At 41.4% G+C, this 144,179-nt stretch overlaps 1 protein-coding gene across 7 annotated transcripts; it reads right to left on the minus strand.

Annotated features, from left to right (window-relative positions):
* Nucleotides 1-20,731: 20,731 nt before the first annotated feature.
* On the minus strand, nucleotides 20,732-108,387 carry ABLIM1 (actin binding LIM protein 1; the record flags this gene model as incomplete). Of its 7 annotated transcripts, XM_080347965.1 has the most annotated exons (22): nucleotides 20,732-20,845; nucleotides 22,089-22,169; nucleotides 25,044-25,118; nucleotides 27,330-27,413; nucleotides 27,719-27,780; nucleotides 28,348-28,453; nucleotides 28,574-28,665; nucleotides 30,664-30,810; nucleotides 33,131-33,178; nucleotides 35,662-35,766; nucleotides 45,279-45,408; nucleotides 46,657-46,692; nucleotides 51,381-51,536; nucleotides 54,253-54,330; nucleotides 58,532-58,579; nucleotides 60,925-60,987; nucleotides 63,403-63,461; nucleotides 67,929-68,016; nucleotides 90,303-90,396; nucleotides 91,557-91,683; nucleotides 105,856-105,965; nucleotides 108,266-108,387. In XM_080347965.1, the coding sequence occupies 22 exons, from the start codon at nucleotides 108,370-108,372 to the stop codon at nucleotides 20,732-20,734; spliced, it is 2,010 nt and encodes a 669-aa protein (XP_080204091.1). The 7 variants fall into 7 exon arrangements, with proteins under 7 accessions (XP_080204091.1, XP_080204092.1, XP_080204094.1 ...); XM_080347966.1 differs by lacking the exon at nucleotides 58,532-58,579; XM_080347968.1 differs by lacking the exons at nucleotides 58,532-58,579; nucleotides 60,925-60,987 and having other exon boundaries at nucleotides 30,664-30,804.
* Between the last annotated feature and the right edge of the window lie 35,792 nt (nucleotides 108,388-144,179).

The raw sequence follows: 144,179 nt of genomic DNA on the forward strand, positions 1-144,179 counted from the left end.
AAGTGCTAGATCTGCCTACTCCAGAGGGAACTTTTACATGCTAGCAGGAGCAGAAATCACAGAATATCCACACGTCTGAGTGTCCTATGCCAAGGCACCTCACCCTGTCTCCTCCCTCCTCAGCTGGCAAGGAGAACTGAAGTCTGAGAAGTTTCCAAGAGCTGCCCACAGCACTATGGCTCTGAGACGAGCCATTCTCAGTGATAATGACCAAATAGCATCACACAGGAAGCGCCAGAGCCATTGATTGCAGGGAAATAAATGGGCCGTGGGTGACCACCAGCCCGAGGAGATCTGCCAGAGAGAAAGCAAGGAGGCTGCTCACCTGCCCTCTCCCTAACCACCAAACCTATTTGCAGTTAGAAAACAGAACACTCAATGTCGTGTCTGCTAAGTCGGCAAGAGTGGGAAGTCCATGCAGATGGGCAATTTAGGAAAAAAGACAGAACAGGCAACATGAGCCAAATTCAGTGGCTACAGAAAACGAAACAAGAGGCTGCTTTTAGGTGGCAAAAAAAGACCCCGATCCGCAGATGGTATAATATAAAACGAGAGATCTCCCCGCTCCTCCCTCTCTTGTTACCCAGTGCCTGGGGCAGGTACAAGGGGACTTCGCATCCCCGACCGAGGCTGCTGTGCGGCAACCCGGCTGCGCTGCCCGCTCCTGCCCCGGCGCCGCCCGCCGGCAGCCGCGCTCCCGCCGCCCGGCCCCACTCGCGGGGACCGCGATCCCTGGCCCCACTGCCGGAGGTCGCCTCTCCCGGGAGCTGGATCCCGTCCCCACTTGCTGGTCTCCTCCTCTCCACAGCTGGACCCCGACCCTCGCGGCACAAACCCCCCCACCCCTCGGAACTGAGCTCGACCCCACTCGCGGGGACTCCCTTCTCCGGGAGCTGACCCTGGCCCCGGGAAACACCATCGCCTTTGGAGCTCGCCCCCAGCCCGCCGCCACCCCGCTTTCCCACGCGTGGGGACAGAAAGCCGCGGCGGCCCCGTGTCAGCGGATCTGTCACCCCCAAAGATCCTTCCCCACCAACACCACCCCGCAGGACCCGACGTTCCCCCGGCGGGCAGGGCAGCAGTCCCCGTGCGGGGCTGCCGCGGGGCACGGACACGTGTGGGGTCCTAACCCACCTTTGTATTTATCCATGGGGAGGTCCAGCGAGGGGCCGCAGCCCGCCAGCTCCCCAGGCGCTCCGGGACACAGCGCTGCCTCCGCTCCGCCACCGCTCTCCGATAGCCTCTTATTCCGGCGGCGCCGGATCCCCCGACCGGCCCGGGCCGCCCCGCCCCGCCCGCCCCGCCCCGGAGCCGCGGAGCTGGCCGGGATCGGGGCTCCAGGATGGGGAAGGGGGACCTGGCTCTAGGATGGGGATCTGGGGATCGGCCCCGCGCCTTGTCCCGCACGGCGCGGTCCCTCCCCATCGGTGTGGATCCCCTCGGGCTGCCGATCGCCTAGGAAAAGAGCAGGGTGGGGGTCGGTGACAGAAGGAGGGTGCCTGGGCTGCTGGGGCCCCTTGCTGCTCCCCGGCACTCTGCCCGGGGGGGGGGTGCCCTGGCTGCTCGCTGTGTTTAGGACGGTGTCTGCTCTGGCTGCAGTGGGGCTGCGGGCACATTCAGAGAAAAGCCTTGGCCATCCTGGGAGAGCTGCGTGTGTCCAGGGGGCTCCCAGGGCTATGACCCCAGGCAGGAGGCAGCCTGCAGCCCACCTCCTGTCCTGCTCTGGGCTGGTGGGCTGGAAAGACGGGTTCTCCGTCCACCTTCCCGCAGCAGCTGTTGTCTGTAACCTTGAGCCAGTGAGTTTGCACTCTCCAGTGGCTTCAGCAAGGCTTCCTGGTGGGAGCTGCCTCCTGGATAGAGCAGATATCACAGGAAGATGTCCCTGCCCTTGGGTTCCCATAATATTTTTCATGCCTGACTTCCAACACCACAGACAGAGCCACCATACCCAAAATGCACAAATAATAGCCAACAGAGAAGTGGACATCCAGTCTATTCTCAATATAAGACACAGATGACACCCTGTTCCCAAGGCCAATATTTTTGAGACACCACAGGAATTCAATGTGTCTATCAATACTGAGAACATCCAAAGTCACAATAGACAAGGTACACAGAGGAAGTTTTCTCTTGAGAATTGAAGTTAAGCCACCAGCGTGAGGACAATAAAGCCATACCTGCCTGTTACACAGCCTTCTGGCAAGAGGAGAGGCCAGCTGACCTGGATGGGCAGCTCTGCTGTTCCTGTGGAAAGAGATGAAACCATTAACTAGAAAATCAACTGTGACCTGAAAAATAAGAAACCAGAAATCAGCTCTGCATCCTATACCAGAGCCATATGGACTGGCTGGCTGTGTGCAGACCTAGTCTTCCTTCCACTGAAGGATGAGGGTCACACCAGGGGTACATTAAAGTCACATTTTTCTGAGATTAATCCTCGTCTCACTGCCTTGACCCTCACAGAACTCACAGGCTTTGGGGTCTGGGCAAAAGGGAGGTTGGGCCTAGTTTAAGTTTTGAAGTGTGGACAGGAAGACGGTGGTGTGGCCTGCAATGGAAGTGAACCTTTTCTTGCAGAGAGCTCTGGGAATGACAGGTGGATTCCCCAAACCACGCAACCCCTTGCACATTGACTCTGCTCTGCAAGCTGAGCTCTTGGCCACCAACCCACATTTAAAAAGCCTGGAGTAGTTAAAAACGGTGATTTCCACATGTCTGTCTGGTGGTAGGGAGAGCATTTTTGTTTCTGTGAGACAGCAGGGTCATGGTGTCAGCAAGGAGAGGGCAGTTGGACAAAGCCAACAAGAGGCTCACAGAATCCATACTTCCCAATTTTTGGACCTGTCAGCTCACAGACCATTGACATCTATGATCCAAGGGCAGCCTTGGGAAATGGTAGTGCTGTGCATGTAGAAAAACACTCCAAACCTCAATCATATGGCCCTCCCTACTTCTGAAAACAGCTGTAAGCAGGTTCTTTAGGCTCACAAGGGAAGTAAGCAGTCAGGCTGGAAGGGCACTGTCCTGCCACCTATCGGGTCCCTGCGTGTCCCTCCTGTCCCCCACCCTCCCAGGCTGTGCCTGACAGCGGTGACACCTCACAGAGGGTCTGTGTGTCTGGTGGAACTGGAAAGTGACTTCTGCCGCGTGGAAACTTTCCATATGAGAGCAAGTGTAGATAAAGGGCTACTGCCGCTCAAGGAAGCTGAAGCTGGAGCACTTCTTGTCTCTTGCCAGTACATAGCTACCTCACAAAAAGACAGCCAAGCCAAACGCCTGAACCATCAGATCCAGCAAGCAGATAGCAGTCTTTAATGACTAAAGAAAAAACAGTTTAGATAAATATATCTAGGAACGTCAGAATACTTTTCTTAGAGCTCTTTCCAGCTACTTCTTGGCTCTAGCTTTCAGAATCTAGCAGGCTAGGCCCCAATCTTGCAAACTTACTGAAGTGTGCCTGTATCTTGAAGCTGGTGGGTTGTCATTCTGAACTCAGAAAGACTAATTAAGGATAATACCAGTTAAACAAACTAATTAAAGATGATTTGAAAGATCAAGACATCTGATACCTGTGATTCCTGTCTTCAGGTCCCAGAGCCTTTACATGCCCCACTTGTCTCTTCTTTCCCCTCCCCTGCCATGATAAGGATGCTCTGGAATCCCAGGACTGCTGGTTAGGCCCGTGGCAATTGCTGGGCAGGTGACAATGGGATGAATACTAACACCAGAGGAATACAAGTTCTTCCTGTTTGTCCCCTTCCTCTTGCAGTAGGAAGTACCTAAAATACTTTGGGATATTCTTTTTCAAACAGGCTGTTGTGTTCTGGAGTTTGGGGAAATTATCCCTGAAATACTCAGAGGTTGCTTAGTGTAAGGAATTAATAACCCCACTGTTGGTGCTGGTCTAAATGTTTGCCACTATGCTCAACTAGAACAAATACTTCAGTACTGGTTTTTCTGGTGAAGCTTCTTGAAGCCAATAAAATAGCAGGCATCTACCTGTGTACCCATGTATTCCCTGCTTTTTTCCTGCATATTACTAGTGATGACTCAGGTGTGACAAGCCTCAAGGGCCAAGCTCATCCTGCTCAAGATATTTTTTATGTGACACCCTATCCTTCAGTGCAGAGTATCATACTATAGATTATGTGTTTTCATGTTGTTTTCCCTGCAAACTCGTGCTGTATTAACAGACAGTCAGACCGCTAGTGAGATTATCACCTTTGGCTTTCAACCGATGTAATTCTGCTTCTCTGGCCGTAATCCTGTCATTTTAGCTCTTTTGCTTCCTATGAAACAAAGAAGGAATCAAGTATAAATTTAGAAGCCTAAACAAACTCTATAAACAATTATAATGATTGGCTAAATACCTCGTGCAGAAGCATGGTCCTGATCCTTTTATCCACTGTTGACACTGAATTATTTTCTTTCTTTTTTTTTTTTTTCCCAAGTATTGACACTGAGCAGGTGTACATTGCTTCATTAATATTATTGCTGTTACACTTAACCTTTTGCATCAGCAAAGTCTTTAATGTTTTAATATTTGTTTAAAACTTTGCTATGACTTCTCTTCAGTTGCATTTGACTTGCTTTTTCATTGGTTTAAGCATGAGTCAAAATCTGTGAAAGTTGTTGACCAGACTAGTGCCTTGGTTCCAGGAAGGCACTGGGAGCCTCCCAGGGCTCAGTCAGTGAGGAAAGGACCAGAAGAAAGAGAGAGGCAGACGGGTCACTGTCTGCGATAGCATGGCTGTTGCAAGAAAGCTGCTTGGTGGAACAGGAGTGAGTACTCTGTTGGAGAACAGGACATCAATCTTTCACCTTACAAGATCTGCAAGTATCCTGACTATGGGTGACCCTTTAGAGGTCTTCTTGCTTCCCTGTAAAGTGCTTCATGATTCTGGCTGTAAAAGATACGATCAAATTCTCCTCCCAGCTTAAACTGGCCTTAGTTGCTCCACTGACTTCTGTCCAGCCATTTCTGACTTTCACCAATGAAAGGCAAGACAATCAGCCCTAACACAAACAAAACCAGAGCTGTTCAGCTGCTCAGCTATACAAAAGCTTCATCGCTGATACATTCCAGCAATGTTTTGGATTCTCTCAGACATTAACTGTTTTAAAAGAGCGTGGCTGGGAAGAGGGTGGCTGGAGGGAGGGGGGGATTTCCCATTGAGGACAGCAGGACCAGATGTCTTTTTGATGAGCTTCTCTTGGCTTCCCATTCTTTGACATTTCCTTTTCAGCTGTTGAGTCCAAACTGCTTCTAGACCAAATTACAGAGAGCTCTAATAGCTTGAATTGTTTTCTTTCCCCCGTAGATAGAGTACCTTCTGCTGGCCGAAGTATGAGACATGCTGACCAGACAGTGTGCTCAACAGCCAGGCCATTTGTTCCTCCTAGAACCATTTCTTCCTTCTACTTATTTTCCACTTCAGACCATCTCAGTGCTCCAGAGAAGCCCCTCAGTTTTCCTTCTACAGTGTTCAATACCAGTTAAAGAAGTAAGAAAGCATTCTTTCTTCCCCGCCCCTCTGAACTCCACATGGGGATGCTCAAAACCTCTGACCTCAGCAGGTATCAATATTTTAGCATGTAACACAGGTGCCACAGGACCTGGCTATCAGCTTCCTAAGAGTTCTGATACAGATTTCTGATACATAACTAACCACAGTCCAAGTTTTTGAGGAGACTGGATAGGAAATCATGGCTTTCAGCTAAACACATATTAGAAGCTTCATCCAAACTTACAGATTTTACCAGTAAACCAATATTGATCAAAATCTCTCCCAGGCTGGTACAAAAAACCCTGTGTGGACTATCAAGCTGTCACTAGAGGACTTGCCTTGACAGAGCTGAACTTTTGGCACCTTTCAGCACCACTAAAACTTATACAGGCGAGAAGAAAAACTAGTTTTATCAAAATATGGGAAAACATTAATTTTTATGTCTTGCTACATTTTCATTGGGATTTTTGTTAAGTCTCCCCCATCATCACTGCAAACTGTGGTCTGATGTCAACTGTGAGCTCACAGAAGGCTATTTATTCTGGCATTTTTCCAAAAAGGAGGTTTTTTCGGTCCACAGCTCTTTCATTAGGCCTAAACCACTTCTACTCAGCCAAAGTCAATAAGCAGAGCACACTTCTGTGGTCAGTGCTGCTGAAGTGGGAAAGGGAAAAGAATGAGAACCTGTGGTCCATATGTGAGAGCACCAAAAGCTGCAATTTGTTTCAGTGGAGGCTAAAACTACAGAGGAGTCCAAGTTTCCTCCTCAGTCCCTGTGTCTGCTATTAATATTAGACATGGGGGTATGTCAGACTACCTGCCAAAGTAGAAGTAACTACCAGGTAACAGATCTCACCCATGTCAGTCGAATCATCCATGTTTTTTCTTTTATTTTCTGTGAAAAGAGATTTAATTAAGAGTCAAGAAGTCTGCCTCAGTAAATACCAAAAAACCCTTTTCCCATGTAGACCAGTGGAGCTGAATTTCCCCTGCCTTCCAGACTATCATTAAGTATTCTGTTTAAATAGGCCAGCTTCATGCCATCTATAATGAAGTTATAGTGTATTGCTCTGTTATGAATGATGAAGCTGTTGTGTCCTACGGGGAGAAAAATCGCTGTAATCCAACTTTCCTTTTGAAAAGGCCTAATGTATCCACATGAGATCTTCTGGCAGAGACAACTGAGAGAATATAAATAGAAGCTTAAAAGAAGAAGGAGGGGAAGGGGAAAATAACTCCAACAGGGCTGAGTAGCTGAAATTCACAAGTTTAATAGGAAGATGGATGACTGAAGAGCCTGTTCTGTGACACAATCAGGACTTTATGTAGGCCTTTTTCAATTATCTGTAGCTGACAAAATATCACACAAAGGCTGTTTCACACTGCAGGCCAGGTGCCCAGAAATGGGTTTTTTGGAGCCGGGGAGCAACTGGGAGAGTCGCCCAGGGGCACAGGCCACTAGGGTCACCACCAGCTAAGATAGGCGACAATGTGCGTCACCTCACACACAAGTGGCAGGAGCAGAGAGTGTCCTGCAGTGCCTGAGGGCCCTGTACATCCAAGCCATCATCTGCCCATCCCCAGGGAGCCACAACAGACCATATGGGCTGGGAGGTGACTGCACAAGTGCATCTAGTCCACCTTGGACCACACTTTTCTGGACCTCTCCACAGACAGATACAGACACATGTGTTCCTGCTACAGGGGGAGGTTTTTGCTAATGGGCAGTTCTCAGTAGTGAAGTCATTTCAAGAGATCTTGTCCAGGAACCTGTTCAGTAGAAGTTCTGCTCACTCCCCAGCTCCTCATTGACCACCCACCAAATGCTACCGTTGTTGCGGCACTTCATTCTCAGCAGAAAGCTACCACAGTTCAACCACCAAGGAAAGTTGCTTAAAATCACCTGCCCATGGTCACACACAGCGATGACACCCTCAGGTGCTTCAGTGCTGCAGCTCATCATGGTGTCACACAGCAGAGGAGCGGTGGTGAGCTGGTGAGTGGCGGTGGCTTTAAGATCTCCCATGAGACCTGCAGAAGATCCTACCAAACCTCCCGAATTTAAGTGTCTTTAGTTCAAGTTTGCTCCATTCCACACAGTGAGCTAATCTGACTAAAGACATTTTAATTTAGGCTGAAAATGCCCAGAGGGGCATTGATTAGTAAATTTAGTTTAGTTAATTTTGGGTGAACTCACCTGTGCGTCCCCATGAGGAGAAGGCTAAGTTGAATGCTAGCAGCTGTAGAGGGGTTAATTCTGCTTTGACAGAACTGTGGTGGGGCATGGCCAAGCCTGTGGGAGCAGACACGGGCTGCGAGGAGCCTGCCAGGCAAAGATAAAGCAGAGCAATGGACGTGTTCATCCATGTGGAATAATCTGATTGAGGAAAGACCAGATAAGAGGAGCAGGGTTTGTGGAGAAAAGGGAGACACAGGAATGTCTCCCCTCAAGGGAGGTGATTCCATAGGCAAGAGCAGAATGAGGGCAGCAGCAACAGACAGGGATCCTTTGGGCAGCATGAGCCCTCACGAGGCCAAGGTAGTCTCTATGGAGATGTCTTCCTGAAGGACCATTCTTGACTCCGGTCTTCAAAGAGTGTTTTACAAGTTCCTTTGAAGACCCAGGTGGCTCAGTAGTGCTGTCACCATGGGAAAGGAGCATGGGCAGAGTCCCCCATGTGCCCCCAGCCATGGTGGCTCAGGGCGCCCTGCCATCATGGCCACCATGGTCCTTGGCGGGAAGGGACAGGGCTGCCCGGCAGGACGGCAGCAGCTATGACTTCAACTGACCTGTCTATGGACTCGCACTGCTAGAGGTGTTCTCAAATTATTTAAAAACATGCTGCCGCTGAATGGCAGTGACTTCCCTCACCCCTTCCCCTATGTCAGCACTAGCGACAGGCTGGCTGCACGTCCAGCCAGATGGGCTTGCTGATAGGACTAAAAGCTACTCATTTTTATCTCACAGGGCCAGTTTTTCAGCTAGCTTTTCCTCTGCTCAGATGGCTGATCTGTCTGATGGTAACTCCATCACGGCTTGAACTGGCAGAACACAGGAAAATTCTCTGGAGGGTCCTCTGCTGGGATTGCTCCCAAGGGACAAAGAGCACAAATGTGCTTTTCAGGAAACTGAACAATTAGTTGTGGAAAAAACAAACCTTGACTGCCAAGAGCTCAGAGCAACATCAGAGCACCCAAACGGTGTGCTTGGGGCTGCCTGAGCACCACGGCAGATCATTTAGATCAGGTCTGTCTAACTCATTTACACCGGGGGATGCATCCGCCTTGTTGTTGCCTTCAGAGGGCCGAATATAATTTTAGGACTGTATAAATGTAGGAGTAGCTATTTATTTATGAGTTTGACACCCCTGATGTAGATGTTTATTGGCCTCAGCAGAAGTTTGTCTTCAATTACCTACTATTGTTTCACAAACCTGGCCAGTAAGAGGACTAAACCTTTTTATTTTTCTGGAAAGGGGGCAGGTAGAGCGAAAAGCAAAAGCCAAAACATGCAAATAAAACACACTTTTAAATGATTCAAAATATCAATCACTGGCTTTTCTTCTCCCACAATATCTGTGCTTTTAAATGGACCATTTCAAGGGGAATTATTTATGTAGTCACATCAATAAATCTTACTTAAGTCCTTCATATCGCAGTCCTCATTCATTTAGCTGGGACTCCTCTGTAAATGATAATTAGGGTAAGAGCTAACTGAGATACCACAGAGTTTGCTCCTGGCAGTCATTTAACATCCAGCATGGTATCAAGGCTGTAAAGTATGCATTTCTCAGCAGCAGTTCATTCATTGTGAAACCTGTTCCGATTATTAGCTTGCCTTCTGTTTCACCACAAACACTTATTGTCACATAAAGACCTCAGATGATCTGTCGATGAATTCCTTGTGTGGGCTAAGCTGCGTTTGGTATTGTCTGCAGCACCTGACCCAAGTCCAGAAGAGTCAGCCAAGGGGGAGCACTGTTTCCCTCTGGCATAGTCCTGAAGAGAGGGTTGGTTCTACCATCAGCTCTCCAGTACCTGGTGCTGTGGGGGCTGGGATAGCCCAAATAGTGGGAAATAGATAATGGATTTACTCCCAAGAGCAGAGACCTCCAACAGCAAAGTCAGCCTCCAAGTCAGTCTGCTCCTTCCAAACCTGACTTGCCATTCAATGTTCCTTCCTTGGGCTGCCCAGGGAGACACAATTTATTTACACCCAGCCCCTTACTCTTGCCAGCTATGAAGACTGGGAATTTCACTAAGAAGGGCTCTACTCTGCAGAGACTTGTCTTCTCCAGACTTATGTCCAAAGAATATTCACAGTATCACAGTATGTTTGGGATTGGAAGGGACCTCAAAAGATCATCTAGTCCAATCCAGCAAAGACACCAAGGCACAGGTGTCTAGCAGAGGCTCTACCCTGTCTTTGGTTCTGGACACCAATCTAGTGCAGATTGTACAGGTCTTGGAGCTCAACCCTTTCTCCCTCCACCCCAACACCCATACAATCATACCCTTCTTAATTGACTACTTAGGTGTGATGGTACTGCTGGGCTTGAAGGAACTACAGGAAGGTCACCACCTACCCGCTCTGCCATGGACTCGAGACTGTGATTTCGATTTGCACACAGAAAGTGTGCAAAATCCCTAGCAGTTTAATCTGTTCGGCTCTAACTCTTTCTTCGGACTCCATCATCCACTCGTGCCCACTCCAGTTTTCATGCCAACACAACTGCTTTGTGAGGCCACTGCTTAAATCAAAGCAGGGAACTGACTCCATTTCAAAAGAAGATGACGGGGGAAAAAAAAAAAAAGAAAAAACAACAAAAAAACCCCCAACTCTATGGAACAAAATATAAAGTAAAAAATGTTTTCTTAGGCAGGATCAGTTCCCGAATGTCACTGTGAGCGACCCCACAAGCAGTCATGCTGACATATCTGATGGCAGGAAAAAGCTGTGGGGGCGTGGGAATACCTTAAGCTTGCTGAACAGCCGCCCAGTGCTTTGTCTTATGAAATCACAGCCTGAGGAGAGGCTGCGCTGTGTCGTTTTCCTGCTCCCCTTCTCTTCCTTTCCCCCCCAGAACCCTTGGGCCCCCACCACTACCAAGACTACATCCAGCCCGGGATGTACATTTTAATCTGCAGTGTGTATATAACAGAGAGCTGGAAGCAGTGGCTGTCTGAGACCCATCTGACCTTTGGACATACAGCAAACTTCCTGCTCCAGTGCTGCCGGCTCTTTAATCTCCCAGTCCTTAAAAAATAAAAGTGAGCCTATGTGAAAAAATGCTTTGTAATGGGAACTCCTGGAACAACTCTCCTCTCTCGCCCTCCGACTGAGCCATAGAAAACAGTAAATATCTCTCCCAAGGGTCCTTTTTTACAATAGAAAAATGGCAGGCAAAACTGAAGTTTCATTTCCCAGCCTCAGACTCAGCAGCAGACAGGCACAAAAGCTACAGAAAAATAAAAAGGGGGGGAAAAAAACCCCAACGCTCTTGTTCATTCAGAGTTTGGGGAGATTTTTGGTGAGGAACAAGCTGCTTCTGACAGTAGAGCAAGTCACACTTGGGAACTGAGTTTCTCTTTTTGCAGGAGGAAGTGGTCTTGGGCTATAAACTTGACAGCAAATTAGCATTGACATTTGACTTGTTTTGATCTGAGCTATTTACAGTGGTATTATCTGTGTATTTTTGACATACTGTGAAGATTCCCATTGCCAGATGCCTTGCTATGGCTGTAGGATGCAGTGCATTCCACAGTCATTACTCAGGGGTCATAAACCTCACATTATTTGTGAGGAGGAGGGGAGCAAAGTAAAATGGTCTGACAATTAAAAAATAAAAGAAACCCTGGACTTAGATTTCACTGGGCTTGCGTATTTAACTGTAGGGGAATTAAAAATGGGCTTAGGCTGGCTGGCACTGTCTCACTGCGTAGGGGAAGGTTCACAGCGATGATATTCCCCACTGCTCTGGGCTGGGGAAGGCTGTAATGGGGCAACTTCACCATGCGCAGACCTTCCTTAGTCCCTAACCCAGTGGAGATGCCCAGGGAGGCTACAGCAGAAGGATGCCCAGGGACCACCTTCCATGGAAGCACTTGGGGGCTGCATGCGGGGAGTGGGGTCCTGCCCTGCAGAGCAGTGAGGAAACATCATCCTGACCTCTGGTTGTCCAGTGGAAAGCAAAATGAGCAGCGCAAAACTGTTTTTGCACAAAAGTCTGTCTTAGAGTCTGTGTTTGCCTTTCAGGCAAAGAAGCAGATATTTAAAAATGTCCCTGTGTCTTCCTAACTCTTCTCTGGCTCAGGTTTGCCCCGCACTTCCCATCGGTGGCCTGCACAGTATCAGGTGTTGCCAGCTGAGTTTTGCTCACAAGAGGCTACAGTTTCCTAAAAAAAAGTGAGGTTTCTCAGTGCTGGTCCTAAAAAAACAATAACCAAAAAAAAAGAGAATAGAAAATGGGTTACTATGCCCTTGTTCATACCTGGTCTGACAGCTCTGAGGGCTGTGAAGTGGCCGGGTAGGAAATGTCTACAAACCTGGAGGAGACAGAAAAATGAGGGATACTGGAACACATGCGCCGATCTGCTGAAGTCCATGGGCCTACATTGCTGTGGAAAATTGCCCATTAAATGTTCAAAGCAAGGGTCATCTCTACCCCATACGTACAAATCGTTCAGTTCAGAATTAGAGCTATTCCAGTTAGGCATCGCAGCAATACAGACAACAAAACCCCCTACGTTTACACAGTTTTACTTTGCTGAAGCGGTGCTTCTGCCCTTCACTGAGTCAAACTTCCAGCACTTGTAATAAATGAATCTCATTTTCTGATTTTTTATTTGATTTTGCCCAACCTATAGTAAAAATGCAGTATCTGGAGTAAGCCATCCAAAGAAAAGAAGCATCTAACTGCCACCAGGTTGCTGTGATGGATTTGTCCAGAGAACAGTTTTTCTTGTAAGAGTTACAGCACAAATACAACACAACAAAAATCCAGGCATGGCCTTGGAAGTGAATGGGGCAGATATGAACTTTGCTAAAGGCTAACTTACTGGTGGTGTTAAATTCCCCACCTCTTGCTTTCCAAGCAGGAACCTGAGCTCCCACCTCATCTGAGACTCAGTCATTAACAATACCCAACAGAGTACATCGAAGTGAAACACTGGAGGAAACTTTACCTTCATTGTAAGAGAACCTGTGTAGAATATCAAGGCAGGGCAAGGGCAGGGATGAGTCTTAGAGGGCTGAGGAGTGGAAGAGAAGATATGGAACATGTTCTCTGCAGGGCACAGATCTGGGTGCTGCAGGAGCTTTCTGTAGGCTCAAGGATGCTGTATCGCTCCTGCCCCTGAACACAGGGCTGCAGCTCAGGTGATCAATGGCTGAAGGAGGATTCTTTCCCACCCCCTTTGAGATTTTTTTAGGATTGATCCCCCGTGCTATCACTTCAAATAGTAACATCACCATCCACCCCTCCCCTTTACCAAACAAGCCCAGAGGCCAATCCTAATGAGGCTCCAGCTCTGGTTGCTCCAGGTCCCATAACCGCAGGAAGTTCAAATGAACTCAGTGAAGATGTTTGGCAGGTCACCTAGAGAGCTGTGTGTGAGTAGCTTCTTTCCCAGTGGATATCTAGACACAATAACGAATGAAGTCACTTGACAACCTTTCATCTGAGGCAATGAGAGGAATTGCTACAGATTCCTCTGAGGTGCAGTTTGCTTAATTCTGCTACAGACCTGAGTGTTCTGCACATTCTGAGGTGTTTTATAGCCTTATTGCCTTGAATGGCATCGTCCCCTGTCTTCTACACCCAGACCAAGGCTGGGCAGCTGTAACTCCAGGTAATTAAGCACACACCTAACTTTAAATACAAAGACACATAAATATATTTTCAAGTCAGGGTCTAAAATTTTAGCTGAACTTGCAAGGATAAAGAAAGGAAACCATTCAGAATGTGAAGCTGTTGTAACAGCAAGACCTAGTTGACCTTGCTGATATCTCAGGTCCTTTTAAACCACAAACTGACCACGCAAAATTAACACTTCTGTGTGGTTACTGTGAATACCTGTTTCTAGTGACTTAGTTACAGGAAGGCTTGTGTCTATTTTCAGACCTTTTGCCATTATTTCACTGACGCTGTGCAACTGTTTCTCTGTCTTGCTCTGGTCATTCAAGCCTCACCTCTCCCTCTCATCTTGTTTTGTAAGAGCACTTTGATATAACTCTGCAAGATGGAAAAAAAAAAAGAAGAGACAACATTAATCCAGTGATTAAGAATAAAGCTCCAAACTTTATTCATCAACTTGAGTACAACAGTGATGCAGATTACAGTGGCACAGGAGTGCAATATGTGCTGTTTGCAGTATGACAGTGGAAAGACTAATTGTATAGAACAGCAACCCAGCTCAACTTTTCATTATGCATACAAGCAGACTTACTGTACAGACAAGACATTGATTCACTTTTACAGAGACTCAGAAAGAGAGCTGTCTCACAGATGAATGGAAAACACAGGGACACCTCCCTAAAACGCTGGTTTGAAACATGTGGAGGGAGGAGAAAAGAAAAATAAAATAATAAAAAATTCTATTGCCAAAATCTACTGATTTAAAGGAAAATATGCCTTTGAAAAATTAGTTTCAGTTTCCCAAGCTTTAAAAAAAACCAAGAAGCCCCCAACTGTAAGGTCCCCTCACGGGAAGAGTTGTCAGCAATGACCAAGCCACACTGCTAGGACAGGACTGATGCAGTAATGACACGCTGAGCTCGCTGCTGTGAGCGGACACGGCAGCAAAGGACTTTCCTGGTCTCACCAGTCGAGAAAGAGCCTGTTCCAGAGTGTGCAGATGTCAGCGAGAGGCTCCACTGACTTCAGCGGTTGTGCATCTGGGGGTGGGAAACGCTTTCTGAAAGGTGTTCAGTGACAAAAGCCCAGGCCAGTGTCCAGAGGGACCTGTCAAGGCGCCTGAGGGAGCTAGAGACTCAGCCTGGTAAGGCACTGCTGGGGTTCCCATAGCTGCTTCTGCTGCCTGAAATGCTTCACTGCCTAAAGCCTGGGAGAGAGGTCTTGCAGGCCTCAGCTTTGCAAGTCCTGGGAGCAACACTGGTATTAACTCTGGTGATCCTGTTTGCCTCCAGTCTTCTCTTTTTACCTCAAAAGAAAGACCACAATGCACATGGAAGTATTGCCTCTTCACACGGACAAGCATTTTTTAGCAAATCATTAACAGAAATCTATTTCCCTGTTAGAAGCCCTTTGGGCAACAAATAATTCATTTTGCATACAGGCAAACAACATTAATGGCCAATTACATTCCCACTTCCTGCACTGATGCTTACATTAAAATTAATAATATTCTCTCCCTGCCAAATGCGAGCAACGCATTGCTCCTGCCAGCAGAGCTGTCTGACTAAAAACTCTGTATCTTTGCATTGTGATAGATTTTCTTTGCTGTTTCTTACTTTCTTAAGCACAGAAAAGGTGTGTGGGAGGAATCACAAAGCAAAACTCACCAGCCAGAGCAGTCCTGCAACCCACAGCAATAAGGGTGTTTTCACATTGAAAGAGAAAAGGCGCATTGTACTACGATCACAGTGCTCAGTAGCTCTCTCTAGCTCCTCATTACACAGCAATGGGGTAAAAACATACCACATCTTGTCAAGACCAGCCCTTGCCTTGCATCTACCCTGAAGACTATGCTGGACTCCAGCAGGTGTGTTGACAGGGCCAAAAAGTTTGACAGGGCACAAGCTGAACCATGACCTGGGGCTAACCGAATAGGAAAGGGAGGTCTGGAGTCAAGCCCCAAGCATCTCTCTGACGGGGAAAGATGACTGGCATTTCAGGACAGATTAGTTGATTTTCTTATTGCATCATCATTAGCACTGACTGGTGTTTTTTACAGCCATAGGTAACTTAAAGGATGTGGACATCCACAAATACATCCCAAAGGCAAGCAGTGAATGAGTGGGAGAAAGGCTGGTTTCCATTTGGTCTACTCTAACCAGGATACTTCCCAAATATACCGAGATCTCCTCCTAAGACGACAGGAGGTACCAAGATAAGTGGTTCCATGCTGAATTTAAAGGATGTTCATAGTCTTACTGTTTCAAGGGTTAATTTTTCTGTCACTTGTAATATCTTCATAAAATTTATTTCAGCATAGATGCTCATAATCTGTATGGGCTCCAAACTTGGCTTCCCCACAGTCTGAAATAGGTACCACAGGCTCATACCTGTGTTTTCTTTTAAATCTGCTAAACACTACCCTGGCAAACCCTGGAGAAATCAAGCTTACACCAGCTCTCCTCCTTCCCAGAACCAAAGCCTTCTCCATCCATCAATATAACCTGACATGGCATAAATACACCAGGAAGATCATGGCTTGTAGGAAGGGTTTTCACTTAAAAATATGTCTCATTTCAGCATAACAAACTCTTACAAAAGAGGGTCCTAGTGATGTCCCCTGAACAGCAGGACATCTGAACTGCACGGCTGAGGAAGGATTGCCAAATTGCAATGGGGAAGGGGCAGCATCAGTGCGAGGCCCACAGGTGTAGGACTACAGGGCTTTGTGTGGAGAGATGACACCTGTCTTGACAGAAGTAAAACCACCACTGGAGCCACGGAACTACCTTGTCCCACATGCAGCCAGGAAGAAACTTATTGTTTTACTAGTCTAACCTTTCACGGCACACTGCAGCTATGTCCACAATGCATCACAAGCCATATTTAAGTGAAAGGCTACTAATGAAACTGAAAACAAGTGTGTTTCTGAGATGCCACTAAAACCTGTCTTAAATGACACCAGCATGAGATAATAACAAACAATTAAAGAGAAAAAAAAATAAGAAATTCTGTGAGCAAACTCCACAAGAACTTACTTTTCCAGTTGTACAGAAAGTTTAGCAGGTTTGGGACAGGACACTGGCAGTTGAGATGCTACATTCAGGTTCCTAAACCGAGGTGACAGTAGATCATATCGCTTCACTGAGAAATAGTGAACAGTTTAATGATTTCCAAATCTACTCTTCAGGTTGGCTTAATTCTACTATCTTCAGAGATGATGAACAGCACATTCAATTCAACATATTTATTTTAACTTCTGACTCACAGTAGGCTGGAGCTTACACTGAGTTAAGGCACCGGTATAGAGGGTATGGCCAGCTGTTCCCTCTGTAACACAGAACAGTTCTCTGCTTGCTCTCATGGAAATTACCAGATCAGTATCTGGAAGGGGCATAAAACCCACTAAGTCAGATCTCTGGATTCCCTGTTAATACAAAGACTACTGCACAGCATATCAATCGTCTGAGCACTGCTAGGGATGGGTGCTGCAAATGCTCATATATGCCTGAGGAGGCCTTTTAAATGATATTACCTGTGGCCAACCTGTCACTTCACATGGGAAACAGACCCTGCCTTTTGCACATTCGATTTATCACAGAACTGGTTATCCACAAGCCCCACAGACATGAGCACATTTGTGACAACCTTTGTAACTTGGTGACAACTGTCTATTCAACACTATGTGCTATTTGGAAATTCCAGGTTGACTACTCACTTTGTATCTCAACTCCAAACGGGGAGTGTGTGTGCTACACGTGCACCTGTGACTGAGAACCTGCATGTGCACATAATCCCATTTTGCACACCTGTGGTTATTTTGCAATGTCACCCCAAATGAATGGTTTGACAGGCCTTTGCTCTCGCATCACTCCTAAAGAAGAAAACAAGACAAAAGCAATCAGTTTTCAGTCCTCTTGGCAATGATGTTCTTTTGACAGCACTGAGTTCTGAGTTTGATGGGACTTTATCAAAAGCTCAAATGCTTGCAGGAGCTAGAAGAACATAAGTATCTATTATACTTAAGGCATATGCATAAAATCATAGAATGGTTTCAGTTGGAAGGGACCTTTAGAAATCATCTAGTCCAACCCATGACATATCTCAAGGGAATGTTGAAGAGGGGAATTGCAAAGAACTGCCCAAGAAAATCCTACTCGATTGATAAAAGGAAAAATGATTCATTGCTTACAAAGAAAATCTTCCCTGGGGCTACATTTCTGTTTTTATTAGGTGGGAAGACCAGATGAAAGAACAGAAAATGTTGCAGTGACAATCGCTAACAGGCCACTGCAGAAAACACACGCACATCCCACATCTGGCTGCAGCGCCGTTCTTATGGACACACCATCTCCTGGGGTGTGTCTACATGTAGGTGGTTGGGATATTTAAGAGGAATGAACTATAGGCATGAAATTAAAGTTCAGAAAACCCTTCAGGTTCTCAATCAGAAGTAAAGCAGTATTAAAAATAAAGCAGAGAGCTGTGAACTCACTGATTGTGCTCCACTCCAGCAAGATGTGAATCAGCCTTGGCTGAGAAATCCAGTTAGAAAGTAAGTATTTCTGCAGCATCTAAGCTGGGCTTCTCTTCACTCCTTCTCAAGCTGCAATTGCAGCTTTAAATTCTAAGTTGATGAGGCAGATACAAATTACCCCGTCACTCTTCACAGGCTAGGTGACAGGGTTGGGTTTTGGTTTTAGTTTTTGAGATGAGGGAAAAGAGAGAAAACAACCGTAGTCACTTTTTAATACACTGGGTAGCGTATTCATATATGCTGTGAGAAGTTCAATAGTAATCTAGAGATGGGGACAGAAAAATGCAGACTGGCAGCTCACATCCTTGAGAGAGCAAGTCATCAGGTCAAAAAGGTTTACTGGCAAGGTGACTTGGGCTAAAAGACCCATAATGCTCACTATGTTTGAGAGGCAGCAGCACAGTGTCATTTATAGGACGCAGGCTGGCAAAAGTTGGAGAATTTTAATACTTTAGATGCATAAAAACTCTAACATCCACCTCAAAGTTAAGCCACACCTTGCAAGTGACAAACCCTGAATTGCTGAGACTCCAGCATTCCCAAAGCCTGCGAGTGTGAAACATTGCTGTTCTTTCATCGTATGGATTTGGTTTCAGCAGTCACCCAAAAACGCATCTCAAACTGCCAGTGCCCCTAAAACTCCCATTTACTTCTCAGCATTTCTCTAGAATTCTTTCAGATGCTTGTTCTGAAAAATTAAGTAAAAGATGTTGAATTGCTCCTTGCTGCAATCTCAGTAAGTCCAGAGAGTTCACTCACAATTGTGTGTGTCACAGTGTCACCAAGGGCTTGTGTTCAGTGGGGACTGTGGTGCCAGATCTGCAGCACATTCTCCAGCTTGTCCCACCGACTCACCCTCCCCTTCGCTCTGGGGACGTGGAGCAGGTGCTGACCCCTTGTATCTGTCTCTCATACTGACTCATACATAGCATCTTCACCTCAGATTTTATCGAAGGAACCACAGCGACCTGTTAGAACAGGACTTTCTGAACCAGCAAAGAAGAGGCAGGATTTGGGCCATCCTGCCCATTTCATGGTGAAATGCTATTTGGTGATACAGAGAACTCAACACAGTGATACTGAATCTCACAACTACCCAGGACTGTTTCCCCTTCTCAACTTTCCCATTTTTACACCAATGTCTCATTTAACAGAAAATACAAAGGTTCTGATGTCTCCAGTGCCAAAAGTTTCTGCATTAAAAATGAAGCCTCGATATTCTTTGATAGACACAGAACCTAAATGCCCCTCTCCCGTATGAGGAGACAGGCTCATTAGTGCAGCACGCATTGGCAATTAAGCACCGAGAAGAGAAAAAGCTGACCTTGCAGCCACAATGCATTCATTCAGTGACTTTGGTGCTCGTGTCCTCCTCTGTATAGGACTTGCCCAGAAGCAGTTAAGGTATATACAGGCAGTTTTTTAAGCTGCAGCATATTGGAAGAAGACTGAAAGCAATAAGGAGTTCAATGCAGCTCAGAAACTGTCTTGCATGATTACTCTGTCTTCACAAACCAAATCAGGCACAAAGGGAAATAAAAATAACCAAGGCTGGAGCTTTGAAGCTTCAAGAGAGGGGAAAAAAAAAAGTCTGTGCCCTCTTTTCCAAGCACAAGTGAAAAACTACATTAACTAAAAAGAGTGCTTGGCCCCATGCACTGTGCCATATTGACAACAGCAACTGCAATTTAATCAAAAAGCCTCTATTGGCAGAGCATGGCACCTTGATGGTACCTTTTAATTCATAAACATTCCTCCCACAGAGGGATGAACTTGTGTGTTAGCTTGCAGAGAGCCATCCTCCCTGCTGATGTAGATCCTACAACCCCACTGCAGCCTGACGAGCTGTACTAGTCGTCGCCAGCAGGGAGGCTGCTCCGAAATCTCTGGGTGCGAACCAGGGCACACTTAAACAAAGCATTTTCTCACTCTGTCACTCCTACCCACTTGTCTCCTGGACTAAATTACAAGAAAACTGATTCTTCTCCATCATTCCCATTACTTAAGTGATATTAAATTATTCAAATGACTGGTTAAGCTCCAGCCTTATTAATTCAAGCAGAAAGCGTGGAAGGGGGAAGACTTGACAACAGACACAGCAATTCACTTCCTATATCCTAGCAAATATATACAAGTACAAGGAGTCCATTTTCCAGAAATTCAACTGGTGTGCACTGAAGGTGAGCAGGGTGCCCACGTCTGCAGATTGTGTCACATGAAGAAGATGCCATCTCAAAAGAGTGCCAATTAAGAAACTTGTGTGAAAGACTTAATGTGACCACGTGGATACATTACAAAGGGCTTCTCCTTTGCTACAGAGCATCTACCAATCCTCCTTCTCCATATATATATACACATACACACATAGAGAGATGAATAGATATAAATACATGTGCGCACACACATACATATATATATATTTATATATATATATATATATATATTCTTTTCCAGTTTTTGGAGTGGTTACAACTACTTTAGTCTAAAAGGCATCCTAAGGGCACTTCCTGGCTCTAGCAATAAAGTCCATCGTATTGTGGAGAGAAGTAAAGGGAATATCATTGAGGGAGAAGAATAGAACAGTTTCCTATCTTGTATAATATCATGTCACAGGCTGACACCTCTGAAAACTATCATTGTTGTTTCTGAGCCCAGATATTTTCTCCCTGTGTTCCAGGAGAGCACATGTTCATCTTGTTCAATTGCTGTGTACAGAGGTGCCACTATGCAATTTTTCCCTTTTTGGTGGATAAGTAGTTGCTTCCAAATAGTTTGGACTGTATGATACAATATCCTGTGCATCATTTTTTGTTGGTTTGTTTAAAGGGAGATTAAAAGAGTTTTGCTTTTTTCTTCATGTCGTTGCGTCTCCAGAGAGGTAACTTGTCAAACTCCTGTATCGTCATGCCAAAGATTTCTTGAAAAACTTCAGGTGCTAAGTGACGCTTTAAAAAAACAAAAAAAGGAGAAAAGGCAATGGTCAGTCAAAGCCAAAGAGACACAGGAGGAGACAGGAGTGCCTTAGGTATTTCATGTCACTGTATAAGAGCCATTGCAAGAAGTAAAAATGCTTTGGCCGTACACTGATTCGAGTCCTCATGAACTGGGGTGTTCAATGAATCAATATCATTTTGCAACTTAAGTCTGAGAAGTTTACAAAGGAAATCAGGAGAACTATTTCAGTTGCTGAATAAGCAAGAGACATAAGAATGATTTATCTGGAGTCACCCAACAAGCAGTGACAGACCAGGGAACCAAGCCAGCTCCTGCATGCCCTGCCCCAGGCTGTAGCTTGTCCCCTCACTCACATATGGGAGTTCAAACAGACTCTGAGTTGCAGGAGAGCTTTGCAGAAAGGCTTCAGGTTGACATGCTACATTTGAAGTTTTGAGATGATGCCTGGCCAGACTGACCATCCAGCACATTTCCCTACTGTCAGTAGGGAACATTTTCCTGGTGCTGTCCTGTGCACAGGTTACTTCTCGTTCAGCTGCTTTAGAGTGCACTGGATGGGGAAAGTGTCTACCTGTGGCACTAATGTAACACAACATTGAATTTCATTATCAATCACATATCTACTAGTCTAAAAATGTGCATTAATGGTTACTTAAATTTCTGAGGCCCTTTCCATCCAGAAAATGAACTAACTGCAAATGACTTAAATATTCCCAGCCTTCCACTGGGCTGCTGAAATCTTTCTAATCCACAAAGTTCTAAACAATTTTGATTTGTTGGCATAGATTTCAATCCTCCGCCAACTCACAGGACTCGTGGATGAGTTAAAGAAAGCTAGGCTTTGGATCCTCAAGGATGGCTGACAGTGACTCTTAGCTAAGAAGTGATCCAAGATCAAACAAAGTATTGATCTCCATTCCTTTATGGATCTTATGACTAGAAAACCACCGATTTGGGGGTTTTTACTGATTTACAAGTATACAATTAATTGCTTGAAAACATAGGGGGGTTGTGAGAGGCTCAGTCGAGGAGCAGAGAGACAGAGATGTGGGACTCCTGGCCCAGCACCCTTCATGGAGAAGCAGCTGCTTCCTCTGACTCCTCCTTCCCTGCTCCGTGCTGAATAATCTCGCCAGCCTAACAAGGACCCAGACTTCAGTGTTTTCAGCTTTCAAGTGTGCAACAACAAACAACTTCAGCAGGAAAGAGCATTTAGGAACTTGCTTCTCTTACCTCAAGCCTGGTTCTGTCTACATCTTTTAGTATTTTATTTCGCCCTCTGTTGGTCACCATGAGCATTTCATATGGAAAAATCTGTTAACAATGTATAAAAGGGGGAAAAAGACATTTATTTACATTCTAAGGCAAAAAGAACACAACGTGTCTCATTTTTATCACTACACAAACATTTGGTTTCTTTTTCAAAGGAAATCATAGCACTTTTTCCCCCCTAAAGTTGCATGAAAGGCAAGCCAGTCTGGACACAGCAAAACTTGGGTTAGTATCAAACTGACATTGTGTATCCGCCTGCCCCATGGATTTTAACGGTGCATATAATATAGCTGACTTTGGTCAGACAGTCCTCTCTAGTCAATATATCTTCTCATCCACTAATGTATAAACTTAAGAGTTTATTAAGGTAAATATATTTGGCATTCATTGGTCTAACTGATGGTTGCCAAAGTGTGGACAGCTCTAAAGAAACAGACACCTATTGGATTTTTAAAAAGGAACCACATGAAATTTCATCAGAAAAAGCAGCAAACTCTGAATATGCAAGACACTAATTAGTGGGGGCCACTACATTAATCAAAATGCATGACATGATTTTCCTTGCCTTTTTGGATAGTTAAAGAATTCAAACAACTGCCCACTGTGCTTACTGGCTGTGCAAAATTCACGCTTTTGTAGACATATTTGTCGTACACGCTTTCATCTAATTCAGAAGAGTATGTGTCCAGCACATCTCCCATTAATGTTCCCCTTGCTTTCCCTTTACATTGCAAACTTATACAAATCAGTTGTCGACCAATAATAAATTCCTGAATGCATAAATTATTTAGTAAAATGTTTACTGTTAATAGGTCTCAAACCAGTTTAGTCCAACAGAAACAATGCTGCTTAGAAAGGATTTCAGAAAACCATGGGCCTTAAAATCAGTTTCAGGAATCGTCTCTGGCAAATAAAACTCTGGTTTAGGATTTTTCCCTTGGGCAGGTACTTCCATAAATGCCTGGAATGACTGCGGAGAGCTCATGTTCCATCTGACAGAGCCTCTCTAGAGCCCTTCTCATTGCTTGTCTCTGCCGAGCAGGAAGGGAGCGCTCCAGGGAGGTTCTCATCCAGCTCCTACTGAAGCCAATGAAGTTTTTCTGCAGACTTCAGTGGCGATTGGCTCAGCCTTTTCTGTTACTTATGGATCTTGTTTTACTTGCCCACTGAGAACCACCAAAACTCTCCTGGAAAAACAGCTGAAGTATTATCAAATGCTATTAATCCAATTATTTTAAGAGCAGAAGAAAGTCAAGCTAATCAGTCTCCATGCAGAATCAGGCAATTAAGTTCATTCCATTGTCAACAATTATCTCAATGAACTTTTTAGAAATAAAATAAGATTCAGGCACCAGTGAACACACCACTGAGTTTATTGTAAGTGATAATAATCTAAATAATGTGTGCTTACATACCAATTGTAAGTTATGATTCTCAGGAGATTCTGACATTGTCACAATTGTACAATTAAGTCTATATTTGAATTACATCGTTTATGTTTGATACTGGCTACCATATACAGCATTGTAGGAAACTTAAATGTAACTTTTCATACTTAAACAGGCAGAATTGAAGTCAAGATCTACGGTCAGAAGTACATTTTACATTTAGGTATTCACAACAAGGCATGTCTCAATCTGGGGTGCCAGGATGCACAAATTCTGTCCTTTCTGAAGAACCATTCAGTAAGATTTTGTCATTCTTGTTAATTTTCAGTTTTCACGTGTTCCATGCCGACTTTGAGTTTGTTTCTTTTACTTTACCAAGTTTAAGTAGATGTCAGACCACTCATGTGAATAAAAATACTGCCAATTCACACAAGAGTCTTTATAAACATCAACAGAAAGTGACCTACTATCTCATGAAAATTCCCATAAATTTTATCACTAATAATCCCGACAGAATTTGTCACCCAAAATAACATTCCAAATCCCTGGGTGCATCAACAGCAGCGGTGGCTGTAACAATGTCTATTGCACTGAAAGAGAAATTATTTGGAATAAAAAGTAGTATCTCAGGATTTGGGGACGTCCCCAAGGTCTTATTTATATAATATATAAAAACACTTGTTAATATACATTGCACTGCGGTCTCAGCTTATAAAGCCAGGGTTATTGCCTTGTACAGTTTGTCTGGAGGTGACTCGGAAGCACAAGTATAATCTGGTTTGCAAAACGAGCTCCTCACTTAACTGCAGAAATACTGACCCTTGTAACTTTGGCAAAATCATGATTTCTTGGAAGGTTCACCAGCAACAGAGAAAGTTGCAAGATTTAAAACACAGCCCCGGTTGAATCCCCGTCTATATGTTATTTTCATTTTTGACTCAGGCAGCTCTAGTCCTAGCTGCGAAAGCATTATAATTTATATCTTATATTTAGCTGACATTCTATCTCTTTTCCCAATAAATCTCCCAAAGAATTTCTCATCTAGAGAACTCAACGCTATTGAAAGGTGTCAGACTAATAGCGCTGAGAGCTAAGGACAGATCCAGACAGATCTGTAAGTATCGAACTTCCAATTTGAAACAAAGATCCATGTATTTCATTGATTTTTAAATCAAGACAGCCTCAACGGTGTGTTGTGAGCCACAATAATCTGCATCACTTTTCCAACCTGACATATCTGAGGCTTCCCCATTGAGTTTGCCCTGCTGTTTTGGATAGTGGAAGCTTGACACAGAACTTGCTGTTGAGCATCTTCAGTATCTTTGTTTTGTCTCTGGAAAATTCTCAGCCTGCCTGAGCACTAACACCTGGGACGGGCAAAGTCCAGAACAAAGCGAGAGCTTTGGCACATAAGGAGCAGGGAAAGGTAAAGAGAAACAATAGAACTAAGACATTTCCCACATTTTATCTGCATTTCACAGTCAAATCTTCACTGTCTTGAAGGAAAGTGAATAACATCTGCACTTGCCTTTGGCTCCAACATGTTAGGCATAGATACTCCTCTGTCCATTCTCATTCCAGGGACATGACCATCCGGAAGGGACTGCATCGGATACAGGTATACATCAGACACAGAGGTTACACACACAGAGGGAAAAGGCACTCGAGCAGTGGTGACAACAAAGGTGAACTGGCCCTGAGACTTCCTTCAAGTCTTAATAGTTAATCTTATTCTATAGATCACAAGTTTACCGCTTCTCTGAGGCATGCAGAGGCATCCTTCCATCCTCACTGCCATCATGGCCTCTGTCACTGCTCAAGCTGGTGACAGCTCCCTGCCAAGGTGACCAACGTCACTCCCCAGGTGGCCATGGGGACCCCAAGAGAGTGGTGGGCCCTTTCCCACCCCAGGGGCTACACAGGGTTCTCCTCTGGACAAATACGCAGAAGCATTAATTCAGATCCCACCCAACAGCACAAAAAGCACTCCTCCACCTCTGGGCTTTCCTTCCTCTCACTTACTGTATCAGCTCAGGGATTGTTAGTTTTCTTTTTTTAACGGGAAATTCTTACTATGAACACAAACAGGGATAGGGTAAAAAGGTGCTGTTTTGACAGAGGTACTGTTCCTAATGAAGTCATGTTTTGAGTAAAATACATGGATAACTCCTCTTTCCTCCCATAATCTTATTCTCTTTCCAATCATCATGATTTTGATACAACAACAACAAAAGTATCCAAGTAATTAAACTCTGTTTTAGATTGCCATTTCATACTGTGATTGTGCTGAGGAGCCAAGCAGACTCAAACCATTCTAGAAAAAACCCTGCAGACAGGATTTGGAGTAACAGTGTTTACATTTGCAAGCACACCTCTTACAGGCTCATCTGCGATGGCAGCACTGTAGAAAACTACCGACCAGCCATCATGTCTGGAGAGCAAATGCCAGGGTAAAAATGACAAGTTCAAGGCTCCTGGTATGGGAGAAAATTGCCTCCAGAAGAGACTTTCTAAATGTCAGTGCTAGAGAGAGTGGAAATAAATCCACCCTCAGCTGTCCCAGGAGGACTATTATAGATAACTCATGTACAACAGCCAGTAGATTTTTCAAAGCAAATCACAGAGCTGGTGTGAGCTGTCTCACCCCAGCTCTGGGGAGGTAACAAGGAGGAATCTGAGGCTGTGCCTGGTTTTTGTTGATAAAAGTCTACATTGATGACTATGCTTAAACATGCAGGAAAATCAAAGCTATTGTCTTAAGAAACCCTTCCCTGTAGCAGGAATTCAAACTTCAACAAGGAAGTAGATGCTTTTAGTTCTGTTGTCAGTTGATTGATGAAAACCTGTACTCTACCTGGAAATCTGAAAAGAAAAAGAGAAATCTCATCAGCTTCAGAGTGTGGAAGAACAGCAATTACAATCTGTCAGATAACCCTTGTATCTTCTGGTCTGCCTGATCTTTTCAAAATCCCACCCCATTCTCTAAGGCCAGTAACCTTCCTACTTTTGGGCTTCATTTACAAAGTCAAACACTCCAAACATTGCAGTCCTTTTCATTTTGAGCAACATTCTCATTCAGGAAAATCATATTAAGAGACACAAAACCACAATCAAGTGAATAAATAGCCAACTAAAATTCAAATGTGTAGAGCAGGAATCCCTTCACCTAACTTCTGCCACCAGGTAGCCATCTAGATTACTCCAGAGTCTACAGAGGAGACACAAGCACCAACAGAAGATGTCCAGTTGTAGGGTATCTAAGATCATTAGGATCAATATCACTTTGGAGATAAATAGACTTTCAGCTCAAACCACTGCAAAACATTAAGTCTCAAAGTTTCATAAATATCATCAATATTTATTAGGCAATGACTGAAAACAGAGCTCAAAGGCATAAAGAAAATAAATGAGCAGCAACAGCTATTAGAAGATACCACCCTCCTTTCTTCACTGTGGCACATTCTTTCAGACTGTGCAACGTGATTTTCAGAGGAAGAAAACACCGAAACAGAACCAGTACATATTCCTGATAATATACACATAACCTGCCTTCCATTTGCACCAATTCTAAAGCAGTTCCTTAGTATAAACAAGGATCAACTCCACACAGCAAGATAAACCCAAACTGGGTTGGAAGAGTTTGAGTATTGGAAGTATTGGAAGGATTGAGTATTGAGTATTGGAAGAGTTTGAGTTAATTGTTGAGTTTCCCAGAGGAAGTTAAAATGTACCGAGCAAATACAAAGTAACCACATCCACAGCCTTAAAGTAAAACGGCAGAACCGATCAAACACGTTCACTACCGAAGTGGCACGTAAAAAGGCTCCTCGGCCTTACCTCTAACACCACCACTCACATCCCCATAGCTGTTGTACTGACCAAAATCTGTAGACACCGGCTGTAACAGGAAAAGAGGGACACACACATAAATTCAGTGTATGACTTCACAAGCAGGTTGGTATATGGGGAGTAATAACTTGCTTCAAGCCTTCCCCCCCCCCTCAATTTTCACAATGTTTCTTCCATTGCTTTCTTGACTCTTTAACAATGTAGTTTGTGGGAAGGGAAATTTGGTTTTGACTGACTTCAGATGGCCTTACAAGCAAATTTGATCAAACTGAAAGTCCAATACAGTTAATATGGAAATAAATACCATGGATAATTAAAGCCACCTTTTGCTCCTCAAAATCAGCATCTCCTTACCCTATGAAGTCCATTTTTTCCATAGCCAGGCAGAGAGGAGGTTTTGGAGGCTGAAGAATGTGCTGTTGAATGAGGAAGGGAAAAATCTTTTAATGGAAAAATCCCATGGAAACTCAAAAATGAGAACACTTGAGGAATCAACTAGCACAAAAAACCCAGTTAAAAGAATACACTCAATCAAAGTGTCAGCCGACTGGTTGCGTTTGGAATATGCAGCCCCTCTAGTAAACATTGCTGATTTCTGTCCCTGGAAGGAGAGACTAAACAGTGACAGGAACCATCAGTTTAAGCAAAATGTGTTATTGCAATTTCATAACCCAGCCTATTAGCATGTGTGTGATGTACCACCCACTGAATATTTTACCTCACTCCTTATCTCCATTAGAAAATCTCTCTCCTCAAAATTGCTTGAAAAATCATGAACCTTATATTTCTTCTAATTAAAAAAACAACCCCAACACTCCTCCCCTCACCAAAACCAGCTAATGAATTAGGCCACTCTTTGAGAGGAGAACACCACAATTCACTTATCAAGCTGTCTTCCCAGTGGCTTGTCTTCTGGGAGACTGCCTGATACGTGTATACGTGGTGCTCACTATACACTGTTCATTATTAGCTTTATTGCCTACATGAATTACCTGGAGAATCGTATCGACTGGCAGAAAGGGCTGACCTATCGCGACTCTCCTTTTCCATCTCTTCTTTGAGTATCAGTTGTCCCAGACCAGAGTTGAGCTATAAATGGCAATTAAAGAAAAAAATAAAGCCAAGGCATCAGTAGAAATTGCTTACAGAAAGCAAAGGGGCACTTTTTGGATGCTGTTCAGAACAGCATGAAGACAAGCTCATAACCACCTTCATGAGCTGCTCCTCCTGCAGCTGCCGGCGCCGCTGTAGCTCCTCATCATCTTCCTCCCTGCCGCTCGATCTGCGCCTCATGTCAGCTCCTGCTTCCAGAAAACCACAGCACAGACAGAACTTGGTGTATCAGCGCAACCGCAGCTTGAACGTTTCAATGCTACTTCAAAGTCCTGGTCAGTTTGATTTACTGAACAAACAAAGCGGTATTTTCTGGCGGATTCAAAAGACCTTTTCAAAACTCACTCTTAATGAAACTCTCTTGGATAGCCTGCCCTGTGGCTATCAGGCTCCTTATAGAATTAACAAGAAGTGCACATGAGTTCCAAACCAAGCAAGTCCTGGATACAGAAGCCATGAATCAATGTAACAGACAAAAAGGAGCTCAGATTGCTATTTCTGGAAACATGGGGTTTAACGGCACCACTAACTGTACCAGTGGCTCAAAACATAAAGTCTAATTTACATTTATACTTTTATCTAGACTCAGAAAAGCAAATTTGAATTAACATTTCAAATGGAAAATTAAATTACACTAATCTGCTAAATGGACACTCATATCTGGAATAAGGAAGGCATTATTTTTAGTCTAAAAGGAAGCAAACTGATTTGATCTATTGGGAAAAGCTGAAATTAACTAAGAGGTGTCCTACATTTTAGTTCTGTACTGGTTTTGAATAATCATTATTTTCTTGAATATCATTAAGAAATAGTCCAATTTGGACACCAGGACACTTGCATGAATACACAGAATATGACACTGCGGCAAGCTGTATTTTTTCCTGATATAGTTATTCACCAACCCTGTGCTAGAGAAACTCAATGTTTTATTTGAATGAAAACTAAATTTTGCAACTGTGTTTAAATTATTTATTCTTTTGTTTGGTGTCTCAGGCTTTTGCGAGACTTGTCACTGCAATACCAGTAATACTCCCTTTTTTGACAGTTGAGCTCATTCTAGCTCTGTAAGCAAAATATCACCCTCAGAAAGTCAGACAAGCAGCTGAAAAACCTGAGGCTTGTGGGTTTGCTTTTAGCAATTCATCTTGTATGATGCCTTTTTATTTCTCAATAAAATATGTCCACGAACACATTTTTATCTTTATAGTTTCCAACCAGTCCTGTTTAGTTTCTCAGGTATAACAAAACCACCTGATAGCAAATATACAAAGCAGTTTCACTAGAGATATTTAAAAGTTGTCATCCACTGCCTAGAGACTGAGTTGAGAGCCAAAATTCCACACAAAGGCTCCACCTCAGACATGGGCTATAATGATGCTGTAGTTATAACAAGCATTGTCTGGAGACTTTCAAGTATGTAGATGTTATCACTGTGACTTTAATGTTAGTCAGGTTGAAATTCTATATAAAAGACATGTTCAAAAAATTGCCACTGCATATGCAGCCCCTTTAGTTGGTCACTGAGCTCTCCCACTACTTCTGTGAAAACCCCATTGCGATGAAAACCATCCTCTCTCATCCACAGAAGCCCGGAACAGGTAACACCTCCAGTGTTTCAGACACGACTTCATAAATGAACCAGGCTAGATAGCTCATTTTATGCTATGAGGGTCAATAAAAATTAACAGAGGAAAAAGAAAAATGCAAAACAAAAATTAAAAATGATCATGGACATGATTTAAATAAAACATACCTGTAGTGCAACAACACAGAAGGAAACTACAAAGTCTGTAAAAAAAATAACTCTGAAAATCAAGAATTTTTTAGTCCGTTTACAGTTCCACATCAGTCATTGCTTCTCACCATGAAAACAGCCATGTGGTTGGAAGCAATCATATTTTCTGTGGAATATTTGCTATTAGATTAGGACTACAAGATTAAATAGACAATAACTGAAAGAAGTCAGGCTTGTGTGTCACACCACATTTTTTAAGCAAAACCTCTTCTTCTCAACTTGATTCAATAGTTTTAAACTCACAGACATGGAGGTCTCACCAGAGAACGGCACTTTGTGCAGACACCTGGAGTGGACACAATCACTCCCCATTTCTACAGCTCCAGTATTAATCTGCTTTGGTTACCAGTACCTTTTAAGCCGCATTGCTTGTATCATTTTTTTTGCATACCTACGGCCGCAAGGGAGGGAGGACCTGGCCAGTGGTCCGTCTCAATCTTTGGGATCTCGTTGGGTGCTGGTGCATGAGCTGCTGGGAACTTGGAGGACTTGATGATATCCTCGGAGGACTTGCTCTGTGCTGCCAAAGCAGCTGCATCTAGATGGCAATCAGGGAACTTAGCTATGTCATAACTTGCATCAGTATAAAGGTCTTCCTTATTTTGGCAAAATGTTATACTTTACAAGAAGTTATATTCAAAAGCAAACATGCTCATGTTTTGCTTTTCTAATTGCAATTTGAAGCAAAGTAATGTCTTTCTCTTGCCAAGAGATTGGAATCAAATCTTACTCTCCTCCCTCTTCCCCAACCCCAAAATAACCCCAAATCAGCTTTGGATTTTACTAGGATTGCACAGTGTTAGAATGATGAGGCAAGAGTGAGAAAATTCAATCTAACAGTATTTGCCAGCATCTCTTAAGGACAGCTGATTATCAGTGAAGATGAAGCCAGATTTATATGTACTGATCTGTCTTCCCTCTAGGGCAAGAAAACAAATAGTTCAGAGGAACAGCACTAATTTTAACTCTACTGATGCTAATTAGTTCCTGTGTTTCTGTGAAAAGCTGCAAAAAGAAATCTGAAACAAATACATTTATTTAGCAAGTGGATTTTTTTTCTGCTGCATGCCCTTGCTTATAAGCATGCAGTAGTAATACAAGCAGATGTGAGTTTATTAATAAATAGTAAACTCCATTCAGATCAGCTTGGCAGGGAAAGGCACTTGCAATGAAATGAACCTCATCAATAAAATATCTCAGTAGTGGGGCATCCACTTCAGATTTCAGTCTAAGCCAAAGTCTCTTAAAAGCATTGTGAGATGCGCATTATGGCTTTCACTTGCATTATGGCTTTCACTTCTTGATATTAAAATAATTCCAATAGGATGCAGTTTACTTTAAACTCAGTCTTAACTACATTTATCTGCAAACTATTAGCTCAAATCACCTTCTCTCTTATATGAAGCTATCATATGAGAAACAAAGATTCCAGAGGTTTTTGCCCCCTCTATAAATATACACGTATATATTTTTTGTTTCCTTTAAACAGAAAGACATCTGTTCATGAAGTGAAGCACTGTGTTGCTCATCCAACACGTTCTGGGTAGTTTAGGAACATCGGTATTGAATACCATTAGGAATTCTGGGCATTTTATGATTGGGAAGCCTTAGGCATAATTGCAGATATGGAGGAAGCTGGTCAGAGTTTACAAAAGCATGACTTCAAACAGTACTTACGTATTAGAATTGGTGATGTCAGTGGTTAAACATTCACATGTTAATGGGAGGTGAGGAGATACATTAAAACCATAAAAGCAAAACAAAAATAATGTTAAGACTTTTTCCAAAATGAGCATATGGTTTGAAACTTAAAAAAGAAAGAGGAAAAAAACCCTGATGTAAAACCACAGCAGTTCTATTTGCAATGCACACTCCTGACTACAGAATTGACTTCCCAGGCTTTGCTGATCATCTCAGCTCAATGGCTCTTGGCCAGCTGTTCACCTACACCCTGCAGTCCTGCGGATCTGCTGCTTAACCCCAAAGATATTTCTTTGGACAAGGGGTGTGCAAAGAGATGCAAACTCAAAGTCTTTAAAAAGTGGAGTCATCCGTCTTTCACCACGTTACACACAAACCATCTCCTACTCCAAGTTTTCTATTGACAGCAGAAGGGAGGAGTGAACACTCTCCATTCCAACTGGGACCGTGCTCAGCAGTGCTCAGGACTGGCGGGGCAGTGGGATCCTGCCGTCAGCATCAGTTCAGGGTCACTGTAACAACATCTACACCAAAAAAGATCAGAGCACTAGCACTGCTGTCCAACCCGGAATCCAAACACCTGAGGAAACGAGTAGAGCGCACTGAGCTGTACCACGGGGCTCGAGAGTCAAATCAGTCCTCTCAGTGACATGTCATCTGTATTATCATCAATAATTAAAGATTCTTAAAGCCACAGGTACATTTGGAATTTCAGTCTGATCATAACATCTCTACCTTCGCTGTTGAAATAATTGTTGTACTGTGTATAGAATAAGGATATCCCATGAAGCCCCTGTCAGAGAACAGTCTGGTGTTATTCCATTTTAACATGATCAGTACCTCAATTCTGAAAACATAAACTTAAAGAAGTGAAATAGAGGAAGGCATCATAACGCTAAAGAGACAGCAAAATTCCAGTTAATGGCAATTTTTGCCATTAATATCAACATAGCCAAGATGTAAACCATATGATTCAAATGAAACAACATGCTTTAAAACATAGTCACTCAGCAGGACATGCAAAACCAGCTGCTTCAAGCTTGGACTACTAATTCTTTATGCTTACAAAGTAAGAACTGAATGCTTTTCACTAGCCTGCATGCCTTTTAATTCAGTTGACACTCCACTTTTGATGTAAAAAGTGAAAGATCATTTACCATGTTGTTTGTAGATCGGTGGTTTTCTGTAAATGTTGACACCTTGATCTGTGAAATCAAGAAACAGAAACACGGGAATATGAAAACCACTTCAGTTGTAGATAAAGGTAATTCCAACACTAAAACAATAGACAGACCAAATCAAGGATGTAGCACAAGAAAAAGCCAGAAAGCTATTTCTAGCATTACACAAAATCAGATTATTTAAAGAAAAGAAAACACAAAAATAAGTGGAAGGTCAAAGACATGTGGCATGAAGTCCTTTGGAGCTGATTCTGTAACATGTGGATGCATCCAAGTTAGTTATGAACATCTTAAACATTCAGAAGATTGTCAGTGGGATAAAAGAAGAGGAGATGCAAACAGGCAACACATTTCAATGGTGAAGACACAAGCCATTTGGGGAAAACCACCCCAAATAACTTCTGCGGAAAATTGTGCTTCATTCACGTTGGCTCAATTTTCTTTCCAACTGACTGGCTGGATTGAGCAGAGGAGAATGCAGTGAGCTACCAGCACTTCAAAACCCAGAGGACAACATAGCTGCCTGACACAGTTTTAAACAGTCAACAATAGCTACACCTCCGTGAGTTAAAGGGATGCTTTATGCAGTATTAACTGATATATATACTGCTAATTCTCAAACCACAAGAATAGATTCTATTTATTTTTTTCTTTGTAATTTTTTAATGTAAGACCCACCACATTGCACATTATCAATGTAAATCTCAATAAAAACACCTCCTGGAACTCTAATGCAGTAAATCTACAGCATGTCCAAAAGATACTATATTTTTACAAGTAATTATCTAAGAGAGGAAACTAGTTCGGTCTAAACTACCTTCCCACTCAAACCAACACTTCATGTTTTGAGGACACCTACAAATACAAAAGCTAATCCAAAATTAGCACTACAGTGCAAAATCTGTCAAAATCTTTTTAGAAGACCAAAACGAGACACTGGGAACTGGAAAATTAACATCAGAAACCTACTCAGTTACTTGATACTGCCTGTAAAAAAAGTTTTCCGTTACATTAGAATGAAAGATGAAAAAGCATTGTAGAAATACATGCTGTGTATCGCAGATCCAATTAAAGCGCTACAGCACACAACTCAGCCTTTGGCATGACGGAAAGCTAACCCTAGAAATCTGCAGACCTCTCCATCCTTCACTCAACAGGCAAATTCATTGAGCACCATGACGCTGAGGTATTTGGTTCTTGTTAGTGATCTGGTACAGCTACTTGACCAGCAAGTAAGTACAAACACTTCAAAGGTAGTCATGCAGGACTTTTGCGCACATCTACCGCAGAGGGCTCTAAGGAGGACAGGAATGCAGGTTGTGGCTGCGCTGTGCCCGCTCAAGAGGACAACTGTGCCACCACGCTCCGCACTGGGACTCAGAGCTACTCATGCAAGTGTGCTACAGCTTACGCAAGTCACGGTGAGCCAGGTTAGCTTAAGCAGTTAAACCGGCATACCTGAGCCAGGCCCAGGTCACGCTGACTGAAAAATAAGTTCCCACAAACAGTTTATCTGCCAGATCTGAGGGAAGGAGGAAGGGCAGTGAGCTCTGGCAGTGCAAAGGGATACATGACTGAAGGGGACCTGAAGAATAACTGGACATAAGAAGGCTTTAGGTGGCACTGGTGCAGTCAGGAGATGCATGTCACCAATGCTAGGGACACACCAGTCTCATCTCGTCAAAATCCAAGACAGATGAGTTTCTCCAAGGCTGGAAGAACTGCACAGCTCGCTTCAAAACAGAGACTGTTGAGGCATACAAACCCCTGCGGATCTGCAAGTCTCTCTGAGGACACCAAGCCATTGCATAACACAAGTAAAATCATAGAATGTCCTGAGTTGGAAGGGACCCACAAGGGAAGAGTCCAACTCCTGTCCCTGCACATGACAGCTCCACAGTTCACACCATGTGTCTGAGGGTGTTTTCCAGTCTCTTCTTGAACACTGTCAGGTCTGGGGACGTGACACCTCCCTGGGGAGCCTGTTCCGGTGCTCCAGCACCCTCGGGTGAAGAACCTTTTCCTCATGCCCAACCTAAACCTCCCCAAGAAGAAACATCCTCACCTGCTTTGGAAAAAAAGGGAACGCTAAACTAGAACTACTTAGTTGAGGACTGAAACAAGTCACAACAACTGAGCGAAGAACATATGTAATGGCTCACTGATCAACTCTTTTCTGCGTGTCACTGTGAATCAAAACCCACTCCTCCAAAGTCAGCAGAGTTACGCCGGTGCTCAGCTGGTGCAACTACAAGAAATATCAAGCCCTACATAGCTCATAACCAGCTCATAGGCCATCAACAGACCCTGAAAACAAAAATCCCAATTAATCCCCTTCATTTCTTAACTCACTGCTCCTCTCAGCAAGCCCAGGAGCAGGCAGTTCCAAACCCTGCGGGTGCACCCCATGGTAAACAGCATGAAACGATGGAGACAAGACAGAAGTTACAAAGGCTACATTCTACACTGTGACAGGACACCGAGACACATACAGTGCCAGCTCCTACCTGGAACATGGAAATGTTTAGGGGCCTGAGCGTAAGTTGGAGTGAGAGGGCGGCTGTCGGGCCGATAGGGGACAGGGGAGTTCCGACCGCTGGACGGCTCATTGCCTCCAATGAAAGAATGGAGAAAACAAAATGAGAAGAGGGAGAGCAATTAAAAAAAAAAACAAAAGGCAAGCCCAATCAAACCCAAACAAAACAAAACAAATCGGTGGAATCAAAACCTCCAGGGAGAAAAGAAGTTGAACCAAAAATACAAACAATAACAAGAACTGGTAGCCCTGGTGACTTTTTTTTTTTCCTGATATTCCTGCAGAGACAAAAATTGATGTTCAGGCTGGAGTTGAGGTTTGAGCAGCTCAGACTCATTCTGGCGGCATGCAGGCAGGAGCTGTGCGCTCGCAGCTGTGAGTAGATGGGCAGCGTGGAAAAGAAGAATGGAAGGTTACTTGGCAATGATTTAGTACGGAGACTGCTATTTGGAGTTAAATTTGCAGGCACAGAGCATAGTAGTTGATATGCAAACCCAAAATGAAACCAACTCCCAAGCAGACAGAAGCAGATGCTGGCAGTTACTACAGTTCCCTAAACCAAAAGCATTCAGAAGCTAGAGATGGAAAATAGCTGTTAGGTCACTTGGGCCATATCAAAAGGCATAACTGTTCTATACACACTCTTTCACTGGTTTAGTTCTCTGGTAGGAAATTTTTGATATAGCAAAATAATTTGTAAAGCAATGCAGCCCACTTGGTGGATGCACCTGCATCATTGGTTGTACCTCAAATCTCTGTCAACGTCAACTCTGGCTCTGGTGACAATACTGCACTACTACTGATTCAGCAAATCTGAATCTAATGTCTAAAAACTTAAGTTTCATTTTGTGCATGCGGTTTGTTCCATTTGTAGGATTGCTTTTACCAGGACTATTTCTTTGCCTCCTAACAACTCACCGCAGGAGTCCAATGGCCATGAAAGTTCCCTGGTCCCTAAGCATCAAGACTTAGCCAGGTATCCAAACACATGACTGTGTGTGTACCATAAAATAATGTTGCTGCCTTCTACTTCGTGCCATTCTTCACACTAGTGCGAACTCGCCCAGACAAAACCCATCCATGTAAGCACTCATTTTACATGGGTGTGCTTGACCACAACAGTGAAAAGCTGGGGACCATCACCCCCCTTCCATCTTTCAGGTATGAAAAAGGGCTTAAAAAAAAAAAAATCTAGAAAAGCTGATTAACAAAGTGAGAATAAAAAAAAAAGAGAGGGGTTGAGAAATGGACAAAGAAGAAACTGCAGACCTCCTTTCAGCTGCAGGTTTCCTGTGTCCTGTTAGGGGACCCAAAATCTTGGACTCAGCACAGTTCTTATTTATATATTGGGTGGTGGCGGGTGGGTGGGAAAGGAAGTTTTCTTTACACAATGTTTCCCCTTTCACTTGAATGGCCACCTGCCAAACTAAAAGGCACCAGAAGGGAGGAAAAAAGTGCTCTTTACAAACCTCACTACGAGAGATGTGCCACAGAGGCCTCTACCAGTATACAAGTCAACCCCTCTGCACATACGTGGTTTAAAAATTATATGCACAGTTCAGGGAGCACGGCCGTACAAAATTTGCCCAGAAGAATGCATGTGCAAAATTCTATATTTACCACTTGGATATTTCAGCCCTGAATGACTTAATGTACATGATATCCCTCAAACATGATGTTCTTTCAACAATATGAGTTGTTGGTGGTTTTATGTTCTGGGCACAGCGATGCTCGGCTTCTGGTCAGGTAACTGTAAGTGCTAGGTTTACTAACTCTGAAAAGCAGTATGAACAATTATTTAAAATAACATTGTCATATCTCAATCTATGGTCCTTTACTTGGCAATTCCAATATTGTGTTCTACTTGTCCAGCCTTTGGAATACTATGATGTTGAAACACCTAACTTCGTTAAGCTGATTTTACTGATATCTTTTGTTTCTATCGAGAAATGTCGAGTCACTTTTCATCAAAATAATTGTTTTATAGGGGAAAAAAAAAATAAACCAGTATTGAGATGGCCTCAAGATATAATTAATTCTAACATCTGTAACCTTTAAAGAGACAAGTCATTCTGCCCTTCTGCTTCCATTGGCAATTAGTATATTCAATGAAAAAGAATCAGAAGGGATTTATTAACCTGTGGACTGTCTTAACAGAAGAGTCACAAGTACCTTTTACCTGTTGGGAACTGGTCATCAAAATGTGGACATGTTTAATTTGTAACGCCTCTGTCACCAACACTACAAATACAGGGAAGAAACCCTTCTTACGCCCTGCTCTTCATCTCAACTAGACACAACTAAGTATGCTCACATCCATAAATGTATGCTGGCTGATCCTGTACCTGGTACGCAGGTAATTTGTTTACGGAGATCTGGTAATGGTGTATAATGCGTAGGGTAAAAAGCAGACAGCGTGGTATCATCCGGCTTTACAGATGTCTCTGTTGGTTTGTATTTCCTGGGGTTCCTGTGCAGCCTCTCTCTTCCTAATGACTCCTACTAGTACTGACAAACCACTCTCCTTTACACTTCCGAGGACAGCAGCCTCATTACCTCCAGCCGCTGCAGGAGGGAACAGCACATCTACTTACACTCTCATTAGATCATCCCGGATGAGCCCACTCTAACAACAAGGCTTAAGTGCTTCAGATGCTGCTGTAAAGTAACCCACAATTTCTGAAAGCAATGCCAGCATCTGTGGGACGTGCATACGCACACGTGAAAGCAGAGCCGCCTGCCTGTCCCTGCCTCTCAGGGGCTGCTTGTGGCTTCGCATCAACGTAGGGGCTGTGCACGCTTTGAATTTGGGTTCCTTGCTGCGCCTGCACAGGAAAGTCTCTCATATTATCTCAGATATGCCGTAACTAGTGATAGCTCCACAAAGCAACAAGAGTACTCCAGGTCACCAACACTGTAGGAGAAACTAGCTCCCACATACCTGGCATGAAGTCAAACCTGCGTGTGTGTGTGTGTAGGCAAGTGGGGGATGTCAAGAGATAACAGAGTAAATTTAATATAAAAATCAATCACTGGAGCACAGCAGCCTCAGAAATGAAATTCAGAGGCCTTTTTTCTTTTGTTCTATGTGCTCCATCAGGCAGTTCCCATTTCCTACAGCTCCATTTGTTGAGCAGGTTCCCCTGGCAGTCAGGAATATAACTGCTTGCCTATACACAGCACAGGGTAATGCAGGTTCCTGCTGCCTTCTGATGTGTTCACCACTGGGCTCACTGTGGGATTCATAAGCTAAGTCTACAGAATCAGGCCAGAAAAACCCATATGCAACCAACACAGAGTCTTCTGTTAATTTGTCACTCTACTTCTGAACAGACATGGGGAAAAAAAGAGCTCAACAACACCTGATACCCTAAGTCCCACTCAGGTTTTGTCAAACTAGAATTCATCATCTTATCCAGACATGTAGCTCAAAACCGAAAGCCACGAAGCAGCCAAAGCATGGCTGTTTTCCAGCACACAGCTTCCAGCTGCATCCACAAAACCATGAAAGTTGTTATCACACAGAGAGCATTGGATTTCAGAGTCCTGCCTCAGGGAAGGAAAGCATGAACCTGTGAAAACCACAGCCAAAACTCACTCTGAAGGTGGGTAGATTCCTTACGGGAAGGGTCTGTGAGCAGAGGAATGCACATTACTTCTGAGCTTTTTTTTTTGTTACATGGAAATCTTATGGGGGCTTTGCAATACTCTTGAATGCCTCTGAAAAATTCTAGGCATGTGAAATGAAATCCTGGCTCTCAATGAGACTTTTGTCTCTGATTTCAGTAGGGTCAGGGTTTCTTTCATTCATAGACTTGTTTTGATTCTTTCATAGCAAATACAGTACTTTATTGAGACAAGACCAAATTCAATGAAGACTCCAAATGAGATCAAATTAAGCCCAAGCTGATGCATATTACACCCTCTTCCAGCTTGTTTAGAAGATGTGTGACATTAACAAACTCTAAGACTTTCTAAGGCATATTTAATCTCCTCACTCCTTAAAGCTCTTTTCATTCGGCCTTGTCCACAAGGCCTGAGCATTATGCTTGTTTAAACATGATGCTGTATGAAACCACACTGAAACTGGTCTAAATGTCTACTTTTCCAGCTTGAAATAACACAGACATAACGTCACATGCCACTTCCATTATCATAATGATATATGAAAATTATGCTCCTTTACCTAAAGAAACAAAAATATATCTTTATGAAATCCTTCTCACAAACTTATACCAATTTGGTCTTTCTGCTAAAAGTGTTTTTGAGAAAGGCTGACCAGGTACAACCGAGATCACGATGCCTCTTCTTTGAATCACTGCAAATTTATCTATCACATCCATTTAACTACCACAGTGCTACAATTCTCATTGCAGATATACTCACAAGGGTCTAATTCCCTGGTAAACATAAAAATGCCATTCTCAAGGGTAAAATAATGCAGTTCTTTAAACTTTGAAAGCAGACAGCTAGAATACCCAAGACAAATCCCTACGAGTAAGAATAATGGGAGTTGCATTAGGTGCAGGCAGTGCCAGACTAATCTCTCTTTTCTGCTGCACAGATGTAAAAAGTGGCTGCTTGGATACATGTGGTTTGTGAGGGCAAACGAAGAACCATGTGGGAAACCCAGATCAACCTCACCAGTTGATAACAAAACATCCATTTATGAACATGAACTAGTGAAGAGCACATACCACATAGTGCAACTGGACTTCACTTAACGCTACTTAAACGTTGAACGCCGCCCGCCCCAAACTAGGTACTGGGCAAGCTATATTATGTGTAAGTGTTCTCATAGGAAGAGATAAGCGTTGTAATAGTAGAGATGTTTATTTAATAAAAATATTACTAGTCCCTATCATCTTGTCTTTAAGTGCATGCCTACTATTAGTACATATATGTATATATACAGTATGTGTATTATCGGAGTATATCTGATTAGGAATTATCTTCCATCCTATTCCTTTTATAGGACAAGCCAGAGCTTGCTCTGACTTAGGGAACATTATGAACATTTGCTTGTCTTATGTTTTGTGAGCACTTGGCTGATCACGTAACACGCTTGAAAAATTACAAAGGTCTTCAGGCCTTTTGACTTTTTGTACCTTTCGATATTTTGTAGTAATAGGAAGACAAAACCTTTTCCTAAGCTGTTTCAATAGCTATTTATCTTCTTCTTAAACAAGTCAGGGAAATAACGATGATTTTTATCTCATTTAAGTGTAACACAGAAACTTATTGTATCTTTGCCTGCTATATGGGAAAACCTTCCGTCACCACACAGGTACCCAGACACTGAACAGATCCATTTAATAGTACTAATATATTAACAGCCATATTTTTTTTCACTATGAGATTTGGAATTATTTGATGGCCCTTCCCTGAAGCTTCTTCAGTGTTCCTCACGTCACCTTTCCTGCTGGGACTCTGGACTTATCAAAAAGAAACGAAAACTGTGGGGATATTCCCACCACATTAAGAGAGGTCACCTTAAGAAGGTGCTTCTTATTCTCAGCCAGCTATTAAAAGACTACTTGTTCAATTCAGCCATGTGGATTACAAGATGTGGGTACATGCTACTTGCCCCTTCTTAAATGTCCCGCATCCTCTGACGGTGGGCACTGCCACGGTGATATGAACCGGGGCTTTCAGGAGCTTTGTTGAGTTACATACAAGTTGTAGGCCTGTCCAGGCCTAAGACCTTAATATAAAATTTTCAAAAAATCATAGATTCTTACAATGTCCTGTGTGCCATCTCTGGTAAGAACCACAAACAACCCCCTGTCTACAGCGCTTGTTATCCCACTTGGCCTTTCGTAGCGATAACTGACATACGCACCTAATCTATAGGCCAGGTAATTCTTTGAAATCTGAAAACAACAGGCATGGATTTCCAATAGTTCTTCTGCTTTATCTGTTGAAGAAGTGATTTTCTCAACAGAAAAAGAATGAAAACGCCCCTTGAAAGAGTGTGAGCATTAATTTGGATTTACAGTAAAGAAATGTTGAAATTGCAAGGATTATGAATTAACTGCATGCTGAAATGAGCAGCGTATCTATTTTTAAGGGTCCCAATCTTTTAAGTTTGAAGTGAGATTTTTTTTTATAGTGACATGAGAATAAAGTTGAAAGTGCATATTAATAAAAATCATCTAAGAGTAAAATTAGTAATGGTGATCTGAATGCTAGAAGAGCTGTAACATTGCAATCTATTAGCATTTCTTGGAAGTTCATGGCAACAACTCCTTTGCAACTCTTTTTTATTATCTCCCATTTGTGCTTATCTACATTAATCAGTGGTTCCAGTATAGAATCTACGTTCAACTTAGTCAACCGCCTCTTTTTGAGCTCTTGTAGGTGATAAAAGCTGTGACCTTCTCCCCCAACAGAAGAGATGGCACAGCCAGAGTGCTCCAACAGAAATAAAAGTAAAACCACATTCCCAGAAAGTAGAAACAAAACTAAAAGCTTATTGAGCTGAATGAGCTGCTTGAAGGGACATAACATAAGAACAACCCTCCCGCCAAATCAAACCATGGAAAATAACAGATTGGAACAAAAGAGAGAGAAATGACCAGGTCCTCAGGTAGTGTAGATCTCTGCAGCTCTACCACCTTCAGCAGAGCCTGCCGATCCTCACTAGTTGAGGAGAGGCCCAGGGATTTTAATTTTACTTTGTTGGGCACTGATTATTGCCAGCGTGATTAATGATTATTAACTCCCTTGTTGCCACTGATCTTTATATAATCTTTTTTCCTTCCTTCTCCATATTTTTGATCACCTTGCTCTCATCCAGGTGATATTTGTAGTCAGTTTTTAAATGCATGTTTTAAGAACGTGGAAATAATAATTAAATTCAATATGCTAGCTGCTGTTGTGATTGTTATGTACTGCTTTAGAAAGAAGCTAAATTACACACATATAGGTTCTAAATAGTAGATGATAACGCTTCGCTGTATATTTCTGATAGGTAATTGCTTGATGACTCTCCAACTAGGGCCCTTAGAAATGACATATTTCCTCCGAAAAAAAGGACATTATGTCTATTCTAACATAATTTTAAGTGTAACGGCACATTTCGAGGCATGCTCAGCTACACAGCCAACGACCACCTCCCGGAGATACACCTTATTAGCTTTGATGGAACGCTAATAAATCTCCAGGCTGGGGTGTGCTCCCTGGGGAGACCTGGCTCCTTACCTTTGACATGGGGAATGAAGTGGTGTCGGAAGGGGGAGTTGGGGCGGGAGTCATGGTGGGCAGAGCTGGGACTGCTCGTGCGCAGGTGTGACAAGCGCTGCACAGCAGTCGGGAGCAGCTCTGCGGCAGCAGGGAGTCGGGGGGCAGGACAACATGAAAACAAAGAAAAACGATAAGAGAAAGGCAGGGAAGGAGGCCTCAAAGGAAGAAAATAAAAGGCATTGAACAATTAGGATTCTGGAAAGAAGGAAGGAGAAAAAAAAATAAAAGGTTAAAGATGTACCGGAGGGTTAATAAATGTTGGACAAAATTACAGGAAGTATTAGAAGAGAGGCTCAGATTTGAACTGCATCGCTGATTTAGCATAACATTTATTGGCTTAACGAGCTTCTGATCTATGCCTTTTTACCGAAAAATAGCCTGCTACCAGCATGCCAACATCACAAACACTAATGCTCTATTAGTTAAGAAAGCAGCTGTTTTGAAAAGTGCCTGACCAAAAAACGTCAGTCAAGAGGCATGCAAGCTGTTTGCTATTGTTTTAAGACATTCCAAAAATGCTGCCAACCTCGGCTCGGGCACCGCAGGAGGAAAAGGCTGCAAACTTTCTCAAAACTTGTAGCACTCCAATTTCTGAAGAACCTTATGCTGACAACATCAACACAGTGGTTCACTTCTCTCTCAAGGACTATCTGGGAGCTACAGAGAAGTTATCTGGGTCCACTGGGTTTATTCAGAGAAAAAATATTCTTGCAAATAACATGAGAAGTGCCATTAGGAGAAAAATGGTAAATACACACTTGCTATTATTCAACATGCATAACTACCGTAGGAAAATTATGAAGTAGCATTAACAACTACCCCAAAGCAGGGTAGTAAAGATCAAAATGATAAATTCTACAGCATTACTTCTGTGTCTGTCATATAAGAAACAGAAACAGGTAAGCCAAAGCTGAGATCATCGGAACAGAGATAAGTTTGAACAAGTATATTCTCAGGAAACCCCTCAGGCTGCAAAATTTGAAGATTTGACATTTGGATCCAAACTCTGTCTTGAGCCCATTCACCCATCACAGGAGTTACCCAAACAGAGACTGAGTCTGGGGAAGGTCCCTGACTGAACACAGCCAGTGAAACTCAATCACAGCCAAGTCTGGAACAGGGCCTGGATTTGTTCATATCCCTGATACAATTGATACAAACGGAAAAATCTCCCCAGAACTGCCAGAATCAAAAGACAGAAGTTTGCAGCTTTTTCACGCTTTTAGGTCTCTTTCAGTTTCAGCTCTAACATCATCTTAAAACAGAGTCACGCTGCCAACACGAAGTATCAGACACAATTTGCTTCTGTCCCACCTCCCTTGGGCCTTTTAAATAAGGCATTCACTGACAGACACAATTAGCTGCTTTCAGCCCATCATCACTAGGAAATGGCTACAGCATTCAAGTTCCACAGTGGTGGCTCTATTATAAATCTTTAATTTTAAAAGTGCAGCTCCCATTCTAGATGGGCTTTTGGCATCGCAACTGTTCAGCTGTAATCGCCAAGGAAGATGTAATTGCACGATTGTGTCACAATTTAAAAACAGATCACGAAGATTAATTCATTATCATAAACAATAAAATCAGTCTTAAAAAGTATTCAATGAATAGCATTTAGAGACATATTTTTTATGCCATTTGGGTGTGGATGAACTGATCATTTTCACATCTTGCTTTAATATAAACGACCAGTAACTCTGAATGCACTGGGAACCTGAATGACCTGTACATTTTCTATACATAGAACTTGTACAGCACTGCTGAACCAGTAAATGAAGTTCGTATTTTTCAAATGTTCCCAGGCAATTGTAATTAAGAAATCTACCTTATCAACCATGAGTTTACATTTTAAAAAATCACATGCAATTTGGAATATCTGAGGGTTTTGCTGCCGAATCTGAGACTCTATGGCTGCACCAAGCTTTAAATGAATTGGTTTTTCAGGAGGCAGGAATCCTATATTACTGACTTCTGTAATAGTGAAGCCGTAACTTCTGTTTCCAATGGGTGATACTTTTTCCAAACTCCAGAACGAAGTTTGTGATTCACTGTTGCAAATTTTTGTTCCCTTTCACAAACATACAAAGATTTTTAAAATAATTAATCAGAAACAAAACCACACGATCCATATTTATGATGTAAGAAACACGCATCAGCCTAGTGCTAAAAAACTGCATCGATCGAGAACAAAAAAAACAGGTAGAAAATGCGATCTTAAAATATGCAATAATTTTTCAATCCTAAATTTTCACTGCTAAGAGAAACAAGCGCTTTGCTGTGCTACTAAGTGATATAATAAAGAAATAATAGTTTTACATCTACTTGCAATGCAGTTGCCCTTACCAGGTCTGTGGAAATGCTGAGGGGAACGTGACATGGTGGGTGTGTAGCTATGACGACTGTACACTGGAGAATTAATGGAGCCCTGACTAGTCGACCTGTGAATCATACGATCCCGAACATCTTGATAACCCTGCAGAACAGAAGCATTCACTAATAAATGCAAATGCACATCACACGTTAGCAGCACGTTCATAGATCTGAAGACAGAAGCTACTGAAATGACAACTTTCCCTTAAGCTTCCAACTTGCTTCATTATTATTGTTCTCTAACGATCTGTTCCAAGACTCCCATCCATTTTAGTAGCCTGGGTCAGAGGTCAGTCTGAAAGGTTCCAGCTCCACCTGTAATTTCTGTTAAATTCCATGTAATCTTAGATTTGCCCACATTCCCGTGACTCCGTAAAGGAATCTGCAATTCAGAGCAGGTGTGTCCTGCACAAGATCCATGAGCCTTCAGCTGGCAAATGGGGAGACCAGCAAGGATTCAAAGGTGCAGCACAGAGCTCTCTGTGGCTCCATTTACCATGTCTCTTGACTAGATACATCAAAAGGTATTTAGTTTCCAAATTAGATTCCACTTGTATCTGAAAACATGACACCTCATTGTATGGCAAAATTCAATTTACTTGGTTTCCTAGGGAAAAAAAAGTCAATAAAAAAAACACACAAACCCCCCCAAAACCAAGCACTCCTAACACCACAAAGCACACCAATCCAGGGCAAAAGGGACAGGACTGATATTAATGCATGAAGATTTACAAGAAATTCTGTAGTCACTGCTTTTAGCACATAGCAATCACCACAGCTTTTTCATTGCAAATAAGCAACATTTCCCACCCCCGAAATGATAATATTTCTGCAATGGCATCTACTGTATCCTGACAAATTACTACCCAAATGCTTCACATTGCTGTGATGTCCAAATTAACTCCTTGGGAAAAGCAAAACGAAACCAAACCATAGTGACGCTTTTTTTCCAAGACAGAAGAGCAAATATTTTAGCGGCAAACACAGCTTATGTTCAGATGCTTAGAGCAGCATTTTAGCTCATGGAAATCATCCAGCTCCTGAGATGTGAGTTCACCTGTGCCACAAGAAGGACAAACGTACAAGAAGTGACGTCTGCTGGGCAAACAACTCTGCTTTATAGACAACAAATGGGAAGGAGCGGCAGCTTCACTTTTTGTACAACCTGTCAGTAAGAACTTCATGTTTTCTTTTCAGAGTTAATTTTTGTTAAGTTTCAATATTTAGAACACACGTCTATGTGGCAGACAGAGATGGATGAGACTGATCATAAAATCAACACCTGCATTTGCTGAAGCGAACAATTCTAATCACAGTAAGATACTGCCCCCAAAAGTGCCACCAAACTTACTTCTGCAGAAGGGGTAGGTGACAATGTCCTTGGAGACTGCAAAGACATAAAAATAAGGTTACCAAAACATCATTGCATATACTAACATCATTGCAAATACACGGAACAAGGCAATGTAAAATGGCAGAGCACAAATTACTGAGGCCATTGCAGCACTGGAACTTGCGTTTTCCACATTGCTCGGGAACTGGTCCATAAATTACTGAAGCAATTAAAGTTTCTGGGAGAATCTTTAGAAGTGTGATTAATTCAGTCAAATACCATGCAACATGATCTCTCAGCCATCTAATCATCGTGGTAATTAAAACATAGCTGTAAAGATCAAAATCAGAAAGGGTTATTAATTTAATAACCATGCCTATTATGAAGAAAACTTTAAAGTGGAAATCAAAAGTAAATAAACTTAACTCAGAGCTTTGTATGGCATCAGAAATACAGAATAACTTCCAGGAAGAAGCATGTCTTTCCTCCAACACACGTACTCTGGCAAAAATGTGCCTTCCCCCCAAGGCCTTACATTTCATACCCATGCAAAGGAGTATGGAGCTGTCATCAACGGCTCTTTGATACGATCTCCTTTAAGTCTCTGTGCTCTTCCACGGTTACGTAAGGAGGACAGACAGGAATTACAAGCGTGTAGATTGAAAGAACTGCACAAAGGCCAGTGGGCAGAAATATGCAGAATATTATGAAAAGTATTACAAGGATAGGGAAACTGAGGCAAGAAATACCTTTAGAAATGAAGCATAAGATCAGGCATACGCTGATGGATGGTACGAACAAGAATAAAGGCTATGTTTAATTACTAGCTACGTGGCCTTTAATCACAAGGCAATTTGAAGCTGGAAAATCAGGATTTAATTATTTTCTTCAGGCACTAAACTTCAATATTATTTAATTGCCATAATAAACTGGGCAAGAGATTATGCTTTTAAATAAGACCACAATTACTGCAGAATGATACAGCTATTAAGATAATGTCTCAGAAGCAAACCTGCTGATTCTGGTCTAACTGTGACAATAATGTACAACAGCAGCAGTGTAAAACACAGGCAGAATTTCTGGTCATAAACATCCAGTTATACATTCGGCACTGAGAGATCATTAACTCTCACGGAGCTGGTGACACTGCATATGAAAAGTGTCCAAACAAAGGAGTAACATTTTTTATTTGGGTACAGAACATCTCCTTTCCAGCAAGTTCCCATAAAGCTTTTTAAAATCTGCTTTCACTACTTTCCATCAAAGCCCTGAATGTTCTTTACATTCTTGTTTTCCTAATCCTTATAACTGCCAAGCTCTATACAGCAAAGCACCATTTCATTAGAGATCTAACAGCAGCAGTCATAAAAACTTTGCTCTACGTGAAACATACCACACACAGCACTTTGCAGCATCATTCTCCACAAAAACAACCAAGAGAGAATCTAAAACTTCCAATATGAATGAAAAAAAGCGCATGTTGTGATGCACATTCCCATGTTTTTCTATTAGTAATTTATGTATCACTGTAAATAAGCAAATTTCCATAATGTGCTGTGGTTATCTAGCTGCTCAGGGAATGACAGCTGTCAAAGGTTGTCAGAGGAATCTACGACTGGGAAGGCATCCCAAAAAGTAACACACTGAACCCACGACCAACCTGTTATGTACTTTTACTCCATCACTATCTGACATCGTCTTGTTACTTTTGGGAGGTGGAACCACACTCTGCAGCCAACTTGCTGTTCTACCATGCACAGGTGAACTGCCACAGCTCAGACTACGAGTCTGCCAAGGAATGCTTGGTTCCTTGGGGTTTATTGAGGTCTTTTAAATCTGGGCTATCACATAAGCCTATACTAATCAGTTTGAGATGCACTGCACAGCTGTCTGAAAAGAAACAGCTCAGTTCCAGAATAGTATGTCAGTAGAAATACAGAGTGATGACTTCAGAAGAAATACAGAGTCATGACTTCTACTCACTACAACAGGCTGAATGCTCTATCAGTTTGAGATCTACGAGGCTGCTTTAATACCTATAGTTGTACAGGTGATTTTGTGTTCTGGGAAATTTCTGCAAACTTTTACAGGTGTCATTTCACAACACAAGTTCCAGCATCTTGCACCGACCTCATTTTAACCATCTTTTTATTGAAGTAGCAGGTAGGGTGCCTGCTCCACTTTGAAGCACATCTATCACGTTAGAAAAACCACTTTTCTCATTTTAGGACAGCTTGTTTACTAAAAGCTGTTACAAACATTCAATTCTTTCAACAGACAGAATATAGAAACAAAGGACATGCAGGTAAAATGCTGCTTCTCTCAATATTTATGCAGCAAAAGGCAGAGCTGAGAAAAGACCATTTCAGTGTTAATAAGGTTGCTGCTGGCAGGGCCCAAGTTACAGGACACGAAGAACCTGATGGTTTATGGAAACGCTACAACTACGTTAAATGTCATTCTCAGTAGCAGAAAATTTATTTACAGATCTTATTTTGTATCTTTTCATCTCTTTTACATTAGAAACTAAACCATCCCTTCGTGAGATCCCTTTCTCCTCCCCACTAACTGCTGGCGGATCTGTAACTCAGATGCCTGGAGCCACTAGATGGTGCTCTGAGAAAACGTTTTTCCTCACAGACTTCCAGAAAAAAACACAAGAGATTATGAGCGAGAAACTTCTCAACGGATTTCCCTTCCACTGCAATAAAGAAGAAAGTCTCATCCTACGTTTTCTCACTTTCTATGACTAAAATACATCATTTTCTTGTAGCTCGCTCCCTGTAATTAAGGTTTGTCTCCACTACTAGGTTAACTTTGGTGGCTCTTGCAAATCTCCCTTGTACACCCAGAAATCTTTCTTAGCTGAGTTTGGCCTTTTTTTCTGTTTTAAATCATGGTGAAGGGCATTTCTAGCGTACAAACTCCACATCCCCATTTATTTAACACCACCACATACACACACTTTGCAAAGGGAATGCAGGTTAAATCATGCAAACCCCTGCCATGACTTAACGTCACCTTTGCTTTTTAAATATGACAGTGACGGATGCATGATGTACCAATATTGAGGTGTCACTCGATTTCCACAACACAGAGATCACCCTGATAGTCTTGTGTTCTCATTAAGGCAAGGGAAGGGAAACAGGTACAAAGAGGTGAGGTAACTTGCCCAAGGTGACAGAAATCAGCAGTAGCATTGGGTGGAAACCTCAGATCCTCTGAAAAGAAGATGGGAGCGCTTCTGTTTCCAGAACAAATTTCTGTAGTCACCAGAAATTAAGTGGATTTAATTCTGGTGAACTTATGGGGTAAGAAAACCCCCAAAGGCTTCTGCTTATCCCCAGAACAAGCATTGATGGCGGACAGCTTCCACCCTTCCGCTTTGTCAGCGAGAAGCTTCCCCTTAAGGATTAACAAATAGTTCACCTTCTCTGAGATAAGTTCCTCCTCTGTTAATAACAAGAGACTTGTGTTTTAGAGAGTTTCGTGGAATGGGTCAGGCCTGGTGGAGCTGGTCAGAGGTCACCAACACATCTCACAGTGGTTTTGAACCAGACGTCAGCTAGATTCACCAGCAACAAAAATTTGGATTTACTACCTACATAAATTTGAAGGGGGAAATTCTGTAATATTTTGAAGTGTTAATCTCTTATCTTACTCCTGAGCTGAACAGTCTCCTGAATTCTGACTCATTACAATTTAAAATACCAACCCTATAAAACATTAAAGAACAAAGTAGAAAAACTGAGGCAGGTCTGATCTGTTGCTAAGAGAGCAGATCATTAGTCACTGATCTGGGCATCTTCAGAGCACTGGTGCCTGAATGACTTACTGTCCTTCCTTCTTCCTCAGTTCATCTTCACACTCAATTCAGTTACAACCAGTAAAGTCACTGAGATTGCAAGGAAGCAAATTCGTTTCCATGTCCATCTGAATTTGCATTCTGCAAGTCTGATTCACAATCAGATGGCATTACATGACAAAATCTGCTTCACGATCTGCACTGGAACCATGTAAATAGTAATTGCAGCTATGGAAGTTCACTTGATGAACTGGGGGACCCTACAACCTGAAAGATATATTTAAATACAAATTTAAGAGAATGCATTAGATATTTTTTTTCCTGTCGTTGCAGGATACAAGAACCCTTACTAAATGTCAGCAGCTTAAAATGTGAGGCAGCTATTTCTATAACACAACCTGATTTCCCAGGTGGCAGAGCACTTCATCCTGACCCAGTTCAGATTTTATCCAGGATGTCTAGCAAAGTGCTCCAGAAATGTATTTCCCCTCAATATATGTGAAGAAAAGCATTTCGTTGCTCTTAACCCTTTCAGTGCTGTAGAACATCATGGTATTCCCCATATTCTGTTGTGAATAGGGTTGCTGTACAGCATGCCAGGTCGGCTTTTGCCTCACATTCTGGGCTTTGCTGTACCCAAAGCCCAGGATATCATGAGTTATGAGGATGCACACACAGCCAGCCTGCAAGCCTCCCCCGCCACTCCTCTGCCGGCGTTAATGTCGGTGTTTAACAGCGTGTTTAATTGTGCAGTTTCGCACACGAGGCATCGTCGTGATTGTTCCCATTAAACCCAGATCAAACAGACAAAAAGCACTTTGAACAGCAGCAGCAACAATAGCAAGGAGTGTCAATTAGAAACTTTCAAAAGAGGACAGAAGCGAAGCAGGCTCTGAATAAAGCACACAGCAGCATGAGTTGCTCGTGGGTTCATTACCTCTCCAAGACTCTGTCTCTCCTGTCTGTCCTCGTAGGCGGAAGTGTAGAATGGCTCATAAGTAATTAGGTCTGGACGTTCAATGTCATAAATGGCCTTGACTTTGGGAATGGCTGCTAAATCCTTGTAATCAAGGATTTCATTGTCTACTTTTGCCTGAAGGTCAAAGACAGAAGATAAATTAACTTACACAAATGCACTGGTAATTTCTGTTTTACACAATTCATGATTTTTTGTGTATTTGTTGTCACACTGTTGCTACAGAGAACTCTTTTTTGCACTCTACATGTGAAGAGATTGCTTCTTGTTCTTCTCCAGTTGGCCTCCTAAAAAAGCACACAGTGTTTTCTCAGTTTAGGAAAGAAAGAATGTGGCATATATAGATCTAATACAAAAGTTTCTCAGCCCCAGTAGTGAGCTGGAAACTTCAGCTCTGCAAAGGACTTGTGGCCTCAGGCAAGTATTTTCACCTTTCTGCTCCTGTTTTCCCATATGTAAAATGTACAATAACATCGATTCAGTTTGCAGATTACAGAGGTTGAGAGGATTCCATGCAGAAGAGCACAGACAGAAAGGCAACTTAAAACTGTGGACACAAGAGGAAATACAACTTATTACAAGGAAATAAAAGGCAAGCAGGACCGTTTGTCAGGACTGGGTATCAAAGCTCCCAACTGAAATTATTACATTGCACTCAAGCTACACCCAAGCTTTTGACTAAGGCACATGTTGCTTACTAACTGCATGCTACATAGTACTAACGTTGACTAGTTTTCCACCAAAACTGCAAGGAACTCTTAACTAGTTGAAAAATGGAAGTAGGAAATCCATTCCAGAGGCAGCTGAACCCATCAGAAGGAGCCAGAAAGGGGCCTTACATATAGTTTAGATAGGCAATAGATTTTGTTACTTAGAAGATGACTTATTTTAAAAAAACCAGTACTTTTGTACAAAAATACACTTGATGATGAAAACTAAAGGGCATTTTCAAACTGGTTTTCAAATCTTCCACAAGACATTTTATTTATTCATAGTAGGCCGCACAAGGAAATGAGGCTCATCTGTTTCTACTACATTTAGTTCCATTATTCCTGAGTACTAGCACGCCGTATTTTCAGATTTAAGTGCATTTGCTTTCACAAGCTCTCCTAACTACCTCTGGTCTTGGTGGTTCTTAAGCAATACCAAAAATTAGAAACAATACAAAAGAGTTTTTGATAGAGAAGAAAGGTTTGAAATAGTTCACTTTCTAAAAATAGCCTCAAATCTGTTTATAGTTTTGACTTACCACACATAACAAAATACCTTAAGCCAATTGAACCCTTAAAATATGTAGATACATTAATGTATGTTACTTCTGTAATATTTTTACCACAGTCTGTTAATGAGCTGTGAATATGCTTGGATATTCTTAATCCCATATAAATTACCATAGGTATTTTTGTAGACCTCCAGTCTAGGCCATCACATTGCTCTACAGACTGTGCTATTAGGCAGCAGTTAAGTTTTATAAGCTACAGTTCACAAAGTCCATATTACCAGTAGAATGGCAATTCTGCAGGACACACTCTGTGTTTTGCTACCTGTGGTGTGAACACTTAATACATCAGCTAATTTTCCTTGTTGTTGTTGAAATGTTGAAGAACTAGTATTAAACTCAGCAGATAAAATTGGTAATTTGGGTAATTTTTCTGCGTTATTATACATGTACCTGATAAATTTCTGTGGATTACCCTGCACTTATAATTTCAAGGTTATCAGTAAAATCATAATGAACTTCCTCTCACTATCTTGTCTTCCTGGGATTTTCTTTCTTAGCTAGTACCTTCCAATTCTGCCCTTGATTTTGTGCAGGTCATCCAAGAGCACGTCTCATATGATGGCAAATGTTATATGGTCTTTCAAGGAACAGGACTTTTGAATGGAAAGGAGTTTTTGGAGGTATAAGTTATACGTATGTAAAGACAGCAACTTTGTGAAGGCTGAGCTGTTCTGTTATTCATCCAAGTACATTTGAGTTAATATTCTTGCTCCTTAGAATCAGATTGGGAAGCCACAAAAGATGACTTTTCTCACTCTATGGACTTCTCTGCCTAGAAAAAAAAGGTACTGACATTTCCAACATCGAAATGCCTGGATAAATGGAATAAAAGAGGAGAAAAACGTTATTCTTTTGAAAAATTTGGGCTGATCTTCTGCTGATGTATTTCCACTTTTAATTTCTAAGATCTTATGAGCTCAAAAGGCATCAATAATGAGGCCAGGAGGTGAAAAGAGATCCTCTAAAATAATGAAAGAGGAGGCTCAATTACTGAAGGAATCATACTAAACTCTACATCTCAGGTAGTCACAAAGAAAATAGTCTGTCAATAACTTTGCATTTTCGGCACTGTTAGTTTAGTAATAGAAGGATGCTTAATATTGGTTTTGTTCTCAAATAAAAACCACCTTTCCGCCTACAACCAAAACATCTGACTTCTGAAATGGAAGGTGTTGAATCACCCAGGCTGACCATCCTCCCCATGTCCTCCAAGTGCAGACAGCAAATCTCTCCAGAACTGCACATCAAGGGGCACAGACCTCCCCACATAACCCCTATGGCAAATGGCCTCTCTGCCTTCTGTATCTCTTCACATCACCAAGTGACTTCAAGAGATTTACTGTTACCTTTCTAAGGGAAATGTGACCTAGAAAAGGCCTATCCTGTTCTTGAAATTCTGTAATTATAAAAACTACACCTGTCATGGTGAGAATTTTAACAATTTAACCACTAGAATGAAGGCATTAGCACCAGTATAAAGGTGATTTATTTCAGTATGGAGTACATCATGTGCAAGGCATCAGCAGTTTATTTGCCAGAAGGAATACTTACATAGATAGTGTGGCCTGGAGAGCCTGGTATACTGGAACCTGGTCTGGAATAGATGCTTTCTGATGATGTTCTTGTAGGCTGAAAAACAAAAAGTAACTTTTCAGAGCAACCTGAAGCCATTAACATCAGTAATTTTGGTTTTAAGTGAAGAAATCTGCATACATCTTGAAATTAACTGAATTCAGGAAAAAAACTTCAACACAAATGCAAGCATTCTGGCAAATTTCACAAACTTGTGAGGCAGGTGGGCTTTTTTTTTAATTTTTATTTTGTTTTGGTAGGGGAAGGAGTGCTGTGAGAGTGCAAGGAGGTTTGCTAAACCACACAGTGTAAAAGACTGACAACAAGAATGAACAAAACCAAACAACACCTGCCAGAGACACTGCAAGGAGCCATACAAAGTACAATCCAGGATAGTCCTGCTGGTCATTCTATCAAAATGTTAGTTCACAAACAGCTAGAGGTATCAGCAGTTCAGCAGACAAACTGTTGAGAGGCGCAGAGCACACACGTTATCACTTTCCAGATGTTCAACCACTGGATTTCCATTATGAATACAGAACTGAATTCAGCCCCTCTACATAGACATAGAAGGACCAGAATTACTCGGCTTGGGGCTGTTCCTACATCTGCAGCACAATCTAGATTCGACATGAACGCCAAACTGAAATGTCATGATTCCCCATACTGCAAAAGTCCTGAAGTTTAAGGACAACGCTCTGCAAACTGAAATCTATTAAACAGTCACAGCCCTACAGAGCGAGTGCTGTTCAACATTTAGCTGATTTTCCAGCATTTCATCAGGACCAAACAGAGACTGATACCCTGAGGGAGGTTTTGTGAGAGCAGACATAATGACTTATCACTGAGATGTGGGGATCCAGAAAACCTGATGCATTTGAAAAAATATCTATTTGATCAAAAGTCACCCAGGCTACTGTGGCAATTACCCCTAAGCTTGGCACACAGCAGACACACAAAGGTAGTCAACGATACCCACTGGCAACTGAGAAACTATGAACAATTTTTGTTCCCTAATTGACTCCAGCAAACAAAATCCCATCACAAAGCGATGGATCAGCAGTTGACTCCGATGACACTAGTGGGACAGCTCAAAGTCACTGAAAATTAAATCTTGGTAAATAGTCCTTACCTCATCAGCTTCTGACATTGAACTAAGGGACTTCCAGGCACTCACTGAAGAGAAACAAGGCTTGACAGCCTGGCTTGCTGATTTTTCTTAGGAAATATCTGGAGTGAACACAAGAAGGCTACTGGACCTTTCTTATCTCTCAGCACACATTTCCCAAAAGGATCCTTCAACCAACTTCAGAGTCTTTCTACCTTTTATTTCATAGCCAGGAAAGCTATTGGAACCATCCGTACAAAAAATGCTGAAGACTAGTTGTGGATCATACAAGCAGGCTTCCTCTGACTTCATCTGTACAGATGAGATCACCACATTCAGGGAAGGCCAGAGGAACAAAAGACTTTGAACATGTTCCACCAAAAAACGTGAAGATTCAGATCAAACAGAGAGCAGATGTGGCCGTGGACTGACAGAGTCACAGATCCTCCACAGAGCACGTCTGAGAACACTTTCTCAGCTGGACCTTCATGTGCTTCTTTCCTTTTCTCTCTGTAGCTGCAAATTCCTACATTCCAAAAGGGAACAGAAATTTCTCAGCTGCCCTTAACCTCCTCCCATGACACAATCAAAGCAAAAAAACCCAACAACAATCCCTTGTTTCATGGAAATGTTACAAGAATTAAGCTGGAAAAATCTGGCTGTTGTTGAGAAACACTTTATTGCCCCTTCCACTCTGCCATTTTATACCACTGTCTGTTTGAGTGGAGACACATGTAATATGTTGCTGCAGTTGCTATGGAAAACAATTGTTTTCATTACAACATAGGGAACAGTATCAAGCATTTGAGGTACTGTTAGGGGTGTCTCTGTTACCTCTGGCTTTTGGCAGACAATACTTAAAGAGTTTTGTCTGCTCAATTCTCCCTGCTGTAGGAAAACAAGTGTTAGAGGCCGTTACGGCTTCTTCCCACCTGGCAGGCCCCCTCGGCTGCTCTTCACTCTGGATTTTCTATAAACACTGCAGAAAACAAGAAATTCTCAGCCCACAATCCATCTCCTCAGTCTCATCTCTTAGTGTCGCTGCTAAAAACCTTTTCAGCAAAGGAAAGTTTACTAGTATTTATCAATTCAGTGTATTTATTTAATAGACACCTTGAGAAGATACAGTTTTAGCCACATGCTGCTAACAACTTTCTTAGGTGCTCTTAACCCTGAAGCACAGGAGCTGTTGGACTGACAAGTTGTAGCACCTGTTCATAATTTCCTCACTGAGTTTTTGCTCCATTTTCCTCGTTACCATCCCATTAACACAGCCATGAGCCAGATCCAACACCCTTTAAAACCAGTTTTCTATTTTCGGTAATTCTTCTTGCATACATCAGTTTGACCTCCCACCTATCGTCTGGCTCCACATTCCCTGGGCAGGACCCCATCCCGCCAGCCCTGCCTGAGCACACAGCGCTCCACTCCTCCTGAGCTCCATCCAAGCAGGCCTGCAACTCTGTGGCTCCTCTTTTCGCTCCCAGTCCTGTATCTTGTTTAAGTTGATAACATACCCCTGAAGTCAGTGCATGAAAAAGAGGATTTGTACATCTGCTCTCACCCTTCCTGCCTCACTTTGCCCTGTTTCTTGTTTTGAATTACACAGGCTGTTCCCATGGCAGATGGCTATTTCCTACTCTGCTGCTCCCATATGGTCTGGAATCGGTCACAGCTTTGCACCTTCCCCTAAAAACAATTGCATTGCACTTAACATTTGTGCTGCTTGCGCCTTAACAAATCTATGCTAAAGATTCCCTGATATAAGCTGTTCCTCCGGCATCCTTTTAGTTGCTATGGTTGGCTCCTCTCCTAACAGATCAATAATAAATAGCTCCTGACTGAAAATCTGTGATGGGGCACAGCTTTTATTAGATTGCACATTACACCTTGATTAGCATCCCTGATGCTGTTGTGATTTCATATCTCAAACAGGAGGCAAAAAACACACTGCAGTTACATCACTAGAGAACTTGACCTCCAATGGAGTGTAAATTCACTCTAGAGGAGAGCTGATCAGAGCACAGGTGAAACAGGAATAGCAGCTCTCTCTGACTTAACCTTTAACCTTCAGTGGAGATTTCATGTAGGCATTTCTTGCACACTTTATTGGAAGAGATGGGTAAAGAAACTAGAGGAAACACCCTTTAATATGAATGCGTTAATTTAGAGGTATTTCTTTCCATCACGATAGTCCCATCATACTTCTTCTACACTTCCACTGACAAAACAAGTAAAGCTACTTTGCTGCTTCTACAAACAGATTGGGAATACTCTTTAAATGGTTGTTCTTGAAGAATTCAAATGGAGCTTTTCACAAAGCCACTTTTGTGCAGAGAAACTTAAAGCAAATTTCTGTGAAGAACTACAACTAATCTTTTCTTGTGCTGCATGGCCTTTCTCCACATTTTCTGACAGTAGAAGAGTCTTTTATTTTGTTTGTTTCCTCTTCCACCCAGATGGATGTAACAGTGGTAAATATATCAATATGGGATGTCTGTACCAGATACAGGAAGTCTATGAAGCATATGAAAAAAAAGAAATCAATAGAAATTCAGTCACTAGAAAATCATGCATGTCATTAAAGGAGCCAAAGGAAAGAATCAGATCACAAAGCATCTAAAGTATAACCTGCAAGACTTCTCAGTATTTCCCACTTTATCACAGACTTCGTATTTTCATGGTTTTGTTCTTCATTCCATGCATTTGTCTTCAATACAAAAGTTCTTTACCAACTCCATTTGCAGACTGGCAGAGATAACGCTGTCATGCTCATCCTGTCAGGTTCACTGCGAATTTCAGTGCTCAGTTATCATATCACCCATGCATATGCCCCACATTGATTCACTTGTTATTTTAATATTGATTGCAAAGCTTACAATGTTCATCTGCATTTACCTCAGTTTGTCATGTCATCATGCATGGCACATCATCTAAATAAACAACTTCTAAAAAACAAAACAAAACAAAACTGCACTGGAGCCATTCACATCATTCCGATGCTGCTACAATGTGGTGGCTCCAGCTTTCTCAAGTACAGATGTTCAGAATCATGCTCTATGTAAACTTACAAGTGCAGGCACCAAGAACATCTGGCGAAATGGATGCACTGTTGTTTAACAAAGGCATCGTCAGCATTGTTTACAGTACCTGCCTTAGTTTTTTGATAGAGTTCATTATGCAAGGCGGTGATAGTAGCTGCAGAAGAATGAATATGTTTTCACTTAATAACATTTGACATTATAGCTTAAGCAAATTCTCCAAACCTCAGAAGCTATTTTAAGTGAAATATGTTTATAAGTAAACTAATAGACAATTAGTATGCAATTTATTCTACTAGGCAGACACAATTTTGCAATAGCAAAGGATTTGGCTTTCTCAGCCCAACACTTGCTACTCCGAGTGCCTGCTTCATCAGCAACAAGGTTTTACAGATATTCATGACTTGGAAGCAGGGTTGATTAAACACTGGCTTCCTATGGATTTCAGTAATTCACAATGGCCGTGTACTAGACCAACAAAGCACCTCAGTGTTAAACTGTACCCTCTCCTTACTGGAGTGTTTCCTTCAAATGCATGCACTTATTTCAGTCTAAGAAAATCTATGTTATGTATGCATCAAGGCAAAACTAGTGAACAGGTTTAGTTCAAACTCACACAGACACATATTAATAGGTTACAACTAATTTTTCTTTCTAGATACAAAGGTCAGAGAAAAGAATTAATTTCCAGCACATAATAATCGAAGGCACGTTGCTACCAAGCTTTGACAATATTAATCATGTGAACATATCCTTCGCCAAGAGTCAGTGAAAGGCAGAAGAAAATAAAGTGGAAAGTCTAGAACATACTGAATTCAACACCAAACTTCTCAGAGAATTCACAGGATTTCACCCTACAATTTCCAACGTATAAGTTTAATTGAGATTCAAGCCTTTGGCCTGTATTTGTAGCAAGAGCAATGCCAGTATCTTTGTGTCTACTCTGAAGAACACCTGAAGCCAAAATCTGCCTTGAAATACACTTCGTATAATAAGCATATAAATCTAAAGAGAATTTAATACTGACCAAATTTACACAAGAGGAATATTCATCTGACCCTAAGCTTATTTGTATCCTACACAGTCTACAACACAAGAAAAAGAACATACCTCTGTTTTGACGGGGCTGCTCCTAATTGGCCTTGCATATTTTTCTAATACATTGGACAGGATTTGTTTTTTTAATCCGAAAGCTCCTGGATTTCAGCACTGTAAACTCAGACCAGCACATGCTAAGCTGAATGAAAAAAACCCCACTACACTGGCCTAAAAGATGGGTGAAACAGTCTCACAGTTTGCTGTTCTCAGACTCCAACGTTCGATTCCATAAAGCCTAGGGCTGCAGACACATTGCCCTCCTCAGGAGCACTGATAACACAACTTTATAGCTGTGTTTTCTTGATATGTATTTCTGTAGCTAACAAAGAGAGTGGTTAATGAGTTGCAACACCCTGCATTAACTGCTGACAATCCTGTGCTGGAAAACAGGCAAGGGGCTTGCATTTACCCCACCGGATCACAGCAATGGATTCAATCACGGAACACCACCCTGCAGACCGCATCCAACACCAATACCCTGCCCTGGCTCACAATATGACGTCTACTTTGCAATTAGAGATGTGAAGGCAGCACGAGCAGACACAATGGAAATCCAGTGGCACAGACTTGACCAGCCCATCTGCCAAGCACCAGTCTGTACCAGGTGGGTCCCGGTACATCCTTGGCTCTCAGGTGAAGGCTCCCTGTATATGGCATGCGGTGCAGCCACACGGCTCCCCCAGCAAACACAACTAATACATTAGCTCTGCCCTGAAGGAGGAGAAGTGGAGGTGGGTGGTGTTTGCAGATGCAAAGCAAGCTCAAGGAAGTCTGAAAGGAGAAAGTTGGCCCAGAGTCAAGAGGACAGGGAGGACCTCCCAACTCCAGCATGGATGTGCCCCAGATTAGAGTGAGGCAAATACTCCTGGGCATGGAACATGTTCAAACCCAGAACTCTGTACGTATTTTCTCAACTAAAGTATTCATATGTAGCTGGTCAATACATGTAAAGAACCACCTGATTTAACTGATAACATTTTTTTTCTAAAAAGCATGAGCCATTTTTCACGAAAAGCTATTTCTTTTCAACCGTCATTTTAAAGTCAGATGTTTTTCACCATTTTCATTTGCTTTGTATTTGCAGTCTGTTTTTTTTAGAAGAAAACTTTCTGTAATACTGGAAGAACAATACTACAGCCCCATAAAACTCACCTGATTCTAAAGAATAACAATAATAATAATCATCATCATCATCATTTCGTTAAACAAAATAAAAAGAAATGTGAGCATTAACAAGCAACACTGCACCACATGATGCAAAATACAGCGTCAGTGCCCAGGGTGGTAAGTGATAACAGGAAAGCTGTGTGGCAGTAGTAGTAGCAAGCGCAGCAAATGACAAGAATGAAGAATCTTCTCAGTAAAGAAGACCATTATCAACACTATGAAAACACAACAGCAAACCTCTGCAGAGCGTGGCCTGCGCAGAACCAGACTCTTTGGATAAAAGAATTCAGATGAGGAATGCTGTCATGAAACACAAAAGGGAAAAAAAAGAGTGAAAACTAAAGCAGTTTCTCCAGCCCAGTGGTTAAGCTTTTTTTAAATCAAGTTACTAATACCTTCTTGCTAGATAATAATCTCTGCATTATAATATCTATGCTACTTATTAATCCCTGTAGAATGATGAACCACCAGCCAGTTGTAAAAAGTCCTAAGCAATGTATATTTTTTAACATACATATGGTTGCTTTATTTTCTGCTTGTTTTGGCTTTGTAATCCTCCACAAATATCCAGTGGGAGGAAGATCTAAAGCAACCGGTGTTTTTATGAACTCCCTTCTCAGATCCTGACCAGCTAGACTGCTGATTAGTTTATTCCACAATTCAGTTACTGAAGGAAAACAGAACTTGCTGAAAACTTCTAAAGTGACTTCAATGATAAAAGTGCTTTTTGTTTTGTTTTGCTCTATAGGGAAAGAAAACCCAGCAGAGCAGAGGACATCTCACTGGCTTTTTGCAGAACCATGAGAAAATCCAGGCCTGTCCCTGCAAGGGGCTCTATTTGTCAACTCACAAACCAGATTCTGATTCTTACATCAGGTCTAAATGTATGCCATAAAAAAGAAATGGAAGTCAAAATACAGTTTGTAATTTACTGATGACATATTCAAATAGTACATAGTTTCTAGTTTCTTGGGTTTGGTACCTACCTGTTCGCTGCTGCCTTCATTTGATTCAGAAGAAGGAAACATGTCAAAGCCATCGAAGTGAACTCAAACTGATTTTAAAATGTATCTGACTTTACAATGGAGTGTATAGAGACTACCTGTGTCGTACAGTTGAAGTTCAAAATGCTCCATCTCTCCAGCTAGTTTTAGTACAGCACATTTGTCAATGCCTTTTAAAGACATACTAAACCTCTGCATAGAGGCTCTCATTCAGGAACAGGGCGACCTTGGATAGCTGTGCCATAGCATTTCTCAGATGTTCCATTGACATGCATTCATTAGTTTCACTTCATTTTCCTGCAAGAACTCACTGAGGCAAAGCCTTGCAAGTGGATGAATTAATTTACTTTACTCAGTTTAATTAAAATTAGGTGAGGGGGAAGAAGACTGACATGCTTGATTGTGTGATGGAAGAAAAGGAAAATGTTGGAAGATGACTTTGGCCATTTCCACAGGGAATTGCTTTGATAAGACTCCTGGTTCCAAGTGAAAGGGAGGTATTTGTACCCCAACCATCCACTACAAAGCACAAGCATTCTGACACTTAGGCAGGGCCAAAACACTGTCCTACATTTAAATTGTTAAATGAGGAAGAAAATCCAGTCCAGCACAGTTTTGCATTTTCTTATGGAAAGTCAGGATAGAACAATGTGGCAAATGCTGGATGGTACCTACAGTGGTGTTTGGCCATGCTAGATCCCATCCCCATCTAGGGCCAATTATACTTCTGTATTATCAGCACAGCCCACACTAACATGAACTATGCTCAAAAAGAATTTATCTGGACACCACCTATGATTGTAGTAAATTCTCTGCTGAGGATGCTTTACAGACCACTGCACCTGCACAAATTCTAGAGGACGTGGCTTCCTGTACAATGAGCCACACAGAGAACACAACCCACATGATATGCCATGTATCTCCATGCCAGTACCTCTTAGTTTCCTTGTCTGAAAGACATTTTATTCATATACAGTCTCTAATATTCATATCAAGAAAAAATATCAAAGTTCAAAGACCAGCTGAGACATCAAAAAGAGTAAATTGTCCAGAAGATGAATGGGTGAATATGGGCTTAAAATTGCCTGGTGCATGCAAAAAGGCAGGCTCCAGCATCTAGCAGTGCAGCATTATTGCCATCAAGGACCTGACCCAGAAAATTTGTCTGGATATGCTGAAGTGACTCCAAGGGTAAGTACAGCTCTTCTTGGCATTCAAAATAGGATCACTTAAGCTGGGGTTTATTTGGATGGCAAAGGATGAAGCTTCCCTATTGTCTAGCTGTTGTAAATAACCATGCACAACAGGGGATAACCATAGAGCAATCATACAGATGTGCAAAAATACTAAAATATACTGTAGCATTTGCCCTGTTCAAATTTTCTCCTTAGAAGTCTCGCAGTAATTGAGATATGAAATGAAGTGAGTCTCTCTCTCAATAACTGAGATACGAAATGAAGTGTTTTAGTGGCTTCGCCATGTCTGTGTGTCAGTAAGTAATACTATCTTTAAGGCACTGCACGGAGACAGGTACGTGAAGGTGGTTAAGCCTAAAAACCAGAGCAATACCTCTGAAGTGCCTCCACTGTTTATTCTGCCAGAGTGGTGACAGCTAGGCAGAAAAAACATGGGAAAGGTCACTCTTTTAAATACAACATTCAGTTACTCTGGGGGCAAAATATTTCGTGTGTCTGACACGAATTCAGCTTACCCGTAGCTTCTCTTCAGTCTTAGTGGATTGCTTACAGTCGGGATGCCAAACAGTGGAACCTGAGGGAGGTAAAAAAACATCTTTATTCAGAGTAAAGCAGATAACTTCCAGTCATGACAGGTCAGTTATTAAAGAGAATCCCTTCATTGCATCAGATGGTGAATCTGTATGACCTATGCAAGTAATTCACATTCAATTCTAGCTCATGGGAAATACAAGTGAAACAAAAAAATATTCAAATCCTTGGCCTATCTACAGCAGTCTCTTGCTGAGGCTGTCAAATCACTTTGCACACATTCTTAATTAAAACTCAAATAATCTCAAGCAGCACGTCAGCAAGCACCAGCTGGAGGAATTGAAAGACAGAGGGTTTCTCTGAGCAGGGCAAAGGGCAAGAGAAAAATAACTGGGCCATAGTTACCTGATCCGTTCTGCCCTTACACCCTACACATAAAAAGGAAGTTCTGATTATAAATGCATTAATACTTGGAAAGTCTTCTGACTTCCTTGAGCAATACGTGTCATGTTCGGTTACTGTAAACTACTATTTTGATCACCTCTCCCTGCAATTCTGCAAAATGGAACAGGAAAAGCAAAACCAGAAAACTCATGGTGCAGCAAAGCCAGGGCTGTGTCTCACCCACTGCACTAAGCTAGAGAGGCCGGTATGATGCCGGTGCTACAAAGCAGCACATAAAAGAGCCTCTCTGTAGACCATGGTGTTCCATACTTGCCATTGGCACACATGTCATTTCTACCCCTTGCTCTGCAAGGTCGGGGGCATGTCCTGCACCGGCATTTCTATGTGGCGTATTCCAGCTACATATCTTGCTAAGGCGGCAAGGTCTTTGCTGTTTGTGTCTCTAAACATGGGCTTCTTTCTTATGTGGTAAAAAAAGGAAATATCCAGTTGTCCCCAAGGGTTGAGCGGTGTCAGGGTCAATGAGCACTTCCACCCCATTTCAGCTCTCCCCCGGAGCAGAGTGTCAACTGTGGTCACTGCTGGGAAGCTGCCGGCAGGTATCAGCCAGCGGGAAACTGAGCAGAAGCTAATGCCGATTTTTAACACTGACTGCAGCTGCGGTCAAATTCAGACTTCATTCCAGTCACCACACAGCTCTGTCTGTCTGCAGGGGGGAACGTCACCTCTTCACTTTGTCCACAAAGAAACCAAACAGAGCAAAGCCCAGGTCTCCTGCTGGTGACTGTTAGCTCAAGTACAGTCAGAGGAAACCGCACCCTCAGAGCCCAGGAGAGGTACAGGCCAGCCCCTCCCCGAAATTTTGTTCTAACGAGCCCTTACATGGCTCGGTACAGAAGTACAGACCAGCAGGAATGGTTTCACTTCCCAGTAGCACACCGTATAATCATCATCAGGAGACTGGAGAGAACGCTGTGACTTTGGGTCACGGGTCCCTGACATTTGGCTTTGAGTCTAAGCCGAGGAAGAAGAAACTGTGCGTTTGGCAGGGAGAGACGATCAGACACCAGGGAGAAACGTACCACCAGCCTTCTCCATCAACAAACAGCACCCTCAGAGCCAGGACCCCGCAGGGCCCATGATATCAGGAGAGAAGGACGCCCCATGCATTGGCTTAGGAGGGCAGACAGATCCAGGTACTCAGGAGGAAGGGAGCTCATGTTTATTATAAAGCTGATAGAAGGTTTAGGTTCAGTTCTCCAATTCAGCTGTGAGCTTCCTGTGTGACCCCGAGAAAAGTGATCCCTGTTCCTCTGGACCTCAATTTATTTTCTATTAAACCATTGCCACGAAAGAAAAAGTTTTCAGGCAGTATTTGGTACAAACTGGCACAACCTTAAAGACACCCCAGAAGAATGCTGGAACTGTTGAAAGTGAAAAAGAAACATAAGGGAGTTTGGATGTCGTTTTCATGGTGAAACTGAGCTAAGGATTCTGAGTTTTTTGTTTGTTTGGTTGGTTTTTTTTTCACAAAATAAGAGGTTTGAAGTACATGAAATTAAAAAACCCAAATCACATAGAGCAGGTTGAAGAAGTTAAATGCACATTTTCTTCACTATCTTGAACTCTGAGACACCTACAACGTGTCGGTTTTATTCATCCAAACATGTCAATGTGTTTTGAAATGTTTAGAACAGTGTAAATTCTCAAGCTGCATCGCCGCTCTTTTTCCCACCGGAAACGGTTCAGCAAATTGTGGTTATTCCCATTCTTAACATATGTTTGTTTGCTCACTTGGCAGACACCAAGCAACATGTTCATTGATTCAGCTTTTTACTTTGCATGTACCATTGTTTCAACATACAGCTCTCTGAAAACCAGTAACTCGGGCTATCATCTACACATTGAATAAGGATAAAAGACTGTGAGAATCACATAAAGCATCCTTCTAAATGCTAATCAACAGCCTAGCTCAGCCAGAGTCTGCTGAGGCGGTCCATACAGTAATATACTACTAGAAAGTCAATGGGAAAAGAGAAAGTTTCTGATGCTGCTTCCTTTTCATTTTGCTGTGTTGGAGCAGGGTAAAGCCAGAGGGCTTCTGCTAGCATTATTCAAACCATCCTTAACATAGAAAGCCCCAAAATTGACAGCTTGTTTTTCCATGTTCTCCTTTTGCAGGTTTCCCATACCAGTAGCTACCATAAACCTGTCGGGCTCCTCTATTATACAAAGCAGTCCCAACACAGTGCTTTCATGTCCTGTGGAGAGGACAATTAGAAGTGAGAAGGAAGCTGCCTATTTTCATATCTTTTATCAATAATGTGATTTTGATTCTAGCTTCGGTGCTGTAGTGTTGTATTTTTATTTCTGCACCCTAGAGTAAACCCATTTGGATGGAGTGAGGATATACACTTCAGCTGAGAGCTTTGCACAGGAAGGGCTTTTAGGTCCCTTACACTTACAGTATGCTGAATTCAGCAGGGAAAGCTTTGGCAGGACAGTCTGGAGCACACTCAGCAATAATATTATTTAGTCAGAAAACAGCTTGTGGACAATAAAGCAATGCAACTTGGGCTGCTCCTTCTCTGAGCCAGGGTGAGCATGAAGAACACTAGTTCAGAAGGGGAAATACAGCCAAGAAGAGAATGATGGCAGATCAAGGAGCCAGGTTCCTCTCCGCTCTTACCTGAACTTGGCCAGGACAAAATCTAGCTTTGTTTAAGTAGAAGCAATGGTTTCTGTCTTATTTGGATCTGCAGAAGTCTCCACCACAGCCTGCCCCATCGACATGAACTCCAGCTCTCTGCCAGACTGGTGCAAACAGCATCAGTTGCAAGCAGCTGTTATTAATAACAGCAAAGGATGAACTGATGTTCACCTTGAACTCTGCCTGTACTTTATCACACTACAATGTGAGGAAAATAAAGATTACCAGTTGTCAGATGCTGTAACTGCTGCTTTCAAATTAGTCTTTCCAGTTTGCCATCCCAAAGCAGCACTCCCTGCCCAGCCCTCCCTCAGCCTCTCTTGCTCTCGCACTGCAGAGTTCTGTGCAGAGCTGAAATAAGACAACTCAGGTATAAGGTCAGTGAGATATGAGAGAGACTGACTAGTAGGGAGGTCAAACTACAAAATAACACAGGTCTGCTTCAAAGGAATTCCTTAAGGATAGCATCTTATTTTGGAATTTCTCCAGAAGGAATCTCTCCTCAGGATTTCAAGAGATGGCTGCAACCACACTCTCATAATTTTTTCTTATTCTTTTACAGTCATTTCAGGTATAGTAAGCAAGTTTTCTAACATAAGGATAATATACAAAATCCCAATAATATATCTGCCTTTTTCACTTTGATTTCCAGCTTGCAGAAATGTGTATTATACATCTTTCTACTAACATTAATTAATACTACAGCAAGTAATAAAAATAACTGTAGCTTAATAGTTAATGTGCTACCTTCTGGGAGAGTAGGTGGAATTCAGATCAAGGATCTTTTTCAGTCAAAGGGCATGTTCTTTTTTTATATGGAAAGATCACGAATAAAACATGTTTGGCAATACCTTGGAGTGTGAGACTGTTAATAAGAAAGAGGAGATAAGCAAGGGAGGAAAAAGAGAGATGTAACCAGATAAAAGGGAAGCGGGCAAGGCAAGCAAATATGATTACGAACGGGAGGAGACTATCTGCCAGTGCACATGAGGAATGAGATCTGCATGACTCAAAACAAGCTCGCTGCAGTCTTTGGAAGTTTTTCTATTGCCTTTTACAGTTTGGAGTGTGGTCCAGAAGAGCAGAGAAATTGATCAGTAGAATTCAGTCTGGTATCCCATATATCAATCTGTGGGCTACGCTATCTGTGAGATACCAAACTCAGAGGCAGCCCAATCAATTTCATTTTTGCTACACAGCGTTTGAGAACACAGTCAGCCTCAGCAAAGCCTCCATTAGGAGCACACATGAGGGTAAAAGCTGAGAACACTGTAATGAAGACAGGATGGCTATGAAGTCCTCCTTGCCTATGTTTACAGTTTGTAAAGTCCTGAGGTCCGTGACAGAAAAATGACCCAGTCTGATCGCCTTGTTTTGGAATGGAATCATCCTTACCTTGCAGATACATTTCTTCTCCTTCTGTGAACATTTGGTTGCACCTGCTGCATCGTGCACAGCTCGGATGATAATGCTTGTCACCTGCCTGAACAAAAATAAAAAAGGAAAACGAAGGATCAATGCATTGCATCGCTTTTTGAGCACTCACTAGTTGCTGACAGACCACTGCCGTTTTTCTTAGTCCAGTCTACCTAGCCCAGTCTTGTCTTCAACAGGGACCCAGCAGTGATTACTTGGGGTAGAAGGCTGTAAGAAACAAGACAACACAGAACAGCCTTTCCTCTTCACACCTCCCCATTCAGGTGATCAGTGCTTTAAAGATTTCCTGGCTAGAGGCTGTATCACTATCTATTCTCCATGATTTACCCAACACCTTTTTAAATCTCCATCTAACAGTCCAAGGTGGTGGATGTCACACTGCAGTTAGATATTTCTGTAAACCTGCTGCCTTCTCATTTTGTCAAACAACATGTATTTACTCTATTGCCCCATTGTTACAGATGAATTTAGACAATGAACAACAGTTTTCATCCTGCCATTCCGTTCCTTGGCCTTCTTCCCAATGCTGCTGATATGGGCATTAAGAGTCTAAAGACACTTCTGGGACCACCAACTCAATTCAGAAGATACACTAGCACAGACAGCATGAGTTGAATTCAAACTACTGATGTAAAGATGCTAAATACTCTAGATGCTGTTACCCAAATCCACTGAGCCATTCATCTCTTAAATACATTGATACTCATAATAAACAGATCTGATCAGATTTCAGACCTGTCAAGACAGGAAAAAAATCAAGGCACAGATATTAATATGATTTCTTCTCCTTAGGAGACCAAAATGACCATTGTATTCACTTCCTTGTATCAGATATGAAGCATGCAATGTCCATATCAGGCTTTTTCAACAACAAAAAAATAACTGTTCCTAGAAAATGACCCTTAATAATGGCAAGTAATGAATTCTAAAAAGTCTTTAAAATTTTACGTGTCTTTTCAGACAAGTGAACCTCAAATCCTTTTTCACAAAATATTCCCATCCACTGAGATGTTGTATGCAAACATCTGTTTACTCTGTAGCTGACTTGAAAAATGTCATAAAATCCTACTTCATTGTACTCAAGATTGTACAATTACTGAATTCAACCTTTCCTTATGTCTATTGCGACTGAAACCAACATATTTTTGGTTCACATTTGACATTGGTTATACAGGTTTAATAATTTAAAGTATTTATATGAGATGATAAAGTATATGGATTGAAGTACCTAACAAATACCAGACAACCAGATCGACCACCCGGTCCTTCTACAGGGAACGTTGCACCATTTAATTTCCATGTTCTCATTTGTTCCTGCCTTAGCAGCGTAGCACCCAGGTTAGATTTTAGGGATGGTTGGGAAAGGCGGCTGTTCATAGAGACAGTGGCATTTGTGGATATAAACATTTATCTTTCATTACCACAAAGAACAGTTCCCACCCGGAACTTTCAGCAACACAAGGCCAGAGAAGAGATGCAGTGTGCTGCTAATTTATTGATACGTTCACTCTGCACTCCTCTTACTAAGATCCTGCCTTTGCTGTTGATTCTTGCTTCTTAGAGGGCACCAAACAGGGAGACTAATGCGATTTAGTATTTTTTGCACAGCAGATTTAGACCTGTCAGGCAAAAAAAGGGACTACAGTAAAAGGGAGAATAAAAGGCCACTATAAGATATGTCTATTTGAGGAAGAAAAGCTAATGAGGGAGGAAACACACAACTGATGCTTGACTTGCAGCAACAAAACCAATATTGAACTGAAAAGGAAAAACACAGTTAATGGTCTTTGTATCATTTTCATTACTGGTTGTCCTCTAACTCTCACAATTATTTAACCTCTGAGGTATCCCATCAGTTCCATTCAAGACTGGAATTTAAGAAAATGAAGAAACTGTGAATGTAGCTGAAACATAATGCCAGCGCCAAAGCACAGGTACTCTGACCTTGAGTGCAGACATACAAAGAGCAGCTACTTGTAGATATATGCGGCTTAGGACTGTCAACTGACCAGGGTTCAAAGTTAGATCTCAGACAGCTCAGGACCCAGCAGAAGCCAACATCCTTTTCTGCACTTTCTGCCTGACACAAACACTACATACAGAGAAACAGCAATTTTATCTGTATTCAACAACAACAACAGAAATCCCAGCTTTTGAGCACTCTTGAAGTTCTTCAGCAGAGTGGGGCCCATGGAGCTGCTTGTCACAAGTGATTTCAGATGTACTTGATTCAAACATGATGGCAAATCTGATGTCCTGGGAACCACTCCCAGGTAATGAGATATAAAAAATTCCTAAGAAGGATGAATCACTGCCAGAAACGATCTTCTCCAAACAGGAAGACAGTAATTGAAAAATAGATTTGAAGTATTAAAACAGGAATCTTTTCTGGGCTGAGCCTGTCTCATCCAGCTAAAGAATATCTCTGCGGCATAACGATGCTGCTGCTTCACAGAGCTCAGATTTTCAGTAGGCATGTGGATTTTTCCAAAATAGAATTCATAGCTCCTCAAAAGGTATTCATTAGGGTAGCTAAGTAGCTACATAATCTGAACTGGAAAGAGTACAGAGCCTGTGATTATTATTTAACCTCTGAGATATCCCACCTGAGGTGGGATTGTGTCCTGTGAGATGCTTTACTAAATTCCCAGACATGAAGGATGGAAACCTTTGTGCATAAGTATTATCAGACAAGACAGGTTTTATAAAGAAATCATTCCTTACCAAGCACTTCAACACTCAGCTAAGGCAAAGTGGTTTTAAGAAGGGTACTTAGGATCCAGCAGAGATATCTACATTGTGAGAGGACCACGGCATGTGGACAAAGCAAATCACAGATTCACACCTGTACAGTTCCAGCTTCTGTTCTTCAAGTCTGGCCTTTCAAGTGGTTTTGGTTTGGATTTTTTTTTGAGGTTTCTGTTTGGTTTTGTTTGTTGGATTGGTTCTGTTTGTTTGTTTTGTTTAGGAACAAGAAAGCCACATTTAATCAAATGCTGCACTTCATCGTCATAAGCAAAAGCTGCCGATCCTCTGGGTTTTGTGTAACTACCCTGGCGGTCCTTCCCCAGGCTTCTGAGTGTCCTGTTCCTTGTTTTGCCATTAATTCACAATAACTTTGGTCGGTTGCTTCTACTAGCTTGGTCCTAAAGGGGTCTGTATCTGGTCCATCTAATGCTAATATTAATAAGTCTTCCACTTGCCCTGATCATCCAATAAACATTCCACTTTTTTTTCTCCTCATCACAAAGTTTTTCTTAAGGTTCCTTTAGAAAAGGGCACCTGGATTCAAGCACTTGTCTGTTAATTGCTGTAAGCAGTTTACATGTTTTTAAAAGCCAGGCTATTTATAGGGGAAACAAATCCAGAATTCATCATAATATTATGTGTAGGCCTGTGGCATCTCTGAAGACTTTATTCCTGGAAAAACTTCTGACATGCTACTGTCAAGAGAATACAGTTTAAATGATGTACACATGTTTCCTCAAAACAGCCAAAGAGACCAATTTCAAGTTGATCAGATCTTTCTCCAGGGCTGAAACAACTGGCCACATTTCAGCCTAGTGTGTGCGATGATGAATCAACACCACACCCCAGATAACACACGTTTTCTAAGTGGATGCGTGGACACATTGCACACTGGAGAGGTTTTGGGGGACAGTTACACACCACAGCAGCTGCAGTGGTTGTTGAACACTTCCCAACAACCTTCATGTGCTTTCCGCCTCAGTAATGTTTCTACGACTTGGAAATGGAAACCTTTCTTCAGTGGGTAGTCACTGGAAAACAATCTGCATCTCAACAAGACTAACCTTGCTGTAACCATCTGCGAAAACTTGTTGCTAAAAATTTGCGAAGTCACAGGAAAACCTTTTGGATCTAGAAGGGGATGAAATATTCACACTTTCCAAATATCGGGTCTTGCTCAGTTCTTAGGCCACTAAACCATCATTCAGTATGGCCAACGTGCAGCTTCTTGTAACCTTATGCTGGGGACTGTAGGGCTTGTATCTCAGTCCTGCTGGGTGTAATACATAGCATTAAATCAGTGCACATTTGCCACGATCGTTCTTCAGCCGAGGTGCAAGATAGTTTAAGTCACTTCCCACCATGCCTGGCTCTTCTTACCCCTTCACCTCATATCCAGCAATCCCTTACAGTTACCTTTGCTACACAAGGACTTCTCAAGCAGCGCCCTGCACCCTGCCAGCAGCAACAAACCTCTTCCTTGTTCAAAAAACAGCTATGTGGCCACTAGGTTTTGATCCATCATATTGCTTCTGATCCCTTCTGAATCATTGCTGCTTCAGTTGAGGTCTTCAGGATGATACAAACCACCAGCACAAACTATGACACATACCTTAAAGAACTGTCACTAAACTAAGTTTAGTTACTAAACTAAGCTGAATTCATTGCTGAAAATACCTTAGTTTTGCTCAGCTAGAAGTGCTAAAACCAACCAAAACAATATTGAACATCATTACTATCACTTTGCATACAAACTCTTGAATGGAATTGAATGAATTGGCAGCAAAGTTTCTTGTCAAATGAAATACTAAACCTACGCGTTACTGTCACTGCTTATAAACTCTTTGTTAAATCAACTGGCACTTGCATTTGCACTAGAAGCAAAGAACATCAGTTATCCATTTATAACAATATACAATCTCTTCTGACTTTCCTATTTGTCTTCTACCCACACTGACAAATCTGAAAGAGTTCTCAGATTAAATCCCATTTGAACACAGTAGACAGAAAAATTTAGGTTAAAAAAAAGCAGTAGTATATACTCATTTAGCATACTCCAGAGCCTTAGAATTGCAGAATGAAGAAACATAGCCAAAGGTATAAGTATCATTATAAATGCAAATATATGTATGTTAATTTTGAACAGTTTTCCATGGTTCTGTAAGTCTCACTGATTCATGATTGACCAGCGATATATGCATTCTATTTATTTTCTAGATATTATTAAATATATCTACTACACACAATATGTACATTATATGCATATTCATGTATAGAAAACAAGGTTTAACATGCACAGTACTACGGTTTTCTTTATTCTGCTAATTTAAGGACTTACACAGGAACCAAGTTTTTAGGAACACTACACTTCAGTTTCATGATCTAAAAAGAAGGTTAAATAAAATTCAATGTCCTTCATAAAATACCTTAGAGAAACACTACCAAGGAAAACCATTACAGAAACACATCCCTCATGACCAGTCCCGAGACTAAAACCAAGTAATCACCGCTCCTCTAAGGCCTAGGAATGATGGTTGGAGGCTCAGTTGTCAGGATCCACAGATGATGGGCTTCACTGGGGACCTTGGTGTGTGTATGGTGCAAACAACATGTCCCTAGTAACACTAGCAGAAGTACAAGCTCTATTATGTATTAGAACAATACCGTGACCTACAATAATAGTTAATAATGACAGACCAAATATTTCATAGATCACCAGCTATCAATTTTCAGCCTTCTTCCAGCACACTGTTCTCTTCAATAACTTCAGCTGGAAAATACAAACCCTCCTTAGCTGATGTCAGTGGGTACTGCAGGAACGATTCCAACCCGGCAGTTACTAATGAGAAGTACCTGCACTGAGCACACACGGCTTTAACCCCACAGTAAAAGCTGTTCACAAGCCCAGAACTGCATTTTCCAAATCCATCCCTTCTGTCCCCACTTCTCACACGACTTTTATTCTCTGAGTGCTTGTAGAGCTCTAGTCTGATTAAATAAATGTTTTCCTCTTTGGGGAATGTGAGAGCTTAAGATTTCCTATTACTCATGCCTTCGGTTGTGTCCTTCCTTCCAGAACAACAGTGAACAAGAGCCAGAGAGAACAACAACAAGAATCCCGCCAGGAGAGCTCCCATGCCAGTGGGTCTGCTGGAGAACAACTGATTACCAGCAGACATCTTCTGCCGGCCAAAGGACACAATTAAGTGCATATTTGTTGTGTTACATTTGCACAGCTGCACTCACTCCCTCTCCATTCAAACATATCTTAGCAGCCACCTGACAAACAGCTATTAAACATATACAAAGCTTTATTTTTCTAACATTATTTAAATACCAGAAAAAAATGCTGCGGTGTAGCAAAGTACATTTAAGAGTAAATGCTCCCTCCTTTTTATTTTTTTTAATTTTTTATGAACAGGTATAATGGGCCCATTTGATGGATAAGCCTAATGAAATATTCAGTTTGAGTAATAACTCTGAGGAGAATGACCTGATTTCTTAACTCTCTTAAGGAGGCCTGAGAAGCAGCACAAAAAATAACTTGGACTCATTTCTTAAAACCCCTTAAGGAATGCTGTGAATTGTAAAACAGGAACTGTGGCAGCAGCCTACCATTTTCCAGTCAAGCTTTATTTTAATTACTTGCAGAGGTCACAGAACCTTCAACCCTGTTTGATGTTTGGTATAACATCAAATTCCATTGTTCCTTCTCTGCAGGCTTCACAAGCGGCTGGAACAGCATAAACGCTACAAAGACCAAAATTTGCCTCTAATAACATCCTGACCCAAACTGTCCACCCATTTTTCCCAGGCTCTTATCTGTTCAGCAAGCCACTACAAATATCTGTGCTCATATACAAAAATAAAAGCACAGCTCCTCTGCTTGCAAACAACTTCAGAATCTACCATAATTTTCTGTTAGTACCAAAGGAAGGAAAGCATAATACAATTTAAATGCTGAAAAAATTCTAGCTGGACTAGTCCTAGTTTGATATGTATCTTTAAAACCAGGCCTTTCTAAAGCTGTTTTTAACACGACTGTCACAGCACCTCAATAGCAGCAGCCGGAGCAGCGGGCGGCTGAGCTCGCCGGCAGCTCCCAGGACACCAGAGACCCCATGGGGGGACAGCGGGAAATGGAGCGTGAGGCCGAGACTGTAAATCTGGACGACAACACGTATGCAAGAGCCATGGAAGACCCTCAGACACCTCCAGCGCTTGCTGGGCTGCCTTGGGTAAGCCCAAACTGCAGCTGTCCTGCTGCTGCGAACACTTGAGCTGTTAAATCACACTTAGTTTCTGATTTTTAGGCAGAAATACTTACCAGCATCCCAGCAGTGACTACCAATGTCATGCAAGTATATTCCTTAGCAGACGAACTATAATAAACTGTGTAACTTATCAGTGTTAATTCTGTAGGCATATAATACTCCTATACTCATTAGTTGCTGCTAACAGCAATGCAATTATCAGCTTCTTGGAATATAATTTTTCGTTATAGCAAACATGTGAGTAACGATTGAGGCTGGATCCCCAGCTGTGCAACTGCTCTGCTGGCATGAAGTAACAGCTGAATATCAATGGGACCTGACTTCAGTAACATCTCTGTGGTCACTTGTTTCTGCCTGGAGTTCTCGCTTCGCTGCAATCCCAGTGTTGAGCGAGCTGCACACACAGATGAAATGCTGAACTACTGACTATAGGCCTTGTGGGAGCTACTCATTCTGTCTTCATGGGGCAAATCCACCTATTGCTACCCGCAGGACCAAAGCTATGAACTTCTATTATCTAAATGTTGAACATCAAGAAGATGGTACCATAAAGAAGGTAATTCCACTCAACTAAGAAATGTAGCCACAGTAGCCCAAAGTGGCTGGCTAGAATACTTTGGGTGGTACAAAGGAGTAAAGCTTTATTGCCTATGGCCAGGTTTTCTACAGCATCTCTGTTCAGATCCCGGGTTATATTTATGCACAGAGAAACCTAATCCCAGTGAGTGAACATATAGCTAATCAGAAATAATCCAGAGGAAATATATATACTAAATTTTATTAAGATAATGTGTATATTCTGAAGAAAAAAAAAAAGGTAACTATTGGATGCATGCAGTGTTTTCTTTAGGTGCATGTTCTGTTTTATAGTGAAGAGCTAAGTGAATTCAAAGGATTTTCTACATACTTTCATTCTAATCTAATTACAATACAAATCTGTGGATTCACTGGCTTCATTTCCCTTATATTAGGTGCCATTCAATTTTCTTTTAAACCAGACTGTTTTTAATTTTGAACTTAATAGCAAGTATTCGGCAAGGCCTGATGCAAAACCCTCCTCTTGTCTTAACACAATGCTGGAAAAGGTCCAGTTCATAAGTACAGGTGTGGACTTTCTATAATACATTGTCTGTAATCTTAGGGTTTTATCTTGTATGCACTTTGTCCGGCATAAGTTTTTGACATGAAAAGATACTTCACCTAAAAGCCTTGATTATACCCACATTCATACTGCTGAATTAGTTTGGAATCAGAATCAACCAGCAAAGCTACTTTACAGTAATTTCACCAAAGTGCCAAGGGCCATTTCAAACAGCCTGGTAATACTGGCATGACTATAACTTTGTCTTAACCAGCCAGTAAAACACCTCTACTGACCACCAAGACAGCAGCACAGCTCTGCTGAGCCGAGCGATCAGTCTCTGCAGCAAGAGGACAAATCCATCCTAGGCACAGCTCCCAGCCTGCTGAGAGCAAAGCAAAGCCAAGCCCTGAGCCTGGCTTGAGCGCTGGTTACACGGCACAAGGCGAGGGGCGGCACGGAGCCCTGTGAGTGCATTGTGTACCGGACACGCACCGCATGCAATCTTCCGTAACACCAGGAAAGTCCCACTGTCCAAGTGATCTCCATGTTTCCCTTCGATAGGTGATAACAGGACAGCCGAGCTGTCAGGAATACGTGAGCACAAGAGTGAAACAAAACCACATTTCTCCGTTTAACTCTCTGCATGAAGTGACTGTTGCTCCCTTGACCCGTCCCCCAGCTGAACTTCTAATAACAGAGTTTGCTGTACAGGCATCAGCAGATCATGGTAAATGAAGTTGTATTTGCAAGTGCTGCAACAGTATCGCCAAAGCAATGGGATGTACCTTGGAAGACGGAGATATTACTAGTTTCTCTACTTAGAAATAACTTTCTCAGTCAGTAGAACTATAGCTGACTTCAACCTGCTTAAGTTCAACTAGAAAAGTCAGTAACAAACCTCCTTTGTATCTCAAAAAAACAACATTATTTCATAAATCAGAACGCCTTGCATGTGACAGCAGGCAATAAATACAGACCTCATCCTCATATTAAAAAGTTATTTCCAGTTCCAAAAGTTAGCAATTGTTTCCATTCTGATCATGATTTGATTGCATTTATAGACAGAAATAAAGAGCAGTGTTATATGTTCACACATATATATGTGCATGTGCAGTTTTAAAGGAACATGTTCCTAGATCTTAAAATAACCATAAAAGGATAAACCCAGGAATTTTTAAGACATCCTACTGAACGTCCCAAATTCTGTATTCTAAAATACAAACAAAAGAAGTGATCATGGTCCATATGCCCGAGGCACAGAAAATCAACTGAACTGAAAAGAACTAAGATACTATTAACCAAAAAAAACCCCAAGGCAATGATTAAGTCATTAAGAAAGATAAAGTGACTAAAGAATATGTCTAAAGACAATAAGAGCCTTCATTAAAGCTTGACAACAAAAAATACATTTTTTAAAAAAAATATTAAAGTGACATATCAAGCAAAAGTCCCTTGTGAGCTGTAAATGAAAAATAATGAAAGATGACACAGAAAAGGCAGGAATATTCAGAAGGTATATCTTTCAGGTCTGTATTTGACAACAATGAAAGATACACTTTTGCTGTTTGATACTGTTTATGGAGCAGGACTTTTTTGAATAGTGTTTGCCATGAGTCAACGTTTACAAATTCGGAGAGTTGAATAATTTGTGTTCAAGAGTGTTAAGAAAGCCAGGGCCAGGCAGCTCTGACAGATGGGTGTGTTAGCAGGGGAGGCTCTGCTGAGCCAGACCCCAGCCAGTACTTCCTCCTGCCCACTGCATGGGCCAAGATAAGAATATAAAACTAGAATATAAAACCCTTCCTGGTAAATCTGCAGATGACTCAAAGACAAGGCTTGTTTAAAGCTAGCTAAACACAACAAGTACATTTTAATAGTCAAGAATAACTTGGCTGCAAATGAAGAAAGCAGAGCCCTGTGAGATCGAGGGTCACGTTGTGGACAACAGCAACTGAGAGAGGTGGTTTGACAACATCACTACTAATTTCCCAGAATGCTTTTCAATCCCATTGAAAAAAACTATGATAACATCCAAAAGCTAAAGTTCGACATATTCAACCCCAAAATGAGGTAAAGCTTCTAAAAAGTAAAGGTAATTTAAGCAGCAAGAGGGAAAATTTGTGGCCTTACAATCACTCTGCAGTCCTCATGACAAGGCTGCGTAAGCTCTCATTTGGTTTCCAGGGAAAAGCTCTATGATTTTGAAAAGAGAAGGTCACGCGAGATTATTTTAACAGTACCTTTGACCTTAAGATCCACTTCAATGGGCTTTACATAGAGAGAAGCTTTTACATATGCAGCAAGATGCTCCTAGGGAACCCAGTTTTGGACCATTCAGTAGAACTATTAGAGTCTAAGGTTACACGGGGAAAATCTCATCTTAGTTAAATGAGTTCACGGAGAGCTGTCTTAGCCCCTGGTAGAGCAGGGGCTTTGCTGCTGGAAGGGAAATATTGTTGATGTGGCTTGTAGTTTGGAGAGACACTTCAAGTGCAACACCAGGAGAAGTTCTGGGGCTGGGTGTGCTGCATCAGCACGGGAATTGTCACTGACCTGGAGGGTCCAGCACCAAAATGGGGTCTGCACTATGGGGAAGGTTGAGAAAACAGGTCAGTGTGGCATCAGGCACAACTGACATTAACCTATTCAATGAGCAAGTGCAAACCACTATGTAACTGATGAAGCAAGCTAGAGCTTGGGAGACAAAGCAACTCACCTTGGATCCAAACAAATGCTTGTAGCAGAGCCAAGCACAGAACTCAAATTCTCAGAGTCCCAGCCCTGCTGCACCTCCCCATAACAAACCACTAGATCCAAATAACTGTAGCTGATTTTCTTGTTCGCCCAACACAAAACTGTCTTCCCAGTTCTGTCAAAAGGCTGTTTCAGGCAAGCTTTGGCGTGTGGTTTAGCAAAGCCCGGTCTCCATTCTGATGCCTGCATTCAGTTCAGAGGGAGTGTCCCAAGAACAGAGAAATAGAAGTTGCGAAGGCCAAAGGAGGGGGAAAGAAACTAAGCATGAGATCACACAGTACATCTGTAGAAAATAACCAGAGAATCTAAAATAAAAGTAGCCTGCAAGAAACAAAGCAGACACAAAGCACTCAATATGTACTAATTTGTACCTGGCAGACTCATAGATTGTTCTAATAGGAAAACATGTTAGGAGTGAATTGAGCAGGGAATATTCTTCTTTTAGTGAGTAGAGCCTGCTCTTGTAGCAAACTGATCCTAAAACTGTCATTCCAACTATTCTCATATGATAATGCTTTAAAAAGTCTACAGAATAGTTTTTATCCTTGATTAACTAACTGCAAAGCTACCTGCTGCCTTCGGAAATCTCTTCCAGCTAGGGGTCACAATACACAACAGATGACAATTTAGAGAAGGGACAGATTTTCTTCGCCTATTTTTCTTCTCAGCCACATTGTTCTTATCTCCAGAGTCACCAATACATAACTACGAGCCTGGATTTTCCTACATCCAGGCATTTCTCAGGAATCCCTGTTTTGTATTTCTCACTAAAGTGTTCGTTACACTAAATTTAAAATTGACGTATCAATGGACATGGAGGTAACCAGCAGATAGTTAATGCAGAGAAATAGTTGTCTCTTTTTCAAATAGAATAACCTTGAACACATGTCAGATTACCAACCTGCACTCTGCGCAAAGCAAAGCTTTTTATGTTTGGCAAAGTCAATTTTTTCTGTTCTGCTTTTCAGTATTCTCACTGCCGATACCTGTGATTTCCAATTACAGGTGCAAAACTATGCGAGTGTACTTTTGAATCCTGGCTGGCACGAACATGGCATCAGGCTGTATTTGTCAGAGTCAAGACACGGGGATTTTACTCCCTACCTTGTTTTCTTCAGCTCCGCATAAACTCAAGATTTCTAGTTACCACAGGAAGATGGTTCCAACTAAATGACCATAATACAACATATTACTACAGTAGTGAAGAGGAAGGAGGTGATGGACATGAAGCAGGAGGGGATACCTAACATCATTCGCTGCCACTCAGTTTTCAACTGAGTACAGGGGGTCCCTGATTGCTGCCTCAACAGCAGCTCAGCAGCCCCGAGAACTGCTAAGTCTGCCTAAAGTCTTTTTCTGTCTCAGTTCTTCCTCTCCTTATTATTAGGAAAAATCATTTGCCAGCCAAGATGCAAGCACTTTACACAATTCAAAGCAACAGAAGATCCATCTGTATGCATTAAAAAAATATCCATCTCTGAACCCTATATGTAAAAGTCAATTTCTTAACATTTTGACTCATACTGAAATGATTTGCGATGCTCATTTCAGAAATCTTTGCAAACCACAAACCATCCCAAGATAGTTTGCACAGACAGTTTAAATGCCAGAGCATCTGTGTTGTTGGTGATGAAAAGGTGCATTTCTTGCTTTGTGCTATTTTTCCATCTTAGAAAGAAAAAGGCTTGTAATAAATGTCATATTTCCCAGGTATCTATCCAAAGAACTATCAGACCTCTATGATCTCCTAACGTAGCATGACCATGTGATTAAAATCTACCCATTTTGTGCTCCAGGTGGTCATTTCAAACACTTAACCACCCACAAAATACCCAGATGTATCATATTTCTTCACCTGTAAAGCACCTGCTCAGTAAAGACAGGTGTTAATTCTGTGGGTTTCAAAGTCCCTAGAGATTTTAGACATATCTTTCAGTCTTGGGTTTGTTTTTCTTTCATTTTGTGCTCTCCCAGCCCCCAGGAAAGCAGCCAAATGAGGGAGAGGACGGAGCCCTCATAGAGCGAACACAAAGCACACCACCCAGGTTACAAACAGGTGACAGCTACAGACTTGCCCCAACAGGCTCTTCCCCGCTTCTCAAGTTCCAAACCTGTTATTGCTACATTCTTCCCAACAATGACTTTTTACAGGGGACAGGTTTAAATCCTATCCTGCTCTTCTAGAAGTCAGCAGCAAAATCCCCACTGATAGGAGGACTTAAAAATGAAATATCACAATCCTGAAAAAGAAAATAAAAGAATCACCACTTAATCCATTTTCTCCTTGTGATCTTAGTCCAGTAGTAACAAAAAGTAACCGACTGAAATAACTTGGTATTGCCACAGAGAGCCTCATATTGCCCTGTCACTACACCCCACTGACAGTCAGATAGTGACACTGGAGGTAGTTTTGTTTTCAGTGGAAGTACTTTGGTGCAGGGATCATGATGAATTTTGTATCTCTGTTGTGGGCACTAACACACTGCAAGGGTTTAAAAGACGAACAGAAGCAGCAATGGGAGCTCCAAAATAAAAAGAGAGACTTGTTTTCCCTAAAGCAGAGTGTCCCAAAAGGAGAACAAGACGTGTCCTGCAGTGACAACCATGCAACTGAATTCTTAGTACAGCTACATAACAAGAAAAATAAAGTCATCCAGATAAGTTACGCTCATACTAAAAACTGGTTTGTGTTATGTGCACCCTGAGATATGAAAAAGCTACTTGTTTTACGTACCTGTTGTGTGCTACTGGAATATATGCAATGGCTAGATATCACAAAGGCTGCTGTTGCTGGCAAGAAACTTTATACTAATATAAATTCCTCTACTGAAATATAATTTTGAAGTACTTTGTTCAGCCCACTAAAGTCTTTCAGTAATATTTAGTGCAATAAATACACTGGAGAATATTTAACCAAATCAAAAAGGTAAAAAGTTAAGATGCTGTGCTAGGAAATATAGATCCAAATCAGCAATACTGTACTCAAGAAAGCAATTTAGACAAATAAGTTATATTTTTATAAGCACCTGCAAGATTTCACAAATCCCTTTGTAGCAATAAGGAAGCTTTAATTGGTATTTTTTCAAATTACTTGCTACAACTTGCTTTTCTTATTCACCATCCCTACACCCTCTTAACATTCTTCCCCTTCCTATTGATGTTCAAATTGACTGAAGGATGGTTTCCAAACCACTGCTGAGAAGTTAATGCCTTGTGATTATGCTCCCATAGCAACCAAACTCCTGTTGGGGCTCTGTCAACTTCAGATACCCTTTGTCATCTTTATATATCAAGTCTTTCTCAACTACAGATACACATTTCTCTTGCCAAATTAATTCTTTTGAGATGCGTGGGGGGAAGAAATCACCTAAATCCTGTTAGAAAGATTTCTACATGAAGCAATTTAAGTTAGTTTTCTGGAAGTATATTTATTCCAGTGTTTTGCCGCTGTGCATGGTGTGGTGTTCTAGGCAATTACACTAGTATATATTTCATCAGAGAAGGACGGTCTAAATTAAATTGAATTTCTGCTCCTACTCAGCTACACGACCTGCCTGAACCATTTACCCATATCCTGAGTTATTATTAAACTTCTCATTTCCCCATTTTTACACAAACAAACCCTATATTACAAGGAAAAAAAAAAAGGCATTCTAGGTTACTGATAAAACATGTTTCTCAGGAAAAAGTCTGGGAAATTGGAAACAACCTCTGACTTTATGCAACAAATCTCCAGAAGTGATCAAAAGAGCCAACAAGCTATATTAAGAATTATTCAAGGTAAAGAATCATATTGTTCCTCGATACATCAGCAATCAGCTGCAATCAGAAGCAGCCCAAGCTCTGTGCCATTCTCCTCTCTTTGCGGCAGCTTAAAAACACGTGAGCTGCACTCTCTTCTGCTGAAACACAGAATTACACGCAGCCTTCCAAAAATCTTTTTGGTGCACAGGAAGAGAAGCACCAGCGCCCTGTTCTGGGACCACTGGCAAGCTATTCAGTCACAAAGCTGCACCTCTTCTCCCCGCCAAAGCAAAGCCAGGACCCCGTCCAGTTGAGATCTAGTCTCATAGGAAGGGCTTTACCTTCTGACGATAGTTCTTAGTGTGAGTCCATCCCGTCGTCAGCCCGACTGGCCGGCTCCTGTCTGGAGCAGGACCTGGAGCGATGGGGGACGGTTTCTGTGCCTCCCGTTCCCGCACGCACCCTCCAAAAGCAGCAAAATCCTCCTTCCCTGCACATTAAACTCACTCGGCAGCAGCTCGGCCAACCCATTCTGAAAAAGGAAAAGGGGGAAGAACACCGGCCCAGGCAGGGCAGGACCATTTCTCATCACTTGACGTTGATATAACTCGGAGCATTTTGCCCTTGGGGAGAGGCGTCTGCCGATTGTGAAATTAGTGCTCTCTTTCTTTGGATGTTATTAAATATTACTTGCAGAGCTCCTGAAGAATTTATACAGCCTCCTGGGTGTCAGTCTAGTTTTGTCAGACACACTTAGTTACACTGAGGTTATATTCTAGTCCAATGCAGATAAATGCAGGCAGAGTGCTGGGGTCGCTTGCCACACCAGTGCATGTATCCCTTGATCCTATTTGCACATTTTGGGTGGGATAATGCTTCAGACATACTCTGAGAAAATCTGATTAATTTACAGTAGGTCCTGTGCACTGACCCTATCTGATCTCTATCTGACCCTATCTGATCTCTCAACTGGTATTTTCCACAATCAAAAACGTCCTGTGGTCTGCAGGATATACCTGTCGGACAAACAATCACAGCATGCGCTTCTGCTTTTCCTTACAATTTACCTGGGACATTCAGGCAACATGTTCATGTTTCCTCACTTACTGTAACAGCAGTAAAATGAAACATAAAGCAAATCACAGAGCTAACAAAGCATGCACTGAACTCCACCGCTGCTTCTCATTTGCCTTTTCCCCACGCATTTTTATAGTGTCTGAAGATGACAGTGGCGACTGGGACATACTGGCTGAGAATAAAGTCTCTCCCAAGCCTGTAAGCCATCCAAACCAGCCTAGTGCTATGAAAAAAGAATGGTAATACATTCTTCAGGGATATTATTTTACTACAACTTCAACATACCACCAAAACCCAAACCCGTTTGGATCCATCATATCATCAGTCTTTGTTCAGTCCATCAATTGCTTCATTTACAGAAGTGTTTAAAATTTTACTTTGTTCCAACCCGTATTACCAGTATAGGTTGCATCATTAAAATCCAGTAAATGACACATTTTGTGATACTTTCTGCATAACTACTATGAAAACAGCCTTGCTAAATATATCGTTCATCAGAAGATGGTATGTTAGCCTTTCATTTAAAGTTTCTGAATGGAATTGAATTAAATCTCTGTTTTAAGAGATTCTTTACATGGTTCCTCAATCTATAAAGCATACTGCTATAAGAACATAGGACCAGGCGCATGAATGTACCGAAGCACCAAACTGAACTCTGTGCTAGATGGATCTTTGCAGAGAAGGGTGATGTTTTCACATGAGCTGTCAGCCTAAATCTTCTTAAAATAAATTACTTCAAAACATGTAGGTTACCAAGTTTCCCTGAAAGTCAATCAGCTGAAGCACCTGAACACTGATAGCCACATGAGCAAAGTTGCTTGCATGGGTAAGCGTTGGCTGAAGGCACATCCTTGAACAATATAAACACCTATTGTTCGGATAAATAATTTACAGTTCATATGGGAAACAGCGACGTTGTTCTGTCATTTATGTATTATTTATTTATTTAGAACAGACTCATTCACATGTAAAGAATCGGCAGAAACTTCCCTGAACCCCTCAGAGCACAGATTTCTAAATCTAGCTCTGAAAACAATACTTGAAGAAACTTGCAGGTTCCTCTGGCTCCCATTCTTTGCCTCTTAAAATATGGACACAGTTTCCTTACACAACCACAGTGGCTTTTGCTGTTTGTTTGTGGTTTTTTTCCTCCCAATAATTATTTATGTCTAACTTCAGAAGTCAAGGTGCCTCAGAACTGAAATCTTTCAGAGTTAGCTGCAGCACCAATAAGACACCTTAAAATTCTGACGCATTGAAGTATCTACGAGAACTAAACCTCCTTCACACTAAACACCACATCTTAAACTACTACTCCTCTTTAAAACCGGGGGAAGCTCAGCATAAATAACAAAATCAGAAGCACATTTAGAAGTTGACCTTGCAGGCTGAAGCCAAGGGAGCCTTCTGGTGCCCTGGCATTTCTCTTTCCAGCTCCATCTGTTCGAGTGGCGAATCGTCACTGCTCCCAAGGTGGGTACAAGTGTCAGCAGAGCATGGAAACACACACAGGGCAGGCAGGACAACAGGAATTCGAGCTACACACAGCCAGGGGAAATCACACAGTGACTTCTTATTTGCAAATGAATAGTAAGCAAACGATATTGGAAAAATAATGGGTAGAATAGCAAGATGGTTGAGGGATTTGATAGCAGATGCATACATTTCTATCTCTAGATCATGAGATCAGATCCTGTTCATATCAGTACAAGTTAAAATTCTAAGACCTGAATCTTATTCTCAAACTTTCAGTATGATTTCATGCAAAATATCCACCTTTTTCTGCCCTGCTGTCTTCTTTCTGCAGAAGCAAAAGAATACTACTTAAAATTTTTGTAAAACCCTTCAGATAAGCAAAGATGAAATACATGGATGTAGGCATGATCCACCATTCTCTGAAGTCAACAGAAAGCTTCTCATTCATATAACATAGTTTGAATTAAGCCCTGGAGGAATAGTTATATTGTGTATAATAAACACACCAAAAATTATTTAGGCCAGTATCTTTCAAATACCTAAATATGTGCTAAAGTTTAAATAAATTTGTGGACTTACACATGTCTACACAGAAATCTGCAGGATTAGGATCAGATGGGCATCTTTCAATAGGCAAGCCTTGAGCTATAAAAGATAGCTGAGTACAAAGTCTATGTGAAAGTCCTTGCTCTCTCTGCACTGTTATTGCCTGATAAAAACATTTTGAAACAGAATTAATGGGAAATTAGTAATTTTTCACAAATAAAGATTCTGTTTGAGAAACCAAAAGTAAGAATACGGATCGGTGTTGCCTTGACAACATTCCCCGAAATACTCAAGTATTAAAGGATCCAAATATGCTCAAGAAAGTTGCAATATCTATTTCATATTGGATACTTATCACATTTTTGTATTGGCATGCACTCATCTATCATCTGTGATTATTTGTCACAGAAAGTTATATGCCAAATAACACATGAGAAATTATCTGAGATGCCTTAAATGCACATGGTATTTTTCTTGCATGTTTTCATGGCTACTGAAAGGTGTTAAATCTATGATCCATGATATGTGGATATTAGCAAAATAAGTACTGTTCTTCTCATAATGCATTTCTGAACTGAGCAGAGCCACACTGAGGAACAAACATGAGCAGAATCGGTAAGCTGGCAACATTGCAAGGAATCTAATTTTCTCTTTAAATTTAAAAAAATATATATATTTTACTGGAAAAATAGATGTCACCATCCTCTGTGAACCAAAAGCAGGGATGTAATAAGAACAAGCAGAAAATAAAGCAGAACTACAGTGGCATGCTGCTAATCACTTCTGACCCATTAGAGGGAAGGCTTTGTAGACAATGTACTACATACCTCCCTCCAGTCTCTTCTAACAATTTCTTTAGCTAGAGATGATGAAACAGTGTCCTCTGCTCCTGACATAACAAATTATTTTATTGACAAATTAAAAGGAAGATAGTGATCAGTGATATTTTATTTCCTACCAGATGTTAGTAGGTATAACTTGGGCTGGTCAGTGATGCCATAACCTCTACCTACTCAGTTCCTGTAATTGTGCTACTTTACACCAAAAATGTGGTTTCCTTCCCAAGAGAGGGAGCAGGACAAGAGACAACTTGCATGATACAAATCATCAAAAAACACCCACATTTGCCAAAGAAACGTTGCCAAAGAAAACAGAATACAGTAATCCTCCGGTGAGAATCTTGAGCTTTATTTAAGTTAAAACTTCAGGTGTACTGAGAGGTTGTGGGTGATTTCCTGTACAAGATAAGCAAACAGTTAATTTTCCTACCTCAGACAGGTCTGCAGCCCTCCCTGACCTGTGCCATCTTGTGCTGGGAATCACCTCCGATGGCTCTGTGGCTGCTTCTAATCTCTCATCTCTGTTACTACCAGTGGATTTCTGTCACGCTCTGACCCCATCCTTCAGACTACCTTTCCTGCCCAAAGGGGACACACGTACTGACACATGATTTTCTCCTCTTAGGTTTTGACTTATTCATTCCTTTACTCTAATTTAGGGGGATTAAATACTGTACCTTTGGAACTGTTCATCTCTGACAGTGTAACAGGTTCAAGGATGTGCCAAGAAACTAACCCACGGTTCTGATAAATTGCTCTGATTATTGAATGTTTGCTGCTCACCTGTACCTTCTGCTCTTCTCAAGCACCACCTAATGACAGAAGGTGCTGCAATGTCTCTCTGCATCTGCAGATGATACCTGGAGAACGCTAAAACATGGACTATCTGGACTGCTAATATATACCGAAATGCAGTTCAGCCAATGTCTGAACAGCCTCCCTGACTACACAGTATTAATACTAATTTTTTGGTGAACGTTTCTAAGGACTTGTCCAGTCTGTACCTTTCAGATAGCACTCAGCCTTTAAATGGCATTTAAACAGATCAGGACAGAGTTGCACCATATGAGTAACTCAACTACAGGCTTTACAAGAAGTTGGTCTTAGTTACGTATTTAGAACTAGTGCTGCCATCTACTGTATTATTATGGGTTGTGCCTCTGATAATGAACGAGAACCGCAAATATTCAAGCAAAACTTCTAGTCTTACCCAGAACTTAGCATGCTTAATATTTCCTTGTATTGACAAAACCATCCAAAGGGTCTGTTTCTAATTCATCAGCCCATTCTGATTCTGCAGGGGCAGAAAAATCTCTCTCTTTTTTATCTGATTTTGATTCTTAGAACAGGTAGATCCTTGCAAGAGGCTGGGCATGTTTCATAGCTTCAGCAAAATGTTGTCTCTTCCTCTAATTATAAACAGTCATCCGAAGAGTAAGAATTATGGAGTGAGAAACCAGACTTAGGGCCAAAACAACTGCATCAAGTTTCTGCCCAGGACACAACGTCTTCGATAACCTGAATTTCAGGCTAGATAGTGATGGACAGCTAAATTCTAGTTCAATTAAACTAATCTGTGCTTAGTGCCAATAAATTTGGGTTACACAGATGATGAGGGACCTAGAGCACCTTTCACATGAAGAAAGACAGAGAGAGCTGGGTCTGTTCAGCCTGGAGAAGCTGAGAGGGGACCTCATCAATTATTATAAATATCTCCAGGGTGGGTGTCAAGAGGATGGACCAGACTCCTTTCAGTGGTGCCCAGTGACAGGATGAGGGGCAGCAGGCACAGACTGAAGCACAGGAGGTTCCATCTGAATATGAGGAGAAACTTCTTCCTGTGAGGTGCCAGAGCCTGGCCCAGGCTGCCCAGAGAGGCTGTGGAGTCTCCTTCTCTGGAGACATTCAAACCCGCCTGGACACGACCCTGTGTGATCTGCTCTGGTGACCCTACTTTAGCACGTGGGTTGGACTGGGTGATCAACAGAGATCCCTTCAACCTCAACTATTCTGTGATTCAGTTCTGAAAAGATAAAGTTCACGATCCTTTCAAAAAGCCAGGTTTCTTTCTCAATGGTGCTAGGACAAGTGACCCGAGTGCAACCTTGCTATATTCACATCCACTACACAACAGTCTCCACATAGGAACAGTTCATTTATTCCCAGCTCTCACAGACTCCAATAACCTCCTGGTTTATAATTTTCTTCTCCATGCCGCTGAATAGGTTACATTATTTGCAGGTTAGAGCACTTATCACATGCATCTAAAATATTTTTAGAATTACTTTATGCTTCCCAGTCTCACAAATCCAATTCCTTCTCTCCTGCAGTGCTTCCTGCACTGGAATGCAACTCTGGTATCGCCAATACACAGTACTAAACTGGAAAACTCATCACTTAGACAGGAATTGATAAGCAGGTGGTAGCAGACCACTAGATTAAAGTGAGAGACAGAGCATTTCTACTCAAGTGAAAACTCAGACTGTTCTCACTAATTATCTATGTGGGTCTCCGAAGGAATTAGATACACATTGCAAAGGAGGCAGACTAAGAGCGTGGCTCATTAAAAACTGCACTCCCAGTAGATGCAGTGACAAATGCACCAGGTGTCCACACACGTTCCGAGTCCCTCAACTGGTGGTGACCATCTGGTTAATATTCTGAACACTCAACCAGAGAAACCTCCAGAACTAAAACCACAAGTTGTTACCACTTTACATCAAACCTAAAACTTCTCATATGAGGGCTGACACAGTCTTATCTGTAGAAGACATGACACTAAAAACAGAACCAGTAATACACATTTACTAGCAAATTCCAGCTGATTTTTATAACACTTTCACATTTATTTTCTGTTATTAACTGCAAAACATAGAGTACCTGCAGTTTCTTCTTCACAAAATGCACCTGTACCTGAATTTCTTCGTGATGCTCCATTTCTTCCACAAACTTTATTATGGTTTATTTATATTTATTTATTTATTACAAGGATAGTGGGCTATTAAAAAAACCCACTAAATCCAGAGTCAAGCCATACAGCCCAGCTCCAGACCTGAGCTCAAAGCTTAGGTTCTTTCTATTAAACAGAGTTTCCTACAGGGAAAGGAGATAACAGTTTTGCTTCTCATTATCTCCGTGATAGTGTGACAAGGAAGGTCCTCTGCATTTTTTGCCCCCTAAACATTTCAGTGATGGCACAGAGTAATCCATGCAGAGTTCAAGGATTCCAGCTCAAAGAGGACACATCAGAGCCATGGGAGATGGAGATCAGTAGTGACAAAAGATACATCTATAAAGTTTTGGCCGATTTCAATGGTAATGCTGAGGACTCCAACTAAGAGCCAACAAAAGAGATGCTTCAGATTTTTCTGCCTTCTTGTTTCTGATCACACAATTTACCTCTCCAGCATATTTCTCTCTCTCACCTTCTCAGCATCATTCAGATCATCTGGCCTCATTTGAGAAGAGAAATCTCATGTCCTAAGTTTTGGCCAACTTACAGTTGCCAAAGGTGATTCTAATACATAAATTACCTCTGCAAATATGTCAGATCTGGCGCAGAACAAGCAGTGCAGTAGACTTAGCAGATCACCATTAAAAGAGAAACATAGAAACCACAGATCTATAGAAAGCAGTGCAATTAATTCCCTATAATATACTTTTCCTGATGACTGCAAAGCTAAAACACTGAAAATATTTCTGAAAATTAGAACCTTTGCTCTAAAAATCAGCAGAACTTTCACATGAGAATTTTCTATTCTCTGCAGTTGCATGAGGGTATAACACCTACCTCTAGGACTTTCCCAGTAATGAACTGGTGACATGCTTCGCATTTGACTCCAAAAAGAACTTGATAGTCCTTTTCACAATAAGGAATACCATCTCTGAAAACAAAAATCCACAAATTACAAATCACGTTTTAATAAACGGGTTACAGCATAACTTATACTCTTCACTTGTCTTCAGTCTGGAACTCTTACACACAGCAATAGGCAAACGGGAGAGAATTAAAGGGGAATATTTTGTAGTAGAAGGAAAAAAACCCATCATATTCCCATTAGTGCCTCTTAGGATTATTCTTTAAATTCCCATCAAGAAAAAGCATCCAGTAGAAACCACTGAAGTAAATCTCATTCTTTAGAACAGACTCTGTTCACCTACAGGTGGTGCAATGCTAGGGAATCAGTGGAATGAGAGTGGGATGAGAGGAGATCACATCTTTACCATAGGCAGGTAGTTCTTGTTTAGTTCAGCAAAAAAGTCTTTGGTAGTCTGCAAGGGTATAATCAGTTACTTTTAAGTATAAGGTTACTTAGTCTTTTAGTATGAAAAGGAACATATATATATAGTAAAAGTGGAAACACTAGTCAGCTTAGGAGTATTTCTCAGGCACTAAACTTCTGAGAAATTACAGATGCTACTTTTTATTAAATATTATACACCCATTAATGACATGTTTGTAAAACATACATTGTTTTTCTAGTTTTTCTCTTTGTTATATGCTTAAAGGGGGAACAGAAGCTGCATCTTCATTCCCTCTATTTCATCGTTACACCATTTGTCCCCATTCACTTCCTCTATAGTTCCTTCCACTCAAAAACCTCTTCATTAGTTTCTTACATGGAAATGTGAAACACAGCATCAGATCAATCACATCATCGCGTTTACTCTATTCTCTAGCAAAGGCAAGCAATGGATAGCTTTCTACTTTTTAGCCTCAAAATTACATGTTGGAGAACAAAATGTCACAAAGCTTTATGTGGCTAATACAGAAAACATGCAGCAATTCACCTGATCCTTTGTGGAAACATACACCCCCATCTATTATATATTGGTCTTAAATATAGACTGATATCATTAAAACACACCTTTCAGTTACACATTTCAGTTCAGTTTCCTTTCCCAACTCAGCTTTCACTGAGAACAAAGATTTTGTCGTATATGGAAAGGTGGTCAAAACTGGATTTTGAAAGGTGTACTTTGCTGCAAACTCTTCTCCATTGACTCATGCCAAGAGTGCAGAAGAGACACAGAGGTTACTTACTTGCTGATGTATTCCCCGGTTAGGACCTTCCCACAGGCCTTGCACTTAAAGCACCCGAGGTGCCACTGCTTATCCAGAGCTAGCAATGCTTGGCCATTTTTTATGTCTCTTCCACAACCAGCACAATCTGCAAATAAACAAACAAATGCATTTGTTGTCAGTTACTTGGTTCATTAACTCTCATTAACCAGCCACCCATTGCAACCCTTGATGACCATAGGGGAGAATTATACAGTAGTGCAGATTTGTCTTTCTTCCTGAAACAATTCTCAGATTCAATCTTTGTCACTATAGATATATTCAGTAGCAGAGGGAGAAGACCTCCTTTGTTTTTTATACTGTTTATGACTCAAAGACCACCAGACAAGCTCCATACAAACTTCGCATTTTGTTACACACAAGCTACAAAAATCATCACTGCAAGAAGTTTCCATCTTCTAAAGCAATCGCTGTTATTTCTCATTTTGCTTTTATCGAGAACTTGACTGCTGAGACGAAGCTGAACACGGAGACCCCAGCGAGCACCATCTGCATGTCCCCGTCGGGTGGCAGCAAAGCCCAGCGTGTCCACCCAGCACAGGGCGGTGACACAGCCCAGCCGGGACCAGGGGGACAGACCTTGTTTCAGGGGGGGCCCAAGGCAAGGGTGACAGCAGGGTGACAGCAGCCAAGCCTGCATGGCAGGGCAGATTGTCTTCCACCTGCAGCTGTGGGAAACTGTAGTTTTCATGGTCTCTAACAGGCACAAGGACTCTCGCTCAGCGATTTTGGTACTATCTTAGCAGCTGACACTCACTTTTCACTGCGATTCTGAAAGGCTCTTTGATGGCAGAATGTAAACCTGAAGCCAGGAGCACTGAACGCCCTCTGTCCCAGAGGATGCCACAATGTCTCATGTCACATCACAAATCTTTGGCTCAGCTCCAAGCTCCCATTCCTCCCCATTCAAACCTAAAATACTCAGGAGAAATTTCCTGGTAAGAGGCAATTCAGCACATGGTAAGATCTGAAGAGACTGATGTGGCAGAGAGCACTGAACTGCCAGGGTTGTGCTACAGTTCTGTGCCCAGCCCGAGGGGACAGAGGGACAGAGGGGAGGGAAGGCCTGGAAGAGCAGCGAAGCAGAAAGGGAATGCCCATCAGCTGAGGCACACACACAAGCCACAGAGGAGACAGCCTGGAACAAAGCATTTTCCATATTTTATTATCCCCAAACTCGGTGTTTCTTTGGCGAATGTAACATCCCCTCCACGTGACTGAAACATCAACAAAAAGCAACAGAGACCAAGAGGAACAGAGAGATCTTGGCACTTAGAGCTCAGCTCATCCTGGGGAAAAGCTTGTCCTGGCTGCACTGCTCAAGCTGAGAGAACAGATACAGCCTGAAAAGCTTCATCTCCTCATGGCTTTGCAGCCCAGGCTACCCCACGCTTTGCAAAAGGGCAAGTCCAAGTTTATTATCACAACTGATAATGAGAGTCACTCCTTTTGACACTAGAAAGCCTGACTTTTGTTTGCTGGATAATGGGCCAAGAGAGCCCCAAATATTATAAATTCTGTGTATTCCTGCTATCCATGTCACCATTTGCAGCATGTCCCTCCTTCTGTCAGCATTACTCTTCTCAAACCCCTTGGAAAAAAAAGGAAGGGGAGACTAAGCCCCATGGTACCTTGTGATAAAATGCAAGTCACAAGCTGTTGACACGACTTGGACTTGAAAAACAACCCTGACATGACCTAATACCAGGACTTTACCCTAGAGGACAAATGCTGCAAATTGAAATGATAAAATGACAAGGACTGACACCATGTAATGGATCCCTCTGCTCTTCAGTGCCAGCTCAAGGCTCCATGCCACTCTGTAACGACAGCAAAGGCTGGACAAGGTCACCAAGGAGGCTCTGGAATTCCAAGCATGAGGCTGAGGAGGGGAGAAGCAACGATCTGCCAGGGTGGCTTTGGTACCCTGATCTTGCCTTCTGTTTTGGGAGGATACTACATCATCTCTTGAGGTCGCTTCCAGCCTATTTTTCTTATGCTAAATACGAAACCCTGCGATTTGCCTCCCAAGTGTGGGAACAAATGGGATCTTTCCTCCAGTCTCAGTGGGTGCTGAACTGCAGTTCTAAACAGCACCCATTCCTCAGGTTCCCAGCACTGCTGCCTTCCCTGGTGTGCCAGCTTCCACATTCCTGACCTGGTGTCCTGCCAAACCGGGACACATTCCCTGTTACATTAATCCCTCAAAAAAATCTGCTTCTGTGAAGCTGAAATTTCTCAGATAGGCTTCTAACTTCTATGCTTTGCAGATATTTTGTTTCTAATTGAATTCCTGAAGCAGTCAGAATAGAAAAATCACTTTACACAAAAGGTCTACCTAGTCCAGTATCTTTATTGGTGCCAAAACCACCTCTTTGGAGGAAGCAGGGATCCATGAAGTATCCCTACCTATTTAGTTGCTTCTTCGTAAGCCAAAGGTCGTGTTGCTGTGCTTATTCTTGTGCTCATGTGTGATACAAGGGGTTGATAACATGCTTTTCCTATTCTATAGCAACAATGACATTTACTTACTCTTTCTAGACTCCTTGAAGTGTTTTGCAAGAGTAAATTAACATCATTATTTCCATTCTGCTAATATCACAGATATGTTTTATGTCTGGAATCAAAGTAAGCGAATAGCCCAGTACTGTCATCTTAGGCTGAGATGGCTTTTAACTAAACCTGATTTTAACTCTGGCAAAATGGTTGGGTATATACATGAAAAGCAAGCAATTATCATTATCTCTTAAAATAGAAAGCAAATAAGGCTGGCCTGAGCTAAAAAAAGACTATTTGTTCAGCCAAATTCTACAAATAAAAGCCATTTATGATCTCAGGCCTGCATGAGAGACATTAAAGCCTCTGGCTGAATGTCAGCAGCACACAGCATATGCAGGCAGGATCTCAGTACCACACTAAGCACAATCTGCATGGGCCTCACCTCTAACCAGCACACACTGCGAATAAAAGGGCCGTGGGGTATGACAGAGTGGTCCACAACCACAGTCCAGAGCTGAATTGTACTAAAAAAATCTGACAACGCTTCTTGAAACTTTGTGCAATGGTTCCCACCACATTTCTCTCCAGCTTCATACCTGGGTCTGACAGACTGGAACCCCTGACCTTGAGTTTTTTTTGTGTCTTATAACCCAGATTCCTCCCTACTCCCATTCCTTGCACATCCACACGTTCAGCTGTGCCAGGATAACGAACAGGAGGAAAGTGCAGTGTACTGGTTAAAGTGCAGAGTGAGCAGTGCCATTCCTATATGCACTTACAATCTAAAGAAAAGCATACCACAAAAAACACTATTAGGTGCAATTAGGTTTGAGCTAAAGGATGACAGCACTGATTCTCAGAAGAAATAGGAAGTAACACTGTTCATATGTTTTGTGTCCACGACCAGAATCTTCAGCTGTATGACAGCCATCTCGTAATCAAAACACTGCAGTACGACCTCAATAAGGACCCAACCAGAATAAGGTTATCCGGGAATGTCAGTAAGATAATGTATTCCCCCAAATCCATCCTAAGCAGGGGAAAAGGATTGTATCTGAGAGCACTGGACATGTAGTTACGCAGATCACGGTGGAGCCTCCCTGGGCTGCTTGTGACACCAACAGCTGCAGCTTCTACAGGCAACATCCACTTGCTCAGAAATTGTATAGAATTGAATTCGCTCTCATAACAGCATTAGCTGACAGGACCATTTTTTAGCCAAGCAAAAGCTTCTTACATGATTCCCTGTCAGAGATGCTTAAACATACCTGTTGTGTCTTTCACATACTCTGGCTAGGCCTGCTCAGTCTGAAGATATATCCTAACGTATTTAAGCTACAGCTCTGGAAGAAAATAGTCCAGAAGGGTGTCATATTTGATGTGTCCAGATACAAAAGCGAATACCAATGCCTGATCAAAAGGGCTGTGATGTGGAGTCAGCCAGCCCAAAAGCAGGGAAAAGTGGGGGGGCAGGACAAGGGAAAATAGCACAGCATGATAATATTACGGATGATTAACACCTCCACCCCTCAAGCACTTTAAGTAGCCTCACAAATAGATGTAGCCCAGGGTGAGCTGCCACCCATGACACCTTGCCTGTAAAGATATGAGGAGAAAATGTGTTTCCCTTTTTAGCGTCTGCATCACCCCAGACACCCAGGAGTGACACATCCTGCACAGCAACCCATTCGTCACTGCCTAAATTAAGTGGTGGATTTTCTTCCTTTGCCTCCCTCCCCTGCGCTCAGCCAATAGCAGGAGCCCCCATCCCTGCACAGGCGATACAGCTGGATTAACCCTGAGCACACTGCGTACGGCATCACCCGCTCCCGTTTCCATCGCTTTGAAAATTCACCAGCAAATAGACATTTACCTCACATTCTCTGCTCAACCCATATAACTGAATAAAGGGAAATCACCCCTCTCCCTGCTTTAGTCCTAATGAACATGCTTATGCAAAGTCACGTGCAGGGACAGTTTTACACGAGCATGTTAACTCTGCTCAGTGAGCAGAGTTAATTGCAGTCTGACTTAATGATCCATAATTAAGTCACCAAAAAGTTCCTTTCAATCCTGATGGCCATTAGTAGCACATGTCCAGATAAAGTCTGAAGCTGTCACAACCCCTGTGAGTCACATTTTATACTCCTTTTGTTACTGTTCCCCTTGCTATAAAACACAGATAAAGTAGATTTATAAAGACAGCACCAGCAGGCTTCTGCCCTGAAACAGGTAAAGCAGGGCAGAATGAGGGGCATTATTATTATCACCATCAACAAACAGGTTTTCATTGGACTTACACAGAAATACATTGTCAAACACAGCTGGACCTAAAGAGCAATCTATGAGGAACAGTGATTTGGAAGTGAAGGAAAAGCAAATATCACTGGAGTCAAGGCCAAGAAATCTCTAATTGTAAATAACTCTCAGCAACCCTGAAAAACAACCTGCATCCCAGTAATTCTCCTGTGGCAATTTGAAGGCTGCACAGTTTTAAGTTCGCATAGAGTTATGAAGATCAGAGTTTTTCCTCAGTCACCCTTTAAGCACAGATCAGCTAAAGCCTTTCAAAGCTCTATTTTAAAGTTAAATGTTTTGATGATATCACACAGGCTTTTCCAGATCATCAGGATATTTCTGTCAAAGCTAAAAATACAACCTCACTCTGTCTATTTACAATACAATAAACACTTCCAAAGATTAAAGCACAACCATTTGATCATCAGGGCAGCGATGAGATCTGCAAGTCAGAGAAGGACATGCAGCATTGGGAATTTTACATCCAGGATTCAGGTCTGAGTGTGTAACTCAATTTTGCAAAGAAATCCGCTGCCAGACCCTTCCTCTTTGCCAGTTCAAGGATGGGAAATGTTTGTCTGAACAAAATGGACTATTGCCCTTTTGCTAAAGGCAAAACAAACCCATGCGGGCAGCCTTGTACTCCTGAAATCTAACAATAAGAGGCTGGGTACATACAATGGAGGGAAATCAGTTCCCCATGGGAAGGGGAGTATAGCTGCCACAGTTTATTATAAATGGCAAGTTGGGCAAAACCGACATTTTCAAAATAAATACTTAGGGAAATAAAACTATTTTAGTTGATTAAATATGTAAAGAAATCACACTGGCATGAACTGGCATTATTTGCTTACAACACAGGTCCCTGTTAACCACCTACAAGTGCCTAACGTTGACCCGCCTTTTTAAGAAACTGCTTAACATACATCTTAGATATATTGTTACTGTAAATAGCTCTTGCATCATCTAATGTAATTTAAATTGATTTGTAAAGATGAATGCTCTTCTCCAAATCTAGTTTGTTAATATGACATTATTTTATCAAAGGAGTTTTTATTTTTCCCCTCTGATTTGAGGTAAGTATTTGTGTTGATGTTCTACACAGGAAAAGGAAACAGTATTTCCCTTCTTCCCACATCTTTCTACACCTCTTTCCCAAAGGAAGCCCAAGCAATCGATCTTTTAACCTGTTACTCCTGCAAACTGTCCTTGCAAGCAACATACCACCAATGAAGCCTTTTTCCATAAGATCAGCCTCAGTGTCGTCTTCAAGCCCATCTTCACACAGGTGCCTGAACTCAAAACCAAAGGGTGAATGAAATAGGAAGAGGAAGAAACAGCAGACACGCTACACACTATTTAAGAGAAGAGTTTGAATTGTCCCATAAATGAAAGATAAAGGCTGGGTTGTTTGGTTGGTTTTGTCTTCTAGCTTAGCACCCCTAGCTGTAGAACTACTCTGATGGATAAACCACAGCCAGGTATATCTAAGCTGAGACTCGTCTTTACCCTGTTACTTCTTTTACCACACTTCAGTTCTGAGTTCCAATCAAGTTCAAATTCACCATTCCATCTCGCAGTACCACTACTGAATTGCTCGGTTCACAAACGAGCTTCAGTGTTTAATACCCAGCTCATGGAAAGCACATTGTGTCTCTTCATCTGCAGACTATTTTGGGTGATTTTCAACTGTTACTCTTGGAAAGCAAGCCATTCCAACAGGGTACAACCTCTGACAATAGGAATGAAAGATACGGCAACTTTTAGGAAGGTTTTTATGCCATGACAAGCCACAGCAATTAAAGATCTAGCTAAAAACTAATTAATTTTTCATATTCCTTTAAAGTGACCTCAGAGTCCTGATGTACTACCTGGCAGGTTTACTGAACGTGACAATTCCTCTTATCTCTGGGGATCTCCTTCGGTTGTGTTTTCCTGAGCAATTCCTTGCACTTCCCCCAGAATGTTCTTTGGAATTATCTTTTGATGAGTAGCTCTCTGGAAAAAGCTAAGGACATGGACCTATTTTGATTCCAAGTTCAAGACGGGGTTACGCTTAGAGAAGTAAAAACCAATACACTCCTATAGTCTATTCCCAGTTGGTTTTGCCTAATTTACATGTAACACAAAAGAATGGAAAATAAAAACAAAAGGGTAAACTGGACTGAAAATACCTTCCTGAAAAACAGTCATTTTTGTGAAGGAATATGTTTCAATAGAAAATTCGTAATTCAGAAACTTCCTGCCCTGGAACAACTGTATTCTCTATACAGCTCCTGCCCTGTCTCTATGACCCCAAAGTCAGTCAATAACAACACTTCATATTCCTCCTGAGGATCAGCCAAGGCAACTTACTATAAAAAAAGCAATGAAAATACCCATTTGAGTAAAGGAAGGCTACTCAAGTAATTTAGCCACTGTTAAGAAACAGAAGTGAGGACTATAATGAATCCAAGAAAACAATTCAAATTACGAAAACACCTCAAAAATTGCAAAATTCTTCAAAAGAGTAAATCTCCTTTAAGTAATCACAAAAGCGGGTCAGTATCATGGGAAGGATGTATCAAGGTGTAATCTAATGGGTTTTGCCAGAAAGGAACTGTGCTTGGGTTTGCACCATTTCATGCATGTTGATTTGCTTATTTTATTCTTAAAAGTAGGGGCAGGGTAAAACACTAGAACCACTGTATGCTCAATATATTAAGCCATAAATATAGTTGCCCTAGATTAAAGGGGAATTAAATACCGATATATGTACATATCAGTATTTACATATATATATATATATGTGTGTGTATATATATATACACACACACACATATATATATATATATATATATATGTATGTATGTATATAACAAAAGGATTTCACTTAAAACCAGCATTTTAAATTTAAGATATTCAGATGAGGTCTGAAAACACAGAGAATAAACTTGCTCTCCTTTTCCCACCTTTGAATAAATTCACATACTGTAAGTTCTGCCGCTTTTAAAATCCTTAAGGACATTATGATTATGATCCAAAGTAAACGGTTTTATAAGCTACATATCCTTGACAAATCAGTTGTTCCAGAATTAAAATAAATTGTAATGAATTTACTTTCTTGATCTGTTTAACACATTTCAGGTAGTTTTCTAAAATTAAAAAAACCCCACAATGCTATTTTATACATTCTAATTGCATTTCAATTTCCATTCAAATAGAGCTTGACATAAATGATGAGCAAAAACAGTCGTTAGTGAACAAAATATAGATGTTAAAGAATATGATTAATTTATGCAGAGCTATATCAGTTTAATTAAATGTGTATAAATATGGAGTATCCTCACGCTCATCAATTAGCCTTTCCTAATTAAAAATCTAAATGTAAAACAAGGTTATGATACATTATTCTAATCAAGGTTTCCAAGGTTCTCACGTAAACCATGATTAAAATCAGTGATTTAAATCAGTGTTTGAAATCAATCCATAATGATGTCTGTGGTATGTCCTGATTCTATGGCAAACCAAAAAAGGACATAGGGGACTAAATGAGCCCCTTAAGTCCCCAAAATCCTCAACTGAATCTCCAGTACCTAAACATAGGTGTGCGAGCTTGAATGCCACAGAAATGAGTGTTTCTGTATTCTTAGCACATAAACCAGGAACCATGAAACCAGAAAAATTTGTGTGTTTTGGCACAAAATAATATTAAACCTTTAAGGTTCAAAATTATACACAGAATTTTTTAAACTTTATTTTTCAAATGCATGTTCAAAACCAAAATTGTTGAGCCTAAGTTCCCCAGGGCATTCACTGTTTATGGATATTGTGTGTATCCCATAGGCAAAACTGGGCTCAGTGTCTTGCTCTAAAGCCTATCTGCATTTGTACAATACCTATATTTACTATGTAGCTTTGACATACTGCGTGAAATTGTAGGATATTCCCCAAGAATGAGCTCAAAATCATGTGTGGCATGTTGCCTAATACCTTTTTAAAGCCAAAAAACCACTGCAGATAGCTTGCTCACAAATAGCCAGCCAACTATTGCCCTTTGCTTTTGAAATCTTCCCTATGGACTTGAAGGAGTTTTCAAACAGCTCAGGAAAAAGGGCTAAAGACCAAAATAATGAAAATTGAGTCAAATGGGGCTAAGTATTTACAAGTCCTAACTGCAGACTATTCACAAAAACTATGATTAAAGGGAATTTTGCATCCATTTCATCCACTCAGCTAAATTCTAACGCAGAAGTATGTGATGCCTAAGCTTCAGCTCAGAACACTGGCAACAATCAGCTGTATCTTGATCTAATGAAAGGACAGTTACGTCCCAAATATAAAACTGCATTAAGAATTAGATAGTCTTTAAAGGATGACTACAAAGCAGATTTGCTTCTCCATTCGGATGCTTCACCATTTTCCCCCACTTTCTGGGCAGTGAGGCAAATGTTGATCCCCATTTTTTCCTGCCTGCTGTAAGGTATGTTGGCTCCGCTCCACTTCAGCATTACCAGAAACCTCGTTGGAAGTTTCAGATATTTGCTGGGAGCTTTGCTGCATCTTATTGGAAGAGATAAGGCTATTGAATAATTAACAAAGATATCTTTCTCCCATAAGTTCATTAAGCATTAAGCTTATTATTTATATCACAATAGAGCTAAGATCCCCATTTGTGTGGCAGGATCCGATTGATAGGCATGAAAGCATTTGTCCCAGAGAACTTACATTCCCTGAATCAGAACACAATGTGCAAACCAGACAAGGACAAACATACAAAACAGTATTGTGAAACCTCCTCGTGGACGCCGGCTGGTCGGGGAACAGCTGCCCCAAAGATTATTTATGCACATATAACGCTGGCCGATCTGAAAACCCTGCTCCACATCCTAGCTGTGCGGGGATGCCCTTAAATCACAAGGAGAGACCTTACAAAGAAAAGGGAACTGACTTAACTTCTTCATCCTTCATTCCAAATCGCATCATCACTGGGTATCTCCGCATATATAGAACAAGAATATATTTCACTGAAAAAAAGGAAACTTAAAATCTCCACCATCATTTTAAAAGATCAATTTTTCAAATGAAGGTTCTTGCTAGGTGATTGTAATGCTTCCGTTTCCTTTGGATAAGGAGCTTTTTCCTAACCATGTAGAAAGCCCACTTTTCACTTGAAATGCAATTTCTTAATTAGTTCATGCACATCCCTCAAATAATCCAACCTTTCAGCAAAAAGGTAATCAGAAATAACTAAAACTTCCTAACCAGCACCCAGCCAAGGAACTAACAGACAAAGGGCTCAGTCTCAGGTAGAGAAATAACATTCTGATTATTGAAATGCTTTACCATGGAAATAGTGAAGTGGAATGCCTAAGGGAATAATCTATGTTTAAGAAAGAGGGAAATGTATTAAACTGTGTTCAAAGACACACAGTCTCCGCAGAATTTCAAACACGTATTATAAAGCTCACGCTACTCTTTCAAAGGTATCTAACCCCAATGTGGATGAAGAACAAAGCTTTAGGCAGACTTTAGGTTCTTTATTTCTCCTTACACAAGTTAAAACCACACACATTTTCTAATTTTTATCCCTTTAGCATCAATAGGTAGGACTCAGGCAGTAGCACAGTACTCAGTACTGCATCATCTAAGCACCACATCATCTTTAATTCAAGTATAACCACAACATATTAGTAAGCTAGGGCAGTGCTATTTCTTCATTTTGCTGGTAGAGAACCAACCCTTCAAATTTACCCTGATACATAAAACATGTGTAAAAAGACCAGAAAGCTACACTCAGAATTCCCAGGTCCAAGGGAATTAACCACTAGATAATCCCTCCTATGACAACATGGAAACAATAAACCACGAATCCACAAACTACAAAATAACAACAACGACAATGATGACAAAAGTTTAACTTGGCTTTAACTCTTTTTTTACCCAAAATTACAGTAAGAAATTAGGGGTAAAAAAACCAAACCAAACCAAAAACAACACAAAAAACAAAACCAAAACCCATATAACATGAAGATTTTTCAAGGTGGCCTTCAGAAGCAGCCCACTGAATATGCGATACAAAATGCTGAGGGCTGGTGAAATGAGGCTGTCATCTATGCAACAGAGATACAATAGGGGAGATCTTAATTAGAAGAATGTAAAATGGGGGGAGGGAGGGTAAGCACGGTACCCATCACCAAACAGCCAAGTTGCAGTTTTGTGTATAGTTTAGAAATAACAGATTCCTGCACAAATGCTTCTCTGGAGAGACAATATGGACCATAACAATGTGTGTTAGCATGGAGCTAGAACACAATAGAACACAACAGAAAATAGAAAGAGCTGAAGATAGGTAACAATGATGTTGTATACAAAGGACACTGCTTAAAACAGAAATAGTAGTTACCAGGATACCTGACTTAGAACTATTGATACTTCTTTATTGGGAGCAAAAGAAAATAACTTCCTGCCTTTGGCAGAACCTTGAAAACCATGAACAGCGATCAACATCACACCCTTAGACGGTGCTGTCCAGTTGTCCCCTGCTGCCGTGCTGCTCCACATCCGTCCCAGTCACTTTGCTTTACAGATCACATCTCATTTATCAACCTGTCACACCAAATAAAACAATAACAAAAAAGAACACCACCCCTTTACTTTCCTGCAAAGCTGTCTGCAGGTATTTGGTGTTAAATTTCCTGTCGAATAAAATGAATGAATGAAAGTCCCAAAGCTACTGGCATTGTATGCATCTAGCAGTGTCTAATAAATAGGGTGGACTATATTATGAATTATCATTACTCTGTAGAACCTGTATAATGAAAAAGATTGTCTTAGAAAATTAGAATTCGAAAGTAGTCACTGAAATGATTCTTCAAGAAAATAGCTATAATTATTCCAGGTAGTATATGTGCAGTAAAATAAATATATTATTAATATAAATAAGGTTAATAAGTACTGTGGACCCAAATAACATTAAACAAAAAAAAGGAAAATTAATTATCCAGTCCTTTTCCTTCTGATTTTCATTGGTGTGCACCACAAGAGCATAACCACGTTCAGGTTCATGTTATTCAAGATGTTAACTCCTGTATGTAGAGACATTTGATTTTCCTTGAAATCACCCGACGAAAGCTGTCAATAAGCCTTTCTTTTATGTGAAGTAACAGACATCAGAAAACTGCATGTCAGCATTAATGCAGACATTCTAGTGGCCAGAAGGCTTCCTTTTACATTACATAAGCCAAACAAACCTGATATACTTGCAGTCTATTGCATTTCCTCACTTTCAACTTCCCTTATTTTAAGGAAAGCCTCCCCTAGTAATCTACTTGGAAGTAATCAGAGGAAACTGGAAACAATGCAGGATATAAAATAGATGCATAGTAGGAATAAGATTCTCTTCTAAAAGAACTTGCATTAAAAAATAATCCTTTCAGAAAAGGGCAAAGCATTCAAAAAAATTGATGTATCTGATTCAGCCAGCAGGAGGACAAGGAAGCAATCTGGAACAGCTTACACTAATTAAAATTTACTCTCCAGTGCCAGCAAGAAAGACTTCTCTGTATCCAAGTCAACTCTTGGACAAAGCCAAAGCAGCAGCTGGCATATCTCTGAAGACAGAGGATGCTTCATTAGTACTCTTCTAATTTAGTTTTTCTGAACTTATAAACACATGCTGGTCTCACTTTTATTTGTCTTGGTTTGGCAAGTTTCGCTCTAAAATGACGAGAAACTCTATACTATATCTTCCTACAGGTCTTTCTTCCTAAAGGAACAAGATGCACAGTGGCAGGTACTTGCAGATTTCGAAGCAGCGCATTCTAAACTGTTAAGAGCTGGAGATCTCTTGCTGTGTGTATTGGTGAGGCAGTTTGCCTAGCAGGACATAATAATAATAATAATAATAATAATAATAATAATAATATCATCACAAGTAGCAAGGAAGATTGTTTTCTATTCCTTGCTCCCAGTGGCTGCAGCGTAGAGCCCAAGAAGCAATTCAAGCAGAGCCTCCAGCTGTCAGAAAATGACTCTCCAGCTCTTTTGCTTGCTCACCATCAGATGCCTCAACTCCATCATTTGCAACGGGCAATTTTGGCACCTGAAGTCACAGAACCGGGAAGCGGCCACACTGCTGGACAAGTGTGCCACGTTTTGAGAACCAGATGTATTGTGATCCAGATAGTTGTACATTGAACACCAGTTGTTTGGGAACCAGTGATTGTGACAGGCCTAGAAAAAGAACATCACTCCTGCCCAAGGGCCCCTTGCAGTTCCTTGCCAATCATACCTCCCTAATATCAGTAATTCACATACAATTTCCACATCATTCTTTTGTCTCAAAAGGATCCTCTGGGTGCCTGAAGTACCTTATACATTTCTATTTTGGTTTGTAAGTCCTGTAAGGCTTTTTTCAGGTTCCTAAATTCTTCCTTAACTGATTAGACCTGTGCATTTTCAGCTCCAAATCTACAGTTACAGTGGAAACCTATCACTTAACAGACAGAAAAGCATCATAGCAAAAAAAAGTCTCTCATTTTCTCTTTTGTAAGTGTCTGATTACACGTTCTCAGGCAAATCAGATAACCTGAGATTCACTCGACCCATCCACTGGGCACAAACGTTATCCAACTTTGCCTTCACGTTGTACTTCAGAATCCCGGGATCTCAAGGCAAAGTCCCAGTACAAAATACACAGTGTCTCCCTGAAGGAAACCAACGTTGGTGGAAAACTACCCAGTGTCACAAGGAAAACTGCAGCTATTTTGAATTATAGAACTATACTCGGTAAATCGTTACAGATTAGAATGCTGAATACAATCCAGTAGTCAGAGAAAGAAACAGAAATCTCCAAAAATTTAAAAAGTTAACTACTAGAGACAGATTAATATTGGTAATTTACAAATTATCTTCTAAAAACATTAAAACCCAACAGCAAATTAATTTCCGTCCCAAACCTTTCTTCGTTCTCTTTCCCTTTAACTTGCTTTCTCCCTTTTTTATAATTGTTTCCTGAAGTTCTGATCACAGTATCACTGTATCAGTCCACTGGAGGCATAATACTAGCAACATTCCTTTAAGGGATAATTTAATTAAACTGCTAAATAATAGAAGAAAATTAATTTCCTCTTTCTCCGCTTTTGAGTACTTAAACCTGTGCAATTATACATGGAAAAAAGAAATGAACTTATCAACTCTGAAACCCCAAATTCCATCAAGTACCTTTCCAGTACCTAAAAAAATCATCCTTTTTAAAATCCAGTCATTAGGGAAAAGTTGTGTGTTCATACTGAAATGTGTGTCACTTCTCATGAAGACAAAAAAATAAAGAAAAAAAAATATTATGATTCCCAGAGAGAACCCACATTTCTAAAGGTGAAGAAAAGCGAAAAAAGCCAATATATCGCGTTAAATTACTTTGAACCCAATGTTGATCAGCCTGGGAAAGTGAGAGACTTCAGAAGGCAGATTTCATACTTACTGCTGGAGGAAGACAGTTCTTTTGGACTGGAGCACATGGGCTGAGCGCACATCTGACACAGACAGTCCCTTCCATTAAAGGTAACTCGATCGCCTGGTGGAAACGGACGCCTGGAGAGTTAAAGAGAAAAATGTATTTTAGCAAAGGTTATGCCAGAAATTTTCCTCTGTTCCCTATGCCTTGATTTTGCTGCCTGCCCGCAGTGCAATCAATATTTTACACAAACTCAGGCCAAATAGTTTCTGCAATGTGGCCTTGGCAAAGCCAGACACTGGAAGCAACGCAATCCATGGATGCAAGCAGAGCAGAGGTTACGCTTGCCTTGTATTTTGGTTTAAAAAAGTTATCAGACATACTTTATCTAAAGAGTAGGGACAGTGAAATCCTTTTAAGACACAACAGCTACATTTATGATGGTCTCAGCGTGATGCTGTGAGTAGCAAATGGTACAGAAAAGAACTCAAAGGAAGAATCAGAACTGGTCTTGATGCCAGTGAAGGAATGTGGAACTAGTCACTCATAAATACACTCATCTGTACTCAGCAAGGAAATAGATTACATTGCTGTTAACTCTTACTTGGTGTGTAAAACAGAGGATGAACAACATTTTGTATGAGCATTTCACTAAAATGAGAAGGTTCAGTAACTCCAAATCTTTAGTAAGACCCTCCTACACCACACCTCGCTCCAAATCTGTGCTTGACAAATGAACATCTGCTTGTTTCCACAAAATAAAATGTTTAAGGCATTGTTCTAGTTTCCTTTCCACTGCCATTCCTAAGTGGGCCATAAATAAACCAGCAGCAATACTGCATTTCATGAATCTATTACAATGACTCATCTTCTGTTCATTCAACATAAAAAGATTGATGGAAGTCAATGTACAGAAAATTAATGTCATGTTTCATACTGTGTCACCTACTTTCACACTGTTCTTGGGAAATAAAACTGGAACATACAAATCATATGATTACCGACATGCAGGATATTCACACACTGTTTAAAACCAAATTGAAAAATGATCAAAATACTTTCAATACCAAAGATCTTGAAAAACGTACCAGGCTATAGAAAAAAGTTCTTAAACTACTCGTCAGAGAGAACTGTGAAAGATCAGGGTAGCACCCAGCAAGTCTGCCACACTAACAACCAGACACATCATATGACGGGATCTCCAACAAGGTACTATCCCAGAATGGAGATTCTTGCCTTTCTTGTTCATGTCGTCCTCCTGCATTAAGTTTCAGATGAAGGAACAGGCTCTGTCTTTTTTGCTCCTCCCTCTCGTTTAATTCTACCTACATTGCTATCAGATGCTCCTTACGTGCCCCTTGGGCATTACGCTGAAACTTATTGAAAAAAAGTTCTGTTTTACCCGTAGGGCTCAGAACTGCAGAAATTAACCACTGGATTATCATCTTCATTCCAGCTTAGTAAGTACACACATAACACAGGTGGCTTTCTGTAGAACCACCATGGCACCATAATATCACTTTACTTTCCTATTATGTCTACAAGATTGTTTTTACTACTATAAAAATGTGCCATTATTATAAAAACCCACAGCAGGTTTATTTCCCCTAGTGTATCCAAAATATTTTACCGATCACCATAGCAATAAGGTACATGCTAAGACAGCCTAAATTCTAGCATGGTCCCAGTGCCTAGAGCCAGCTATCCATGGAGACTTTGGGCTGAGTTTAGGCTGCAAAGCTCAGCTGAGATTTTCAAGTATAGAACTGCTCAAATGAGCAGGTTATGAGAGAAAATGGAAGATTTACTCAGTAACTTCCTAAATTCTATATGAACATCTTAATGAGAGTTTAAACAAAAGTACAAGTTAAAAATGCCACCTTCTGTCCCATCCACACAGTCTTAGCCAACTAACTTTTTATTCCCTGTAGAACTGAAGACTGGTCTCTTACTGGGGACAAGAAATAGCATTTGGGAAGAGGAGGATCACAGTTGTCCCAAAGCCATATGTTCTTACGTGATACAAAAATGAAGCTCCAGTACATTTTCAATTGTTTAACAGTTCTTATAGCCCAAATTACTTGTCTGTTGTAGCATCCAGAACTTTGTTTTGCCTCGTTTCTCCCATCAAGCTGGGCTGATCGCCTGAATCAACCCACGTCCGTTATCTCAACCTGTAAGCCTAATATTTAATTATTTCATATGTGAGGGTAACTTTCTAAGAACAGGGAACTATATGTAACAGAGAAGCTGTGTTGCCCAAATAAGCGAGTGGTATTTTGAAGACCCTCAAAGTCAGACTTGCAGCAGGTTTTCTTTACAGCCAAGTGCTTCCCCAATAGAAATATGTCTTGAGACATGTGTCTCATGGTGACGCCTTTCTCCCTGTTTTCCTCGTGCTGGGGTCATGCCACGTTAGTTCAAAGAGATGACTTACTTGCAAACAGTACAGGCAAAGCAGCTTGGATGGTAAGTCTTTCCCAGAGCTGTCACTACTTCGCCTTCCACGAAGTCCCCACAACCGTTGCAGCGGGTCCCATACATGCGCTGGTAATCCAAGGTGCAGAGATATTCCCCATTCTTAATGAAAAAGCCTCCTTGTGCCAAGTCACAGCCACACACTGGAAGAGAAAAAACCCCCCCACAGATAGATTAAATACACCTAACTAAGGATGTCAGCAACAGCCTGCTGCCAACAGATGAGATGACCTTGGTGGTCTTACTCACTTCTACCACATTTTTGCTTTCTCCTCCTGTCACTACATGCTTTGGCATCCCAGGAGAGGGCTGGTATTCTCTGGCTACAAGAGAGCCTGTAATAAAGACTTTCTTGGAGGAATATACATAATAACAACTTTCAGGTGCTTGGTCCTCACCAAGACCTCAGTTACCTCCAGTCATCCATTTAATCATGTTACCAGTTATTTGTACCAATACAATCTTGCTTTCACTTCTGGACCTGGAGGTGAGCCGAAAAGATCTGATTCCATAAATAGGTCAGATTTTACTATATTGTACACCAGCATACATTTTTTCCTGCAAGCATGTGCTTTATTTTAAGAAACTTACAAGATGTTGCATCTTTTTGAAACAATGAATATTTTAGAAATGTTGTATGGTTCAGAGTAACTCCTCCAGTCCCCAGATAAGACTGAGCTGCTCCACTGTTGCTGCATTAATACTTTCCATTTTGCTGTAAAAGGTATGATCTTTGAAATGTTCAGGTTGCTTTTACAGTTATAATTTAGACATAAATACTGTGAGAAAGCTGCAGGGAAGAGACGATCAAGCATTAAAAAAATCAAGCCACATCTCCACTATATACACTTCATGATATATGAAGCCAAACTATGTAATAGTATATAAGATACTGAATAAAGCAACTAGGAATAAAGAGTTTTCCCCATCTGTTTTCTGAACAAATTCATGTTCCAAGAGCTACTATTACCTTTGAGTGCCTCATCTGCACTGGTCTTGTGTCTTCTATATACTAAATTCCCTGTATTTCATGGCCTACAGAAACAACTCTAATATCTGGATATAGACTTGATTGGCAGTTTTTCACTGTTAGATGCTTATTCGCCCAAACCAAAACACATCACAATCAGGTGCCTGTTTTGCTTTAAGGGAACATTCACAGTGCTACATGGGCATTTCTGCTTGGGTTGGACAAAGGACTTGAACCTACCGCTGTCCCACAGTAGCACCAAAACCATTACTTGTTTCATGCGAGCTTTTAAAACTCCTCTTTATTCACCTCCGTGGAAAGGCATAAACAGGAGCTGCTAGGTGAATTCTTAAACAAATAGATATAGGACCCTCCCAGGCCACTCCTACTGCTCCTCTGTATATTGCTGTGTCTGTGTAATTCAGTAAGAGAAACTACTGTTCACAGTGGTCTAGGATGCTAGGTTAACTCTGCAAGCAATTCCATCTCATCCCTCTTCATACCATACAAGTACATTCAGATCAAATATCAAAATATCAAATGTGAGAAATTCTGATTATTAAGGGAAAATGAATAATCAGCATTCTAGGTCCCTGCAGCTACAGAGTCCTTGAAAAATTAAAATATGAAATATAGAAAAGATTATCAGGGAAACTGGGATCAAGTAATCTCTCCACCACAAACTCCAAGCAAGATGTTGTGCATGACATTAATTCTCTCCTCTTAGCTACCTGCCTTGAAAATCAAAATCACAAGGTGTTTGGGGCAGGGATTGCAAATCCTCCATGTGTGCCTGTTGCCAAGGCTCAGAGGTCTAAGGAGTGTTACTGTAACAATAATTAATAGAATAACAATAAACAGAAAGCACTAAAATGCAGCTTAGAAATGAAGCAGTTTCAGTGCTGGCATTCTTTCGGTTTCACATTTCTGCATAGAACACTGTGAATATCTCATGTACAAACAAATTACATTTCACAGTGGCATTAAATCCACAAGCAGTCAAAACTGAATAATGAGTAACTTTGGAGAATTACAGAGAACTATTGTTAAGGCTCTAGTACAATGCTGCAAAATGCATTAAGCTGGTTTTCAGGTACACCTCCTTCCACTTTTTCCTTTTGATTTCCACTTTGTTTAAAATATTATTTTCAAACTAATGGTGCAATATCACACAACTATTATGCAGAAAATACTGTGACCTCTGGACCACATCACATTAGACTCTTCCTGGGCTGGGGACCATCTGGGCGTTTTCTACTGCAGGCCCAGAGGTGAAACCCAAGCATACCCTGTTTCCCCGAAAATAAGATCCACCCCACAAATAAGCCACAGCTTGATTTTTCAATATTTTTGAGGATGCTCAAAATATAAGCACTACTCCAAAAAAAAAAAAGTTCTAGCTACAGTTCATAAAAAAAGACAATTTAAATAGTGTCCATGCAGCTACACATGTAAAAAAGGCATCTTCTAGAGTGAAAATTAATATAAGACCCTGTCTTATTTTTGGGGAAATAGGGAACTTACAATAGGTTTGCTTTTCTAAGTTACCTTTGGTGGATCCTTACGATTAAATCATGGAGTAACTGAGAATCCTATTTTAATGCTTAAAAGTTGTTAGGGATTATTTCAGTATTCAGACTGTTAGATCCTGGGTTTATGGTGTATAAACTGGAGTATTGTCATGGAGTGGTCAATAGCAGATACTTCAGAAGCTGTTACATTTCATAAAGAGCTCTGGAGTACTCACATGTCTATGTGAAAGTTTCCTCCTAACCTCCTTTAGTCTGTAATTTAACTTGAAGCTTTAATGTTCAAATCAATATATAGAAATCATAGAACCATTTTGGTTGGAAAGGACCCTCAAGATGATTAATTCCAACCATAACCTAACTCTAGCACTAGACTATGTCCATAAGAGCCTCATCTACACATCTTTAAAACCCCTCCAGGGATGGTGACTCCACCACTGCCCTGGGCAGCCTGTTCCAGTGCTTCACAACCCTTTCCTTTTCCTAATATCCGATCTGAACATTCTCTGGCATAACTTGAGGCCATATATTTCAGCTTCAAGCTGAAGGCACTGAGCATGCTGCTGGATCTACCTCCGAAGCTGCATATGTGAACTCTCTGGTTCTGTACTATGGCCCCCAGGTCTACCAATGAGTCACTGTTTGAAAAATTCAGTCACGATGGCTCTCCTGACCTGCCCAAGCAATGAGTCTAATAAAGTAGGATGATCAAAAGTAATTTTCAATGCAAACTCAGTTCTAGTTTCTTCTGAAAATCCAGCTTCAACATATCATACAGAGGTCTTTGGTAGATCATTGCTTGCAAAAAAACCACTGCAAACTCCATGCAAACCCTAAAGGGCTCATGCACTCACAGTTATTAAGATCTAGCCCTTTTCCATGGCCACAGAGATTCAAGCCCAGTGACAAAAATGGGAAATAAAATTATTTGGCAAGTCTTGTAAATACAGTAATTACTATTATTTAAAAGAAGCTTCCTGTATTGTATTGCCCTTTTCTTTATGAAGTCTCCTGTCCACCCAGTCTCTCTTTGTCAATAACTCAGAATGAGTTAATTCTCTGATACAGGCAAGTCATGAATTCAGGCACAGCCAGAATTGCTTAAACCACCAGCAGCTCCATCATTTTTGGCCTTCTCACAGCAGGAAGCACACACCAATCTGCAAGAATTTAAGACAAGTCCTGGCAACCCCACGCCACAACGGATTTTTGTGGACAATTGTGTTCCCATCACTAATCCCAGCTTTAAGCTCCACAGGCAGGCCGTTAACATCCGTGGTCGGAAAAACACTGTTCCAGCTGCTCTCGCTGGGAGTCAGAGATCCAATCGGAAGGAATGAACATGACTGGATCCACACTTGGTGTGCAGTGTGCTGTTCAAACAAGGAATGGATTTAAACAGCTCTTTTGTTTTTCTGTTTTCTTTTTATGACTGTGCAGAAGTTATGGTTCTGACAACAAATCCCCTCAAGCTTAAACACACTGCCTCGGCACACATGTTTATGACCACTGTAGAAATGCCGCAGAAAAGATGGACCAGTTGTGATTGTTTTTATTAAAAAGAAAGACCATCTGCCCAGCATCGTTCAATGTGCACAAACAGCAGAAGCAATGAAGAAAAACCAGCTGTGATACAAATATCAAGTCATCAAATAAAAATGAACACCAAAATGATGACAGTTAATAGGAAGAACTGAATGTTCTTTTGGGGTTTTTTTCCTATGCTGATGGAAAAAAAAACCACCCCACACACTTCAAAATTATTAATTAGTGGAGCCAATAGTGATGTACAAATCATGCTTGAGAAAGCAAGAAGTGAGAGGTATTCCCTAAACATTCATCACATGGAAGCAGTTCTACAGGAGAATAACATTTCCCCAAGACCTTTCCTGCTGGATACGGTGGAAGAAATTAAGTTTTACAGGACCAGAACCTCCCTTCTGAAACAGGAGACACTGGGAACCATTTCTATCCCCTGAGGTACCAGAAGCATTGCAGGGGGGAGGAAATCAGCATTTTTATTTAAGTAAAAAAGAACCATTATATTCGACAATGTAATCTTTTCTGTGTAACCTCTTCTGGGTGTTCCTGTTCCATCAGGGGGATTGGACTGGATGAGCTTTTGAGGTCCCTTCAATCCCTAACATTCTGTGATTCTATTTCCAAGGGACTGGGATCATTCTTAAGTTGAGTCACTTCCAAGCTTTAACAGCTATGATGAAAATGAAGAGATATGATTTTTTCTAAGTGAACGGAAGTAGATTTGATCCTATTGAGCATTATGTAGGGTTTCCATAAGGGTATTGTCAGTGAGAGCTGAAAAAACAGGCCCTCAGTAAAATAACTCCATGTTGATGTTAAGGAAAAATTGTTTCAACACTGAAGAAACAAACCCACACAAGGAGACTCTATGAGCATGGGCTCTCAGTTTGCAGAAGTGAATGGTATTCATTAGGAACACTCTAATGATCTGCTTTGTCACTGTGCATTAAATAAGGTGCAAATTCAATTTCCTGTTGGGGTTTTATTTCTTCCTTGTATTTCTAAGCTTCATAGAATAATGGTGCTGTTCTCAAGTGGGAAATATTCATACAACATTTACCTCTTAGGACATAATGGATTTCTTGTTGGAAGGTAGAAAGGAATTTGGCAATGTTTCCATTTATCATCTACATCTAAACAAATACACAGGAAAAAGTCCCCTTTTCTTTTTTTTCTCTGCCTGAGAGTTTAACAAATCCAGTATTGATGAAAGCAAGCCTCATGTTCTTATTAAAGTTTAAAGTTTCCACATTTCAAATGAACTAAGTCTCTCTCTGCCTTCCTTTTCCTCTTATCAGCACTCCTCTTGATGGCATAACCTCCGGTGGTTCCTTAAGTCATTTAAAGAATGAATGTTCAAAGTATCATCAGAAGACCACATGAGAATGGTAAATCTCAGAAGCTGCGCTGCAGCACTGCAGGAAGATTAAAAGGCACCATTAAGGAACTGCATAAAGTTTTTTGCAAAAGCTGCAACAGGGATCCTGATAACTGTTTGTCACACTCCTGTCACAGCAGGTTGGGGTTTTTTTGCCACACGCTGATGAGAGATGCATTTCGATTTAAGCTGTTTGGAACGGTGCGCAGCACTCTCAGTGGTTCTGGAATCTCTTCTCATTTCAACAGATTGACTTTATAAACAACGCTGGGAAGACAAAAAAGCTTTATATACATGGAACAAATACAGGTGATGTTAAAATCTGCTTCATTATCTAGTCACCAGCTGGTAGAAGGGTTTAGCAACTAAAATATCTCCTGTGCAAAACGTGAGACTCCATTTCTCCTCTTCTCCGTTAAACTGGCCTGAGATGTCCAGCAGAAGCGTGTTTTCACCTCCAGCTAGGACCTTCTCATCTTCCCTTGAAAAACCTTCACCCTCCATTTCAAATATCCCGCCTGCACGACTCCTGAGTGCCACCGGCATTGTCACACAAGGAATTCCCAGTGGGGAACCTGAGTGAATCCTCTATGCTCAGAGTTTTAACTTAACTTCCCAATCAACGCCATGACGCTGCCTTTAGTCCTACAAGGTCATTTTTCTTTGGTTTTCTCTTTAAACATCTGAGATACAAACAATACTGCACGGTGAAAACTTTCCTGTCTGCATCTGATATGCATATATTTCAGCCTTTCTAGCAACTTAACAGACAGTAGCTAGTACCTGAGCTCAAGAGCAAATAAACAACAGCCATATAGAATGCAGCAATGTGACAGCTTCCCAAACAGAATATCCATGTTTTGTGCACCAGGATGGAAACAAGGGCAGGAATCACTCAACCATTTAAAACACCTTTCACATTAAACTAAGAACTAGGTGGAGATCAAAGTCATTTATGGGTCTGTGGGAAATGAACCTTGAAGAAAATGCAATCAGTGGAAAAATGTCAAAGTTTAGCCTGGTATAGCTTGGCTGTAACTATCTAGATGAGAGATCTCTCCAAAAAATATTATAAATAAGCAAACCAAGGATTAAGAATAGAAAAAAACAAATCTGCCTCATCCAGACTTATGGAACAAGCCAGGCAAATAAAGGACACATGACAACAAACCCAAGTGTCTTTCCATATTCTTATAATGATGCTCTGCCGCACTCATCAAGCACCTGTAAAGCATCCTGCTGGCCCTCTACTTTCAAAGAGATCCAGTAGCTTATTAAAATCTGACATGACATCTGTCAGCATTCATCAATAACAGCCAAGTAGTGCAATAAATTTCATTTCCTGTCAAATGTTTGGTCACTGAAAGAGACTTCAATTCCAACTACACTAAGATCAGTGTCAACTGATTGCTATTCATGGCATTAAAACCCCACGAGCAAAACAAGGATCCACTTTAGAATGGGATGAAACTGCTTGGGATTTTTTTTTTTCCTGTCAACATCTAAAGCAAAATTAACAATTCAGTGTTTTATGTGAAAATAGAAAAAATAACTTGGAAAAGAAGACCTAAATAAAAGAGGACATTGCTATTGAAAACAAGCACAAGGGCAGGAAAGGGTCCAATGACAGAGCAGTGTGACACAGACCTATGGGTCCAGTTTGCACCCTACTGCCAGTGCCCATAGTCACCTCAGCCACGGTGCCTCAGCAAGGGCTCCTTGGGAATTCTTATAGAGACTCTTTCCCACAAGTGTTGAGGGTGAGCAATGGCTTTCACTGCCAAGGGGTTGGATATAGTTTATTACCTGCTGCACACCCAAAACAGCCTATTGCCATCCCTAAGGCTGCTGCCATTAATAAGGCAGAGCTCTCCCTGCTGCCTGTATGTCCAGGAGGGTTTGGGTCTTCTGGAAAAACCACAGACTGGTTGGGGTTGGAAGGGACCTCTGGAGATCATCCAGTCCAACCCACCTGCTAAAGCAGGTTCACCAGAGCAGATCACACAGGGTCGTGTCCAGGTGGGTTTGAATGTCTCCAGAGAAGGAGACTCCACAACCTCTATGGGCAGCCTGGGCCAGGGGTCTGGCATCTCAAAGGAAAGAAGTTTCTCCTCATATTCAGATGGAACCTCCTGTGCTTCAGTCTGTGCCTGCTGCCCCTCATCCTGTCATTGGGCACCACTGAAAGGAGTCTGGTCCATCCTCTTGACACCCACCCTGGAGATATTTATAAACACTGATGAGATCCCCCCTCAACTTCTCTTCTCCAGGCTGAACAGACCCAGCTCTCAGTCTCTCTTCATAAGAAAGATCTTACAGCCTGTCTTGCAGCAAAGTTCCCAGGCCCTTACCTGAACCTGAGGTGAAACACCAACAGGAATCACCGCAAGAAAAAGAACAGGCTTCAGGACACGGTAGCTGAGCTATGCAGATGTAGAAATGGCAACTACAGCTACACCAAGGCCTGCTCTCCTATCAGACTACCTGAACACATCAGTTCACAGCTGAATCCCGTTTCCTCTCATGAGAGAAATTTTAACCTCCATTAGCTTCCCAGGAGCAGCAGAATCCCAGTGCTCCCTGGATTTTCTAAACCATTCAAACCTGATTTCCTGTCCTTTTACATGTTCTCCACGTCTCTCATTAGGCCTCTCTGTGCACACAGACAACAGCATGCCCCCCTTTTCATTTTTGCACTTGATTTGTGTACTAATCTCTTCAGCAGCAAGTACTGCTCATTTTCACCCTTAAAATCTTGACTTCCTCATTCCCTTCCATGGGACTTTCTATCACGGAGAAAGGATGCAGAGGCATAATCCTTTAATATCTTGAGTCGGATCCCCCAAGTCTTGACCATCCAAACCAGGATATTGTAACATTTCTGTCCCTTGTATTTGTATTCCGCTGGTAGAGCATTTCAGGCTCATATTTACCAATGTTTTGTATTTTAATGACTAAAAATGCGCTTTTCTTTACATGAAAGCCAACACACTCAGGTTTAGGAAAAAAAAATGAAAATACAAACACTCTCGAGAAAAATCAAAAGACTTAATAATCGTAAAGGCTGTTTCAATAACCAAGCTGAAAAGGGGAGTTCACAATCTGGTGTGGTGTATTGAAAGAGAATTACAAGGCTGGAGAGCTTTTATATAAAGCAGGCTCTTTGGCTCAGTGATTCAGAGCTTCAAGGGACCTCATATAATTTCCCAGTGCTCAGGAAGGAGCATGTTCTATCCACCAGTTAACGTTACCATGTCCATAGATCAGTCTCTGTTTCAGAAGTGTTTGTGGAAACGCAGGGGTCTTTTCAAACACTGCACTGGGTATCTATCACAAGAACGTCCTCATATTTAAACTTTCCATCCACTGACACTGAACTATTAATAGCACGAACTACCAGTTTACAGCCTCCTCCTGCCGCCACAGAAGGAATCTGATGACAGACCAAAGGTCAAACAAGTAATGATTTAAAACACATTCCAGCCTGTTGATACAGTGTCTGCTTACATGACCCCAACTTCTACCCCATCCTTCACGAGAGGAAGATCCGGTTCAAAGTCAAAGATCACAGAGCATCCCAAAATCTAAACTTAGGAAGCCTCCCTCTTCCCAGTCAAGCACATTGAACTACAGATAATGTAGCCTTGCAGAAGTCATCACATAAAAGAAATAGACACGTGCCTGGAACCTACACATACCACAAAGGATTCTAGAAGTACATATTGATATGGGCTTTCCTAAATAAGCTTGAAAGACATCTAACTCAAAAGAGGAAAATCAGCATATTTGTTCCATAATTAAGAAGCTCCTTTATGCTCACTTAGAGCAGTGTTTTAATAGAAGGGATACTATCTCTGTGGGATAGTCCGGGTTTGTGGAATGCTTCCTGTATGCCAAGACTTGGCTTTGGCCTTATAATTAGTAAGAATATTAGCTAGTAATTTAGTTTTGATATCTGATATTGCTACGGCATGTAAAACATTCATACACAGTGAAACATTTCCACCTGGCATAACCTAATCAAATGACAGACATATATGCCACATAGTGAGGAGTAGAAAACCTTAAGACACCATCCACATTCTCATGGCAGGACTGCTTATTTATGAGGTGGTTTTTTGTTGTGGGTTTTGTTTTGGTTTAGGCTACTATATGGAAGCTACACTATGTTTTCCTATTCGTATTTGACATCAAGAACAGGGACACTGTCTACTTTTTAAAAAAACTCCTACCACAAATTCTACATTACCTTGTTAAATTAATACAACCAATCTCTACATGTACCAAGCTACATAAACTTTTATATTGTTACTATGAAAGCTTAAAGCTTGTTCTGTTGAGCAATACACTGTACTGAAACCAACATTTCCCTCTAACCCAGAAGATGAATCATAGGCTTAATAATAAAGTCTTATTTATAGCAATTTTGCAAGCCTCAAAGTTTCCTTTCCTAGTACATGCAATAGGGTAAAATGAACAATCAACTGACAATAATAGAAAATTATCATTTGTATCAGATGACAATTTGAGATATTCAGATCTCTGCTCAGGGCTTGATCTGACACATATTTACATATGTAACAGCCATTGCAGTGAACAGTCTTAGTTTTTCCAGAAAAGTTATTCATGTACATAGATGCTTACAAGAAAAACTTCTTACTTTTTGTAAGCTACTAATTCATTCTTGTTAGTGTTAATGCTATTAAAGACAAAAAGTAAAACAATGAGTTATCCAGCTCGGTCTGTTCTCCCTCCAACCGCCTCATTGAACTCGCCCTCCTCTCAGCCTGCTGCTTCCATTGCCTTGTAACCATTAACAATTTGGTGTGGTTAAAGTAGCGTACTCCTGGAAAAACAGAAATTAAGACTTATTTATTACAATGAGAGATAATGTAGAATCCAATTAAACTTGCACCTGTAACACACAACAGTGTAATTCCTTCACAAGGGAAGCAAGTTTGCAATAAACCAGTCAAAGACAACCGCTCTGAGTAGAGCTCCTGGGGCTGCGCTCCTGAACATCCCCTGTCCCTGCCCCGTCCATCAGCCCCTGTTAATGCCGCTCTGAGTCAGCTGCCGACTGCCACAGATTCTTTGCCTATCGGGGGGCTGGCAGCCCTCACCTTCTGCGGGACAGGCCATGCCATTTTCAGCTCTTATCTGGAATCACAAATAGAACTATCCGGCCTCGCCAGGCAGATAGGACAAACCAGCTGTATGCATTTGGTTCTCCACAGCAGGGATGCAGCTAGCTGCATCTTATCAGGGGTATGGACACACGTCAATCGACGGAGGTTTTACTTGTCATCTTTATTAGGAGTTGGTTACTCTCTTCTGAGAAAGCTTCTGGAGATGGACAGAGCACCAAACTACAGGAGAAGCCAATTGTGTGATCATGTAACATGACACACAAGCATGTCCTGCGCTGGCTGCTTCAGCACGGAGGGGTAAGTCACCATGTCCCTGCAGCGCAGCAGCCACCACGGACACGGAGTGCCTGTGCATCTCTGACATAACCTGGGGAAGTGGGGTTACGATCTTATCAAATACAGTCCGATGTAAACACAACGTTGAGAGCATGGATGACAATGACAAAAAAAAAAATAGGAATCACATACAGAGCAAAAATAAGAACAGGTTCACACTGAAACTTTGCTACTACACAACTAGTGTGACAGCTTTACGAGGAAATAGATATTTTTTTTTTCCACAGCTTCACTAGACTATAAGACTAATCCTACGGGCATTTTCAGCAGGTACAACAGCACTCAAACAAGTATGTGCTTGTTGAAGTCTTACACACCGTAGATGTATGAGTTGAAGTCTCAAGAACAAGCTTCATTAAACTGGAAGGAAAAAGCTGCATCTACAGGTGCCTTGGATGTCAGACACATTCTGGTCCCAGTATCAGGAGTATCCCAGTATCTCCTCCAGCTAACATCACACCCTATATGCTGAGGGGGTCTAGCTCTAATTCCTATAGAATCATAGTCACGTCAAATTAAAAGCCCATTAGACTAAAAGGGAAAAAATTGCTTACTCAAACAGCTGTGTCCCGCTTGTACGAACCATGTGGTACGAACACGCAATATATGTAAATAACTATATGGTTTAAACAAAAGTGTGCTTTCGCTTAAATATGAGAGACCAAGAATAAACAAGCAGGTAGAAGATTCAAAATAGGACTTGGAATAACATCTCACACATCCTCCTTTCCCTCCTCTCAGTGCAAGACAAATGAACACAAAAAGGATGACATTTACTTGCTGGTAAACCCAACTAATAAGGCACAGACTGGACGAACAGCAAGAGAAAAGTCTCTAAAGATTCAGCACTGCTCTCTCAGTTCAAACTGGGATGTGCAAATACTACAAACAGGTAGAAGCCACACTCACCCCTTTCTCCTAAACAATAGGTAAACACACGCAACCAGTCACCTTCTACAAGCTTACAGTTTCCTTAACAAACTACTGATAAAAATCAGAGTTTCATTTCCATCAGAGAGCTTTCTATAGATCTCCCTTCTCTGGTGATCTTCATGCAAGCAGTCATGAGGCCAATAATATTACAGAATATCAAACTGTCATCAGCTTGGAATTATATCCATGAACAGAAGCCACAATGAGTTTAGATATTGCCCTAGGGAAGAAAACAAAAAGTATCCTAGTAAACCCAGCCTTGCAACAGAATAGTTAAAGCACAAAAGCAGTGTGTAAGTAACTAAAACAAAAGTGAAAGGAGAAATGGCAAGATTAATCTAGCGCATTCAGCAGGAGAACAATTCCAAAGCTCTGCTACCCCTGTCCTTTGCCTATTAGGAGGGTACTTGCCATGCTGCTTTCTGCCTGGTCTGAATTACCATTCTTCTTCATGACTTCATGATTCCTGTTGGAAATACCCTAATCCAGGGTCTGCTGTACACTGAGACCACTACTCACTATGGGCAGGAACAGTAAAAGAAACCACTTGTTGCTGGTTTTGAACTGCTTTGGCATTACACAACATCAAGTACTGCTTGAAATAGAGCAGCTCTACCACAGAGAGGCATATGCATTACGCCAAGAGTTTCAGGAATGGTGCAGACAGTGCTCCTCTCTGCCGCCCATGATGGGCTGATACCATTCCAGTTCGACACAAATGGAAAACATCAACATCCAGAAGAAAGTGAAGCTTATTTTTTGAGCTACCTAGCTGTATTTAACTAAAACCTGCAGGTAACAGACACACAGAATTTCTTAGATTCCAGCTGTTCATTTTTTAGTACGCAAATAACTCAAGTGACTTTAAAAAAAACCCTTTAGCAACATAGGAAAACAAATATTTCTAAGTTCTGCTATATCCCATCTATTTATGAAGCAGAAGAACAGAGTTATCATAATCACACTGCTGTTCTAGTCCAGTCACATGTGGAACATGAAAATATAACAAACTCAGAGACTGGGCTTGAGGAACTTTTCAAAGTCTGGATCTGCAGCATATGTGCTAGACATGGACTTTCAGAAAAGATAACTTAGGTGTAAGGGAAGCAAAAGTCTATTCTGCTACCTCTCTTTTAGGTACTAAGTTACTCTATATTACTCCAAGTTACTCCAGCACCTTTCTTCAAGTTCACCATCAGCCCAAAGCTCTTGCACTGTGTTTACACTGTGCTATGCTAGGACTGAATGCAGCAGACGCTGGTTGTGCAGGAACAACCCTTCTCTTGTTCCACATGGGCCGATATATTTCTCCATATTTTAACCTTTCATCCTACGTACTGCGGAGAGTGGTACTTAATTTAGCCAACTCTGTATTGTTGTTCACTAAACAGAAACCATACGGAGGAGTCAGGATTGCCTCCTGCTTCAGAACACCCATCTTCAAAGGTGATGACTTCACAAAGAGTAGTTTTACAATTACTTAATGCTCCATTAAACCTCTTTTTTACAAAAAGCCACAGCGAGCCCTTGTTGTGGTCACAGAGAGCCTGCCATGCAGCTTCCTGACAGCTTTTAGGGAGGTATAAATACAAATATAGAAACACGGAGGTACTTACACCTGCTGGCAAAGCTCAAAGCAGAAGCCCAGTGATGGGCAGGGCAGGTTAGAGGGAGAGGCTCACACCATGGAGGTCCTTAAGATTATGAGGCCAAAAGGAAGGGAGAAGCACAGAGAATGAAGGGGAGACTCACACAGTGGAAGAGTGTGTGTGTGGGGACCAGGGAGAGCCCAAAAAGAGCGGGACATCTGAAGGCACGGGAAGGCAATAAAAGGTGGGAAGTGCACACAGCAGAGACTTGTATAGACTTGAGGGAGGCCAAGATTGTTGGAGGCCCCTCAGACAACTGGGAGGATAGGAGATGCAAAGCCCTCAGAGGCTGAGAACAAGAGAGTCAATGAGCCTCAGAGTGAGCAAGGAGCTCACAAGGGGAGCCCCCAAGCAAAAGAGGCTCTAAAAAAGGGGAGGCCACCATAAAAGTGAGAGTCCCAGAAAATCCCAGCCTGTGGAGAGGGAGGCCCAGAAAGTCAGTGAGACTGAAAATCATGGGAGACCAAGTGAGGGGGAGCCAGAAAGGGAGGAAGGCTCGCACAGGGACACCTGAAGCAGTGGGAGGCTCAGAGGATAAGGTCCCGTGGAGGTGGAGACCTAGAGAGCTGGGGCCACCCAAAGTGTTGGGTGCCCAGAGAACCCCAGCCCAGAGAGAGCTGGAGCCCCACACAGCAGAAGAGGGGACCCAGCCCACAGACTGGAGGCCCAGCTAAAGGGAGGTCCCAGCAGGTGTGTGTATACACTTATACACACAAATATATATTATGCACACATATACAGTGTGCACATACTATTTCTAGAACTTAGTCAAAACCCAATCACAAGCAAAGTAAGTTAAGAACATTTTTTTGGCCATTCAGCTTAAAAGGTCCAGCTCAGCTTTTTCTGGGGGTGACAGTGTGAGCACAGCCGCTGCACACGTCCTTTGGCTCCCGCTCCTTCCCATTCTGTAACAACCCTCTGCAATGCTCACTCACTGAAGCACCTCTCCTAAAACGGGGGGCTGAGCTGCCCCTCTCCCCAGCACATGCTCCTCAGTGACCTCCCTGCGTGTTTCTCTCAGATATCAGCGCCCATTAGGTGCTTTTTGGTGGGGTTTTTTGAATGCACATACTTAGTTTCAGCAATCTATTCAGTTCAAAGTACCATAATTTTCATAACTATTCCTAATGAAAGGCAGTGGTTGCTATTAATGGTCCAAAAATCCAGATTTATCCAAATCCTTGAAAAAGCACTTAGCGCAAAACTACAAAAAGACAGAATTTTCTTAAGCATTCTTAGACCATATTCCTTTTCACCTCATCACACTATACAATCTAAACATATCCTCATCCCATATATGGATATAACAGGAAATACATACAACATATTTTAAACATACAACATATTTTAAACCAAGTCAACTATTTATACTGGATTTCTGTATAGCTGGGACTATACTTTCTCTTCCTATGTTTTGCAACTCTCCATAAAGCACTTCATCTTGGATGTTTAGTGTAGTCCCACTGTTTCCCAAATAAACAGGAAAACACACACAAACACACACATCACCAAAGCAACCAGAGTCTAATTACGGCCTAACTCACTATGTGGGAAATATGAGAAGCTGTCTACATAGAACTGCACAAAGTAAATAAAATTGAAAATAATATTAATAAGAACTAAGGTTTTTTTCCATCTCTTTCAGGTATAATTATCTATTGTGTAGTTTGCGCTCAATGAACAGTAGAAAAGAAAAAGAATGAACACATATTCAGAGCAGAATGTGCTATTTTGAGTCTTCTAGCAGCGGCAAGTTTATTCTCCCACTCCCCAATAAAATGTCTCATATAATCTTCCTTTTCAGTTAAATCATAGATGTTTGCATGTTGAATTTGTGCCGTGTGGAACTGATCACTTTGCTGCTTGTACACGTGTGATTCAGCCATTTCACCCCATTCTTTAACCTCTCCACGTACAAATTCTTCAGATACTAAGCAAGGAGAATATCCTGTAATCGGCCGACCACAGGAAGTGTGACATCTCACCACTGGTTCAAGGTACATTTGCACAAACTGACTCATTTCTAACAGCTGGATATCAAGGTCTTACCTTTGCAGGTGAAGCATTTGATGTGGAAGTGCCTGGCCTGAACACGAAGCACTTCACCTTTACACGGCTCCCCACATTTATGGCAGTGGATGACGGGCTTTTCGGAGGGGTGGTGAGGCTCCTGAGGATGGGCCACTGTAAAACAACAACAGATGATGTTAAACTCAATCAAAAAAATAATATTTTCTCCTGTACTTATATTTGTGTTCTCAGACACATGTCATCACAAAATAAATGTATCCATTCACATATTAAGCTCATCTAAGAAGTCACCACCATACAATCTTTTCCTAAACCATTAACTTAAGCCATTCACATCAACTACTACCTCTTTCCACAGAGGCTGCCATGGAAAGACGAGGAAAAATTCCCTCCACAGTTTCAGTGCCACAAAGTGTTTCAGAATGCCTGAGCTTTCCTTTCCAAGAGCCTGAGTGTGTGCAAACCATTCAATGAGCACACAAGGCAACAAGAACTGAGCTATTTTAAACCAAGAAATAATACAATCCAAGCAAAAAGAATGAACAGAATGCAATTCCAAATCATGTTTTGGGAAACCAGATGAACCACGCAGCCTGAGTTTGCATGCAAATGACCATATTAAATAGAAACTACAATCATCTCCGTTTTGCTACAGCACATACCTAAAACATGGAAAGCACATCTGAAAAGAAGCCAGCGTTATTTGTTTCTAGCAAAAATGTCTCTCCGCATGCAGATTAGCGATATTATGAATAAACAGAAATAATCAAAGCATCTGCAATATAATCAGGGAGACAAAATTCCAGGTACTGGTAATTGATCAGCTGCCCCACAGCAGAGCTTGGAGAAGAACAGGAAAGGTTTGTGTCAGCTTTATTGTGTATTTCATTGTTGTAATAAAAGTTTTATTGCTACCCATTTGGCTTCTGTAAAAAAATGTTTAACTTGTTCTTCAGATGTGTCCTGTGGCAGCTTGGGGCCCCAACAGAAACCCAGAGGTGTAAGCTGGGGCAAGATTGAGTCTCAACTGTACTGTTTGAAATGGAAAGCATTATCCAGAACGTTCCCAAACAAAACGATGTTCCTTGAAATCTCCCTCTCATATCCCATTCTAGCAGTAGAAAGTTGTCCGCATGGTAATACTGTTCTCAAACTAGTGATGCTCGTCAGAATGTTTGAGAGAAAACGTACCTCTCTGTCTTTATGCCATTCCTGTCCTGCAAAGGACTGAGTGCTGTTACACCTACACCATTCTCACTGTCACTGGGAATCATCTTTATTATTTCTATCTTGGTGTTTGCTGCAGATCTTTTCCTTTCCTGATCAATTCCTGACATCTACCCAGCCAGGATTACATTCTTTTTCAGGTTACTGCATATTCAGCAATGTAACAGTTGCCTTGTTCAGATTTACTGCATCAGTTTCCTTCCCTTCCTCAATGAACTTCTAGGTAAAAAGCCCCATCACTTAATGAAGTTCTTCTATATTATACTGTCCTCTATAAATGCCTTAGTGAAGAAATTCTGCATTATATCAATACAAGATTAATGATAGAAAAGCCTAATATGTGATTACAGAACAGGAAGAGAGGATTACAAATATCCCAAGCAATAATTTCTGCTGCAAGTCTAGCCAAACTAACAGGGCAGCTGCTGTTTGATTTTTCACCCCCCACATACTGCAGTCTTCAAAGAAAATAGTTGAATTTTTCTACTCAAGCTTGAGGTATTTTCATTGCAATAATATTCCTTGAGCAGTTGGCAACGCAAACCAGTATTTCAATTAGCAGCTCCATTTAAATAACAGCGCAGTGAATGCCTTGACTTGAGTGAACCTCATCTAATAGTCTGCAATGCCATCATATTTCTGGAGTGGAAGTTACTTTTCTTCCAAACAGGACTATTAACTATTAACTTGTAACCAAGGAAACACATCGTTTATGCAAGGAGAAAGAAAGAAGAGACAAGCAGTAGCAAATTAAACTATTACGAGGAAAATCCCCTCTCTGATCCAGGCAGCCTGAGATGGGCCTGATGCTAGCTGAAGAAAAGGTAATAGAGTTTTTAAAGTTGCTCAGTGAGGAACTGGATCAAGGATCTGGGCAAACATTCTCTTAGGATTTAAACGGTGAAGCGTGAAACCTGTACCCGCAACATTCTGCTCTCTCAAACTCACAGGTGGAAGACACACTAACATATTCTGCATGCCAGGTTCCAGATCTGTTCTTGATCTGAAACCCAAGTTCTTGCTCTTTACTACAGAGCAAACAAATGTTTTCAAGTCTGGTCCAAAGATGCAAGTTCTTTCCAGTTGTGCCTTTAAAGCCATTTAAATGAATACAAATTCTGCTCTTTCCAGACTGATCTCTTAACTGAAGCTAATTATGGTGCTTGTCTCACTGGCTTCAATTTGGCATTGTAGGTCAAGACTGAGTAGCTGACTTTCGTTATTCTGCAAGGAATTGCTTGCAAGCCTTTTCCTTTGGATATCTGCAATACACATGAGGCTTCTCAGTGGCAAAGCTGACTCTTTATGGATACCAGTGAGGACAGAATGGGAAATTAAAGGAAAATAAATACCTTTACAAGCAGTTTATTTAAATGTTTTTGACTGAAGTCCAGCCAGCCTACTGGACATGTAAACTGTGCACTGCTTTGGGTCTGAAAATTCTGGATTAGGCTCATTTCCTTACAGGGATTTCATATCTTGAGAAAGTAATTTTTTAGGCTCTGCCTGCACCAACACTCCCCACATCAGGTGCACACTAGAGGACAGATCCTCAGGCATCATGCACCAGCAGCAATGGTGCAATAACACAGCTCTATATCGTGACTAAAACAATAACGGACTCCACACAGTATAATTAGTGACAGGACGTGAATTTAGGATCTGGATAACCCAGGTTCCAACCCCTGCTCCACAATCTCTGGGCTCTTGGGATGGCATACCCTTTGCTCTAAAGGACTAAAGCCAGATGATGAAGTCCAGCTCAGTCTCTGAGTCTGTAACCTGTCAGCTTAAAATCAGGTTATCTGAACGTTTTTCTCTGTGTCTTGAGTGTCCCTGACTGTAAATCAGGTGTAACAGCACTGTCAGCCTCACCCTGCTGAGAGAGGGAACACAGAGGACCAGGCTCCCAGGCACTGCGATGGGAAGAGTCGCACAAGCACCCAAGACCACCCAATTCAATCCTGATGGGCTACATGTTCCACATCTGCCATATTTCTGGAAGGAGCATTCATTGGAAAGCGCGTGAGTGGACCAAAACTAACTTGAGGAGCTGCGTTGCCTTTATCAAAGTTTCAAATCCAAATATATTATCACCACAACTACCTTCAAAATGAAAAGAACATAAATCAACAGCTTTTTGAGGGAGTGATGCTGCCAGAGCAACAAATTCTTGGTTCAGCATCGGGGCTCACAATTGTCGTCCTATCATAAAATACATATGTACTGTGTGGGTAACATAATATAAACACAAGTCAAGTATTTACCAGTTCCAGTATATTGCGGTGAAATGATACTTGTCCACATGCAAATCATGTCAGATTAAGTCAAGATGTGATCATACCAGTCTAGCTTAACCTGTATAACAAGGTGCATGGATCTTTTTGTGTAACACTAAACACAATGTATCGGTCTAGCTCACCTCAGCAAGGTGCAAACACCTCCTAACACAATAGATCTCGTTTCAAATGTCATTCCATCGAAGTACCCAGGCTACTAAGTGAACTGTTTTTTTAAACCAACTGTAGTTAAACTAGTGAAGTGTCTACACTTGAACAACGGGATGCTGGAAGCACGCATACATATCAAACAGCTGCAACAATTTATTTGCATCTTTAGTCTTATTTTTATTCCTTTTTAAGAGTAACTATGAAAACTACAGTACCTATAGAAGCACAGCTGTCACAGTCTTCACAATTGTACTGAGACCAATTACAAGAGATCATCAATAAATCTTTTTCCAAAGTTTCTGGTTGCTTTATATCAGTTTTAACTTCCAATGCTATTGAGTACTGCCTAAAGATGCTTTTTTTTAAGTTAATGAACATACATGAGATATGTAAAGGGGAGTCATGTAAAGAAGAAGAGCTTTTCAAGAACAGCTAGGCTGAGACTTCCACTCTTGCTTACAAGACCAGCTTAACTGAATAATTAATGATTAATTAATGCTTTCTTTAGCTCATCTGGGTTTCCAATAAGACAAATCAATGTCCTATTTAATATCCAATTTATTGACTGGGAGAACTGTGAAGTCTGGCTTACATTGTTTAATGCGGGGGAAATCAATAGTACCTTCTTCTATGACGAATATAATCTTTGTCACTGGAGTATTGCTTTGTGCTAACATCACTCCATAGACATATCACTATGATTTTTGTCATACCTTATGTTCCATTGTGAAGCACGCAACTTCATTACATTTTGCAACTGCACTATATTGATGTAAATTCAAAGCAACCCTACCAGCTTGAGAATACTCATTACTGCATTTTATCAGAGCATCTCAATTCCAGATCTGCAAAGAAACAACTAAAAAGAAAAAGGGAGAGAAAAGACCAATAACAACCCAGTGTTCATATGAGAAACCTAAAGCACCTTCTGGGCAAAATGAAGGAAATAAATTGCTGTGCTAAGTTCAAAACTGTCCTGTCAATGCTTCTTTATGTAGAGCAGCTCATTGTACAAAAGTTTAACACCTATTACACGTTTTGCTGCATCAGCTAGAAAAAGGACCGCAATACTCACACCAAACCCTTCTGAACCAGAAATTACAGCAACTACCTGAACAGTAACGGTTGTTGAATAAAAGAAAAACAGGAAAATAAATGCTGCAGCCTCCCTTATTGATGATCCTCTCCCTGAACACAGAACTGTTGGGAAAGCAAAGGTTGAAGCTAAGTGACTCTCAGCTGCAGATTCCTGCTGGCGAGACTCCATGTCTCCGCTGCGAGCCGCACAACACTCAGCTCCGTCCTGGAATTCAGAAAGAAGCTTCTGGGAAACGCCTTGCTCTGCGTATGCTGCAAAGCAGAGGTCACAGCAAGAGAGGCCGGGTTCCATTCTGCTCTAGATTGAAGGAAAAAGCAGCTTCCTCTAAATTTAATCACGAGGAGGATATAAGCTCCTCTCCTTTTAAAAGGGAATTTCTGTAGTTTTCTCATTTGCACGCCTACCTTCACACATAAACTTGGAGTTACACTCAGCCAACTCCAACCATGCCGTAGCAGGTGTAACTTCAAATCTCGCACTAGGATATACAATTTCGGTGATGTGTAGCTCCACAACCTGGGGGCACTTTTGCACAGCACGGAGAACGTGCTGTGCCCACAGCAGCATAGGCAAGGGGACACTCAGGATTTCACAGCTTTGTCCTTCAGATCTTGAAGAGTGGCCTAATACAGACAGCACGCTCTGAAATGCTAACTTTCAATTGGCTGCTGTGTTTTTTTGGCCAAAACCAGAACTATTAAGATGGAAAAATAAAGCAAGAATTTAATGGCATTAAACTATTATGTGTTTTTGTGCTAGCATGCTTTAAATTTCCCCATTCCTTTCTGCTTCCAGGGATGAAGGTAAAATGACTGTACTGGAGACTGCCAAGGCACGAAACGCAACCAGATCTTCCTTTGGGCAGCAGCGCTCCCTGCCTTCTCTCTCCAAAATACCTGATTTGGCTTTGGAGAACTTTTCTTAAATTAATGTACAAGATTTGAAGCTCAAAACATGAAGGTTTTTACAATCGGACACTGTCAAGTGACTGTCCTGTACCTGCAGCTGGGCGGCCGCTTGCTGGGGACAGGACAGCGGGTGGCTGGCGGGCACTGGGACCAGGACAAGCAGCTGTGACAAAGCTATTCCTGGATGAAAGGTGCAAGAGAGACACCTGAGAACCAAGTTAAAGAACCAGACCTGGCTTATCACTTCTTCTCCATGCTCCCTTTGTAAAGAAAGGAGAAAAAGTAATTTTCTCCCATCCTTTGTGTTTTCTCGCAGAGGTGAATGCCTGTAACCTCTGGTTTGTAAAGCCTGTCTGTCTATAGTCCGTACGCTATCCAAGGCATTGCTCTTTTGTAAAATCTCAGCACAGTGGAGCCTTGAGGAGTTACTGAAATAGCCACTAAAAAGAAGGGATGAAAAACACGGTGTTGTTTTCCTTATCTGCAGCCTCAGTTCTTGAATCCTCAATCTATAAGAATCCTATCAGCTAAGGTGACCAACCAGCGACTGAGACTGAAATCAAACCTCCAGCTGTCAGGGACAGATAAAGCAGCCACAGGTATCAGGCAGAGATCTTGAGGAATTCCAGGATATCCTAAAAAGAGGCACTCCCATAGAGAGATACTAGTCAGCTGCATGCCCACACATGTACGAAAAAGCCTAAGGCAAAACCCTAGACTGTAGCCATACTACCGCCATTCAAATCACAGCTGAAGAATAGTTTAAAAACTCTCCTTGTCAATTTATCTGTATCACTCCTACTGAGTGCCAATTCATCTTAAAACTATTTTTGCTATCCACATATAACCAGAGTAGCTATTTTTAAAAAAAAAGACAGGAAAAAAATCTTAAACTTGTAGTTATTTGCCATAGTTTTTACATGTTTACTGATACTTTCCAGGTAAGCATTGTTATGTCCCCCTTACAATTAGCCTGCTGCTGAAAGCAGCAGATGCAAACGGACCCCAGCAGCCATGAGAACACTGCGGGACAGCATCTCCTTTGGCACTGCAAAAGCAAGTGACACATGGCACATACACACAGGTGAGAGCACCCCAGCTGCTCACACTCCCTTCTTTGGGGTGTTCATGGGATGGAAGTTAAAGCTTAGCAAGTAGGACACCGCAGGAAAGAAGGCTGGATGACGTGAGAAAGCCACATAAAGATGGATAGCACAGCCCACACCTTTCTGATTTAGACCCAGAAATCACGACTAATATCCCGGGTCTTTGTCTCTGGTTTTATTCTGTACTTATTTAACAAAGTGGAGTCCTAAGGAAAACTGACACTTCTCTTACGTATCCTATTCAATTATCACCATAATATACGCTTCTCAATTCTTCAGCTAGAATAAAGTACACCAGAGGCATCTACCCTCAAAACAGCCTCTCACAGCCAGATGTGAGGCTGACTCAGAGTAATTAACAGATTTGTATCAATTCTCTCCACATCCCCCCCACACCCTTTGGCAGGTACTGTAACAACTAAAAGACTTCCACAAAATGCTCAGAGGACAAGGCACGAGTCCAGCCCAGAAACAGGGTGCATTGCTATCTTGAGAAATAACATCTTTAAAAGGAAAAATAAGTTATATGGACATTAACAAGGGAAAATTGTTAAACTAGGATGACAGACTAGGGTAGCTCATAAGAAAGGCAGTTGAGAAAACATTGTTAAGTCAAGATATCAAACACTTAATTTGCATTAAAATAGAGCGCAGAGATTTAAAAACCAGAAATCAAATTTTTAAAAGAAGATATGAAACATATACTATTTTTAAATAAGCAAGCCAGTATTTAAGTACTTTCCTAGATATTTGTAAGCATGCACGCCACAAGGATAGAGCTGATGCAGGTAAAAGAATGCAGTAAAAGATTATAGAGTCAAGTGTCAGGTAATAACCTAAAATATTAAGAACTTTAACTTGAAATCAAAGCGTGAATAATCCTATGTTATTTACAAAGAAAATTAAGCAGCTTTGTGCCACCTGCATACATACATGTGGAAAGGCTAGGAAATGATGAGCTTTAAAACACAGCAGGAGAAAAAAACCCACATTTGTTTTAAAGTTTCAGAACACAGCTACAAACGTGCTTCTCTGTATTCTGCCTGATGTTCCCTATCCTTCTCCCAACCCTCTTCTTTTATCTAGAGTTTCGATACAGCAAAGAATTCCCCACTGACCAGCCTGCAAGACCCGGGCCCAAGGTCTCAGCCTTATAAAGATTAAAGCATCTGAATGGGTCAGAATTAAGGGAAGTATTTAACACCGGCACCTGCTTCATCCTGTCTGAAAAGTGACCATCTTCTACAAGATACACAAAAAGTCTCTGTGCTAGAATAGACCTGTGGTTGTTCTGTGATTAAAATACATGTGCTTGACAGATCCAGCTTGCCACGATTTTGATAGTGATTGAGAGACTAAGAAAATTCAGTTGCATTTACATGGTTATAACCTTATCTGGACTCAGTGAAGATTACACCACAGATTCTGATCTTCTGTAGCTTTGGCATACAATTTTCAGTTTTACAGTGACAAAGCATAAATCTCACTGTTTTTTAGTGGGTGGTTATGCCTGACTGCGTAGGCACTTGGGATATTCTACTCTTGTTTCAAATCCATCAGGAGCCTGAGCACTTTCTCAGTTTGTCAGGTACGAACACACCTCATTGCCAACTCAGCTCCCGATCCAGTTAAAACGCAGCAGTACCATTGATGCTGTTCTCAGTAGAAGAGCATCAAAGCCTATTTAGAAGGACCTGCCATTCTCTGAAGCAGCAGCACTGTCCTTCATTTGCTGAGCAACAATTCCCACCATGTCTGTCCACGCGTGTTTGCCTTTAGTCACTTGGCAGGTGAACAACAGCACATTCTATAGCATCATCTCTACTGCAGAAAACAAAACAACTTGACAAAATCATTCAATTTATGTTTGTTACGTGCAATATCTTATATGACTATTACTGTTTAAGAAAAGCTTTAATCCTTTCAAAGCAGAGTCAGGAACAGCTTGCTAACTGAGTATGATCAGGAGCTGTTTTAAGCTCAAACAGGGAAAGCAATAAACAGTTTTAAAACTGTTTTCAGTAATGAAAGGACACTAGTGTTACAACGAAGCCTGCATCAAGCTCAGATGTGCTGTGAAACAGATGATGTTGAAACAAATGTTGACTAAGCTAAGCCACTCTTTGAATCAAAAACTTCATTACTCAACACGATGGTTAACAGATGGATTACTGATTAGCAGTTAGCAACCCAAAGGGAAGAGGCAAAGTGAATTTAGTCTGCCATATTTCTACATTAGTACACAGTAACTTTTCCCAAAATGGATCATAATACATATTGGGTGATAAAGGGATAACGAACCCTGATTGTTTTATCTCATGTTCTGAGAATGCCCCTAGTGATCTGCATCACACACATATACAAGTCCTCTGCATTTGCTTGCACAACCAACTTACCGAGGGACAGTATTTCTAGATAATCAATCTTTCAGAACTCCTTACTGAAAGGTTGGAGGATCATTGCTAATACATCACATCTGAAAGTCTAACACGTAGAAACTCCTTATCAGCCTTGTAAGTAGTAAAATAATTTTGAGTTATTCCTTCAACACACCTGCCATACACAAGAAGATCCAGCCACTATTTCAAAGAGTATTTAGGGCTTGTTTTGTTTTGTTTCTAACATAGGAGAGGGGTACTTAGAAACTCAAGAGCTCCTAAGAGTAGTCTGAGCAACCACCTCATACACATCACTTGATATCCGTATCAAAATCTTACTCAAAACGATGAATAAATAAACAGAAGTGTCAAACTATTCACTGCAAATCCTCAAGGATGCTCAAGGCTGCACGAAAGCAAGTTGCTGAAATTAGCAGAAAAGGCAATTGCCTTTTCCAGACAGCACAGAAATTCTGGCTTACTGATGAGCGCTGGTTACCCATAATAGCACTGAAATGTCAAAAAGGTGTCTTAGCTACCTTAACAGCAGCCCACATGGGGATTTTAGTCAGCAGCAACACACTCAGAGCTCCCCTGTGCTTCCTTTTTTGAGGCTGCCAAAAGCATTTCAATACAGTAAAAGGAACTAAATTCCCTTTTGAGGCAAGTCAATATAAAAATGCTAATTTTAAACACCGATTCTCCCACTGTTTACCCTGAGATTACCTGAGGAGGACCACTGACATACTTAAGACAGTGGTCTCCCTGATATCTTTTGGTATCTTCATAGCGATGTATCACGGCTGCAGTTTGATGCGTGTATGAAAAATAAGGGAAAGCCTGCACAGAAACAGGCCTGTCTCAAGGATCTTTCAGAACAGAATCTGTAGTAAAGTCTCTCCTCAGGTACCACCAGCAATCTCACCAAGGGTTTTGCAGAAGACCCTGGCGGAGACCTGTCCTCAATCAGTGCTTTTGAACCGTGGAAGCTCTGTCCCCACACTTAGCATCTCTTCTTCTGACCGAGCTCAGACTAAAACTAGACAGGCACGTTAATGAGCAGCATAACCCTTCACATGGCTCCTGACTCACAGGATGGTTTTGCCACATACAGAGCTGGTAAACCTGATATTTCAGAAACCCTGCCCTGGGCTTAGCTGGTCATCTTGGCACCCAGACCTCATGAAAAATTGCAGTATAGAAGTCAATTCCTTGATGTCTATTATTTCTGGAAGTCTGTCAGCTTCGAACACTATTTGGTAAATGGACTATCATAAAGAAAGCACTAATGACTGATACAGTACCCCTGAATACAGCCTGTTCCTCTGGCTAGCACTTCATGTACAGAACAGCAAGCAGACACTCTTCAAATCCATCAAATCTTGTTCTGAGGTGCCTTTGAAGAATTAAAAAAGAAAAAAAGTGCAAATGCAACTGCTTCTTTGAACAAGCAAGCCATTCAGGCCACTTATTGACTCTTGTTTGATCGAGTAGTAATAAAAGATAACCCTGACCGTTCTGCAAGGCTGCACTTATATTTGGATCACTTCTTTATTTTGGTATCAGTTTAAGATCCTGCTGCTGCACCAGATCCTGAACTAAGACAAAGTTCCACAATACTGCCATGCAGATCATACTAACATCTGTGAGACTGAACGGGTGCTAACAGCACTGGGAATTGGAGAGCAATCCTGTTGACATTGCCTATTAGGCTCTCATATCGCATAAATGCAACATTTCACTTGCGAAAAGCTGGCATTGCTCAGTTTGACCCTTATTTTAGCACTTGCTCCTCACTTTGCAGTTTTGAGGAGACTCCTCCACTTTCCTGCTTCTGTTTTCATATCCATATGGAATATAATAACGGGTAACATACACGACTAAGCTACACAAGGCATCTGTCATTTCTGGGTTTATAGCATTTTTGATAAGCCAGTATTATTTATCTCAACCTAGCTAACACCACAAAATGACCGCTATTAATAAAATACACAACTTGGCTGCAGAAATATCACAAAGCCTCTAAAAATGGAGTCCAACTTTGAGACAACACTGGAGCAGTTACTGAGCTTTATTTAAATCCCAGTGATTCAATTAGACTCAACAAGATACTCTGCTGAACAGAACAGGCTTAAGACAATGCCTAAGAGTTCTCCTCAACCAGATCCCTAGTGAGCCTGAAAGCTATCCAGGCTCACCGAAGGCAAGGATTAATCATCCTTTTGGGGATGCTCACTGTTCTCTAGGTGCAAAACCAACTCTGTTATAAATAATCCTTTTTAAATTAGTTATGGATTGCCCCCAGAAACAATGAAATCCTGTTCTCTGGTTTCTCCCACCCAAAGGACACAGCGCATTTTGATTAGTCGAACTTGGTCGTCTTTTCCCCCGGTACGCATTAATTTTTCCACAAAAAGAATTGACTTTCCCACAGTAGCAGGCCAAATTATCACCCTAACTTGCAAGTACTTTCCTACCAATCTTCCTAACTCCCCTCTGGAAAAAAATCTCTCTTTGCCCTAGCTTTTAAACATGCACAACTTCACTATGCCAAGACTCTATCTTTAAAAGCCTTGCCTTTCAGATTCTTCTCCAAGAAAATGAACCATATAGTTCGCAGTGCACTCACTTGTATTCAACATAAAATTCAATGATTCTGTAACCAGCAGGGCTGGGCGGTGAGAGTGCTGCAGTGGTGACTGGTGTGGGAAGTGGTCACGGACCACACTGTGCTGGTCACAGCTGCTTCCAGCCATCTCAGCGATGGACAAAATGGACCCATTGCACATCAAAACAGAACCAGAGAAGCACATAGCACCTCTGCAAAAACATGTACATTAAAAAGGGCAGTAAATATTTGAAGGGACAGACGCTCAGCAGGAGACACAGGAGAGATGCCAGAGCTGCAAGGATGTGGAAAAATGGAGGAAACACAGGAGATAATGCCAGTGCAGGAGAGACACCAAAGCAGGGCTAAGGAAAGAAGCACATGTTTCTCTGTGTGTTTGCTTGCTTTTATTTTCAACACCCAAATCAGTAACTAAAAGTTTGTTCATTGCCAATAAATTACATTGATTGAGCCTCCCCTACTCAAACCTGGTTTTTGGCCCTCACCACTCACTGTTTAACTGCCTCTGCCCATGGCTGAACCCATGAACTCTGTGGCCTCAAATGCAATGACTAAAACCACTAAGCCCTCCTCTCCAGTGAGATCAACAGCAGAAGTTCTCCCATTTCTCACTATAAAATAGCTGCCATCGTATCTTCAGAGAGCTGGCTCCTACATGAAGCTGGGATGCAAGGAATGTATGGAATTTCACTACAGGGAAACAGAGAAGCCTTCAGGCATGGCAGGACTGCACACTGTGCTGGCCCAGCTCTTTGGATATGAATATTCGTACCCTCATGTGAACTAAGTCCTATTTAAAAAAAAGCAACACACAAACACATAAAACCTCTAACAAACACACAGTGCCTGAGCGGGCATCTCTTGGGTTATTTTTGTTTCTCTCAGTATGAATACTGCACACCAGAACCACAACTTGAAACCTAATATTAAAAATGCATTTAGAAAGAGAAAGTACAGAGCAAGCAACGCCATAAATTTTCCAGTAAAAATGTAATTCCTTTCAAGTTGTTTTGTCTTTAAAAAGTAATAAGATAATCGAGAAGATATTCACATACCACTGGATTTTGTTGGGGTTGTTTTAGAAATGGAAGCAGTTAAATCCCAAGACTAAGATTTCCTTGTCATAGCTGTGAAACAAAGTAAAAGGAACTCTCTGCTTCAAAGACTTGATTCAAATAATCAAGGCAGACAAAAGGAATGTTCTTATCCTCATTTTACAGATTAACACAAGGAGAGATCAAATTACTTCCGCAAGGTCACCTTACGAGTCTCTAACACAGAACTGTTCTGTAGTTTAGTACTTCAACTACACGAGTACGTTTTAACATCTACTACTCTGCGTATTTATAAAATGCCTTTTCTGTTGCTTGTACAAGTTAGCACATTGACTTAAACAAAACAAAACCCTAAATGTCCAGCCCCAAAAGCAAACTGTCAAGCAGAACTAAATTTAAAACTAGGTAAACTGAAGCAAAAAGAAAATAGAACACCCCAGTCCTGCCCCTGCCAACGTGCATTGCATAATCTTGTCATGTGCTCCAAAAGCAACAAACTTGGAGACTTTCCCAGGTCACGCAGGGTTAAAAGTTCCAAAGTCATGAGTTCAGATCAAGACTATGTTTCATTAACAACCATGACACTGAGACAGCGTCAGGGCTCAAAGTCCATTAGTCAACATTTTCTTGATTCACATTGGGAATAAATGCTGAGACTGCAAATAGAGCACTGGACAGACAGTGTTCCAGATCAAGAACACCTTCAAACTAACACACAGGTAACATTTGCATGCCTTTGGGGAATAACCCCATCTAAAGCAGTTCCGTTTATAACAAAAGGAAAAGTTAGACTAAAAGCTGCTTTGGAGACTCACAGCTCTCGGCATATACGAATGGAAGAGCAGACAAGACTGGAGCTACTGCAAGCGCAAAACCAGCCCTCTTGGTCATAACCTTAGAGGGTATCAGTATCTTGCTCTACTGAAAGCATGAAATAAAACCAGCAGAGATCTAAATTGCTCCGCAAGACTGAACTAGACCATAGGTCAAAATATACAGGAAATGCTGTTAACATTTTGGTGAACTTCATTTTCTGTGTTGCTTACTAGGAAAACCAGCACCAACTGAACACCCACAGAGACAGTGAGAACATGGAAACACCATGTAGTTTACTGCACCTTGGTACTCGGTAGGTGCCAGCACGTACCCTCCAACAGAATCAGTGTGTGAAGAATGGAAATTACAAAGCCTCTGTACCTGCTTCCTTATTCCAAAAAAATCTTCAACCCTTCCTCTTCTCTTATCCTTCCGAGCATGGAGAAGTTTGGCATGAAGAGATACTAATGCACAGGTTTGGCCAGGCATGACCCAACCCAAGATCTCATCGGGTTCAAAGCTGACTCCCAGTATGTTTTCACAGATTAGCAGGTGAATGCTGGACCATCTTTTTATCAACTGGTCAAGAAATCAAGAATCAGGGCTAAATCCTCATCTTACATGAACTAACGGAGGTAAAAATGAAAATACAACACTTATCACCCAGCAATATGGCTACCAGGCTCACAATTCATACACAGACCTCAACATCAAAGCACTAATAGCGTCGATTATTCAATATGGGTTTTAAATCGCAGAAGAGACTAATGAGACATGCACGTGAACATCTAAACTTTTGTTCTGTTTAAGGATATAAAGAGAGAAAGTTGCCCTTGGATGCAACGCAGTGGCAATAACATAGCTGAGGAACAAGATAATACGGGCTCATAATTGGGAATAGATAAGTACACGGTCAGAGACATGAAAATGTGATATCAGTCAGACATAATTTAGGAAGCGCCATTTGGTGTCAGCAGAAAACACCCTGGCCTCAGGATTTTCTTTGTGTATGAACCAACCAGGCAGACACCGAAATCTTCCAACAATATGAGCATAATGAAGCATGCTAATTTGCTAAAAACTGTTACTAACCATTTCGCACTTCAGTGAATTGGAATTGTATTTTTCTAGCTGAAACCAGCCCCTCTAGTGCCCAGTTAACATGTTTATGAACAGAGACCGGACTGAACGCATCTGCAGCTTGTTCAAACAGCAATTGAAGCCCCGGCTGGGAGGGAGGGAACCTGCTGCACTGAGCAAGAGCATCACTCCATAGAGCCCTGTTTGGAGCAGCTAAAGCAGCAATAACTCCCGACCTTCTGACTAAAGCAGAAGGGGGAAAAATAAATAAAAAGTACCAAAAAAAGGCAAGGAAGAAACAAAATAAATAAAAAAATATCTGGAGATATTATTTGAAAGTAATAAGGCAGAAAAGTACTAAACAGATAACTCTGCAGCCATGAGGTACAAAATATCAGTAACTGTACCACAAAATTAAAGACAGCATTTAGTTATTTTAGTCTATTATCTGTGTGAACAGGGGGAAAAAGTTATATTCAGCATCAATATTAGTAGTCATTGTAAATAATGTATTAAACTTTGTGGGGAGGGGGAAAGGAAGCAATTTGAACACAAGTCTTTTGCACATTTTCAACCATTTATTGTCAATTTTTCCCCAGTATTATAGGAGGTTTTCTCCCATGTGTTTTTTATAAAAACAACAGGTTTGTTTTAATTTTATTGCCGGTATATGACACCTTTCCTGGTATAGGATGCTGAAATGGTACTTACAGAGTACCGCTGAGGTAGAGCCCCATGTCACACAGGGCACCAAGCAAACTGAGCATCAGCTGGGCAGGGAGCACAGACACATTTTATGTACAGTCCAAGTAAATTAGCAGCCTGATTTAAAAGCATATCTTAGCAAATAGGCAACAATTAGGCTAAGTTGAATGATACTACACTTTTATGAGGAGTGGCATAGTTGATTCAAATTATTCTGAAACCTGCGGTTTCAAGGATTTGGGGTGAAACTGGCACTTAAATCATCTCTCACATGGCTTTCTGATCCTGGTAGCAGGTCAACAGTTCACAACTGACATAATAAAAATGATCCTGTAAATCTGAAGCAATAGATCTCAAATCTGCTATGTAGTCAATACTATTTATGCTAGGCCACTGCTTTTCATCAAGAAAAATTATGGGTAGGCTGTATAATGGTTATGACTATAACTCTCTTGATACATCTGACATACTACGACAGGGTAACGAGGCATTCATTTGTCCTGCTCTCTTCCATTTAAACATCTATGAAGCTAAATTCACTCCATTTATTTCATTTATAGCATTAAAAAGAACCTTAATGTGGGTGTTTAGAGTTGAAAAACCACTCACTCTTACTCCACATCACTACTTTTTACATCTATTTCTTCCCTAGTTTGAATTTATCCCACATTCTCTTTTACAGAGTCCTCAGAAGAACACAGATCCTCCTCTTCACAGAAAGAGATTAAGTCTGTAATAACATCATGCTCCAAAATCACATCCAATCCACTACTCAAACACAATTCAGAACATAATTCACATCTTCACAATGCAATAAATCACGCAGATCACTAATACTGCAGGGAAAGACCCCATGACCATTTCTAAATTCTTTGACTAGTAAATGCTTCAGTAGGAAACTTAAAACATTATTTATAGGGAACTGAAACCGATCTCTAATTTACAGCTGCAAAGTTCAAACAGTATGCAAAATCTCACATAATCCATTTTTTTCATTAAAAGGTAAAATAACACCCTCTCAATTCAGCCTTACTAAATATAGCAATGTTTGTCTTTAAAATTTTAAGCTAACTGCTTTGGTGGCCAAAGCTCTTTGAACTGCAGCAAACAGAGGTGAAAAACAGTCAACAGCAAAGCTGGGTTAAATGACATGAAAAAAAATTACACGTACACATAGAAGGATCCCAGCTGTGCAAACACTCTAAATTAGGTGTGTTCCAGATTCTACCCTTATTAAAACAGGTACAAAGATAATCAGTGCAATCCACTGCAGGTTTTGGCACATCACTTTTACAGAAAGGAAAACAGCAAGTGTCAATCAAAGCATGATTAATTTTAAATGTGAAGGTTTAAACCTCAGGTGATTATGGCTGGCACGTTATGTTGTTTCTACTCCAGTCTATCAATAAACATAATTACCTTTTTCTTTCACCATGGCAAACAAATTTTCTTCGTAGTGGAAGCAGCAAGAATTAGCTGAAGTAATTTAAACACAGTCTCTTTTCCAGCAGTGTGTGGCTGAGGTGGATTTAAAATAATACAAATAAAAATAAAAAAGAGGCAGCTTATTCCAGATAATTATATTCCTCGGTCAGATTTCCCACAAGATCTGCTCAGCTTGTCGCTGTCTTTTCTTCTCGTGCCTCTCACCTTCTTCCCCTGTGGTCTAATGGCAGCTCCCGCCCTGCCTGTGGACTCTGCCCCTTGTGCTGAACAACCAGCCCCAGCTGCTGCTGCGGAACAAACGCCGAATTCCACCGTCCCTCGTTCCCAGCCCCTGACACCACCTTGCATTCCTCTGCCCTCCCGAGCGGGGCTGGCAAGGCAATCTGCGAAAAACCGCGAGTGAGGAGATGCGAGAGAGAACACGAGAGCTGTTCAAACACACGCAGAAACATAAAGTGCTATCTATGAGCTTCCTATTATTCTATTTACTCAAGCTGAGCCAGGATCAAGAGGGGAAACCCAAGATGAACAAGTGCTGAGGCAGGCTGGGCACGGTGACTTTGCTATGGTGAGCACCGCTTATCCACTCCTGGTTTTACTTTGGAGCTGTTACCAAATGCCCATTACTAGAGCACAAAATATGCTAATAGTCTCTCAATGCCTGCTGACCACAGCACAGAAGAGAGTAACACAGAATCTGCACAAGCTGAGAATACTGACTCTACTCACTGCCTTGAAGCAACAATAAAGATGATCAAAATGAGAATTGTCACCGCTCGGTGAGCACCCGGGTTTAGAAGCAGAGCCAAGGACCAAGTACCAGAGATGAGATTTTTGCCATGAGTCAAGATAAGAACTACATTCTGGAACACCAAATAATTGTAAACTACAACTCCTCTAACACTATTCCTCTTGAGATGACGGCCATACGTACTCACTGCCATAAGTACTCACTGAACTGAGAAGAGAGTTTGTGCACTGAAACGGCAGCACTCACACGGGAATTTCACTCCCCCGACAAGGCAAAGCACCACTGACCTTCCAAGTCATGGTTTTCCAGGCACTAAACTCTACCTGAGAAAGGACTGGTCAGTAAACTGATGTTAAACAACAAAGCAAACAGCCCTTCACAATACTGTCAAGTCTCATCATCGAGTAAGCTTCAGAATATTTCTGTTTTCTACTAAATGATACAGGTCAGAGGTGAGAAACAAAGCTTTTCTAAGCATAGTTTTATTCAAAGTTATGAAGAAGAGCTCGGAGACACGATTAATCAAAACCCTGAATGCCCATTAAAAACCACTTAATCCGTACAATTTTTAATACATAAATACTGCCAGTATCAAGATTTTGGGGAACCTCTGTCACTACTACTATTATTTGCCACTTTTTCCTTATTTGTAACTAACTTCATTCCTCATTTTAGGTAGCTAACAGTGACTTCACCAATACAAACCTATCCCATCATAATTTTGCTTGGAGAGTAAATTTTAGTATTTGTGGCTTAGATGCAGAGAAAATTACAAAGGAACACAAATTGACTTGCCAAAGATCACGGTGACCCCAGTAATAGAGAACAACATCAAATGTGAAGATATTCTGGGATAGATTATAGGCAGATTCATTGGGCTACAGCTTCAGCTTGACCCAAACCCAGTGCAAATATGCTTTAGGTTACACAATGGAGGTGCAATTAGATTTATACTATGTCCTAAAGCATAGGCTATGTTCAGCCCAGACTCGAGAGCTGGACTTGAACTGAAGCTCACACCTCCACAATGGAATTCCTTCTTAATGCTACTATATGTAGGGAGAGAGAAATTAATGTAAAGAAACAAGCTGTAGGCATCAGCCAGACAGAGCAGCAGATGGCTGATACCTGCTGGAAAAAAAACAGAGCACAGACACAGCGTTAAAAATATTTGCAGTCAATAAATTCCAAATGTTTTGTATAAATGCCACCCAGAACAACAGAAAGAAATTAAACAAGCCAATCTGCCTCACCCAAAAGATCTCTGTTATTCAGTGCTGTTCTTTGATAAATAACTAAGAGAGAGAGGCAGAGATTCAGGCACATGCATGGAAAAATATAGTTATTCTATTCTAACAAATCTAGGCTGGCTTTCTATTGTTAGCAGTCTAACGTGTAGGAGAAGCACAGCCCAGGCAGTCTGACATTCCTGCTTCTATGACTCACTGTGTTACTATTAATAACAGTGGAGGCTCCAGCGGGGAGCCGGGCTGAACCCCACCAAGGCTGGGGCACAATCCATTATGTCACATTTCTGACACATTGGAGATGTCAGGTTGTAACTCAACCTGGCTGTGTTCTTTTTCAACCCGTGTTTTGTAAACAGTCAGGGGACAGCCCCCTGAAAGGGGCACATCAGGCCTTCATTCATAAATATTTGATCTGATGTGCGGAGCAGGGGCTATGGGCACTGTTAACCCCTTCCTGGGATCTGCAGACACCCTCAGAACACTCGCAATGATTATCATCCAGTTTTGGTGCCGGCAGCTGCTGACACAGAAGCCGCCCGCCGGTATCTGGACTTGGTGTTCTCTGAGTTCATTACCTCCATTTTTCACATGTGCTAGAGATTAGCGCTGCTCTATCTCATCTCACCCTGAGCAGAAGCCTTTCCTCACGTTGTTCAGCCACAGAAAACCACGATGTTGGACTACAGATTGTGCACAAAAATAATTGAAAAATACAGACTGCAGGAAATTATACTGGAGATTTAAGAGTCAAATTTAATTTACTCCTGAATAGAGATCTAAAGAGCAGACATTGGTATTGGAAATAAAATCTTTTTACACCAGGATTTTTGATTTTTATCTCATTGTTTTAAGCCTTAAGACTAAAATTTATCCTGCCGTACAGTTCAGAATCTACTCAGATATCCTAAACTGGAGATGAAAAAGAGAGCAATTTTAGAAACAAACCCCTAGTATTTATTGTTATTTAGAGGTGCATATTTCAAAGGAAAGCAACATAAACTTTTTTCTTTAAATAACCTTTTGCACTGTATAAATTAGAGTCTCCCTTGAATGGAATATAGATGGAAGAGTCACCATGAGTACACTATAGGTAAACAACATACTTATGTTGCTGTTATTTTCAGGTGAAAAATACCCTGTGCATTCAGCAAGAGGCATGAGAGCCATGCTGAGAAAGAGTTAAACCAGTTTGTTTTGCTTTTTCTTGTACCTTGATAATGTTGAAAAGCACATGTAAGATACTAAGCAGTTTAGCCATGATTTAAGATTTGTTATTCTCATTCTAAAAGTTGGCTTTCATATTTTTATCTTGTACTCATTCTTCATAGATGAGATCATGGCTTAGAAGTATCAGTGCACGGTTTTTATACAGTTTCTTCAAAACTGACAAATATCTCTTGTTCATCAAACAATGAGGGAAACAGTCTGCTAGCAAGCAGAAAAGGGGAGAAG

The sequence above is a fragment of the Nesoenas mayeri genome (genome assembly GCF_963082525.1).
Source record: "Nesoenas mayeri genome assembly, chromosome: 7".
Taxonomy (NCBI): Eukaryota; Metazoa; Chordata; class Aves; order Columbiformes; family Columbidae; genus Nesoenas; species Nesoenas mayeri.